This window comes from Eretmochelys imbricata, chromosome 9 (genome assembly GCF_965152235.1).
Source record: "Eretmochelys imbricata isolate rEreImb1 chromosome 9, rEreImb1.hap1, whole genome shotgun sequence".
Classification (NCBI taxonomy): Eukaryota; Metazoa; Chordata; order Testudines; family Cheloniidae; genus Eretmochelys; species Eretmochelys imbricata.
The window spans coordinates 63,839,786-63,967,725 of record NC_135580.1 but is presented as its reverse complement, the minus strand read 5'-3'; the positions used below and the strand labels follow the sequence as shown (position 1 = coordinate 63,967,725).

Below are 127,940 nucleotides of genomic sequence, written 5' to 3'. Positions count from 1 at the left end.
TTGTTGGAGTCAGTGGCCAGAGCAAGAGGCAACGTGCGGTCCGATTTGGGCCATGTGGGGCCCTGGGCTGGTGCAGCAGAAGGCTGCACATTCTTTTTGCTATGAGGATTAGCCTAGGCAGAGAGAGAGAGGAAGGGTTGAAGCACAGAAGGCATCAGGGAAGAAGGCTCAGTGTCTGAGGGGAAACCATGCAGTGTTCGCCAACCTCAGCATAGGAAGGGGGCATTTAAATGGCCATTGCTAGCACAGATCCTTCGGGATGCCCAGATCAGCCACCCCCTGGAGCTGGGGTGGGAGCATTTGTGAAGTCCCTGTGTGTTTCCATTGTAATGTGCAAACTTTCACACACACAGGACAGCGAGGACATCGCCCCTGCCACCGGGGCTATTCCCCTAAATCCCTAGTCCCTTTCCTGCCTCCCCTCACACACACACCCGCTCAGTGCTGTGTGCAGCTGCCGCCCTCCACCGCTGAAGAACATGCAAAGGAGCTTTCACTGGAAGTCTCAGGGCCCATCAGTCATCCAGCGAGGGTCGCTGCTAGGCAAGGAGTGCCCTCTGCCCTCCGCAAGACAGCCCCTGTGAGCTGGGGAATGCCAGGCTGCTCTTAGACTAGCTTTGCCTGTGGGGATCTGAATTAACAGCAGGGAGTGACGCACGGGGCGTCACATAGCTGTTTGCGCCACGCACATGCCAGGAGGGTCTCATGTGAGGAGGACCCCACCAAAGTCCTTAATAACAATACTGTGTGCCTGTTGAGAGACCCTTCCAGTCTAGGGTCTCCAGGCATTTGCCAAGGCAGGTGTTAGCTCTGTTTTACATGGAGGAATGGAGTCTTGCCCAAGGTCACTGGCAGAGCTGGGCTTAAGCTCAGGCATTCCTGGCTCCCCGGGTACTGCTCCACCCACTGGACCATGCTGTCTCTCTGCTCCCTGCGAATCTCTGGCAGGACTGGAGCTGTGCTCCCAGAGGTAATAGGGTTGTGCTAATATATCTACTCTCTACACAGAGCTCCTGTCACCTGTTTCCTCAGGGCCCAGTTCAGTTCCCCGAAGGTCAGTGGGTATTTTCCCACTGAGTTGAGTGGGACCAGAATTGGGCCCTTCCTGAGCAGCAGCCTGTCTTCTTTTAGATCTGTTTGTTTACTCGGACCATCTGCAAGGGGCCGTGGCGTTCTCACGCCCGAGGGTCACGGCTCTTCAAAGCCAAGCACGGAAACAAACACAGGATTGCATGGGGGGTTGGGTTTGGGGCTCCCAGTCCCCTTTGAAATATACCTCCGAGCCTCTGCCCTCTGGCTGGGCATCAAGTGGGCAGCTGTAATGGGCACAAGATGGCCTGGCCCAGCGTGGGTGGGGTTCCCTGGGGGTGAGGGCACAGCCCCTTCGGCGCAGAAGGAAAGCTAAGTCAGCTTCAGCATGACTGTAACACAGATTTATTGCAATGCCTCGTCATTCTTGACCCACGGGGCCATTCAGCAAATGTGCTGCTCCCGGAGAGCTGCTGCCTCTTCCCTCCACCCCCCTCCCCAAATCACTCCAAAGTACAGTAAGTGCTTCATGGCCAGTCCTAGCAAGCTCACCCCTGGCCCACCGCCCTGTCAAACGCTCTTCCACCTGCTGTGTGACTGCACCCTCCCATCTTCACTGTCCTTCACCTGCAGGCGGGCGGCATTGGCAAACATGCCCCTTGTTCTGTGTCCAGTGCACATGAGCACGCAGGCCAGTGACCACTTGCGAGAGCCAGGTGCTGGGGCTGCGTTCCACAAGTCCATCTATTGCTGTGCCGACTGAGCACTTGCTGCTCTCATGCGGACGGCCATCTGGGATGCTGCTCTTCCTCTTGGTGCAGAGGGGGGTTCCCAATGGAGAGTGCTCCCCTGGGCTTGTGTTTTGCTGCCTGCCACTTGAGGGGACTATGGCAGAAGGCCAGAACCAGCGTAGTCCATGCGAGCTGCTGAGTGCCTTGTGGGAGCATCGGTCAGTCAGTGGAAATTGGGATTCAAGGACAAGTGCATGAGAGAGACGAGCTCGAGTGATTGGTTCGGCCTCTCCTCTTACCTCCCCCAGTCCAGTCCTTCTGAGTGGCCCCCAAGGCAGGTGAGGGTTTTAGATACCGGCTGCCTTACTGCTGGGGAGTTGGCCAGGCCTCGGGGCTCCTACACGTACCCAGTCAAGTTGTAGCCATTGAACTCACTCTTAGGTTTCTGAGTATGGCTGATGGATGGCTGGGGGGTCACCAGGGCTTTGGATTGGTAGGCGCTCTGGTAGGTTGTCTCAGACTCCCGGGGCGGGCAGGATGCAGAGAGGATGCAACCGCCAAGGAGGGTTAGCAAGGCTGAGACAATGCCCAGGTACAACGCTTCCCCCATCTCATACTTGGCGCTGTCTGGGAGGATCGGGTTGTAGAAATCTCGCAGCAGCACGTGGGTGCTCCACACCACGGGGATGAAGCACAGCACACCCCCCACGATGAAGATCACACCCCCTGTCACTGCTACCCTGTCCTTGGCAGAGGAGCCCTTAGCGAAGATGGTACACTTCATCCCCATCACGGAAACGATACAGGCCAGCGAGGAGATGGCACAGGAGGTCACCATCAAAGCCTGAGCTGCCTGGATGTCGGACGGCAGGGCCAGCAGGGAGTTGTAGCTATCGCACTGGGTGACTCCGGTGCTTTGTATAGCACATTCCATCCAAAGGCCCCGGGTGAAGCCCACCGCCGTCACGATGCTGGAGCCAATGTAGGAGTTTTTCTTCCAGCTGGGTAGGAGCGTGGTGATCACTGTGCCCAGCAACCCCAGCCCCGCCAGGATGTAGCCCACAAGCTGTAGCCCGACTGAGATCATCTTCAGTCGATCTCCTCACCTGGCTGTGGCTGACTGCTCCTGCCTTTCCTTGCTGGCTGCCTGGCTCCTCACCACCAGCCCCTTTCCTGTCTTTCTATTGTCCCAGCTCTTGGAGAGCAGCTCGGTGATCTGGGCTTATCTCCTCCCCGGTCCTTGTATGCTAGGTCTGTGGGGCTATCTGTGTGGGGGCGGGAGAGAGGGGAGGAGAAATTCCCTGGAAGGAAAAAATAATCCATAGCAGATTAAATATTGACCAGAGACTCCTGAGAGATGCCAAGTGCCCTTTCACCACCGCTATCATTCCAAACAAGCTTTCGAGAGAAAAAGCCCCCCAAATAATAAACTCAACCAAGGGAGTCTAAATGTGCCTTGGTGGCAGGGGCCTGGCGAAACACCCACGTGCAGGAACATGAGACGAATCAGAGCTTTGCTCCACATCTCCATGTTCCCTTCCAGCCCGGCTGCTGGATCAGTGGCTAGTGGCACGTGCCATTGCATTGCCTGAGCTGGGGCACCCTGCGATTAGACGCTCTCTCTCTCTCTCTCTCCTGCAGCCTGGTGGGGAATCGCCTATGGCTGCCCAGAGATCCTGACCCCTCTGGCCCCCTGTGTTTGAGAACACCACCTCCCCGGAGCCATCTCCACCAGCCATCGCTAATGTCATGCACATAGGGAAGGAGTGCGCTGTAAGTGCCAGGCCAGCGCCCAGCTCCCTGCCAGCCCAGGCCAGTTTGAGCAGTAATGCAAAGGCAGCCTGAGGGGTAGTGCTGTCAGGATGCAAAGCCCTTCAAAACAGAGACCCTGTCCCTGCTCCGAGGTTCCGCTCATCTGGGATGACTCCACCTTTGTCCCTAGGTGCAGCAGGGACTGGGCCAGGGAGGAGGCTGTGTGTTTCCCTCCTGAAGAAGATCCCCTAGGCTCCCTCGCTGACTGCCTGATGGGAACAGCACTAGTGAGAAGGCGCAGCTCCAGGATGCTGTCCCTGGGAGCCCTGCCGTGGCAGCTCAGGTGACAGCAGAGACCTGACCCTGAAGAAGCTCACCCTTCGGAGGTGAGGGGACAGCTCAGGTCTCCATGTCCATCTCGTCCTGGGCTCTCTCACACTGCTCCCCACCCTCAGCTACAAACCTGTTTCCTCTGGGGCATGCAACTGCTTGGCCCCTGCCTGGCATTCGCTGGCCAATTCAGCACTTCTTAATGCTGTAGGAGCAGAATTCATTTCTGCTGGGGTTCCTGCCACTCCTGGTGTGTACAGCACAGCAACGCAGAGGCCTCTGAGCACTGGGATGGAGGGAGGAAAGGTCTCCTGGCCCCTGTGCTTTCTGCCCTCAGTTACGTTCTCCTCAGTGCAGGGCTCGTTCTCCTGCATTTTCTCCCGTTCCATGGGGTGTTTTCAGGACCTGCCACCCCAGGTGGCTTCGGCTGAGCACTGGGAGGGACCTTGCCCCCTGTCGCACAAGCTTAGAGTCCAGTAGCTAACACAATCCAGTTGGGAAGCTTCCAGGGAAATGCCAGAGAGCAGTGGGACGGCCCTTGGGAGTGGATCTGATCATCCTGCTTTGGGAAAATCTTTATTTCGAATTCAGCCCCTTTCCCTCTTAAAACATCTTCTGAATAAGCCCATCCCCTTGCAATCAGTGGTTCCCCACTGGGTTTGGGGCTACATTTGGGGATCACCGCAGTTCTGAGCTTAAGCCATAGTGTGCGCCGGCGCCTCGTGGCTGAATCCCCCAGAACCTCAGACTGCGGGGGAGGAAAGCAGGCTGTGTTTAGGATCGCTTCCTAATCTTTCCTTGGAGGGGAAGCTGAGACATGTGAGAGAGAGGACTGTGGCCTGAAAGGGAATAACATCATCTGGGAATTAACTGCTGCAGAGACATGCTTTGCTTTTTGTCTTCGGTTTGGTGACCAAGCAGGGCCCCAGGCTTCCAGCAGGGAGTACTATATTGCCTAGTGACACCTGCAGCTCTAACCCAGATTGTCACATTAGTGGGGAGAACTTAAATTTGCTGGTTGCGTTGGCCAGGTGCACTCCTTTCACAGGCTGGCCTTTCTGGGTCCCAGGCAAACCCTGTCTGCTAACAGCCTGGGCCAGAGAGACACCTCAGTTAAGTGACTAAGGCCTGGGTTGTGAAGTCAGAAGACCTGGTTTCTCTTCCTGCCTCTGCTAGTGAGTTGCTGTTGACCATGTGCAAGTCACTTAGGTCAGATGTGGGCAGCTGGAATTAATGGGTGAGTTGAGACGCCTAGGGCCTGATTTCCCCAGGCACTTAATGCCCATGCCTCTCCTAGCCACCAATGGTGTCTCCAGCTGGGCACCTAAAAATGGAGATGCCTGAGTTGGTGGAAATGATATTTTGAAAATGTTGGTCGCCACCTGTCTATGCCTCAATATTCCCATCCCCAGCCCAGGGGTCTGCCTGCTCAGGAAAGTGCTTTGTAATCTGCAGAGGAAAAGCACTGCCTAAGTGTAAAGTGTTTATAATAATGTCAGCCTAGGAGAGGTTCTGTAACTGTCCTAAGGGACTTGGGTGAGCCACGGTTGCTGATTGCAGGAGGAGAGAGGGATCCTTTTGTTAGCAGCCCCTTAGTTGGCACAAGGAAGAAACAAACTTGACAGCAGTGCAGGCGCCTGCTGCTTGGCAGTGACGATAGCCCAGGCTGGGATTGTGAACGATCCCTAAGGGCTGCTCTTGTTCTGTACTCACGCTGCTGTTCGGTGCTCTGCTGGGGTATTTCTCCAGCTGCAGCACCTCTCCTTGGCCCTCCATTGTCTCTGGCTTCCGCCATGCCCCTCCCAGTATGGCATGACAACATGGACACATGTAGACCGCTGCATTATACGTATACTTCTGGAGTTTTGCAGCAAATGAATGTTTTTCCCTGTCCCCGTTTGTTCCAAAAATTCCCACAGGTGCATTCAGAAATGGGGGCTGGCACCCCTAAAAGACACAGCCATTGCAGGCCAGCTGCCTCTTTCCCTGGGAAAGTCAGCACCCTGCTTTGACAGTTGGGTTGCCAATTTTGGTTGGATATATTCCTGGAGGTTTCATCATGTGACATAATCTTTAATTAAAGATTAATTTTTAATTTCTGGAGACTCTGGGATGATCCTGGAGGGTTGGCAACCCTCTTTGAAAGCAACAACCCGAGAGAGAATAGAACGAAGCAAAAGAGTCTCTGGCCTGTCCCCTTTCCCTCAGATCTGCCTCGTGATCATTTTGTTGCAAGTTTTCCCAACATGTCTTTGTTTCCCTCCCTGCCACCAGCGCCCCCACCCCCCAGCCCAGCAGTTTGATGGTATCCCAGCTGTCTACCTTCGGTGTTTCTGTTGAGCACATCACACTAGTCTCTTGGCACTGCCCCTGTTAGTCCCAGGGCATTTCACTGGTGCCAACCGTCTGGGTCGTATCACAGCTCTGATGTGACCTCTGGAGATGACTGCAGTGTGGACTCCAAAAGCGGAGAGACGTGTTGTTCAAAGGTCTGGCTTAAGCCCTGCCAAGTGACATAGGCAGAGCTGCATTCCCCGCCCCTGAAATGCAGCCAGGAAGAGAATCATAGAATTGTAGGACTGGAAGGCACCTCAAGAAGTCATTTAGTTTAGTCCCCTGCACTCACGGCAGGACTAAGTATTAAAGAGGAGTGTTGAAAGCCAGCAGCAGCCTGTATGTATGGCTCAGCGACACTCTGCGAGGGCATTGGGACTGGCTCAGGCCAGGCCAGGAAGTGAAGAAAGGAACGAGGGGAAATCTCATCCTGGCACCAGGGCCGGCTCTAGGCACCAGCAAAGCAAGCATGTGCTTGGGGCGGCACAGTTCCAGGGGCGGCGTTCCGGCCACCCTTTTTTTTTTTTTTTTGCTTGGGCCGTTGCGCTCTTGGAGCTTGGGGCAGCAAAAAACTTAGAGCCGGCCCTGACTGGCACCCAGAGAAAAATGCACAAGGGCTTTGAAATACTTACTGGAAATACAGCACCCGGAGGGAGCGATGGAGTAGCCGAGTGGGGATTGCACAAGGGGCATGAGTTATCCAAGTGTAGGAGGACCATGTCTCCTTGGGACAGGGCGAGCAGAGAGGAAGCCGGGGTTCAGGGCGATAAAGGATTTCTAGTGGTTAACTGCAGCTTTGCAAAATCCATCTGCAAATCTTAGCCTGGGGTCAGAGGCTTATTCCAGATCAGAACTAAATCCTTGAGAAGATGCAAAGTATTGAGGAGCTGTGGTCACCTTTTTGTTTGTCCCTCCCCCCGCCCCAGTTAATTAAAATTGTAAATATTTGGCAAAGGGGTTTGGGGTTTATTGCCCATGTGATTTTGTGGGAGGGGTGTGGGGGGAAGGGAGGATAGAGCAGCAAGAAGATGGTTTGGGGCAAACAACTGTAAAGCTGAAAAGGTGCCGATTTGGTGCAGCCTCCAATCTGTGCCAAAGTAGGAAACTGACTAGGCGAGGAGTGACGCAGATGGTGAGAGCTGCCCGTGGTGGTAGAGAGAGGGTTGGACTCTTACTGGTGAATATAGGATTGCCCATAAACCTACAAAGCTGATTTTTGATAGCAGCATTCTATAAGCATCCCTTTGAATTGTCTCAGCCAGTGCATGGGGAAGTGTCTTGGAACTGAAGGTGAATTAGACACAGGGGAGACAAAATGTAAGAGTTCTTGAGTTAGTGCAAGTGTTCTGCTACTGCTCTTGTACCTCCATCCCGACATATGCATCATTGTGCCCCCATTAGATCCTCTGGTGGGATAGCCGTCAGCACGCGGGTTTTCCTTGGAGAGCGGCCATCAAGGCACTGGCCAGCTGCAGCCCCACTTAGCTTATGAGCTCAGATTATCAAGATCAAAGGTCACAGGGATACTGCTGCATGCACGGTACTTCTGTCACCAGTGTAATGGCAGATCTGCTGTAGATAGGCCATGGCTCTGCAAACTCTCAGCCCCATGGGGTGTGAGAAATGCAGATGCGGAAAGGGGGTGTATGACTCTCTGACCTTTGTCTGACTCTTTGCCACAAACTCCGAAGTGTGCTGGGTCCAAAGGTCTGGAGAAGTGACAGCTAAGCAGAGTGTGCCAACACCTTCCCGGGCCAAGCTGACGCCTCTGAAAAGGGCAAGAGAGACCATTTGGGAGGCTGAGGTGTGAAGTCTCCCATTTAGGCTACACTTTCCAGACTCCTGTCCACTCCGCTGATCCTATCTTTGCTGGTGCTAGTCATGAGATGGGTGAACGCTGCTACGGGGTCCTGACAAGTGTGATCAAAGAATCACTGCAGCCGGTACGCCCATACATCAGACTTGTCTAACCTCAGGCTTGGGGCTTTCCCAGGGCCTCAAACCTGCATCCAAATCGCAGGCTCTTTCGTGCTGCAGCTGTGAAAGTGACACTAGCGAGGAGGAGGGATAGAGAGAGAGCCCTGTTAGGCAGGCTGCAAAGGAGAGCATTGGTGAGCGCTTGAGCCCTGCTGTTGGTGGGAGTCACTGAAAGTTGGGAGCTGGCGTTTTAAAGAATTCCTGTCAGGGTTTTTGCTTTGTCAAGAGAAGCTGTGGGGCCAGGGGAATGGTCACCATGGCCAGTTTCCATTCGTAGGAAGCCAGGCGGTACATGCTCGAAGCAATTGGGCTGGATCCCATGACAGGGCAGGTTGCTATGGTGTGCAGTTGTCAGGCCCCCTCATGTGACCACGAGTTGATTTAATGAGCCTGAGTAAGGGAGACAATGTCCCTGAACCAAAGAGCTTGTGAACTACAACAGCCAAGTATAAACCAAGGGAGGTGGGGAAGGGCTGCAGTCGTGATGGCAAAGGGATTGAGCTGGGGCGTGCGCGTCTGGCTTGTTTGTACCATGGCTGTTGTATAAAATACAATGTGAGCGGTGGGGAGGGGGGCAGGTGTGGGCAGGTAGAGGTAGAAAGTGAGCCAGTTACGTGAGGTTTGGATGGAGTGGCGGGGGAGGGGAGGTTTCCAGGTGTCACAGGGTGACGGGGCCCGTGAAGAGGGAGCAGGGGTCCGTGCACCGGGGCTGCCGACCTGCTGCGCCATTGGGGCTTACGGGGAGGCACTGTGGTCTTCGTAAAGAGGAATGAAGCAGAGGGCTGCAGACGCTGGGAGGCTCTTGCGGGCTGCAGAGAGGTGAGGGCTGAGAGCCAGGTGAGCAGGAATAGAAAAGACTGGAGTTAGGGAGGGCTAGGAGTGGCTTGCCAAGGCAGGGAAGTGCTGCAGAGAGCAGATCAGGGGAGAAAAGAGAAGCCCCAGGACTGCGCATTGTTGTGTGATTTAGGCCATTAAATTAGACCCTGGGAGAAGGGGAGCTACTGGACAAAAATAAAGCCCATGAGGAATTAATAAGGGGTGCAAAGAAGAGATCGGATGCAGGCTGCTACTGAGGCACACCAGGCCAGAAAGGGGACGCTGTGGGGCAGGCGTGCCATTCTACAGCGCCCCCTTCTGGCCTGCTGTGGCTCAGCTTGTGGGTTGCCTGCCCAGGGCTAGCCTGTAGGGCCTGATTCTCCATCATGCTGGGCAGCTGTGTCCCTGGCTGACTCCAGGTGGAATTACGGGTGCCTAGCCCCTCTGATTATCGGAGCGTCGGGGTCGAAGCTGCTGGCCGGCGATGAGCTTGGGTTTGGTACACAGGGCACTCCAGGGGAATGGAAGGCTCTGTATTAGGAGGAGCAAGTGTCCCCACACCGCCAAGAGTTGGCCCAAGACAACGTCGACAGGGGGCCAAGTCATCCGGCTGGGAGAAGGCGTCTATTCCTCCTGAGCAACCCTACAATAACAACTCAGGCTCCTGAACAGGATGGAGGAAAACGAGCTGAAAGGCAACAGTTGCCCATCCAGTATCAGAAACAGTGGGAAGGACAAAACGGCTTCCTGCGCCCACTGAAGTCGATGGCAGAGCCCCTCATGCCGGCAGTGAGAGCAAGACTGAGTCCTGGGTGAGGATGCCATGGCTAAAGGCTGGCTAAGGCTCCCACACAGAGCTCAGCAATGCCCAGGGCATGCCAGCTCAGCGCTCGCTCTCTTTATTCCAGGGCAGGCCCATGTTTTCCTAACCGCCCCCTCACATCTGCGCACTGCACAACCTGTAATATATTTAGTGTCCTAACGCTCCTGGTAGGCAGGGAAGGACTGTTATCCCCGCGTCTCCCCAGCCCTCTGGTTTGTGTGTGCAAGCGGCATTTGCACGCGCAGCCTGGCTAGGCAGACCCTGAGGGTTAGAGGGAGGAGTGTGAATGCACACAGGAGCTGGAGTGCCCCTAAACACAGATCCTCAGCATTGTGAACCGGAGGGGAGGGGATCCTGAAAATCTGTGCCATGGTGTCTGTCTGTCTGGTGCGTACAAATAACCGCAATGTGATTCCCCCCTCCCCCCCACCAGTGTAACAAAGGTGATGGGGCACTCAGGCTAGTTCCCAGAGGCTGCAGGGCTCTCTGGAGCAGGGTAGCGGGGAGGGGAGGAGGACGGGGGATCTGGACTGACTGGCTGAAATACCTCTCTCAGCAGCAGCCTTCTCCGCCCTCCCCAGGGTTTGTTATTCTAAGACTCCTGGCCCAAATGAGAAACAAATGGGGAAATGTAAGAAGTCCTGCACAGGCTGCCGTGCAGGCAAAGGCCTAACCACTGTCACAAATGGGGGGCAGAGGGAAGCCCCGGGGGTGACAAATTGTGTTCTCCAGAAGGGCCCAGCAAAGCCTGCAATGCTTGTTCCCAGAGCCGGAGCATTTGGGACAGCTGGACGCAGAAGGCAGAGGCTGGACGGGACCATTTGCTATTTTCTTTTCTTCTCCCACGCTCAAGGCATCTTGAGAGAGGGGGCTGACCTGTGACCCCACTTTGCCTCCTGCCCCCGTCCCCACCCTACGAGTGTTTCTAAGCCGGGTCTCACCCGATGATGAGAATAGCAAACGGGGAAGAGGCATATCGTTGGAGTGGGTCTCCTGGGATAGGGTGGGGCATCCTACAGCATCGTGTTTAGGTTGCTTTTATTTACCTCTTTGCATGCTCTGTATTCTACATCAGCTAGGGCCCATGTGCTTCTTGCTGTACTGTTATGCTGAGGCTGAGGGGGATGGGGATGTTGCTGACTCTGTTTCAAAGTGAAAGACAGTTAATCTGGGGTTAGAATGAGGGCAGGGAATGGAGGCAAAGGGGTGGGAAGCAACTGGCATGAAGTCCCCCCCAAATCAGATCCTAAAACGGAATGTCCCTGGAATGAGGGTTATTTTCCCTGCTGTACGACACCCGGCAGCAGCTCTGCACAATGAGCCTTGTTTGGAATCAGACGCATGCTATTTCCCTGCCTGCCTGCATCAGTTTCCCCGAGTCTCAGCCGGCAGGTGCGTGATGTGAAGTGCCCCATAGCCCAGGCTCCCATATGGATAGCTGCATGGCTCCCCAGCCCCAGGGGGTGGGGATGGAGGAGAGGCCCAGCACGGAGAAGGTAACATTTCTGACTTTACAGCACCTGAGCAAACACGGTTGGGAGGGGGAATAACACCCGTGACTCCCCAGGGCCGAGCAGCACTGATCCCCTAAATGTGCCATAAAAAGACCAGAGCACAGTCCCCTCATGTTTGGAATCAAAGGGCAGTCGGAGGCATCGGAGCAGCCAGTGTGGTGGGGGAGTAGGCCAGGGCTGGGGTCCCATCCGTGCACTGAATCCCCAAGTTCTTTCCCTTGATTATTTCTGTTGAACAAGCAGTGGGAGCTGGGTCACCTCCATGGCAGGCTGCTATGCGAATGAGCAGGTGGAAGGACAGCTCCAGTCCAGTGGTCACGTGGGCCCAGAAAGGAGATGTCTCATGGCTGTCAAAGCCCACACTGACTTGTAGAGTGACCTTGAGCAAGTCACGTAGGCTCTGATCTTCAAACGTATTTAGGCACTCATTGAAATTCCCTTGACATGGGAGCTAGGTGCCTAAACACCTTTGAGGTTGTGGGCCTTTCCCTCCCCATGTCTGAGCTTCCTCCACTGTAAAATGGGGCTAACAATACAGTCTAGCTAATGATTTTATACTGCTGTCCATCATCGTTGTATGTGGGCACCTTCCATATGAAATTGATAGCAATGGGGAAGTTCCTAGGGGACTTGGAATCTCTGGCCTGGCTCCTTTTGAAGTGTCCCATCTCTGCTTGGGCTACCCTTTGATTTGTTTTATTGATCTCCCCTGTGTAAAGGGCTGGGCAAGCTGCAGCTGGCGAGTTCTCTGGTAACGGTAGATACTGTTGGAGAGTAAACTTTAAATGACATGTTTTACAGAGCTGAGGAGTAGCTTGTACCAAGAAATCGAGCACCAAGTATTAACAATCAGACACGAGCGAGCTTCTGCACTGAAAGCAGGGACAGCTTCATGGCTTGAGACTCTTGTGTGATCACTGGGTGTGCTGCACACTTTATAGGTCATCAGCATGCTCAGTCCTGCAGTGCTCGGCTCAGAAATAGTCACTCCAGGCATTTTCCGTAGTTGGATTGTCCATAGGATCCTTTTCCCAGCTTCTTGTTCCAGGGCCAATGATAGCTTTGCCAGGAGCAGAGTTAGTGGCCAACACCTGTTGAAGTAGGATCCCTGCTCTGTGACCATGGACAGGAAAGAACTGGAGTGGTGGCTTCCAGATGTGCAGCCTCGGAGGTGAGTGAAAAATTCAGCTGCCACAGTGAGGAAGGGCCCAGCGTAAGCTGGGGTTGATACAGCTCCGAAGGGGAGACCGTGCCCCCAGCCCAGCATTAGGCTGTCTCAGGGCTTGCAACGCTTAGCGATTCAGGTGCTCTGAGGTGTGCCGTGTGCAAAGTCCCTCCCTGTAGGTTTTTTCCAGGCTGTGCTGACTCAGCTGGGAAAATTCCCTCCAACTCCTTCCTCCTGGCCCAAAGGTAGGGCTTGGGAAGTGCGGGCTGTGGCCCCAGCCTGGGTAGAGATTTCCCAGGGCTGGGTAAAGGGGAAGCTGGCCCGGCCAGGGCGGGAGGTGGAGATGTCACTGCAGAGCCAGTTTTCCAAGTGGCAGCCGTGTGAGTCTGTATCCGCAAAAAGAAAGGGAGGACTTGTGGCACCTTAGAGACTAACACATTTATTTGAGCATAAGCTTTCGTGAGCTACAGCTCACTTCAGCGGATGCATTGCAGAGTCAGTGTTAATCAGAGGCCTGTAACAAATCCTATTAAAGCTTCATTAGGGCCCCTTCGGGGCTATCATTATCAGAGGCTCCCTCTGGTGTTGCAGATACTAGAGCAATGCCTCCCCAAGGCCAGAGGGGAGGAATCGGGTGACGGGCAGACTGGGAAGTAGAGCGGCGTGGGGGGGCATGAGACATGGGGCCTGGTTGGTCCCAGCCTCGTGCCCTGTGCAGCATATCCCTTGTACAGAGCAGGGGAGAAATGGTGCTGTTTGGCTCTGGGCCGGTTTTGCACTGTCAGTGAGAAGGGGCAAGGTGGGGAGGGGGGCAAGTTGCCCAGTGCTGGGAAGGCAGCTCTGGCAGGGGCTTAGTGGAAGGTGCATGGACCGTCCCCCCTGGGCGGGTGAGAGGGCTCTGCGAGGCTGGTCTGCCAGGGAAATTCCAGAGACCCGCTCCCCAGGGAGCCCCTGCTAACAGCCCAGCGCCTGCTGGCAATGCCCAGCTGAAAACAAGCTCATTTAGGGAGACGCACAGGGCTGCCCCTAGCAGTGGCATAGCCCCATGCTAGGCTGGGAGGGCAGAATGCTTGGGAAGGAGTCTCTCCTGCTGAGCCTTGGGGCTGGGAAGCGGGAGCTGCCTCCCTGAAAGTCCTGGAATACACCAAGCTAGACAAAAGCAGGGCCTGTAATCTCCAGTTGCAATGGGGCTGCCCCATTGATCACCCCTGCTGAATTATCCATCGCTCTCTTGCCAGAGAACACAGGCCTAGGGGGATCTGGCTGCCTTGTGCTGCCCCAGAGGCACCAGTCGCCTGTTTCTCCCGCAATCAGTGATGCAGCTCAGCCCCGGAGGAGGAGCCGAAGTGTCGCTTTCCCTTGCAGGGCTGCTCCCCGCGCACCTACATCCCAGACAGCAAATCCTTTTGACTATGTGCGTCCCGCCCCGCCCGGTGCTGCTGGGGCTGGATCTCTGGGCTGCCCTGGTGCTGTCCAGCCTACACAGCAGTGACTTGAGAGCAGGGACTCTGAGCCCAAGGCCCGACACTGCCCTGTGGGTGCCCTTGGCAGCCGGATGGGGCCCGCAGTGAGAAACCCTCAACTAGTACCGAGCCAGGCCTGCTTCCCTATTACACCCCTTTGTTACAGCCTTGAAATCTCACGCCTCTCTCTCCTCCCCTCCTCCGTTCCTTGCCCCCCTCCCTCGAAAGTCACTCTCTCCTCCCTCTCTTTCCTTCTGGCCTTCTCTCCATTAGCTGGGCCATCCTGCACAGACCCATTTCCTCCCCACATTACTGCCCCTCCAGTCCCCTCCCTTAGGGTAATGGGGACAAAGCTCCTAATCACCCTCATTAATTGTCCCCGCCCCGCTCCCTCTGACTCCCTGGGGCATTTCTCACAAATGGTGTCTAACTTTTCCCTTCTGTGTTTTGTTTTTCCACCGGAGCTGACGGTGCCCCCCCAGCCTCCTGCTGAGCCACTGTTTACTCAACTGGGACATGCTGGACACCCTGGGACCTCCTGCTCTCCCCCTTCACCAGCCCCAGCCAGGCTGGGAGGGCTATAAAGAGCTCCTAGGACAGGCCAGACAGAGAGACCTTGCTCCTTCTTCGCCAGCTCACGCCATGGATGCTTCTGTCCACGCTCCCCTCGGGCTGGCCGGCTGGCTCTGGGGTCCCCCAGCTGCCTGGGGCTGTGGATGCCCTGTGCAGGGCCAAGAACAAGGCAGAAGGTAATGAGGGTCTTGTGGCCACAGTGCCCATTACCCGCTCTGTGGCTGGCGCAGCCGAGTCAGAGGAGACGGGGCCGGCAGAGGGGGAAGTGTGGCACTCTGTCTTGCTGCTTTTGGCAAAGGGGTGGTGGCGGGGAGTGTCATACGGAATGGGGTGCGTCTGTCTGTGATTGTTAATAAGGGCTTTGTGCTTCTCTTCCCTTCTGCGCTGGGGGCTCAGAATCAGGCCCCTAAACCCACCTCCCAGATGGGGACACCTTGAGGCTGTGTCAGAGGATCACGATGCAGGAACTCTCCTGCTGTCACTGCTAGCCCTTAGCCCCTGAGCTCTACTTTTGGGGGAGGGTTAGGGTGGGGACTGCAGCGCTTTCCCCTTCCCGACCATCCCTTGGCACTGCAAAGCTTAGGGCTTCCGAGGATCATCCTGCAAAACCGCTGGCAGTCTGGGGACAGGGTCTGCCCACAAAAAACAAATCCCCCGGAGCGGGGGAGGCGGAGGGCTGGGGACGGGGCTGCATCGCTGCGTTTGTGTGTGAATGTGGGGGGGCTGCAGGACAGGGGATTTTAGTGCTGAGAACACCCTTGCCCTGTGTGGGTGTGCAGGCACTATGGGCCTGCATTTGCGTTGGTGCTTGTGTGATGCCACGGCTCTATCAGCTGTGACGAGCTGGGGCTTCTCAGCATGATAGCACCCTGGGCTTGATGACCGCTGACTGGCCCACTTCACCCCCTCTTCTTGTCTCACTTCGCAGATTCCCACCGCTCTGGAGACCCTGGCTTCCCACTGCAAAGGACCTGTGCAGGCAGAACAGGGACCAGACAGACCCAGTGAGTTTCACCCTTCTTGATCAGAGGGTATCCAGCTTGGCCCAGCCCCAGAATCCGCCTAGTCCCTCTGGGGCTCAAGGTGGGTCGGAGGGCGGGGTTGGGCGTTCGCGCTTCACCTCTGCTGACCTCCGCATCACAGCTTCCCCACGGTGGGGCCGCTCCTTGGTTGAGCAGCCTTGTTCCCGAGGCATTTCCCCTAGGTTCTTTTGCTGTCCCCAGCCCCTGGGGTTATTGCGTTCAGCTCTGGGCCCCACACTGCTAGTCGCTGTCCAGCAGGGACTGGTCCGGGAACCAGGGAGGTAGCCTTGGGTGTTTCCATGAGGCCCAGAGCTTCAGCTCGCCTGACGGGATGCACTGCAGAGGGGGAATTCAGGATGGACCTCGTGGGAAGCTGCCTGGCTGTGAGATCGGGGGGGCTGGGTGATTGGCTCCCAGGGGAGATCCATCCCTCAACACTTTTTTACAGCTAGGGCTGGACAGCACCTGACGGGGCCGGATCCTGGCTGGCCCCAGGAGCTGGACAGGCTGAGCTGCTGGGCCTTTTCCACCTCTAACCTCCGAGCTCCACTGGCTTGCTGGGCTGAACACAGGGACCACTCAGGGGCAGAAAAGGACTGAGGGGGTGGGAGCCAAGCAAAGTTATTCTAAGTGCAGGGCCTGGCAACCTGATGCATGGGATCCTTTGTGTAGTCTCCATTTGCATCCTGCTGGAGGCTAGTGCACAGACCTTCCCCGGCTGTCATCCCCTGGAGGTTGGGGGGGGCAGACCTCCCCAGCAGGTGCCCCCTAGAGTCTGGTGGGCAGATCCCCCACACTGGTGACCACTGGAGGGTGGCAGGCAGACCCCCCCGGCTGACACCCCCTGGAGGCTGTGGGACAGACCTCCCCAGTTGGCACCCCCTGGAAGCTGGGGGGCAGACGCCCCCTGGCTGGAACCCCTGGAGGATGGCAAGAAACCACTCCCCATGCTGGCACCCCTGGAGGCTGGTGGGCAGAACCCCCCGGCTGGTGCACTTTGCAGGCTGGCAGGCAGCCACCCCCCCATGCTGGCACCCCTGGAGGCTGGTGAGTGGACCCCCCAGGCTGGTGCCCCCTGGAGGCTTGGGGGCAGACATTCCCAGCTGGATGACCCTTCCCGGCTGGCACCCTGGAGGCTGGCAGGCCAACCTCTCACCCCCCAGCTGGTGCCCCCTGGAGGCTGGGGGCAGACCACCCTGGCTGGCATCCTGGAGGCTGGCAGGCAGACCTGTCTGGAAGACAGGGCATCTTCCCCTACCCCTCCCAGCTGGCACAGACTCTCCTTTTGAAGGCAAGCAGCTGTGAAACGAGCCCCCTCCCTGCAGTGGGTAGTGTAGGCCAGTGCCAGGTTGGCACCTCTGCTGGCAGGGCTGGCTCTCCCTGTATAGCTGCTGTGGGGGGTTAGATTTCAGAGGGCTCTGGGCTGTGGGAAAGGGATGCCTCTTCCCTGGCCAGGGCTGGGATTCCTCAGGGGTTAGCTGCGCTAGGCAGGGGTTTGGCACAGGGAGAGATTACAATGGATAAAGCCCTCCCGAGGGTAGAGCCAGCTTCCTCCCTGGCCCTCGTCTTTGCTGTGGGCACCAGGGAGTGTGTTCAGTGAGGCTGGGGTGTGGAGGAGGCCAGACCGTGTCCCCTTAGCAGGCTCACCCTCTCAGCGTGGGTGGCAGCCAGCCGGAAGGAAAGGAAATCTGCCTTGCTGGGTGTGATTCCCCCAGGGATGAGGAGCGGCCAGCATGGCCTCCCTACTCCCTGCACTGCTCATGTGCCCCGCCTCATTGGAGGATACCAGTTGGCAAAGGAGCCACAGATCCCAGGAGAGACGACAAAGTCCCAGAAGGGCAGCTGGCTCCTCATGCCAGAGCTGCCATCCCGGCTGGGCTAGCAACAGGGCTCCCCACTCTCTGCTGGGAGCAGGTCCCACAGCCTCCCACATCTCACGAGCAGGAACCTTTTTCTGCTATTCAGCCTAAACGTCCCCTCTCTTCATCTCATGCCATTGCTGCTCTCCTATCCTGCCTGACCCACAGGGAAAGCACTGGACACTCCAGAGCTGGGAGAGGACTCACCTCCTCTTCCGGCCTATGCAGGCTGGTCCCTACAGTGCATGCATCAGTGAAGGGGCTGGGTCTAACACAAGTACAAGGGGATGCTGGTGGGAGGCAAATTCAGAATTGGTTCAAGGAAATACTTTCCTGCTGGGCACCACACAGTTAGCCTGCGGGACTCTCTGCCACAAAGCATCACAGAGGCCAAGAGTTTAGCAGGGCTCATAAAAGCATACTAACATCCTGGGGTTAGAATAGGCACCACGGAAAAATTGAATCAGCTAGAGCAAAAGGTGTGACCCCTCCGTGTTCGGGCTATGAGCCCAACTCTTACTAGTGGGAGTAAGGACGCCACTCTCCCTGCGGGGAGGTTAGTCCCTCACCGCCTGCTTGCAGGTTCTCCCTCTGCAGCAGCTGGTGCGGAACATAAGAGTGGCCATACTGGGTCAGATCACAGGTCCACCTAGCCCAGTATCCTGTCCTCTGACAGTGGCCAGTGCCAGGTGCCCCAGAGGGAATGAACAGAACAGGTAATTATCAAATGCTCCATCCCCTGTCGCCCATTCCTAGCTTCTGGCAAACAGCGGCTAGGGACACCATCCCTGCCCATCTGGGATAATAGTTATTGATGGACCTATCCTCCATGAATTTATCTAGTTCTTTTTTGAACCCTGTTATCGTCTTGGCCTTCACAACATGCTCTGGCAAAAGACTGTGTGTTGTGTGAAGAAATACTTCCTTTTCTTTGTTTTAAACCGGCTGCCTGTTAATTTCATTTGGTGACCCCTAGTTCTTGTGTTTTGAGAAGGAGTAAATAACACTTCCTTATTTACTTTCTCAATACCAGTCAAGATTTTATAGTCTATCATATCCAGTCTATCATATCCAGTCTATCATATCCCCCCTTAGTCGTCTCTTTTCCAAGCTGAAAAGTCCCACTCTTATTAATCTCTCCTCATACGGAAGCTGTTCCATACCCCTGATCATTTTTGTTGCCCTTTTCTGAACCTTTTCCAAGTCCAATATATCTTTTTTGACATGGGGCGACCACATCTGCAGGCAGTATTTAAGATGAAAAGGACTTGTGGCACCTTTGAGACTAACCAATTTATTTGAGCATAAGCTTTCGTGAGCTACAGCTCACTTCATCGGATGCATTCAGTGGAAAATACAGTGAGGCGATTTATATACACACAGAACATGAAACAATGAGTGTTTATCATGCACACTGTAAGGAGAATGATCACTTAAGATGAGCTATTACCAGCAGGAGAGTGAGGGGGGGAGAAAACCCTTTGTAGTGATAATCAAGGTGGGCCATTTCCAGTAGTTAACAAGAACGTCTGAGGAACAGTGGGGGAGTGGAGGGGGTGTACCCTGGATTTATATAGAGGCAATATGATATTTTTGGTCTTATTATCTATCCCTTTCTTAATGATTACCAGCGTTCTGTTTGCTTTTTTGACTGCTGGCCCCTGCCAGAGACAGGCCATATGGACCTAGTCTCTGATCTAGTCTGATGAGGTGGGTGAGGTCATATCTTTTATTGGCCCAACTTCTGTTGGTGAGAAATATTAAGATAATAGAAGACATGACCTCACCCACTTTGTCTTTCTGATTTCCTGGGGCCAACCCGGCTACAACAGCACTGCAAACAACAATGGCTGATCTTTCATCTAAGCTGGTGGGTCCTGTGTGCCGGAGCTGCTCCTTCTTCCCTTGACAGATGATCCCATGGCCCAAGAGATCCCACTGGCAGGCCAATCTTTCCTGCTAGTCAAACTAACTTTTCCTTTGCTTAGTTACATCCTGTTTTTCCCAGCAGGAGATCCCTGGGCTCTCCCCGTGCATCCGCCATCCCTGCCCCTGGAATCCCATCAGCCCCCAAAGGGATCCTAACTTGCCCCCATCCCTCATGCTGGGGGGAGGTTGCAGCGTAGGTGCTGAAGGCATGCATCCGAATTCCTGTTCTGTGTTTCCCAAGGCCCGTGGCAGCGAGACAATGGTGGATGGTGGCTCTGGCAAGGCATCGGCACTGTTCCGGCACCCCGTCAGGTACGTGCATCCCACAGTGATGGCAGGCAGGCTGCTTGTTTCTGTTCGCTGGGGCGGGTAACCAGTGCTCATGGTGCTCACTAGAGTGCAGCGTCAACTTCGTGCACTTGGCTCGGCCAATGCCCCACTGGCCAGCCCTGCAGTGCCCCCGTGCTTGGCCAGTCCCGCCCTGCCTTTGCCCCATAGGTCTGCCAAGACCCCGCAAGCCTGCCTTGCAGCCCCACACGCAGCTGTGCTGATGCCTCTCACTCCTGACCTGCAACCCCCTGCTAGCCCAGTGCTGGGCCCCATGCAGGATGTGGTGCCTCTTTCACACCCCTGGGCTTTCCAAAGAGGAAGCAAAGGAACCTGTATTTGTCAAGCATGTTTTCCCCACAGACTCTTCTGGCCCCGCTCCAAATCCTTCGATTACCTGTACAGTGAGGGGGAGAAGCTGCTGGAGAACTTCCCTGTGCAAGCCACCATCAGCCTCTATGAGGACTCCGACAGCGAGGAGGAGGAGGAAGGCTGGGGGGAGGAAGGGCAGGCGGAGGAGTGGGGTCAGCAGGCGGAGGAGTCTGTGTTACGACAGGAGGCAAGCTGCCATCCGGGGCCAGCTGGGGCCAGCCAGCCAATAAAGCTCTGTCTGAAGTGACCCCCACAGTGCCCAGCGCACCTGGGCAAGACTCAGCTGTGGGGATAAATGCCACCACCTTTCCCAATGCTGCCGGTAAAGGAGCCTGCCAGAGACTCCGCCCCAAGGTTTTGAGACCCCGGCCCTTGCCGTCCTACACCGGGCTGTGAGTGTGCAGTGATGGGGGCCAGAGGGTTGTTTGGAAGCATTTTCAGGTCTCTCCAGCAGGGAGCACAGTTCAAACCCAGGGGCTGCAAAACTCCAAGATGGTCCTGCGGGAGGCGAGAGGCCCCCACGCCTGTCCCAGGTGAGCAGTCAGAGCTCGGGGCAGCTGGTCTAAGTGTCTGCCAGGGAGAGGACTCTCCCATTCCAGACTATGACGTCCCCTGAGCAATGCCTGCCTAGTGCTGGGGAGTGGGGCTGGGCCGAGGGCAGAGGTCAGCTTGTCCTTCTGCACCAGCCCCTTTGGGAGCCGGGTGAGGAGGTCTCAAGGAAGAAGCGTGGACAGACAACGCTGTGGGAGCTGGGCTGAGAGTGAGTGTTCCAGCCTGCTCCCCCTAACCCCGAGGGAGTGTCTGCTCCCACTCGGGGGTGCTGGTGCCCTGGTGGAGCTCAGCTGTGGCTCTGGGTTTTAGTCTGTGTGTTCTGGGGGTTAATGTATAGCAGGGTATTGACGAGTGAAATAAAGCATGTGATCCTCTAACATCAGGGTTCATGGTGCTCTGGAGTCCATGGCCAGGAAATCTGCCTAGCATGGGGAAGCGGGCACATGTGTGATGAGGGGAGAGGGCTGTGGGTCGGGGAATGACCTGGTGGGGGCAGGGCAGGGTCATCACTGTGCTCAGCAGAAGGTGGGGAGGATGGGACAAGGGGGCCCCAAACGGCAAAGGGAAGTGCCAAATTAGTGCCTTTGCTCCAAGGTCTGACTGCTGTCCCTGGAGCCGGGCACAAGATTATGGCGTCTACAACCTGCACCTCTGTCTGCAGGGGGCAGATGGCTGATAGCCAGTCTCTGGGCGGGGCGAGAACTATGTTGCTGGCCAGGCCGGGTGCCAATCTGTGCTCTGACCTGGGGCACCCTCTCCATTAGCACTTGGGGACAGGTGTCATCAGGCAAGGACAGTGCAGCCCTGCAGGCTAATGGGGCTGGGGGAGGCTGCAGGGGGTGCCCAATGCCCTCCACTACACCAGCCTTGCCATGCAGTCGGGCTCAGAGCAGAATCTACAGTGGCATTGAGGACAGGAAACGCTTATTTTTATGTCAAACTGCTTAAATAGCCCCATCTAGTGGCCGAATGCAGCGCGGCCTGGAGCCACCGAGGGGAACCACACCACGCAGCAGCATTTCTGCCCCTTCTTCACTACCAAACTAGCTGTGACTCGCTGAATTAATAGTGTGACAGCAACCTCTCGTGGTTAAAGCTCTGCACTAAGAATCAGGAGATCCACGTTCTAGTCACGCTGCTAGAAGATGCTGCTGAGTGGACTGAGGGGTGAGCGTATTTGCCATTTGAACATCCACTGCCCCCATCTCCTCAGACCCGTTCCCCACTCCCACCTGCTCCTCTTTCAGGCTGGCTCTTGCGGTGAGTGAGCAGGCTCATAGAGGGGATGAGGGTCACGTCTGCTGAGGATGCCCAACACTGGGCCCACGCATGCATTTGCAGCAGCTTAACTAAAAGTGGCTGCAGTGTGACCCCATCAGTTCGACTGGTGCAATGTCCATGTAGACAAACCCTGGGGAGGGGTGCTCTTATCCCAGAGTCAAAGTGCCTTCTTCTGAGTGTGCTGAAGTCAGGAGCGAACCAGAACAGGTGAAATAGGTGTCCATACACAGACCCACAATGAAATAACAAGAGGTGGGACTCCAAGGCAGGGTTGTAGTTTTGGTACAAGTTCAGGTGTCAGCCCTTCCCGAGTCATAGCTGCTGCCTCTGTGGACAGAAACGAGCTTTTATGGGCAGACCTGCAGAGCCATCCTAGCTCTGAATCTGTTCTGGCTTAAGGATCATCCATGCCATTGTCAGCTACGTTCCAGCTGCAGAATCTTTAATCCTGCTGGGGATCCATGAGCCAGGAAGAACCCAGCTTGACTCTCAGATCTCCAAGCCTCTGGCTGCCAGAAGCTGGGACTGGATGACAGCGGATGGATCACTCAATAATTGCCCTGTTCTGTTCATTCCCTCTGAAGCATCTGGCACCGGCCATTGTTGGAAGACAGGATACTGGGCTAGATGGACCATAGATCTGACCCAATATGCCCATGCTTATGTTCTTATAGGTATTATTATTGTTATAAGGGTCCCAGTTCTAAAACACAGCCTCCAAACAAAAACGTATGCTACTTGTAAACTGTAATGAAAACTCCAGGACCTCTAATTGATACCCGTCCTAATTACTGTGCTGTCAGGCCTTTCTAAAATATTAGCAGCTACTGACACCTGGTGGACATTAGGTGTGTTGCACTTTAGTTAACATTTTACTGTAGAGTTGGAGATTATGTGAACCTCTTCAGCTATTTCTTGAGTTGGCAAAGCCCGTTCGAGTCCACAGACCTTTCTTTCTGTCATTTAAGAGCATGGATCCCCTCTCAGTTTGATTCAGCGAGGAAAAATGTTGATTTCTAGCTAATAGGCAGCTTATGCTCTCCATACTATGCATCAATCACTTATATCCTCAATTTAAACAACACTTTGCTGTTCCCCTTTAAATTAATGTTTCTTAGCTACAGTTGTGTGGACCCCACATCCTGCACTCCCATAGTAAGGGCCCCATTTTATATGTCAAAAAGAGAATCCCTTCTCCCCACCCAAATTTCCTGCACTCTAGTCTCCAGTCCACCTAAAGTCTGAGAATCAAGCTGGGTCTTATGTGACTCCTATGCCATGAGTGGTTTCAGACTAACAGCCGTGTTAGTGTGTATTCGCAAAAAGAAAAGGAGTACTTGTGGCACCTTAGAGACTAACCAATTTATTTGAGCATAAGCTTTCGTGAGCTACAGCTCACTTCATTGGATGCATACTGTGGAAAGTGTAGAAGATCTTTTTATACACACAAAGCATGAAAAAATGGGTGTTTACCGCTACAAAAGGTTTTCTCTCCCCCCACCCCACTCTCCTGCTGGTAATAGCTTACCTAAAAGTGATCACTCTCCTTACAATGTGTATGATAATCAAGGTGGGCCATTTCCAGCACAAATCCAGGGTTTAACAAGAACGTCTGGGGGATGGGGTAGGAAAAAACAAGGGGAAATAGATTACCTTGCATAATGACTTAGCCACTCCCAGTCTTTATTCAAGCCTAAGTTAATTGTATCCAATTTGCAAATGAATTCCAATTCAACAGTCTCTCGCTGGAGTCTGGTTTTGAAGTTTTTTTGTTGTAATATTTCAACTTTCATGTCTGTAATAGCGTGACCAGAGAGATTGAAGTGTTCTCCGACTGGTTTATGAATGTTATAATTCTTGACATCTGATTTGTGTCCATTTATTCTTTTATGTAGAGACTGTCCAGTTTGACCAATGTGCATGGCAGAGGGGCATTGCTGACACATGATGGCATATATCACATTGGTAGATGTGCAGGTGAACGAGCCTCTGATAGTGTGGCTGATGTGATTAGGCCCTGTGATGGTGTCCCCTGAATAGATATGTGGGCACAGTTGGCAACGGGCTTTGTTGCAAGGATAGGTTCCTGGGGTAGTGTGGTTAGTGTTGTGTGGTATATGGTTGCTGGTGAGTATTTGCTTCAGGTTGGGGGGCTGTCTGTAGGCAAGGACTGGCCTGTCTCCCAAGATCTGTGAGAGTGTTGGGTCATCCTTCAGGATAGGTTGTAGATCCTTAATAACGCGTTGGAGGGGTTTTAGTTGGGGGCTGAAGGTGATGGCTAGTGGCGTTCTGTTATTTTCTTTGTTAGGCCTGTCCTGTAGTCAGTGACTTCTGGGAACTCTTCTGGCTCTATCAATCTGTTTCTTCACTTCCGCAGGTGGGTATTGTAGTTGTAAGAATGCTTGATAGAGATCTTGTAGGTGTTTGTCTCTGTCTGAGGGGTTGGAACAAATGCGGTTATATCACAGAGCTTGGTTGTAGAGAATGGATCATGTGGTGTGGTCAGGGTGAAAGCTGGAGGCATGTAGGTAGGAATAGCAGTCAGTAGGTTTCCGGTATAGGGTGGTGTTTATGTGACCATCGTTTATTAGCACTGTAGTGTCCAGGAAGTGGATCTCTTGTGTGGACTGGAGCAGGCTGAGGTTGATGGTGGGATGGAAATTGTTGAAATCATGGTGGAATTCCTCAAGGGCTTCTTTTCCATGGGTCCAGATGATGAAGATGTCATCAATATAGCGCAAGTAGAGTAGGGGCGTTAGGGGACGAGAGCTGAGGAAGCGTTGTTCTAAGTCAGCCATAAAAATGTTGGCATACTGTGGGGCCATGCAGGTACCCATAGCAGTGCCGCTGATTTGAAGGTATACATTGTCCCCAAATGTAAAATAGTTACGGGTAAGGACAAAGTCACAAAGTTCAGCCACCAGGTTAGCCGTGACATTATCGGGGATAGCGTTCCTGACGGCTTGTAGTCCATCTTTGTGTGGAATGTTGGTCTAGAGGGCTTCTACATCCATAGTGGCCAGGATGGTGTTATCAGGAAGATCACCGATGGATTGTAGTTTCCTCAGGAAGTCAGTGGTGTCTCGAAGGTAGCTGGGAGTGCTGGTAGCGTAGGGCCTGAGGAGGGAGTCTACATAGCCAGACAATCCTGCTGTCAGGGTGCCAATGCCTGAGATGATGGGGCTCCCAGGATTTCCAGGTTTATGGATCTTGGGTAGTAGATAGAATATCCCAGGTCGGGGATCCAGTGGTGTGTCTGTGCGGATTTGATCTTGTGCTTTTTCAGGGAGTTTCTTGAGCAAATGCTGTAGTTTCTTTTGGTAACTCTCAGTGGGATCAGAGGGTAATGGCTTGTAGAAAGTGGTGTTGGAGATCTGCCGAGCAGCCTCTTGTTCATATTCCGACCTATTCATGATGACAACAGCACCTTCTTTGTCAGCCTTTTTGATTATGATGTCAGAGTTGTAACTGAGGCTGTGGATGGCATTGTGTTCTGCACGGCTGAGGTTATGGGGCAAGTGATGCTGCTTTTCCACAATTTCAGCCCGTGTACGTCGGCGGAAGCACTCTATGTAGAAGTCCAGTCTGCTGTCTCGACCTTCAGGAGGAGTCCACCTAGAATCCTTCTTTCTGTAGTGTTGGTAGGGAGACCTCTGTGGATTAGTATGTTGTTCAGAGGTGTGTTGGAAATATTCCTTGAGTCGGAGAGGTCGAAAATAGGATTCTAGGTCACCACAGAACTGTATCATGTTCGTGGGGCTGGAGGGGCAGAAGGAGAGGCCCTGAGATAGGACAGCTGCTTCTGCTGGGCTAAGAGTATAGTTGGATAGGTTAACAATATTGCTGGGTGCGTTGAGGGAACCATTGCTGTGGCCCCTTGTGGCATGTAGTAGTTTAGAAAGTTTAGTGTCCTTTTTCTTTTGTAGAGAAGCAAAGTGTGTGTTGTAAATGGCTTGTCTAGTTTTAATAAAGTCCAGCCACGAGGAAGTTTGTGTGGAAGGTTGTTTTTTTATGAGAGTATCCATTTTTGAGAGCTCATTCTTTATCTTTCCCTGTTTGTTGTAGAGGATGTTGATCAGGTGGTTCCGCAGTTTCTTTGAGAGTGTGTGGCACAAGCTGTCAGCATAGTCTGTGTGGTATGTAGATTGTAATGGATTTTTTACCTTCAGTCCTTTTGGTACGATGTCCATCTGTTTGCATTTGGAAAGGAAGATGATGTCTGTCTGTATCTGTACAAGTTTTTTCATGCAGTTGATAGATTTCCACTCGATATGGCTAAATGCAGTGCCTTGCATTTGACGATGTACATTGGTCAAACTGGACAGTCTCTACGTAAAAGAATAAATGGACACAAATCAGATGTCAAGAATTATAACATTCATAAACCAGTCGGAGAACACTTCTATCTCTCTGGTCACGCGATTACAGACATGAAAGTTGTGATATTACAACAAAAAACTTCAAAACCAGACTCCAGCGAGAGACTGTTGAGTTGGAATTCATTTGCAAATTGGATACAATTAACTTAGGTTTGAATAGAGATTGTGAGTGGCTAAGTCATTATGCAAGGTAACCTATTTCCCCTTGTTTTTTCCTGCCCCCCACCCCAGACGTTCTTGTTAAACCCTGGATTTGTGCTGGAAATGGCCCACCCTGATTATCATACAAATTGTAAGGAGAGTGATCACTTTAGATAAGCTATTACCAACAGGAGAGTGGGTTTGGGCGGGGGCGGGGGGGGAGATAAAACCTGGATTTGTGCTGGAAATGGCTCAACTTGATTATCATACACATTGTAAGGAGAGTGATCACTTTAGATAAGCTATTACCAGCAGGAGAGTGGGGTGGGGGGAGAGAAAACCTTTTGTAGTGGTAAACACCCATTTTTTCATGCTTTGTGTGTATAAAAAGATCTTCTACACTTTCCACAGTATGCATCCGATGAAGTGAGCTGTAGCTCACGAAAGCTTGTGCTCAGATAAATTGGTTAGTCTCTAAGGTGCCACAAGTACTCCTTTTCTTTATGCCATGAGTGAATGGCTGTTTGTGCAGTGTTAGGAACAAAGGACGCGTAGGGTTGGCTCCTCTGAGGTACAAAAAAACAGGACATCAGGGATGATTTGGAGACCAAACCCATAAACCTAGACAGCTGCCAGAGTGTACTGAGCCCCCTTATAGATTTTCCCAGGACAGCTACCTCAAACAAGGGATGATCCTGGGAAAACCTGGGCAAGTGACAACCCTCAGTCAACCACTGGAAGGGACCTCCTTGGTCATCAGGTCCAGTCCCCTGCTATCGCAGGCAGCTCTTTCATATTATCCCGTTCATAAATATACCAAACTCCATTTTAAAACTAGTCCTCATTGGGACGCTGTTCTAGAACCTCCCTCATGTGATGGTTAGAAGTCTTCTAATTTCCAGCCTAAGTTTATCTGTGGCCAGTTTAATCCCCATTCCCTCCCTGGTGTTGTTGTAAGCGCCTTAGATGACAGATACTGTAGAAGTGCAGAGCATCATTAGTCATCATAATTTTAGTTATTTATACGCTGCAACATGTGGTGCTGGGACCAACTTTTGCAGCTCGGAATTGTTTGGTTTGAGCCCTTCTCTGTTGTTGTTAGCAACAGCACCAACAATGCTTTTGGGGTCAGAGTGGCAGTGGGATGTGCTACTACCTATCAGCAGGGTGAAGCCTGGCCCATCTCACCCCATGTCTTTAACTGCCCTGCCTGTGTGGACTGTGAGCTCCCTGGACACGGCCTGTCCCTTACTATGTGTGCACCTGGCACAACAGGGTTGGGATCTCAGCCTCGGCCTAGAGCAAAGGGACCCTCCCCCAAGACCCCAGCAGCTCTCTGGCTGCGCAAGGCTCCACTGGGAGCAACTTCCTTCCAAGTCTGGGGCAAGTGGAGAATTGTGGCTGAACATGCATGGTGGAGCCAGGTCCCGCTGCAGCCACACACAACGAGGCCCTGGCTTGGTGCGATGGGCCCAGACACTGCGGTGAGGGGCGCATCAGAGCCGCAGCGAGCGGAGACACCTCCCACAGCTTCGTGCCCACTCCCTGCAGCGGCCTGGCATGACCCAGCCATTAGGACTACAACTCCCAGAGCACCCTGCGGCGCAATGGCCTTCAAACCCAGAAATGGGACGGCCCTTCCTTCAAAGGCTGCCCTCTCAGTGGACACAGCAGGCGGCAAGGCCCGCCGTTATCACGCTGATTGGTCACAGCGGGAGAGGCGGCCCTCCCCTCCCTTTTTGTGATTGGGCAGATTAGATGGAATTCTCACGCCTTAGCGGCTGAATGATTGGCCGTAAACGTCTGCCAGCTCCGCCCCCGCTCTGTGATTGGACAGAGAGGGCGGCTCAGCCCCGCCCCGCCCCTTGTCCGCGGGTGGACACTGGTAGCTGCAGGCTTGGGCTGCGCCGGGCGGGCGGGGAGCCGTCGGCTCTGTGTGTGTGCGCGCGCGGGGAGCCCGGAGCTGCGGCGGGCATGAGGTACTGGGGGGAGGGGAGGTACAAGGAGGGGGTCGTGGTGAGGGGTATGGGGTGGATGGGGTGGGGAGTAGGGGCAGGGGTGAGGGGGATGGGGTGGATGGGGAGGGGAGAAGGGGCAGGGGTATGGGGTGGATGGGCGAAGGGGTGATGGGGAGGGGAGAAGGGGTGGGTGTTTAGGGTGCATAGGGCTGGGATAGAGGGGAGGGCCATGGAGTGGGGGAATAGGGCAAGCGGCAGGGGATGAGAGGAGAGGGAGTTGGGGAGGGTAGTGGATGGGGAAATAGGGGGAGATGGAGAAGAAGAGTCAGGAGGCTAGAGGAAAAGGAGAGGAGAGGGCAGTGGGAGAGGGCCCATAGGAATGGGGGGGGGTGGATAGAGGAGCAGGGACGGGGAGGGGGCCCATAGGAATGGGGGGGTGGATAGAGGAGCGGGGAGGGGGCCCATAGGGTTGGGGGGTGGATAGAGGAGCAGGGACGGGGAGGGGGCCCATAGGGATGGGGGGTGGATAGAGGAGCAGGGACGGGGAGGGGGCCCATAGGGATGGGGGGTGGATAGAGGAGCAGGGACGGGGAGGGGGCCCATAGGGATGGGGGGTGGATAGAGGAGCAGGGATGGGGAGGGGGCCCATAGGGATGGGGGGCGTGGGTAGAGGAGTGGGTATGTGGAAGGGGCTGGAGGAAGAATGAGATGGATGTCCGGTGGGGGCACTGTGGGGAGTGGAGGAGAAGGGGGGAAGAAATGGGGCAGGAGGGGGCAGGGTAGTGTGAAGTAGTATGACTTTTTAGGAGCTGGAGACAACCCAGGGCTGTGGGAATTGGGGATGCAGTAGAGACTGGGTGGGAGGCTGAGGGGTGTGCTAGAAGAGGGACGGTACCGGGATTGAGGGGGAGGGCGGGCTTGGGGCTTTGGGCACTGGAGTAGAGAGGAAGGGGGTTGAGTCCACCTTTGGGAATCAGAAGGGAGGCAGGAATGTCAGGGAAGTGATGGGGAATGAAAGAGGGGTTGGGATGGGCGGGGGGGAGGGGAAGCACCAATGGCAATGGAGGGAAGAGTGAAACGAATCGGTACTTGAATGCTAAACTCCAAGGAGCTAGGAAAGTATCTGCTAGGGTGTGTGGGTGCTGTGGACTGTGGGGGAAGGTGTGTTCACTGGGGCTACTGTGGGATTTGGGGCAGGTCCAGGGGGCTGAAGCTGGAGCGTGCCTGGCTGGTACGTATCAGCTTACACAGTTGTTTGCGAGCATACCACTCCAAACCTGGTGAGTTTTAGGATTGGTTTGTGGGGACGAATTCTGGTCCCACTGAGGGTTTGTGGATTGGTTTGTGGGATGGCATCCTGGCAACCATGGGGCTTTGTGGTCTCTGGGAATTGGAGCCTGTGGAGCCTTCCCCGATGTGTTGATCTTGGCTTTGAAAACAAAAATAGTTCTTAGAACTTGCAAAGCAGCTGGCATCCTTGGCGGTATGACGCCCAACAATCCGGCAGCCTTCCGACGTGCCACCACACGTCAGTGGTGTTACGGAATCCCACAACCTGTTCCTGCGCTGGCAAGAAGATCGGGGGTTCTGGCTTATCTCTCTCTCTGCATACATCCTTCCCTCAGACCACACACCCACGCAGAGTCTGCCTGTATTGCTAGAGGTGGAGGACACCATATTCTACCAGCACAGTTTCCTTCTTCAGCATCATCGTTGGGTGGGGGGAGCCCGGGGGTTGCCAGGTCTGGAAGACACGAATGTGTGACTGCATCAGCATCCCCATTGCTGTATCCCTCACGCCTCCTCACCATTGCCATGGCAACCTCCTATTGATGGTGTATTTATAGAGGAGGAAAACACTGTTCAGAGAAGGAGGGAGGGGAACTGATCGGGTGGGCGTTGAGGCTGGGTTCTGGGTTTGGATTCCTTAGCTTTTTGTCATCCTTAGGCAGAAAAAATTAACTCTTCAGTGTCCTTTGAGGTGGAGTATTTTGTGTTCCAGACCCTGTGTTTTGTATGGGTACCTATAATGCTGGTGTGTTCAGAAATGTGAAATACATGCCCAGAATATAAATGGATTTCTATATAATCTGTCACTTGCTGCTATGATACGTGCACGTCAATCATGTGTATGGTATACGCATGAATATTGAAGTTCATATTTACCAGGTTGTTTTTCCACTGGATTAAATAGCCCTACTCCTTCGTGCTAGGAATATACTCATGTTCCTCACATGACCTGCGTCCCATCAGCTGGCCCTTTGCATGCTTAATTCAAGAATTACCAGCCCGGCCTCAAGCTTATAATTAAGTTTAAAATATCAAGTTTCTTAAAATGATCCCCCATCCCCCGCCACACACACACATACCCCTACCCCCTGAAATGTGTCCCCTCGCAAGAGGGGTGTACATCACCGCTCATCAGAGACACCATGTGGCCTAACGAGCCAGGATTCCTGATTTCTAATCCCAGCTCTTGCCACTGACTTGTGTGAGGATAAATTAATGATTGTAGACCACCTTGTCCCTTTTAAGTATTGTTGATGAAGATGAGGGTTTGTGTGTAACCCTCTCTTGTTGTCACGTAAATCTTTATTTCTTAATGAAACTGAACATAAGCAAAAATTAGCCAGAGCAAAGCAACCTCTGATTATAGCCGATGCAACTGACCACGTTATAGTTACAAGTTCTCAACCTGTGTCACACCAATGTTTTAGGGACTGAAGTTTCCTCTATTGGGCTAACCAGAGCTTACAAAAAATTTCCGGTGTTGAAAGCATCTATATTGGTCCAGTCTGTCTTCCTAGCCCCTGGTGGAATGTGAGATAGCAGACTGTAAAATCAGGTTATCTTGCTTTTTTCCTTCATCCCCACTTTAATTCCAGCATGTATTTTGCAGTCAATATTTCACAGACTGCTAGAGAATGCTTTAGGCCATTGAAATGTGCATTCCATGTGGTTACAGACTTATTTTCTGTGTCTAACCATTCTTGATACAACAGCTTCTAAAATCATGTAAGACACAGTTGTGGTGTTGGTGGATAGAAATGTTAGTAATAACCAAAAAGAGGTTGTGTGCAAGGTTCACTACTCTCTGCTCTGTTGGGGTAAGAAAAAACTGCTCTGTTACTGGAAGCCTTAGGTTTCTGGGTTTTGAAGAGATGTGACTTTTATTTATTTCGTGAGTAAAGTAACTGGGCTTAGAAACTGTTGCTGAGCTATGTAAGGACTGATCTAGATCTGAGTATTGTAAATCCTGGACCTCAGACTAGTGTAGCTTTTATTTCTTGTTGTTTCTCCCCCCAACCCCCAATAATAAAAGTAAAGTCCGGTGAGAATCTTTTTACCTCTCTGGTTTGCAGTGTCACTAGAGCCCCTGGATGGAATTGGGTTCTGCTGTGCAGATCTGAGATGGGGGGAGAAAAACTGGGGAATTCCTGTAACGATGCATCATGGGCTTGAGCTGGCTAGCAGAGCACAATGGGGAGGTGGTAGAATAGAGTCTGAAGGATCCTCTTGTCACTGGTGAATAGGAAATTGCTCCTGTGTGTGGAGGGACACCTGACACTTCTGCATAATGTGATTTCATTGTTTACAGCAAGTTAACCTTCCAAATGTAGTATTGCCTTCCTGAGTTTGCACACCGCTGTAGCCTCACTGCGGGGCTGTTAGTTTTGCTGTGCAGCATTAATGGAACTCTTCTCATTTGCGCTGCTGCTATTCAGGAGGTTGAGCAGCAGTGAAACAGTCAGCAGTTGTCATTCTGCAGCTACGCGGGAAAGCTGTGAACAGCAGACGCATCCACTGGAACCGTTCATGGTGGAGAAGGGCTCAAACATAAATACACTGGAGGCTGTTGAGGGGAATGGGTACAGTAGCAGTAGCCGGGAGGTGGGGGAAGGATAGAGTAGCAGGCTGCTCGATTCCCCTAAGCAGTGCATTCCAGCACACTCTCTTTCTAGCAGCTGGGGATACTATTACTATATTACTGTTACTCAACTTGTGTTGAAGTGGTGCCTTGGGCCCTGGTCCATTACTGGGGCCCCTGTGTGCCAGGTGCTGTACAAATCCAAACAGCTTACGTTCTGTGGGTGTTTCTTCCTTCATGTGGCTGGTGTATTCACCCTAAAGTTAGCAGGTGCCAGGTGAAGTTTTCAAGCCTGTAGTACAGTATCTGTGTGCTGTGGAGATTGGCTTTGATCTGGCACCTCTGGGTGAAGAAATCTTGTTTGTTTCTCACCCTCTGGCTTGGCTCTGGGCTCCTGGCCATCTAGCTCATCTTTCATTTTATGGACACTGTTCTTTATGCACCCAGATGTCCAAACTCTCTTCTTCAAGGGCCTGATCCTGTGAGATGGTTGAGCATCCTCAATTCCTACTGCCTTAGGGAGCTGAGAACACCCCAAGCAGTCTACATGAGGGAGGCTATACCAGTGGCTATGCCAGTAGAGCCGCCTAGAGGAGATGCGGCATAAAGAGATCTTTTGCCGGTATGGTTGAACCTCCAGCCCAAATGAGGTAAGCTATACTGGTAAAAGGACTCATGCTGGCAGCATCTACATGGAGGTTTTTGGCAGCCTAGCTGTGTTTTCACACCCCTGCCCAACATAACTATTCCAGAAAAACTTTGTGGTGTAGACCTGGCCTCCACAGGTTGCAGGATCAGGCTATAAGTTCTCAGACCAGTAAGGCTCCTAAGTGCACACTGAGGGTTTAGACTGGCTGGCAGAGCCTTCCTGGCCACGTAAGAGGCTCTGGCCTTGGAACGAGGGGTAGTTAATGTTAGGGCAGCAGAAGTTGGACGTAGCCTGGCAGTGAAGTACAAAGTCTCCTGCTGTGGGGAGAGGTTGTAAAGCACTTTGCAAGCCTGCATGTTTTAGGCCTCTCGCCCGCCAGCCTGAGGCTAGATGATATGAAGCAGTCAGTTAATATGTGGGGACTGAGTGTGCTACATCTCTCCTGCATGATGTGATGGAGCAGAAGCCATGGGGGCGTTTTTACCCTCTCCTACTGAAGTGGGGCACATTGTTCACTGAGAGACAAAGATGCTCTGAGCTGACTGATGGGAATCCCTGTAGGCCTTGTGGCCTGCCTCTTGAGCACTCGGGAGTTATGCAGAGCCACTGATATGCTCTGTCTTGAAGCCAGGGGATTTGGGGGCAGCCAAATGGACATGTGGGGTGGGAGGTCTGAAAGTGGGTTGGATGAGCTGGCGAGGGCCAGCTGCCATTCTGCGACATGTGGTGTGTACCAAAGGAGCCTGGGGGCAGTATTGGGTGGGTCATGGTTTCCTGTAGAGACGATGGGTATATAGAGCTCAGCTGGGACCTGCAGCAGGCTGCCTAGGCTCCAGAAAAAGCCATCTTTCCCCATGGATCAGTCCCTGCTACTGGTGTGACCAAGGGCTTGGAACCACGGCCTGTGGCTTTGAGCCCTCCATGACTCTCCCATTTTCTTCCCAACAGGTAGGTGAAAGCCCTGAGTATCTGAGCAAGACAGCATGGCAAGTAAGTATTTCCCAATGAGGGCCTCAAGGGCAGGGAGGGGCAAGCGTGGTGTCTTCACCTCTTCTGGAGCAAGGGGTGTTGGGGGATGGGTCTCTTGCATGTGGTGGGGGAAAGGGCTGGTAGCCTCCTCTTTGAGAAGAGGGTAGGGAATAGTCTGTGTTGCCTTGGGTCTTAGAGTGGGGCAGTGTCATGGCCCCTTCTAGGATCAGAGGCTTGAGGCACGGCTCTGTCTCTTCCTGCACATCTCTTCGTTGTGTGTTCCTGGGCTGCAGAGTCAGAGCCTGGTGTACAGTAGAACAGCTGGGTGAATTGCTGGTCCCTCTCGCATGCCTGTAGCACACCAGGCACCCCCACCCAACTGCGTTTTCAGTTATGCCACCATTTGGCTCAGCCTTGCTCTCACCACCTTATCAAGCCAGAGTGGGCACAGATTGCTGGCCTAATAGCCCCAGTCATGCAGAGTGCTGCTCTGCCCTTCCCACAGTGCACTGGTCACTGCTTAGGCAGCCTGCCTGGTCTGCTTTCCATTCTGGGGCCATTTGGCTGGGGGCCTGTTACCTGTGCTGCCCAGGTGGTGGCGCTCATTTGTGCACTGTGTTCACAGCAACCCACTTCTTCAGCAGTAATTTGACTTTGTTCTGCTCCAGTCGCCAGTATGGCTCCTGGGAGTATGGTATGGGCAGATCTGAGAGTGCTGTGGGCATTGATGATTAGCTGGGAAGGGGAGGTTACCCAGGCCCTACAGTTGCTGTGTAAGCGAACAGCCAAGTAACCCACTGTAATGGCCGCTGCTTGGACTAGCGAGCTGTGCTGTGACAATATCAAGGGCCTGATTGCTCAGCACGATAAAGCTGGGACAGTAATAGCAGGGTGGAAAAAGCATGTTTGATCTTTAAAGAGCTACACTGAATCCTCCCTGCTCGCTCTTGTGTGCAGCCTGATGTGCTGCTGCGTGGCACAGAGGCTGCATTCAGTGCTCCGCTGGGAGCTGAGGATAGCCCTGGTTCTGAAGCCAGACTGGGAGAGGCCAGGGATCTTGGGATCTGCTTGGGGCATGCCAGGATCCAGACCTGACAGTGGAGACAGCGGTCGAGCTGAGCCAGCAGGAAGAGCTGGGGGACGAGGGCTACTCTGTGCCAGGTACGCAGCTCTTTGTTATATATATTGTGCCAGTGGCTGAGGGCAGGTGCAGGGGAAAGAGTGGCTTGTTATGGATGCTGCCATTAGTGCTTTTTAAGAGGCACTTGTCGCCTCAGACAAGGGTGGAAGGGCCCACCTCTCCCCCTACCCTGCCATCCCTGGCTCCACAGTTACCAAGCCCTTCCCCAATAATTCCCCAGTAACACTGCCCAATGCCTTTTTGGCCATATGAGCCACGTTCACTGTTAGGGTGGCTGTATCCAGCAGCCGCTGAGCAATGCCATCTGCTTGGACTCGAAGCTGGTGAAGTAAGGGGGGAAAACAAAATAACACAAACTGCAGCTTAAGCCTACAAATAAGAACTTGGTGGCAGGAAGCTACCTCTTGTCTGCTGTGGCCAAACGTTTGTGGCACTGCATCTGTTGGTCCCTGGGCTATGGCACCCAATTAGCATGCTGCTCTTATCTGGCCTCAGTCATGTGCCATTCTGTCTGATTAATGCATGAAAGACAGTCATTGGCATATTTTGTTATCAAAGTGATGTAGAGCTAACACAGGCCATGGGAGCTGCCAGGATAATTACTGTTTATCCTACCTGCTGTCAGGCACTGAATGCATTGAAAGAAATCTACCGTGGATACCAATTAACTGTAATCCTTATTCCTTTGTGTCTGTAAATCTTTCGTCACGCTTGTGCTCCAGCGTACAGAGGGAGGTCTTCAGGGGCACACCCTGCTGTTGACAGTCACTGGGGCTCACTGGTCTTAGTGCCTTTGAAAATCTCTACACCACCCCCCACACCTCCCATCCAGTTTGGAGGCAATGCTTATTCCCCTTTACCCTGTAGAATAGGGGAGGGCAAATTACGGCCTGTGGGCTGGATCCGGTCCATCAGGGCTTTCAATCCTGCCCGCGGGATTGCCAGCCCTGTGGCGCAGCAGGGCTAAGGCAGGCTCCCTGCCTGCCCTGGCCCTGCGCCGCTCCCGGAAGCAGCTGGCATCACATCCCTATGGTCCCTGGGGAGGGGAGGGGAGGGGCAGAGGGCTCCGTGCAGTACCCTCGCCTGCAGGCACCACCCCCCTGCAGCTCCCGTGGCCAATGGGAGCTTTGGGGAGGGGGTGGTACCCGCAGGCGAGAGCAGCACATGGCGGAGCTGCCTGCCCCACCCCACCCCCAGGAGCCACTGCCAGACATACTGGCCACTTCCAGGAATGGTGCAGGGCCAGGGCTGGCAGGGAGCCTGCCTTAGCCGCACTGCTGCGACCCTAGAGCCACTTGAGGTAAGCAGCGCCGGGTCGGAGCCCACAACCCGAACTCCTCCTGCATCCCACACCCCAACCCTCTCTCAAACTCTGCACCCCCTCCTGCACTCCAAACCTCTGCTCTGAGCCCCCTTCTGCACCCCAACCCCTTGTCCTGAGCCCCTTCCTGCACACTGCATCCCGTCCCACACCCTTTCCTGCACCCCAACCACCTGCCTCAGTCCTATATTCATGGCCCTGCATACAATTTCGCCACCCAGATGTGGCCCTCGTGCCAAAATGTTTGCCCACCCCTGCTGTAGAAGCTGACGCAACCCCTGCCTTCTCTGAGCCTGTCCCCCAGTGTCCACTTGAGTGACTCCAGGGCTAACCTACCAGCCTCCCGCCTCGCTCTGATATCCCTTGCTCACTCTTGCTGGGACCATCGGCACAGACATGTCTCTGAGGCTCCTGTTTGCCTGATAAGTAGTCTTTGATTGTGTGGTTATACTGACTGTCAGTAGCTCCCCATCCCTTCCTTGTCCTTCGTTCCAACGATTTAGCATCTCCACCCTTCTTGTAACAATTGTGAATTCTAAGGGGTCCTTGCGGGCTCCAGTCCAAGGAGAGCCTTTCTGGAGGCACTGGCATTCAAAATTGAGCTAGAACAATGACTTCCATTGTGTTCCTTAATGATCCAAGGAATGATCAAGCTTTTGATTCCCTTATTGAAGCTCTTATTTGTTTCTTTTCATTATAGAAGCCAGTATAGCACCGTGGATGTCCCAGAGCAGGGAATGGACCAGGTGGCAAGGTTGCACAGTGTTGGAAAGGCTGGCAAACCTGAGGTCCAGGAAAAGCAGGAACAGGCTTGTCACTTCAGGAAACACAGAGGGAGACTCAAAGGAGATCAGAGTGAGTGTTCCAGTGTGAGGAGGAGGAAGTGAGGTGCACTTCTGAAAGACTGGATGGGTCAAGGCAGAAGGCCGAGGAGCTAGTGCCACGCTATTTCCAGAAAGATAGGAAATGACTTGAGGATAGACAGCTCCATTGTGAAATCTCCACCCAGTGCATGAAGGCTGAAGAGCAGATGACAGCCAAAGCTGACCCAGCAACCGATCCCTGCATCATCTGCTCAGTACATCCCTGCTAAGCTGTTCAGTGCTCCTCTCAGGACAGCTCCCTCACAGCCATTCCCCATGAAACTCCTTCACAAAGACTGAAGAAATAGGAGAGCTGGGGCCCCAGCGAGATGCACTTGATGACTGTAAAATAGCCTCTCCATTCCCATTGTTTTTGTAAATATGTTGCTCTGGTCTAGTATTGCAGTTGGCCTGCATCTTTGTATAATAAAGTAGATTCTGGAGAAGTCATTGTAATTCACATCCTTCATATTGTTCTTTATTATCCATGTCGAGCTGTCTGCGGTGACTCAGGAGCGTGACTACCAACCTCAGGGCAGACTGCTAAGAACCAGGGCACAAACCCCAAATTGCCTGCTAGTTCTATATTTAGATTTCACCAACCAATTATTAAGTGTAAACTCCGGCTCAGTAACAGCCTTCATATGGAGTCCTATTATATACTGATATGCCGTATATCAGTCGCACCTTAGATCTCACACTGAAGACAACACTTGTAACCAATCCTATAATAAACTATTTAAAGATTTAGTAAATAGAAAAGGAAATGAGTTATTTACAAGATTCAAGCAGGTAAACATAAATATACAAATGAGTTACAATCTTAAGTTTCAAGAGGTAGAAGCTTCTATAAAAAGCAAATTCTATATGTCCTTTAGGGCTAACGTGGACTAAGCTCTGGGGATCTTTTGCTTATGCATAGAAAATCTTGTCCCCCAGAGTCCAAGCATCATAGAGATCCAGTTCTTTATTGTTAAGTGTTTTTATTTCTCTCTCTCCATGCAGGGGACTGGACTAGATGACCTCTCAAGGTCCCTTCCAGTCCTATGATTCTTTGTGCTCTGAGTTGTGAACTCAGCTGATGGGAGGAATCCACTTGCATCTTCGTGGTGGGAGGAAGAACAGAGCAACAAATGTCTTTTGTTCTCTTTAATGTTCTACAATAGTCCATCTGATGTTGATGGGCCTTCCTCTTGGCCAGGACGTAACACCTTCTGTTGGTGACTAGCACTTTACACTAGTTAATGTCTCTCTTGTCTGGTGATTTACAGCGTCACAGAAGCTTACAATACAAATGCTTAAATATTACTTGCAGTGTCTGTATCCCATATTTTGAGGTGAGATTAATGCATGCCGCAATTCACAAGCAATCTGTAAAGGCTAAACATGTTATTAAATTCTCATACCTATTTTAATAACACTAACAAACCAGGTGAGCCAGACTGCTTCCAGCTGTATATTTTTCCGTGATCAGTTGAGACATGAGGACTTTGGCATGAGCTGCCACCTGATTTGCCAGTGTCACAGTCCATACAACAGCAGTTCTCTCTTTCATAAACTCCCTCACCAGAGCAAATATTAATAAACCCCAGGGAAAAAAAGTAAATGCAGTAACTCATCAAGTGTATCCCATCATGACCAAAAGATGGTGGCATGTCATAGCAGTAATTGCTAATAACACATCAATGCCTCTGGAGCAGTATACTCCATAAAACCACTCACCATACCAGTTGAGAGTAGGAAAAATGAAGGTCTCATGAAAACATAAGGAGAAACCTGCCACCAATATAGCAACAACTGACTCCTAGTTAAAGACAAGGTAACATTTTTAGTTAACTGCTCGCATGATCCTTCTTCCAAGTCCTGCCATTAGTTAGAAAGTGTTTGTACAGAGCACTTACTGTCTGGGCAAATCGCAGGCTGTGCTAATGAACAACTGCTTCATGTGTAACAGTTTGGCTGTGTGAAAGTTGTTTCAAATCCCGCTGCCCTCTCACTCCATTGTGCACAGGAGACCTTGCCTTTGCTTTCACATGGATTTTGCAAAATGCATGTGATTGCAGAGATAATTGCTGCAGTAGTCAGTGAAGTGTCATGACTGGTAACCCACCTGGCCTTGTCTCCCAAATGTGCACTGTCCTGGATACAGGTCTCTGGGTTTGAGCCATCTGGGAATGGTTTCATGAACTGAGGCACTGGTTGGCCTGCTGGGTGACCCTGAATTGCTGTGGGGATAGAGACCCCATCACTGCCTGGGACGTTCCGTGAGAGTAGGGGTCCCCTCTGTTCTCCTGGAAGAGTCCAGAGTGTTTGACCATTCTCCTGTGTGCTCTGAGCACCCTGGGTATGTTTGCATGATCTTTGTGTGATCCCTGATTATTTAAATCCATGAATTCTCTTTGCCACCTTGGCTGCTCTGAGCACATGCCACTGGATGGAATGCCATGCCATTGCGAGAGTCTGAAACCAGCACCTGCTGGAGACTTCCTAGCCCCAAACTGGGACCCAAGGGAGAAATAACTGTCCTGGGTGGATAGCTTCCACAGGGCAATCGCCACTCCTCGGCAGGGTGATTGGCTGTCTCCTCCTTGTGGGCTGGTGCTTCTGCATTGGGGCTAGTCCACACCCACTGCACTGAAAAGTGTCCTTTCTTAGTATGAAGTTATGCAGCTGCTTGCAGCTCCTCACAGGTCCTGAACCACTTGGTGTCCCCAATTTGTGGCATGGTGTGGACCCAAAGTGGGATTTCATCTGTGGAGTGTCATCCTTGTGTACTGCACAGATCCAGCCATAGGTGGGGTAGGGGCATGAGCGTTGCAGCCGAAGCTGCGTGAACTGCTGGTATTGGTCTCTGGCTCTTCACAGATGCTGTCAGGGCTCTCTGTAGTTCGTAGCAGCTGTCGGATGCACCTCAGGATGGCCTCTCCAAAGCTCCAGCTGGAACTATTCCTGAGCTGAGGGTTTGTCCTGGCCTGTTTGAGAAAGGGAGTTGGAAATAATGCCAACTCCTGGGGAACTATGGGAGTTTGGCCTCATCTCCGACAATCCCTCTGGGATCACAGAAGGCCCTTTAGAATCTCTCACCCTGCAATGGTGTACTGGGAACGTGGGATTGGTAATGCAGCATAAGGGGCGGGGAGAGTGGGGGAGAGCACAGCTAGCATAGGTGCATTGGCCCATTGGTACTTAGACTGGCATGATCCCCTGCTGCAGCTATCGTGGTTCAGCGCTGGTGCAGATGCCGCCTAATCTGCTGACCTATAATGTAGCTGCAGCATGGGCTGTGAGGATGACGTAGAGAAGGGCTGCAAAAGCCCCAATCTCCTTCCCTCAGACGGTGGTGCCTCCTAACCGAGAGTCCCTGCTCATCATTGGTTCTGGCGGCAGATAGACGCATGGCGCTTTGGTTCTCCTGAGCCGTGGTGGTGCTGCCGGCCACGCAGCCTGCCAGGGGAGGGCTCAGACCCTCTGCCTGGGGAGCTCCTGTTCCTCCATCCATGCCTCTTCCCTGGGCCCTGGGGCTGCCACCTCCTGTTGTGGCCATAAAGGGGGCAGTGCCATAGCGCTACCAGTTGTGCTCCGGTCCCCTATTGCGGTGGGCGCTTTGCCTCTAATTCAGCCGGTGGTTCCCAGCCAATTGAACTGAGTGCACGTGGTGTTGTAAGGAACCAGGGCAGGTGTACAGGATGGCTGGACCAGCCCAGATTGGGTGTTGCATAGGCTTCTGATGCCGTTAGACAGGAGACTGCAGGTGGGTGATATTGCAACAGGAGACCCTCAGTCATATGCAGGGAGCAGCAAACCAAAGGGCAGGCAGGGTTTTAACATGAACAATATACCCCAGGTGTGACTAAAATCCCCTTGGAGCTTGGCCAATGCTTTTAGTGGATGTGGCCCAGAGTCCCTCCGTGATCACTACTGCATTGTGTGGGTTGATTGCAGGCTGGGTTCTGATCTCCTCCCCCTGCATCCCAACAGCACTGGATTTCACTTGGGCAGAGGGGCGGGACGGACAATAGCACCGGGGGCCTGAAGTTACAACCAGCCCGGTGTAGCACTCGCACGTTTTCCCCTCAGTCTAGTCCTGCCCGCACTTGGAAGCACTCAGGGCTGTTGAGAGAGAGGGATGGGCTGTGATGTGGCACTGCCGAGGTCATTGTGTTCTGCTGGTGCGGGGGTGGGGACTATTAAAACTCTACTTGTGACTCTCTCTTGCCATTGTCCTCCCTCAGCCCAGCGCAGGGTTCCCGTCTGGCTCCATCATGCTAGCACTGGCCAGCTTGGTCGTAGGCAGCGGGAGAGCCTGTAAGGGCTGCTCAACGCCTGTTCTGCCCCCTCTCTGGTAGGATGTTGTGCCCTCTGAGCTCGCGGGACTGGGTGGGCGGACTCTAGCACTGGGCTGTGTAGCATAGCCAGTGGGCACCTGTGCTGCTGGGTACCCGAAGCTGCCACCTGTGTAGTAGCCTGGTCCCTGTGGCAGCGAGAGGCCGCTCGTTGGATCGTGCTGGGGCTGGGTGCGTGGGAGTCCTCAGCGCCTCTCTGCATTGTGTGTTTCAGTGTTCCTGGGGGCCAAGAATGCCCACTCGGTTCTCAAACGCTTCCCCCGGGCCAACAGCTTCCTGGAGGAGTTCCGCCAGGGCACCATCGAGCGAGAGTGCATCGAGGAGATCTGCAGCTATGAGGAGGTCAAGGAGGTGTTTGAGAACAAGGAGAAAACGGTACATGGGGGGTGAGGCTGTGGGGAGCAGAGCCCGAGGAGATGGAATAACTCGAGCCCTGAGGGGGGCGTGAAGGAGATGGAGGGGAGAGAGAGCGGATTGCCCTGCCCTTGAGGTGGTTTGTTCCCTGGGTATCAGCAGGAAACCTGAGCTTAGCTCACCTGTCCCACGCAGCGCCATCTCCCTGCCAGGTGTCCTTGCACTGCAGGCCAGGGTGTGGGCAAGGCATGGCTGGTACTGCTACCGTGCGCTTGTGGCCCGCTCCCTGCCCCCCAGTCTAACCAGGGCAGGAGGTGGTGCTAGCACAGGGGCCCTCAGCCTCTCATGGGGCCGCTTGCTGCTGTCAGGGCGAGAGCCCAGAAACCTGTGCACTGGTTCCCATGATGTCTCCGGTACTGGCTCCCGCGTTTGTGTTCCATTGGAGGGGAACCAGTAGGCGGTGGCAGAACAGTTCTACCTCAGCTACAGGGTGGAAGTTGGGCATGTAAGCGAGCAGCCCCTTCCTTCGGCCACCAAGCTGAGGGGCACTGCTTTGACATGAACGCCTGTGACTGGTGCTGGTTTGTTCCCCTCTGCAGATGGAGTTCTGGAAAGGCTACACCAACTCTGTCTACTCCGTCAAGGACCCCGGGCAGGGCACAGAGCGCTCAGATGCCATGTATGTGGTGGTGCCTCTCCTGGGAGTGGCTCTGCTCATAGTCATTGCCCTGTTCATCATCTGGAGGTGTCAGCTGCAGAAGGCCACGCGCCACCGTCCCTCGTACGCCCAGAACCGCTACCTGGCCAGCCGAGCGGGCCGCAGCATTCCCAGGGTCATGGTGTACCGAGAGACATCTCACAGCCAGGGGGACGGCCAGTCCCAGCGCGAGACAGGCAGCAGGGTGCCTGCTGATGGCAGAGCAGGAGGCAGCTCCCAGCTGGATGGCACTCTTTACCCGCCGGAGCATTCCGTCTCAGTCCTCTCCAGACTGTCTAGCGCCACCCCGCCCCCTTCCTACGAGGAGGTGACCGGGCACCCGGAGAGCAGCAGTGGCGAGGAAACCAGCGTCTCCTACAATGACCCACCGCCCAAATACGAAGAGATAGTGGGAGTGGCCCCTGCCTTGGGCAAATAGTGGCGCTAGCTCCCTGCGCCTGGACCCTCCTTTTGGTGTAATTCTCTCTCTCACTTTTACTAGACGATGCCATCACGGAAAAGCCTTACCTTCTTCGCTCACCAAAAATAACCGTCCTTAACGGGGGGTGGGGGGTGGCACCAGAGTCCAGGCTGGGGTGCAGTGGAGAGCAGCCACCGATGCAAGAAGGCACAAGCCCTGGAGATCCCCCCTCTCCTGCAGCCACAATCCAGCTTGCACAGGCTCTGCATGGAGAGAGACCAGCCCCCTAGAGGCACCCTGGCAGGTTGTGTTAGGTTCCTTGGTGCCCATGATCACTGGGGTGAAAGGATCTCGCAGCAGTGGAGTTCCTCTCCCTGTATCCCAGCAAAGCCCCATTTCTTTTTGTAGTGGGAAGAGCAGAGCAGCATGAACAAAACCTTCCCGAGGGGCAAGAGGTGCTTCCTGCCCACCCCAAACAGGCGGCTCTGCCCATGCGATGTGGCACTCACAGAAGCGGGGAGGGGTGCTCCGTGGAGCGCCAGGCTGCGAGAACGGAGAATGGCCCCGCCAGCCCTTTCCCATAAGTGCCATAACAGCAGGAGATGAGTGGCAGATGGTCGCTGGCCCGGTGGGGGTTCTCGTTGGTGTGTTCAATCCAAAAAATAGGTGTAGTGTCGTCCTGTGTTTGAAACAGCCACACTGCTGCCTCGGTGCCCACCTCAGCCTCACTGCATATGCACACACTGTCCCTGGCATCCATGGCGCTGAGACGCCCGTAGTCATGGGACCAGCGAACAGATAGGATCTTTTCAATGTTTCTTGCAGCATCCATCAGTGGAGCCGATGATGGTTTGTGCCTCAGCAATCGTGTTGTTCCTACGTCTGGATGAGGTTCTGTTTTTCCCTGCATCTGGACTGTGGGATCTTTGTCTGGGAGAGGGTAGGGGATGGTCCTGGCTATTTCACTGCTCACTTGTTTAGCACTGATATTTTATTTTACCTTTGGAAGATTTATTTTTCCTTGGTTTCTTGCCAGGGATGTGTGTGAATGTCAATCACTTGAGATCCCTGTACAGCTTTGCACAAGGGGTGAAACAAATCCACTCTCTAGCTCTGTTACCAGGATCAGTGAAACAGATGCAGTTTATATCGTCCTCCTCCTTCTTCTCTGCTCATTCTGCCCACCTGCATTGTTGTGATCTTCTGCGGGATGCGGCTGCAACCAGGGAGATGTTTTGTGATCCTGTATCTTATTTCCAAAGGGGAATATCCCAGGGGCTAGCGCCTGGGTAGAGAATGTCTCTAGAGGTGGGGACTGGGGTTTGTGTCTCAATGATCACTGCTTTTCGTAACATCTGTTCTAGTGAGTGGTGCTTCTGTAACAATTGGGGATGAGGGTGTTGAGCTGGGATTATCTTCTTGTGCCTCCTGTCTTTGTGTGTGGCTGAGGCAGGTGGGCAGTGGTCTGTCCTTTTGCCCTGCATGACGCCAAATCAAAGATTGATTCTGGCAGATTTTTAAGGTTGTTCCCTTTCTTTAAGTATGGGGATGCCTCTTCCTCCTTGACTCTTCCCCGTTCCCCTCCCAGACCTCTGCCAGGGCCTCTTCCACAAATTGGACACAGTTAAAGAGGATGTCTTTCCATCCCATTCCCCATCCCACCATGCTCCAGCTTCCTATACCAGTGCAGTCTGTGAACAATCTGGAGAAAGGAATGCGTTGAACTACATGCTCACCAGGCTGGAGGCAGATGCAGTGCAGCACCCCTGCCATCCTGCACCCCAGACGTGCTTCCCCATGTCCATTGCAGCTTTGCTTCTGCGGGACCATCAGCTCTGCAAGGTGAGGATGTGAGACTGGTCTCCAAGGCCCACAGTGTGATCTGTGCTGAGGCTACTGTACAGAATCTGCTAAGTCAGAGGGGAATCCCTGGGGCTTTGTGAGATCAGGGCGAATTGACTTGGGACCGTAGGGCCTGGTGCACCTGCCAGGGTAAGGCAAGCATGACTTGCTTCAGCGTCTTGTGTTGCCCCTTGCTGCCTTCTGGAGCTCACACAGTTGGCAGGGCAGGGCAGAGCTAGAGGAGGCAGGAGGCACAGACGAGGGAGAGCAGAGGAACAAGGGAAAGGGGAGGGGGAATTGTGGGTGAACATGGTCTTGTGAAGTAAAGTGGGGGAAAGAGGAACTCAGTGCTGTCCAGCCCATAACTCAGAGGAAGCCCCTAGACACTCAGGCGCTCTGAATGGCCAACTGAACCGTGCTGCCGTCAGCTCAGGTGCTTTGTGATGTTTCTGTTCAGCAGGAGGTGCTGTGCGGGGAGTTGCTGGGGCTGGTGGACTCTTTCCCCTCCCCAACCCCTGGCAATGTCTCCAGAGGCTGGGGCTGGCCATATGGGGAGGAGGCATTTTCTGCATGGTGCATGTTTGATACAAGCCACTACCAAGCATCACAAATGTGACTCTCTGTTGAAGATCCCATGTTCACAGCATTGTGCTTTATATGCAGCCAGGAGGTCAAATCTCCACTCTTTCCTATGACTTTTGGTCACCTGTAACCGTAAAGAGATCTATGAAACATCACAAACATACAGAGGCTGCACGTTGTAGGGCAGATTGTGGTTAAGGCATAGGACTGGGAGCTAGAAGGTCTGGATTCTGGCCCTGTCCCTGAGACAGTGTGTGACCTTGGGACAGTAACTTACCCTGTCTGTGATTCAGTTTCTTCCTCCGGACAGACAGTAGCTTGTGGGGGTGTTGTGAAGCTAAATTTACTGCATGTAAAGTGCTTTGAGATCCTTGGATCAAGGTACAAACAATCCAGTGCAAGATAAGTGGACGGAGCTTAGGAAAGTTCCCTAGAAGATTCTGCAGGTTCTTTTGAGCTTCCTCAGTCTGCAGAGGCCTCTTGGGTTTGAGTGCTTTGGTGCGTGGACATGGATTGGATTATCTGTGGGGTTTCCGTAGGGGCTGTGTTGAACTTCAGGCTAGAGGGCTACCAATTTAAAACCAGAACGTGCTGTCAGACTCTCTGGAGTTGCAGTGCACACTCAGTGGCCCAGCTTTCATCAGCAATAGTGGACCTCATGCTCCCATGCTGCTCCCTTGTATCTGTTCTTGGGCCCATTTCAGAATGCATGGAATGTGCAGAAATTGAAGGTGTGGGCTGATTTGGCTAAGGCCTGGATTTCACAGAATATTGTCAGCTTTTTTTTTTAAAGAAACAAAGTGTCAGACACACTGATCATGTTTGGTTTTCTAAATATCTTTTTTGAAAAATCTGTGTTTTAGTCCCTGACTTTTTATTGCGGTCAAAACATTGAGAACCGAACATCATGAGTAGTTACAGAGAGCAACTTAATTAAACAGTGGACCAAATTCCTTGCTCTTACGAGGGCACAACTCCATTGTCATACACCAGCTGTGAATTTGGCTCTCTGACTGACATCACCTTTGTTATTGTTTCCCAGTGGGCTTTTGCCTCACTCCAAATTCTTTCCTTCTCTTCCCCTCTCTTCAGAAAACAGAAGCACAATGAGCACAGTAAAATCAAAGAGAAACCCCAGCAAAAGGTTTAATGAAACCAACAAAAACCGTGTGCCTCAAACTTCCCTAAACTCTTTAAACCTTTTCTGCAGTCCTGTGAATCTAAAAGCTGCAACATTGTGCAAAGGCAGAGGAGCCTGACAGCGATCAGAAAAAGAAAAGGAGTACTTGTGGCACCTTAGAGACTAACCAATTTATTTGAGCATAAGCTTTCGTGAGCTACAGCTTACTTAATCAAATGCATCACGAAAGCTTGTGCTCAAATAAATTGGTTAGTCTCTAAGGTGCCACAAGTACTCCTCTTCTTTTTGCGAATACAGACTAACACGGCTGCTACGCTGAAACCAGTGATCAGAAAGTGACCCATGGCAGCGTGGCCATGAAATGCATCCAGTACACAGATGGCATAAAGTGAACTCTGTTTTGCTTTTAGTGTTGCTAATAGCACTGGAAGGCTAATTCTGTCTTGCAGGGTCTGATATTTAACTTGGAGATGTCCCCTTTTCAAAGCTGCTTTGGAAAAGTAGCTGATTACTGCTTACTGGATCTGAACAATGGTTCAGCTCTGTTACTTTCTTGAGGAGAAATGGATTATTGGTGATGTTTATGTAGTGCCCATGAGTTGCACAGTGCACTTATGCCCTGACTGTTACAAGGACGACAGCTTACACTTAGGATAAGCATGAAAGGAATTACTGAGGGAATGAAACTGCCCGTACTCTTGTTGCATGCCATCTTGGAAAGCAATCCAGTTGCTTCTCTGAGTTGCACCTCCCACTGTCTCTTTTACAACCCTGCTGGTGAGTTCCTCATTGCAAGGCGCTTGGCTTAGCAAGGGGGGCTCCTGCTCTCTCCCTTGTGCCCCCCCTTCTTGTTGGCAGCCCCCTGGTGTGGTGGTCTCACTGTGCTAGTATTGAAACGTCCAGCACTGCCATCCCTGTAATGTTACCAAGCACAAACCTCCCCCCACAAGCACCTGAAAGGACATTTCAGCTGGATGGAAACTCCCGTCACTACATATACCTCTCAACTGTCCCAGGTTTGCCTCTGGCCCAAGCACATCCTGTGTTCTCACTCCTTCGTTCTGGAAAATGTCTGACAGTGGAAAGGTGGACTCAGGAAACTGAAGGTTAGAGAAAATGTTATTTCTGTTCCAGGCGCCGCGCTTGCATTGTTTGCAGATGCCTGCACTACTGTTTGTTGTCTCTCTCTCCTTCTGGGGCTGTGGTCCACACGTGGGCCTTAGTGGGCTGAGAGGTATATATGGTCTGTAGCCGGATCAGGATCCACCAGAGCCTGAAAAGGAACAGAGGGAGATAGATGGGAATTTATTCCTCTCTCTCTCTCTCTCTGTAATATTCACAGTAATTAACCCTGCGGTTTGTATTCTGTAAAACTTGGTATATTTCTGTGCCAAAATGTTATTTATTAAAAAAAAAAAAAAAAACACTGTCAAAATTGTTTAGTGTGACTTTTCTTTTAACTGAACTAACTTGTTGGTTCCAAGTTACTCTGGCGGGGAGGTCAGCTCCTATTTAGGATGGAGGACTTTTCTGTGGGCCCAGTTCAGCCTTGCACCTTGTGTAGTCATTTACATCAGTGCAAAGTGAAGCACTATGAAATCACAAGGGTACCATTTTTCACACCTATTGTATGAGTGTAAATAGCTACACACGGTACAAGGTTTCTGGATGAACTGGGCCCTGTGTGCCTTTTATGGACTAGCTTTCTAACTTGGATGAAGGTGATCAGTAAACTCAGCTTGAAAGGAAGGACTAAAGAACGCTGCATGCAGGGCTAGAGCTGGCATTATGCTTATTGAGAGAGAAAGAATGGCATGAAATTCATCTTTGAAACTGTACTTGCAGCTCATAGAACGCTGTGCTGGAAACACAGGGCGTGTTGTCTTCAGGTTACAGCCCAGCACTGGCTAGAGTCTGTTTTGGGCTGTGACCTCTGTCACCCTGTAAAGTGGGAATAATGCTTACTTCACAGGCACATTGGGAAGATTAGCCCATGCTGTGATATTTATAGCGCAGCTCAAGAGCCTTGTCTGGAAGGCAATATGCACTGGTCTGGTTTCGGCCTACCAGTGTCCCTGCCAAGCAATCAGCTGTCTGACTGACCATCCCCGACTGTCTCCCCAGTGCCAATGCACCAGGAATGAAAACCAGAGGGAAAGGTGGTGTTTGCTGATGGCGTATTCAGTGCAGGGAATGAAATGCAGTCCTCGCCCCACGGAGCTGTCATTTATGGAGAGAATACTGCTAACAAGCAGGGCCCAGGGGGTTTCTTGGGTAATATTGATTGGCTGCAGTTATAGCCCTGACGTGAACTGCTGCCATGACCTTTCAAGCAGTGGCCCAGGCTAAGGTTGATTAAATGTCTGCAGTGGTGATGTGGGGTGAGATTTCCACAAGGACCTACAAAGCATTCAGGAGCATTAAGTCCCATTGACTTTTGGTGGGACTTATGCTCCCAAGTTGCTTAGGCATCTTTGAGAATCTCCCCCATAAACAGCAGGACGGAGGCAACTTGGGGTTTATCTTAAGCCCTTTTGTGACCGAACTCTATGGCCAGGAATTGAATCTCAAGCCCATGGCTCCAGGAAGGTGATTCAGAACTCCTTAAAACCGGCCATACTTTTGCATCATCTCATACCACTTAGCAGGCAGTAACCCTCGACAGGTTGATGTGGTGTTGATGGTGGCTCCTTCTTTTGCTGAGACTCTCTGAGGACACTTAGGCCTGGCACGTGGGTTTTTGTCTGGATTTAAACTTTTCTGTGCCATGCCTGCAGCCCACATAAGGACATGCCCCAGCTGGAGCGTCTCAAAGTAAAACTGACTAGAGATGCACCACTGAAACCGGGCAGTGTACATTGTCCAGAGTAAAAGATGCAAAAATAAACAACTGCAATAAATGGGACAAAGGAAATTAGAGGGTAACATTCTTCAGTTTCCACGCTGTAGCATGCCATTGAGCATAGGTGCTCAGAGAGCTCAATCACGTTTTCAAAAATACATATTTTAACCTGACCATGTCACGTTTTTAATAACAAAACCATAGTGTTACTGAGAAGGATTTCCATTGAATGGCAGATAGTTTGTGGAGTGGAGGATGGGGGGAGATTAACAGCCAGGTGCCCCGGTAATAGCGCAGTGATAGAGTACAGAGCTGAGACACCAGCCCCATCGAAACCCCAGAAAGCATGTTTCTCTTACACCGCTGCCCCTCTACCAAGTGCACGGTCCCAATCTATCTGGGGACTGAGTTGTATAGCGGAGAGCCCTCCACTGCCATTGTCCCACTTCCAGTCCCCCAGAGTGCATATCTAGTGACTGTCAGCAGGAACACCCGGCTGTTAGGGTGGAGCAGCCTCATGGGCAGCCAGGGTGTTGTAGATGGAAAGCACCTTAAAATGTCACTCAGGGGATTGTAACTTCAGATGGGGAAAACACAGTTGGAGCAGAGGAATTTTTCACAATCCTGTGTTCAAACTAATACGTAGATCGGAAGCTCTCTGTTCTGTTTGTACAGTATCCAGCACAATGGAGTCCTGATCCAGGACTAGAGCTTTTAAACACTATGGCAGTAAAACTAATAACTTCCTTACAAAGAATTGAAAGCAGTTTCCTGGGAATGGCAGAAGAGCATTGTCTTAGGGCCCTTACAGGAGGGAGAACAGTCTAGTGCTTAAAGCTTGAGGATTTTACTTCTATTCCTGGCTCTGCCTTGGTGAAATGATCTTAGACCAGTCATGTTACCAAGTCTGCCAGATGGTAGCTACTTACCTCTCCCTGACAGGTTGAAGTCATTAGTGTTTGTAAAATGCTTGGAGGTCCTCAGAAGCAAAGTCATGTAGAAAAGCAAAGCGTCACACAGCCACTAAGAGTTAGCTGTTTGCCATGTCAGGGATTAGTGCTGGATGAAACGCTCCAGCCAGGAGGCTTGAGGGAAAATGCCGAACATATTGTGTGCGTAACAAGGTAAGTGGATTTCTAACTCCCACAGACAAGAAGACAGGTGCTAATTAGCCACCTGCCATGTCTCATTAACCGGTCCTTCTGTCTCTTTAAAAGAGTGAAGGACAGCTGTATCATTCAGCCAATCCCACAGCTTTTCTGGAGCCTAAACTGCCAAAATGGGAGGGATCAGGACTTCTGGGGTTGACATCACCGTCCAGCTGATTGCAAGGGACCGGAAGAAGAGTTGTTTACAGGTTAGTAAGTTTCATTAATAAACTGGAAATAACACAAGAATACCATGAAGCTAATCAGCTGAAAGGGGAACAAAGTTGGCTAGAGCAAAGGGGGATGGTGGGTTTGTGGCTTTAGAGAGGGTGCACAACATAGCAAAGTTTTAGTTTCCTTTCTGGAGCAATTCACTCTGGACTTGCCTGGGCTAACTACGTGAAGGATTCCAGCTTCTCTCTCTTCCTAGCTGCGGCCTGACAAAGACATCAGGCTCCTGGCTTAGCTTTCTTGACTTTACTTTTATTTTTTTTTAGTTTGTTTGGTTTGTTTAATTAAAATTGAATTTGCAAAATGTCCATTTTTCACTCATGTTGACTTGGAAGTGAAAACGATATTTTCTTTTCCAAAATATTGTTTTTAAAGAGCTCATGCTAAAATAAAAACAGATCACACTTTTTCCCTTTTAATCTGTATCACCCAAAGTTCTCCTTGAAAAAAGATTTTGGGAAGAACAAAAATAATTGCAGAATTTGTACAAAGGGGTTTACAGCTGTTGTCATGTACAAAGGGACAGTAAGAAATCGTAGAAGGAGAAGTTTACATCTGCATGTACCATACCCTGCTGAAGCTTGACCTGATAGAAGGCTGTTCAGAGTTCCATAAAAATTATTGTTGTATTTTAAAAAAAAACTCAGAAAACCAAGATTAAGAATATCAGGTATGTATGCCTGTGACTTGCAGGGAGAAGTGTGTTTACAGAGCTTCCCTATGTTCCAGGGACAGGATCAGGACTGGGGAGGAATCATTGTTTATCTTGGGGCAGGGGTGATTGGCTGCCTCGTAAGGCGAACTGGAAACAAATCTCTCTCCTGACGAGTTCTGCCTCTTGATTTCGGCATAAGCCTGGTGCAGTTTACCTTGGGCTGTTTCCCTCCCAGCTAGGGCTTCGTTGTTGTTTTCTGTAGGGAAAATTAAATGAGTTCTGTTTTTGGAAGTAGGGGTTTCCCCTCTGATTTGTATTAGGCTGGCATATGTAATCACACACACACTGAAGAGTATGTGATACATATACCAGCCTAACAGGGCAAAGCCAGCCCTCCTGTTCCTCATGGCTGGAGCTCAGCTCTTGCTGCTTGTGATATTACAAGGCCCCCTCTTGTGGATGTCAGTAGAGCTCATTCTCTATTCTGCCTCCCCTGCTATCGCTGTATGTGTTGCTCGCCTCCTCGCACATGGAGCCCACCTGCTTTTCCTTCCTTGGCCCGATGCCATGCTGCAAGCCAGGCTGCTCCCAGAAGCCTTTGGCACTAAGGGCAGAGCTTGATTCATTAAGCAGGACAATGCACTTGTTTCCGATAACACCTCTGCTACTTGAGGTGTCCTGGAGTGCTTTCTGCAGGGACGGGTTACCTGTGGGAATGCAGTCACTGTGCAGACAAACATAGCAGTCACTGGATCAAATTCCAATCTGGTGTAGGCAGATGTCAGGAGAGTTACTTCTACCCCTGCTGGCTCAGAACGTGGCCTGTTAAGCAATCCATAATAGCTCCTACTTAACTGCCACAGCTCATGGAGGGTTTAATGAGACTGAGCACAAAACGCTGGTCATCCTTTACTCTGTGTGAAGCACATGACACCTTCCCAGTACAGGGAGCCCGAAGTGATCTCAATTTTTTTTAACATCTGATCCAAAGAATGGATCTGTTAGCAATGCACTGTCCCCTTGCCAGTGCCTAATAAGGTCAGTGTTTGGATCAAAGCTCTGTGTGTGTGTGTGAGGGGGGATCTGAAATGCTCCTCAGCACTTCCTGTCCCCCAGCTCTGCCAATGCACCTCTAGCCTAAATCTGCAGTCAGTGCCTCCTGCCGTCCCCCTACTAGGCACTCACAGCTCCATTCAAGCATCTCAGCCCTCCCTGCCATTCCGGTCCCACCCACCCACTCGCTCTGCCTATCCATCTCACTCCCAAACCTTCAGCACCTCTGGTTCATCCCTGGGCTCTCCATGCAGCTCTGCCAGTGCCCCTTCACCCTCGCTCTGCAGCACCCTACATTCCAGCAATGGGTGTTGCCTAGTGTTCCGGTCCTCTCTTTACAGTAAGATTGACAAAATTGAGGCCAACGAAGTCACTTCCATGTGTGACTTGAACAGGATTAGACCTTATGTCTTCAGAGGAGAAGGGCAGATATTCCACAGGGTCCTTAACGCACATTTAAACCCCCATCCAGCACTTGTGGGGTCACAGTACCTGGTGAAGCTTTTCATGGAATAAGGGCAGGTGGTTCCCTCCAGACAAGGGGCTCCTGAGTGCCCCCCTCAGGAAGGGTTGGCTGAGTCAGAAACTTTCTCTGACTTTTGATGCTTAAAATGCAGAGAATCAGCCCAAAAGCCACTCCTGTTCTGCTGATGTGATGGGCTCGTTCTGCTGCTGCAAAAAAAGCCCTGAAGAAAGGTGATTGTGTGGTGTTTGTTTTTTTTTGTTTGTTTTCTTTTTGTTTTTGTGTAGTTTTTATTTTCTTTTTTTTTAAAGAAGGAAATCCATCTGCTTGAGCGCTTCATTCTCATGTATTTTGACAGCTGAATTTTTAGTCTTATTAGTCTGACTCTCCTTGGGGCCTACGTCGTCATTCCCCTCTGGTCCCTGAGCTCTTTAGAAGCTGTGATATTTCCATTGGTGATTAGAAAACGAATAGATCTTCCACTGTGCAGGAATTGAGCATGGCTTCTTTTAATGTCGAGTTTTCTAATGACCCACATTGCTTTATAACACAGCAAAAACCTGAAGGAAAAGACCATAGATTGCATACACTACAGTTGTGATCAGTGAGCTAGGGGTCTGCAGAAAGGGTCTCTCTGTGAGGGTTCATTGACTCTGGCATTTACTTTGTCTCTTGGTCTACCAGGGCCTAGATCAGGGGTGGGCAAACTTTTTGGCCTGAGGGCCACATTTGAGTGGGGAAATGGCATCCAGAGCCATGAATGTAGGACTGGGGCAGGGGGTTGGGGTGCGGGTGTGGTGTGCAGGAAGGGGCTCAGGGCAAGGATTTGGGGTACGGGGTGTACCAGGGACTCACGGCAGGGGGTTGGGGGGCAGGAGGGCTGTGGGGTGTGGCAGGGGGCTCAGGGCAGGGGTGTGGCATGGAGCTCAGGGCAGGGGGCTGGAGAGCGGAGGGGTTCACAGTTTGGGCTTCGGCATGGTGCTGCTTATCTTGAGCCACTCCAGGGTGGCAGTGGCACGCAGCGGGGCTAAGGCAGTCTCCCTGCCTGCCCTGGCCCTGGCCCACTCCTGGAAGTGGCTGGCACGATGTCCCTGCGGCCCCTAGGGGATGGAAGGGCAGAGGACTCCGTGTGCTGCCCTTGCCTGCGGGTACCTCCCCCGAAGCTCCCATTGGATGTGGTTCCCTGTTCCTGGCCAACAGGAGCTGCGTGGGACGGTGCCTGCAGGCAAGGGCAGCACGCTGAGCCTCTGTGCCCCCTCTCCCTCAGGGGCCACGGGGATGTGGTGCCAGCTGCTTCCGGGAGTGGTGCGGGGCCAGGGCAGGCAGGGAGCCTGCCTTGGCCCCGCAGCACCATGGGGTTGGTAATCCTGCGGGCCAGATCCAAAGCCCTGATGGGCCAGATCTGGCCTGCGTGGGCTGTAGTTTGCCCACCCCTGGCCTAGATCTACTGATCTCCAAGGCTCGCTGCAAGATACTTCTATTTTTTCAGGATTTGGGGGGCTGGGATGGAAGAGAGGACAGAGCTAGTTTAAGGATGTGCTCTGCAGACCGTTCTGGGATAGCAGTGTGGGGTACATGCTGTTAAAGCTTGTAACAGGTTTTTTAGAAGTGCCTGTCACTGCTTTAGCATCTGCATTCAGGCCCTGATTCAATACCGCAGATAAAAAGCAGTTTAGTGGACTGGGACTCCTAAAATGTGGCTTCTATTCCTGTCTCTGCCACTAGTTTGCTGGATTATCCTGGGCATGTCACTTCCCCTCGCCATGCCTCAGTTCCCCCCTCCCCCATCTTGCGTAATATTGTAAGGTCTTTGATACAGTGACTCTCTCTTGGCCTTTGTTAGGCCAACAAGCATCGTTTATCTGTTCTGACCTCCGGCATAACAATCTGTGAATGGACTTAATCGTATGCATAAAGTTCAGCAACTGCTTTTCTGGAGTGCCCTGATGCCACTATGTAAATCCATGGAATGCCCACACTATGTGCAGGTCTGGTCATCCCATATCAAAAAAGATATTAGAATTGGAAAAGGTACAGAGAAGGGCAACAAAAATGATTAGGCACATTAGGAACAGCTTCCACAGGGAGAGATTAAAAGGATTGGGTCTTCTCAGCTTGGAAAAGAGATGACTAAGGTGGGAGGGGGGAATATGACAGAGTCTATAAAATCATCAACGGGGTGAAGAAAGTAAATAAGGAAGTGTTTACCCCGTAACACAAGAACCAGGGGTCACCCAATGACACTAATAGGCAGCAGGTTTAAAACAAACGTAAGGAAGTATTTCTTCACCCAACACACAGTCAACCTGTGGAACTTGTTGCCAGGGGTTGCTGTGAAGGCCAAAAGTATAACTGGGTTCAAAAAAGAATTGGGTGAGTTCATGGAGGATAGGGCCATCAATGACTGTTAGCCAAGATGGTCAGGGACATCATCCCAGGCTCTGGGTCTCCTTAGCCTCTGACTACCAGAAGCTGGGATTGGATGACTGGGGATGGATCACTCAATGGCCTGTTCTGTTCATTCCCTCTGGGACACCTGGCATTGGCCACTGTCGGAAGACAGGATACTGGGCTAGCTGGACCTTTGGTCTGACCCATATGGCCATTCTTATGTTCTCTTGTTCTTCTAATGGGGCTCCAAGGAACAACTCAGTTGAGGATCCCATTGAACTGACACTTGTCAGGAGAAGCCCCCACTTTGACACTGTGGAACAGACCTGGGGGAACGCAGCTCTCTTGAGCGTACACTTGAAAGCAGGAGATTCTAGCAGTTGATGTCAGATAAGTTTCTATTTTTTTTTATTTAAGTAAAGATTTGACTTGATTTAATGAAGAGAGAACTGACTGACTGAGGCAGGTGGCAAAGGGAGACTGCTGATCATGATGGAAATGGGTTGCTTCGCAGTCACCTGGTCCTTCCACCCCACCCTCTCCTTTCTTTCACCTGCTGTGCTTTCTCATAACCCTGGTTGTGAGCTCTGGGGTAGGGATTGCTTGTTATACTATTTGTACAGCACCTACTGCAAAGAAACCCTGATTCTTGATTTTTGGGGCGGGAGGGGGCCTCCAGGTGCAACCGTAGTGCAAATAATAAAAACTTGCCCTCTGATGGCTTTGAAAGTCTCCTGCGATAGATTCTTTGGGCCAGATCTCTGGGCCTGGTCGAGCTGTGCTCAGTGCAGAACCTTGAGTGAGGGTCAGGGTGGGGAGTGGCTCTAAGGTCTCTGTTAGCTCTGTTGAGCCTCAGCCCTGGGGGCTGAATCAGCCACCAGTATGACTTAGAGCAGCATGAGGGCGGCTCTGCATGAAGCCATTTAGTCTCCTCTGCCAGCTGAGAATGGCTGCAGCGCATTATACTCTGGCTCCATGCTATCCCACCCAGGGTGTCCCCTATGTTTGCAAAGGAATGGGGCACATAGAACTGGCTACGGGGTTTTACAGCACCCTGGGATTCCCCTGACATCAGGGCAATCCCCAATGACCCTGTGCTCTTTGGACCATCCAAGTGGCACAAAGGCCCTGGGTGTATGGGCCAGGGTATGGCCCTTTTCCCCTATGCAGCAGGCTGTCGAGAGCAACTGCCTGGCTGATATATTTTTCCAGTTAGATTTAATGACCCTCTAGACACATTTTTAAAGTGATCAGCCCCTGAAGCCGGATGATAACTATTTGAAACTCCCATGCCTGGCTCAGCAGAGCCCCTTTATTCAGCCGTAGGGGACCATGCATCCCTCCTATCTGAGGCCAGCCTTGGGCCGAGCAAACTCTCAGGAACATCTGCAGAGCCAAGCCTCTGGACTCTCTGATTGTGCTACCTGCATGTTGGTTTTGGGGGCTGTCTGCCCAGCCTGTGAGGGCAAAGGGATTGGAGGGGACTGTCACAAGGAGAAGTTGGCATCTCTGCAGGGTGGTGCAGTGCCATCCATTGCCCGACACCTCTGTGGGTGTCAGGACAGGGTGGGGAGGAGCTTGTGTATCTCAGATCCCACACAGAGCCGAAGGCTTTGGTGCCGTGGTGGATTCAGAAGGCAAGCGAATGGGTGACTGGGCAGAAAATCAGGGCAATGCTACTAAAAATAGATTGGGGGCGTACTGCCATCAACAAGGCTGGGCCCCAGTGTGTTCACTTGTGTTCCTGAAGCTTCCTCCTCTGACCTCATCTCCCTTTTGGTGCCTCCGCTCCCCTTGCCATCCTTCGGGTGGTCCTTTTCCTCTCTGAGGTTCTGAGCCGCACGGCGCCCCTGCTGGGCTCCCTGGGGAACCGCAGCCATTGCTACGGAAATCCTGATCTAGCAGGGGACCGGCTAGTGGGGACAGGGTGTGTGGTGGGAGCTGTGGAGTGGGAGGTAGCCAGGATGACTGAGAAGAGGGATTGGTCTGAGATGTGGCTCTGATTGGATTCTGTCTCATCCCTCCCCCCCCACCCCACGATGGAAATAGCCTAGCTGCTGGCCTGCTTCTCAGTCCTTCCCTCTCCCTGCTGCCGCCAAACCTATAAAGAGAACAAAAACTGGGGGAGGCTTTTGAGCCAAGCCGTGCTGCATGTTTTCTTCCCAGCTAAAATCCTCTTTGGCCATTAATGCCTTCTCTGACACCAGGCTCTGATGCAGTGCTTTACATCCAAAAAGCTTAACAAAGAGGGAGGAGGGGGCAGTGTCATTATCCCCATATTACAGAGGGGAAACTGAGGCACAGAGCGGGGAAGTGACTTGCTGAAGGCCACTCAGGCAGAGCTGGGAAATAGACCCCAGTTCTCCTGAGTCCCAACCCAGTGCTCTATCAGCTTAGCTATGCTGCCTCCCCTGTGGCTGTGTGAGCTGGGGAGCCCACATAATCTTTGTGCTTCCCCTCCACTCCCGCCCTGGAGAGAGCTGACTGCACCACAAACATGAATGAATTTGGTGTGATCTCCCTGGTGCAGATGGGGGAATGGAGGTGTGGGGAGACTGACATATCCAAGGTCGCTCAGCAAGTCAGCGGCAGAGCTGGGAGTGGAACTTGGGTGCTTTTCTCCCCAGCATTTATTCTCACCCTCTTGCAGCCCCATGGAGAGCACCGCTCGCTGCTTGACTTCCTGCTGCACCCAGCCAGTGTGGCTTGTTCTGTGAGGTTTCTAGCTTCAAAAGAGCAGCTGCTGGGGGTGGGGCGGGGGGACTGTGGCTAGAGCCCCAGTACCCATCTGATGATGATGATTTTCTCTAGGGAAAAAGAATTGAGCTGTTTAAAATAAATCCACAGCAAAACTCTCTTGGCTGGAGAAATATGTTTCTTGAATCCTTCCTGGGTTGGTCTTCATACACTCCTTTATCAGAACTGCTCCCCTCCTGCTTTTCATCCTTTTTTTTTTTTTTTTTTTTTTGTTACTTTTTGGGGCAGGGCCCATAGATTGGTTTTTTTTTTTTTTTTTCCCTCTATTGTTTATTTAATAAGCATATTGGTCACAAAGTTCCTAGAGACAACCCACATTCATCACCCCATCGTGCAAGGCACTGTACAGACACGCTAGTAAAGTTCCCATGTACATTTACAATGTTCCAGCCACCCAAGCCAGACCCTGCATGCACCTCCTGGATCCCTGGGGTTTTCCCCACTTATCCCAGCAGTTACCCCTTCCCCATGTCTAGTCCAGATCCTCTTGTCACATTGGGCACCGCTCTTCAACCAGCGGCTGGCTGCAGAGTGGTGCGAAGTCCCTGTCACATTGTGCTCTGTGGCAGAGGCCTTTAGGCCAGCCTGCCATGGAGACTTAGTGAAAGGACAACTATCTTAACAGGATAATCATGTGGTGTAACAGCAGTTTGGACGTTGCTTGAGTTCTGTTGACTAGTAGCTTCTCCCCTGTGCTTTCTCGGCACACTGGGTGCCTACCGAGTGGGTGATTGACAGTGGTGGCCCTACTGCTTTTTAAAGCCCTGGTTGTATTCCCTGGCTACTTTTGGGATCATCTCCTTGACATTTGTCCTAACAAGCATCTCCGCTGAGACACAACCCACCTGTTAGGAAGTTCACCATTGCACACCTTCAATCTTCATAGAGGATTGTGCTTTTGTCTGGGTGCCTTGGAACACATGGAATTTACTCTCCCACCCACCAAAGCCTTCCCTCTAGCTCAGGCGTTCTCAAACTTCATTGCACCACGACCCCCTTCTGACAACAAAAATTACTACAAGGCCCCGGGAGCGGGGACCAAAGCCTAAGCCCTGCTGCCCTGGGCAGGGGGGCCAAAGCTGAAGCTTAAGGGCTTCAGCCCCAGGCAGGGGGCCTGTAACCTGGGCTCAGGCTTTGGCCCTGGGCCCCAGGGAGTCTAACACCAGCCCTGGCAACACCATTAAAACAGAGTCATGATCCACTTTGGGGTCCTCACCCATAGTTTGAAAAATGCTGCCTAGCTCCTCTCGCTCGTAGCTTTTTAAACAGTAAAACTGCTACACCTGTGGGGTATGTCTACACTACGAAATGAGGTCGAATTTATAGAAGTCGGTTTTGTAGAAAGCGTTTTTATACAGTCAATTTTGTGTGTCCCCACACAAACGCTCTAAGTGCACGTAATTGGCGGAGTGTGTCCACAGTACTGAGGCAACCATCAACTTCCGGAACGTTGCACTGTGGTTAGCTATCCCACAGTTCCTACTGTCTCCGCTGCCCATTTGAATTCTGGGTAGAAATCCCAGTGCCTGATGGGGCTAAAACATTGTCACAGGTGGTTCTGGGTACATATCGTCAGGCCACCCCCCCCCCCTTCCCTCCCTCCCTCCCTCCGTGAAAGCAGGGGCAGACAATCGTTTTGCGCCTTTTTTCTTTAGTTACCTGTGCAGACGCCATACCACGGCAAGCATGGAGCCCGCTCAGCTAACCGTCACTGTATGTCTCCTGGGTGCTGGCAGACACGATACTGCATTGCTACACAGCAACAGTTCATTGCCTTTTGGCAGCAGACAGTGCAGTATGACTGGTAGCAGTCGTCAATGTAGTCCAAGGTGCTCTTTTAACCAACCTCGATGAGGTCAGGGGCGCATGGGCAAACATGGGAGTGATTCAGCCAGGTCATTTCCCTTTTAAGTTTCGTCTCATGGCGATTGAGTCCTACCGGCAGTGCACTGTCTTTTAATCTGCAGCCAGCAGAAGACGATGGCCAGCAGTCATACTGCACCGTCTTCTGCCGAGCACCTAGGAGATGACGATGGCTAGCAGTCGTACTGCACAGTCTGCTGCCAGCAAGATCTATAAAGATAGATGAAGTGGCTCAAAATAAGAAATAGACCAGATTTGTTTTGTATTCTTTTTCTCCTCCCTCCCTCCATGAAATCAACGGCCTGCTAAACCCAGTTTTGAGTTCTATCCTTGAGGGGGCCATTCTGTTTCTCGCAAAGCCACCCCCTTTGTTGATTTTAATTTCCTGTAAGCCATGTTGTCAGTCGCCCCTCCCTCAGTCAGGGCAACAGCAGACAATCGTTCCGCACCCTTTTTCTGTGCAGACGCCATACCACGGCAAGCATGGAGCCCGCTCAGATCACTTTGGCAATTAGGAGCACATTAAACACCACCCGAATTATCCAGCAGTATATGCAGCACCAGAACCTGGAAAAGCAAAACCAGGCAAGTAGGCAACGTCAGCACTGTGATGAGAGTGATGAGGACATGGACACAGACTTCTCTCAAAGCAGGGGCCCTGGCAATGTGGGCATCATGGTGCTAATGGTTCATGTGGTGAATCGGCGATTCAGGGCTCGGGGAAACAAGCACAGACTGGTGGGACCACATATTGTTGCAGGTCTGGGACAATTCCCAGTGGCTGCGAAACTTTCACATGTGTAAGGGCACTTTCATGGAACTTTGACTTGCTTTCCCCTGCCCTGAGGTGCAAGAATACCAAGATGAGAGCAGCCCTCACAGTTGAGAAGCGAGTGGCAATAGCCCTGTGGAAGCTTGCAACGCCAGACAGCTTACCGGTCAGTCGGGAATCAATTTGGAGTGGGCAAATCTACTGTGGGGACTGCTGTAATGCAAGTAACCAATGCAATCAAAGATCTGCTGATATCAAGGGTAGTGACCCTGGGAAATGTGCAGGTCCTAGTGGATGGCTTTGTTGCAATGGGATTCCCTAACTGTGGTGGGGCCATAGACGGAACCCATAACCCTATCTTGGCATGGGAGCACCAAGCCGGCGAGTACACAAACCCTAAGGGGTACTTTTCAATAGTGCTGCATGCACTGGTGGATCACAAGGGACGTTTCACTAACATCAACGTGGGATGGCCGGGAAAGGTACATGACGCTCACATCTTCAGGAACTCTGGTCTGCTTCAAAAGCTGCAGGAAGGGACTTTATTCCCAGACCAGAAAATAACCGTTGGGGATGTTGAAATGCCTATAGTTATCCTTGGGGACCCAGCCTACCCCTTAATGCCATGGCTCATGAAGCCATACACAGGCAGCCTGGACGGTAGTCAGGAGCTGTTCAACTACAGGCTGAGCAAGTGCAGAATGGTGGTAGAATGTGCATTTAAAAGCACGCTGGCGGAGTTTACTGATACAGTTAGACCTCAGCGAAACCAATATTCCCACTGTTATTACTGCTTGCTGTGCGCTCCACAATATCTGTGAGAGTAAGGGGGAGACATTTATGGCGGGGTGGGAGGTTGAGGCAAATCGCCTGGCTGCTGGTTACGCGCAGGCAGACACCAGGGCGGTTAGAAGAGCACAGGAGGGCGCGGTGAGCATCAGAGAAGCTTTGAAAACCAGTTTCATGACTGGCCAGGCTACAGTGTGAAAGTTCTGTTTGTTTCTCCTTCATGGAAACCCCCCTCCCCTTGGTTCACTCTACTTCCCTGTAAGCTAACCACCCTCCCCTCCTCCCTTCGATCACCGCTTGCAGAGGCAATAAAGTCATTGTTGCTTCACATTCATGCATTCTTTATTAATTCATCACACATATAGGGGGATAACTGCCAAGGTAGCCCAGGAGGGGTGGTGGAGGAGGGAAGGACAAGGCCACACAGCACTTTAAAACTTATTGAATGCCAGCCTTCTGTTGCTTGGGCAATCCTCTGGGGCAGAGTGGCTGGGTGGCCAGGAGGGCCCCCTTCCATGTTCTTGGGCGTCTGGGTGAGGAGGCTATGGAACTTGGAGGAGGGCGGTTGGTTACACAGGTGCTGTAGCGGCAGTCTGTGCTCCTGCTGCCTTTCCTGCAGCTCAACCATACGCTGGAGCATACGAGTTTGATCCTCCAGCAGCCTCAGCATTGAATCCTGCCTCCTCTCATCACGCTGCCTTCAGCTTCAGCCCTCTCTTCAGCCCGCCACTTACTCTCTTCAGCCTGCCACCTCTCCTCCCGGTCATTTTGTGCTTTCCTGCACTCTGACATTGTCTGCCTCCACACATTCGTCTATGTTCTGTCAGTGTGGGAGGACAGCATGAGCTCAGAACATTTCATCGCGAGTGCGTGTTTTTTCGCCTCCTAATCTTCGTTAGCCTCTGGGAAGGAGAAGATCCTGTGATCCTTGAAACACATGCAGCTGGTGGAAGGGGAAAAAAAAGGGACAGTGGTATTTAAAAAGACACATTTTATAGAACAATGGGTACACTCTTTCACGGTAAACCTTGCTGTTAACATTACATACACAGCACATGTGCTTTCGTTCCAAGGTCGCATTTTGCCTCCCCCCACCACGTGGCTAGCCCCTCACCCGTCCCCGTGGCTAACAGCAGGGAACATTTCTGTTCAGCCACAGGCAAACAGCCCAGCAGGAACGGGCACCTCTGAATGTCCCCTTAAGAAAAGCACCCTATTTCAACCAGGTGACCATGAATGATACCTCACTCTCCCGAGGATAACACAGAGAGATAAAGAACAGATGTTGTTTGAATGCCAGCAAACATACACTGCAATGCTTTGTTCTACGATGATTCCTGAGTATGTGCTACTGGCCTGGAGTGGTAAAGTGTCCTACCATGGTGGATGGAATAAGGCTTCCCTCCCCAGAAACCTTTTGCAAAGGCTTTGGGAGTACATCCAGGAAAGCCGTGAATGCCAGGGCAAATTAATCCTTAAACATGCTTGCTTTTAAACCATGTATAGTATTTTAAAAGGTACATTCACCAGAGGTCCCTTCTCCACCTGGCGGGTCCGGGAGGCAGCCTTGGGTGGGTTTCGGGGGTACTGGCTCCAGGTCCAGGGTGAGAAACAGTTTCTGGCTGTCAGAAAAACCAGTTTCTCTGCTTGCTTGCTGTGAGCTATCTACAACCTCCTCCTCCTCATCATCCTCTTCCTCGTCCCCAAAACCTGCTTCCGTGTTGCCTCCATCTCCATAGAAGGAGTCAAACAACACGGATGGGGTAATGGTGGCTGAAGCCCCTAAAATGGCAAGCAGCTCATCATAGAAGCGGTATGTTTTGGGCTCTGACCTGGAGCGGCCGTTTGCCTCTCTGGTTTTCTGGTAGGCTTGCCTCAGCTCCTTAAGTTTCCCACGGCACTGCTTCCGGTCCCTGTTGTGGCCTCTGTCCTTCATCCACTGGAGATTTTGACAAATGTTTTGGCATTTCGAAAATGAACGTAGTTCTGATAGCACAGATTCCTCTCCCCATACAGCGATCAGATCCCGTACCTCCCGCTCAGTCCATGCTGGAGCTCTTTTGCGATTCTGGGACTCCATCATGGTCACTGTTGCTGATGAGCTCTGCATGGTCACCTGCAGCTTGCCACGCTGGCCAAACAGGAAATTGAAATTCAAAAGTTCGTGGGCCTCTTCCTGTCTACCTGGCCAGTGCATCTGAGTTGAGAGTGCTGTCCAGAGCAGTCACAATGGAGCACTCTGGGATAGCTCCCGGAGGCCAATACAGTCTAATTGTGTCCACAGTACCCCAAATTCGACCCCGGCAAGGCCGATTTCAGCGCTAATCCCCTTCGGGGGTGGAGTAAAGAAATTGATTTTTAAGAGCCCTTTAAGTTGGAAAAAAAGGGCTTCGTCATGTGGACGGGTGCAGAGTTAAATCGATTTTAACGCTGCTAAATTCAACCTCAACTCCTAGTGTAGACCAAGACTATGTTTGCTGTGTACTGAAACTTTAAGTTTTGAAAAGCCCCTCTTGATTTATGAGGAGAGGCTGAGGGAACTGGGGTTATTTAGTCTGCAGAGAAAAGTGAGGGGGGGATTTGATAGCAGCCTTCAACTACCTGAAGGGGGGTTCCAAAGAGGATGGTGCTCAGCTGTTCTCAGCGGTAGCAGACGACAGAACAAGGAGCAATGGTCTCAAGTTGCAGTGGGGGAGGTCAAGGTTGGATACTCAAGGGGAACTGCTTCACTAGGAGGGTGGTGAAGTACTGGGATGGATTACCTAGGGAGGTGGTATCTCCATCCTTGGAGGTTTTCAAGTCCTGGCTTGACAAAGCCCTGGCTGATATGATTCAGTTGGGGTTGGTGCTGCCTGGAGCAGGGGGTTGGACTAGATGACCTCCTGAGGTCCCTTCCAACCCTAATCTTCTATGATTCTCTGAGACTGTGACCATTTTCTTCTTAAAGGCACACTAGGGCTGCTCAGAAAACAAGCCTTTTTCTTGCAGAAAATTGCTCTGAAAAAGGCAGCGGGGAATTAATTTTTGTTGAAATTTCCCAGAGGAAAATTTCAGCTTTTTCCCTGAAAGAAAATAAACGTTTCTCTGGTTTTTGACAAAGACTTGAAATTTTGTGTGGCCAGAACACTCTTTTCATATGAAAAAAATAAAATAAAATTCTGAGTTGAATTGAAAACCCAGTTTTCCCTCAAAAATACAAACAAAACCTTTTTAGTGGAAAAATTTTGCCTGGCTGTACCATGTATACTGTGCTCTATCCTATGGACAATTTACTACTTTCTTGCTCATTGCCATCTACTTTCAGCAGTAAGGAATGCTCTTTGCATATGGAGAAATGTGAGTATGAACATGGTTTTCACCTCCGACAGGAATTTTCCATTTTTAATCATTATCAGAATGTTTTTGTCTCCTCCCACCAGCTAATTCTTAGGGTATGCAATTGTTTGGTTTTTAAAACAGTGTCTGTTTTTTTTTTATTGATTACCTCTGCCATTGGCCTGCTGGTTGACCTTGGGCAACTCACTGCACTGCTCTGTGCCTCAGTTTCCCCAGTATCACCCCCCATTTCACAGATGGGTGCCCTTGTAAAATACTTTGAGGTCTGTCCATGAAAGGCCCTGTATGAGAGTTAGGGATTATTATTACGTTTGCATCTTAAATTGTGCCCACCGTGGCAGGATGTGAGAGGGTTTGGTGTTAACTTTCTTTCAGTGCTATGTTGGCTTTTTTTTTTTTTTTTATTGTGTGACCTCACAGGCTGCCAAAGTGAGGCTGGGAATGAAATGATGATGTGGCCGTTTCGGGGCCTGGAGGTGAACCGAGCCCCATGCGACGTGAGCTTCATGGAGGCCATCAATCAGCGCATGCAGGTGCCCAGCAGGCTGCAGGTGGTGCATGAGTCCAACCCACTGGGAAAGGAGAGAGAAGCTGAGGAGCTTCGTCCTTCCTTCCGGATGCACATCCCTGATAGGCTGTCGCTGGCAGGTGATGGAATAGGCCGGCTCTGACTGGACATGGACTAGCACAGAGCATCAAATGCAATGGACTCTGTGTAGCATCCCCCATTGGCCGATCCCAACACACTTTGCACTGAGAGTGGGGACCGAGGGTTTGTTTGGGAGAATTGCATCGGCGGCTGCCGTGTGAGAGGCGAGAAGGGGGAAAAGCAGGGGCTGGAGTGGCGAAGAGGCAAAAGATCTCTGTCTTCCTGTAGCATGAGGGAGGTGTGGGGAGGAGTATTAGAATGATGGGGAAAGCAAGTGGGAAGTGATGATCATCACACCCTAGTAAAGGTGCCAAAGCGCCCGATGGCAGGGAGGGAATGGGCTCCAGAGAGATGAGGGAGGAGAGGTTACACTTTCCAAGCGTGGAGAGAAGATGCAGAGTGAAGAGGCAGGAGAAGGTAGCTGTGCAGTATGGCGGTGTAGCTGGAGCAGCGTGAGTCTATGGAGAGCTTTGAAAGCCATGTGGGAAATTCCGGATTTAGGTCTAGAAGTGGGTATGAAGCCAGAGATGGTGATGGAGGCGGGAGCAATGCAGCTTTCTGGGGCAGCAGAGCAGTCCTGCTGCTGCATTCTGGGTCCTAGACAGCAGGGACCCAAGAGAGACTAAATTAGCCAAGAGGAAGTGCCAGAGATATGAGTGAGGGTTAAAGCCGGGCCACGGTGAGGCGGGTTCTGGCAGTGCTTGTGGAGCTGGTGACAGGCAGGCTTGCAGATGTGGGAGCAACAGCGTTTAGGATCCAGAATTGCTCTGATTGTGCAGCCTCAGGGGAAGAGGGCTTGAGGTGGGTGTTGTGCAGCCAAGGTTAATGAGTGTGCGTGTGCTCATCAGAGAGGGATAGGGTGGAGGAGGGAAAGATCTAAGATCCTCTTGGTGCCACTCAAGCTGGCTAATATCTTGGAGTCCCTGCTTGGGGGAGGTGGAGCTACAATCTGCATTATCCAGATCCCTCCCTCCCCCCCCCCACCTGGGTAGAGTCTCCTCCTTGGGATGCCAGGTAAACAAGGACTCAGGGCCCCTACTCTTTGAACACCAACGCCCAAACTGCAGTGTACTAGCCTCTTCTCTGTGCCTTGAGAGTAAGGCTGGCTTATCCTCAGCGCAGCTGGTGGTGTGTGTCCAAGGAATGCTTTTTTTTTTTTTTAGAGACTTGGAGGTAAAACTCTGATTACTTCTCTGGAGCCCGGCTTTTGGGGAGATTGAACACACTGACTAGTAGCCAACTGCTGCTGTCAGTGCCAGATGGCTCTACTTGTTTTCATGGGCCTTAGAGGCTAAATAGGGGCACGGTTAGACTCTGCCTGAAGCAGTGAATGTCTTAGAGGAGTTTTGTCATCATTCTCCATTCAGTTTCCGGTCCATGTGGGTGTAAGAATTCCGGCATGGGATTTCCATGTGCCTGTGGGTGAGTAGTTTGAAGCCTGCCCCACTTTCAGCTAAGGGGAAGAGTGCTCCAGTGATTGCTGGAGGGAGGGAGGTGGGGAGGAAATCCTGAAATGGATTTCTATGGGAAAACCTGGAACAGGCACCGGATAAAGACTGCAGACAATGACTGTCAAAGCTGCAGGGGTGTGGGTGGTTTTGGTTTTGTTTTTTTTTTGTGTGTTTTTGTTTTACTGGAGGGGTATTGTACTGGTAGCCATAGAAACACAGGGATTTTGACATCACTTCCACCCCCAGTCTGAACATGATGCTGTTATGTTCTGGGACATAGGCAAATGTTTCTAACTGCCCGCTCTTTCCTCTCTGTAGAGATGATGGAAGATAGTCGAAGGCCTCTTCTGTTGGACCAGCTAAGGCAGCACCCCTCTATTGTACATATGCCTCAGGACCCTTCCACCCAGCCTACAGGATTTGGGGAGCTTCTGGACACCACGACCCAGTCAGGCACCCAGAAACGCAAGCGATCGGTACTGTATCTGGAACAGACTTGGGCACATGTAACAAGGCAGTCTCCCAGAGGAAAAATTCCTGGGATAGTGAAATGGTTCCCAGTGTCGTCTTCCTTCTGCATCCCATAGCCCACCTGATAGTGCCCCGTACCTGTGACGAAGTCCTGATTTAAGTGACAAGACAGACAATGTGTAAAAGGAGAGCTCCCACCTCTGCAGAATAGCTCGATAGGATGACTCATGTTGCAGTCTACTCCTGTGAACTCTGGTTCTGTCCAGAACAAGAGATCTTTGGAGGGGTTCTCTCTGAATTAATTTTTGCCCCACCACTAATGTCCACTGCTGTTATCTCCTCTGGGCAGAATGTGTTCTGGTGCCACTTTGTTTCATGTGGTGTGTCCAGTGCTTAATTTGTAATGAAAGAGGTGCCAGGGCTCAAGCAATTTTTTTTTTTTTTTTTTTTTTTACAGTCCTAATGGATGCAGCAAGCCCAGAGGTGCCAGAGCTACGAACTGCCAAGCCTAGTGGTGCTGGGGCTCAGCCCTGGCACAAATTAAGCACTAGGTGTGTCCCAAATATAGGCCAGCTGGGTGGTGGGATCCCTTTTCAACCCTCCTACTGTGTCAAACAGGAAAAGAAGTTTAGTTTTGTCAGTACCTGGGGTCAAAACAGTGTTCAATAATCCAGAGACAAATTTTTACTCTAATGCAAAACTAATCTAGAAGAAAGAAGCTGTCTTTCGTTCTCCAACGCTTACAGGTAGAAACTTGCATCTTTAGTCATCCAGACATTCCAACCAGGCCTTCTCTAAGGCACCTTCACCCCCTGGAGCGTTACAGGAGTGCTAAGATATGTAGAGCTTAATTTCTTTCTCTTCAGAGCTCACTCATTAATCTAAATGCCAGCTCCAACTTTTCTGGCTCCAGTCAGGTCCTGGCTGTGAACTGAAACCAAGGGAAATGCTTCCACAGCCAGCTGTGAAAGGAAGCTACTAAATTTCATGTAGCTCTACTGTGGGTGATAAGGGAATGCTGCTGCTAGGAAGGGATGACACTGCGTGGGATGGTCACATATGCACTTCAGGCTCAAGTTCAAGGTTGTTCCATAAAACCTGATGGTAGTGGAAATATTTCCAAGAAAGGTTGGCTCACTGGGCCTTCTCCTGCTCCTATGGAATGGCAAAACTCATCTGTTTCCCCCCCCCCTTGTATATTTTAAGTCTCCTCATATGCTGTGGCAGGAGGCTAGCCTATGATCAAACCAAGGCATAAACAGGTCAGTCTAGCTTTGCTGTCTGAGCCAAATGAAATGCAAGAGAATAAACAAACTTCAAACAAGGTTGTATACAAATTCTTTCAGCTTCAATAAGGGGTTTCATTTGAATATGACGTTTGCATTGAGACACTGTCCTTTTTATGTATTCTCGTGGAGCAAGGCTGATCATGGGCAAGGCTGGTGTGGAGATGCGTTCTGGCATATGCTGTTCCAGGATCTAAACACAATATGTCACATTAATGCCTTTATGGCCTGAATGCTTGTATAATTATGACATATTGTGTGTCGCACTGTATAAGAAGCGGGCTAAGATAACTACTGTGTAGGCCAGGAGGCTGTTGCATAAATAGGTTATTATGCTACCCCAGTGGCAGAGTATGAATTTGAAATTGTTGCCACGGTCCTTACTCAAGGCAAAACTCCCATTGATGCCAGTGGGTCTTTACTGGAGCGAAGACCATGGGATCAGGCCCACGTGGCTGTGAAAGCACATTCGTTTACTGTGATAAAACCCACTTGGCACTGCAGTTTCACAGTAGATATGGTGGGGCTGCAATAGAGCTGTAGCAGTTCTAATGAATTACTGGGGTTGTTGCCCTCCGCTGCCTCCTACCCCTGGCTGACGATGGCAGAGCATAGGGGATGCTGTGGGATCATTGAAGGGTTGAATGAGGGGAATGACTCGCAGAGTCAGTACTAATACTCTGGTTTGTGTGTGCCTTCTAACAGACCCACCATGGCAGACTGCGGAAGGAGAGAACTCTAAGCGAGACCCCCCAGATTGCCTTGCGTTGCACGAACCAGAAGCCTGACCGGTGAGAACTGCCAGGGGTTAATTCCCAGGCTGAATGCTCAGCCTCTCTTATTGTGTTCAGAAGGCCCATTGGCCCAGCAGAACTCTCACGCTATGGAAGGCATGATCCCCATCGATCTAAGGGTATTGACAGGCAGCGGCATGGAAGGAAGGGACCAAGCCCATATTGGCAAGTTCCAGTAAAATGCTCTTATTAAATGATGGCCCAGCATCAGATGATCCATCCTCTCGTGTGTGATCCTCCGTACGAGGAGATCTCGGCTCACTGAGGGCTCAAGGCCTTGTCAGCCCTTGGCCTGACTATCCTGCTGAAAGGTGTGGCTGATGCCTGGTCAGCCTTGACCAGCTCAGGCTGGACAGGCCGTGTTTCTCAGAGCCATGTTGATCTCCCTCCTTGATCTTTAACAGCACGCTGGCCTTCTCTCGGACCGTCCATCTTTGAAGGCTGGAGCCCTTCACCAGCAATACGTTAAGATTCTGAACACCTTCCTGAGCTAGGCGTCATCTCTGTTTTACTGAGGCACAGAGAGGTTGCCCCAGTGTTACACTAGCACATCCGTAGCAGAGCCAAGGATAGAACTTCAGCCTGCTGACTCCTGGAAACACAATCCTCCTTTCCCTTTTACTAATGCTATGAAGACTGACTTTGCCAAGGGCTGGCAGGGCATGGTATGCAAGGATGGCTGTCCCTGATTACATCATTCACAGAAGCTAATAGTCAAATACCACAGTAGTGAGTGTAGTATAAGCAGATGGGTCATCTATTGACTCTGAGCTGGTGATCCTGGTTGAGCATAACTATCATAGAATGATAGAAGCAAAGATCTTAAAAGATAATCTAAGCCATAGCCTGCGCCAAGACTGGACCAAGTATACCTAGACCATCACCTGTTCTTACAAACCTCCAATGAGGAGGGGTTCCACAGCCTCCCTTGATTACCTATTTCAGTACTCAACTATCCTTAGACTTAGAAAGTTTTTCCTAATATTTAATCTAAATCTCCCATGCTGATTACTTCTTGTCCTATCTTCAGTGGACCAGGGAGAACAATTGATCACTGTCCTCTTTATAACAGCCCTTAACATATTTGAAGAGTGTTAGCAGGTTTCCCCTCAGCCTTCTAGTCTCAAAATTAAACATGCCCAGTTGGTCAGGTTTTCTAAACCTTTGATCATTTTTGTTGCTCTCCTCTGGACTCTCTCTCTCCCCAGTTTTCCCATATCTTTTTGAAAGCGTGATGCCTAAAACTGGACACAATACTCCAGCTGAGGCCTCAGGGCTGAGTAGCATGGGATAATGATTTTGCCGGTCTCATACGATACTTCTGCTAATACCCCCCCAGCCCTCCCCGAGCATGGTATTAAGCCTTTTTTGCAGCTGCGTCACGTTCTTGGCTCCTAGTCAGTCTGTGATTCACTATCACCCCTAGATCCTTTTCAGCAGTGCTACTGCCTAGCAAGTTATAACCCATTTTGTAGTTGGGAAGGAAAAAATAAAATGCACAAGTGAAGTACTTTGCACTTGTCTCTATTGAATTTTATCTTGTCAAATTCAGACCAATTGTCCAATTTGTCCAGGGCATTTTGAATTCTAATCCTGTCCTCTAAAGAGCTTGCAATCCCTCACAGCATAGTGTTATAACATCTGCAGATAAGCACATTCTTCACTTCATTATCCAAGTAATTAATGAAATATTAAATCGTGCCAGACCCCCTGATGGACCCCACTCGATCCTCTCCCAGTTTGACAGCAAACCATTGATAACTACTCCGAGTATGATCTTTCAACCAGTTGAGCATCCTCTTTATAGTTGTTTCACCTAGACCCCATTTTGCTAGTTTACTTATGAGAATGTCATGTGGGACTGTCCCAAGCCTTTGTAAAATCCAGATCTATCACATCTACTGCTCCGCCACCCCCAGTTCACTAGGGCAGTAACCCCATCAAAGAAGGAAATTAGGTTGGTTTGGCATTTGTTCTTGACAGATCCATGTTGGTCATTACTTATTACCCTATTGTGTTCTAGGTGCTTACAAACTGATTAATTTAGTTCAGTATCTTTCCAAGTATCAAAGTTAGGCTGATTGGTCTATAATTTCCTGGGTCCTCTTTGTTCCCCTCTTAAAAAAACAAACAAACCAGACAGGTACTATGTTTGCCCTTCTCCAGCCCTCTGGGACCTCACCTGTCTTCCATGAGTCCTTGATTGTTAGTTTTAGCTAATTTAAGTATCCATTCCATGATGCCTGGGTGTAAGTGAGATGGTACCCTTGCTAACTACATTCCACTGTAAGGCTTGGCGCAATCATAAGGATACTGAGAACAACCCAATCCTGGGTCCCCTGGTGCACCAGTGTAAATGGAGGGGGAGGGGAACTGCCGCCCAGCCCAGAAGGGAATAACCGGAGTGATTCTGTATATGCCCTGCAGGCCAGACACAAGCCCACTGCCCAGCCCCCCATTCCCTCCATTTCTTCAGAATGGCAGGATCTACTCCCTGCAGAACATCTTCCAGATGGTGTACTTCCTGGGTCACCTACTCTTCCACCGTGTTAAGAAGTCTGCCCGAGACCGAGCTCAGCCGAGGTGACTATCTGGCTTGCTTCAGGCCTGCATCTGCACAACTGTGTGTAGGTGCTGTCGCTTTTCACATTCCTCAAAGACACAACGTGGCATGAAGCAGAGATGCGCTTTTTAACCCTCGGGGGCAGCGCAGCAGGAGAGGAGCCGTTCAGAATATTCTCTTTGGGGGGCTTTTCGTGCTCTTTGCTGCTTTATAACCCTAATTGCTAGCCTATGATGACTGGGTGAGGGGAAACTAGCTGTGCAGTCAGCCTGGACTATCTGAAACTCTTCTGGCCATCTGCCTCTGCTAACATCAATAATTCCCTTGACTGTCCCAAATTATCTGTCTCCTGTGACATTCTCGTGACTCAGGCTATTGCCTTAATGTTACACGAGTGCTCGGGTTCTGCATTAACACTACCTAGTTGGTTTTATTGAATGGGTTTGGGGTGGTAAAGGGAGTCAAAATCCAGAGCTATTTGGCAACAGATTCCATGATCTTGAGCCTCTGACGTGAGTTTCTGATCCAGCAGCTCTCCTCTCTACAGAGTTTATAAGCTTTGTAGGCTCCCAACACCAGTGGCTATAACTCAGTCATCCTTCAATTACCTTTCAGGATCCTATTACGCTGAGCTATGCAGCCCCTGGAATTTACACATCTGTGTTCTCAGCACGCTAGGACCTCCGTAATCAAATGATTTTGAGGAAGGACAGGGGAAACGGAAGTTATATTGTGTAGACACAAAGTGACATTCACACATTTAAAGCTGCTTGACTAACGTTCTTCAAACCTGGCTTGTTTTTGTAGGTCTGTTTTCTCTACAAAACAAGCTTAGTTTGAAACTGAGTTTTGGCTATTTTTTTTCTCTTAGCCAAATGCACCATTTCTGATAGGTGAAAAGTTTATTTTCACACAGAGTAAAAAATGACAACTGATTTTGCGCCAATGTTCATAACCAGAAACAAGCCTTTGGTAAATCTACCGCTAGATGACATTCTTGAAAGTTGCATCACTGGAAAAAGGGGGTTAGAATTAAAGGTAATTTTCAGTCTAGACCATAATGGGCACTACCCAGGCCTGGCATGATTTTTTTTTCAATTAAAAATTGTGGGTTGTTTCAGTTGTTAATCTTTTATGTCTCTGGTGACAGCAACACTGCTGCATCACAATTATTTATTTTTACTTTTGTCATTGTATTAGAGTTATATGAAGATACAATATTGATCAGCATCCATTTCCTTAAACCTCATCTTACTGTCTTGGATTGTGGTGGTTTCCCCAGAGCAAACTTTGCAAAATAATTCAAATCCACAGAGATCTCCCATCTGTCTTATATGTATGATAACATAGTCCACATTTTGGGCCAGAGCCTCTCAGACAGTGTAAATTGGGAGCATTGAAGTCAGTGGAATGACATCTGAGGCTGGCCCGTATTTTACAATTACAATGAAATCTGTTTGGAGCACTGTGTTAGAAAAGTTGACTCTGAAAATGGCAGCTCCCTTTTACCCAGCCTGTCCTCTCGAGTCCTATCTGCTGACTTTCCTGAGACAAAGCTATTACTCCCAGCAGCCCTGCAGAATCAATGCGGCTATGGGAGAGCAAGGTGGAGCTTTTTCTGTCTCACGCATGGGCAGGTCTGTCACTAGTGCTGATGGTGGGATCTTTGCTACTGGTGATGTAAGAAGCAGACAGACAAAAAAAACCCCCACCATTCATGTTCTGTTTGGTTTTTTTTTTTTTTTTTAAGGCCTCATGTAGAATTTCTCCTAAGGTCCTTTGCCTAGTGAAGTGACCCTGCTGGAGATCATGCACAGTAACTAGACAACCCTTCTTTTAACAGAGATCCATGGCTCATGCACTGGGACAGACACTCACCACTCGATTTTTAATGGAAAAAAATAGCAGCTTTATACATTATGGGGCAGATCCTCTGCTGGTGTAAATCAGCATGGCTCCATAGATTTCAATGGAGCTATGCCAGCTGAGGCCTTGGCCCTAATTTGTGTTTTAATGACTCTGTGTGTGGCAAACTGCCAAATGGTAAATATCACGTTCTCTATGCTCCATATGTTGGGATTCTAACAATATAGACACAGCTGTATAACACTACCCATTGCAGCATGTGCTGTATATTTTGCAATGATGGTAACTGAGGGCTGCATGTTGTTAGGGTTTAAGTGGCTGTGGTGTGGTTAAAAAGACATGCTACATCTCCACAATAACATCTGGTGGGTTTTTTTTTTTTGTTCATCCCTGCCCTCCCCCCCCAGATTTTCCCCATCCAACAGGTGTGCTTTTTGTGTGGGTAACCCTTCCCTCACCTCCTCCTGGCTGTATACATGAGCTGATGTGATTGCATCTCTTGATCTCTGTTTGCACATTTGCATCTCTTTGTTTTCCTTCTTCCTAGCTCCCAGGACGCAGGGCCAGCCTCAGAAAGCTCCCTGGAGGAGATTGGCGTGACTGACATCATAGCAATGAGGAAACAGGTGAGAAAGAGAGGAGATGTTTTGCAACTGGACTCTGTGAAAGCTGCTTAAGGGATAATCAGAGCAGGTACTGCCAGTACCAGTAGTGGGCTCCTCCACAGCTAGCATTCTTACATTGATCCAAGCCTCCCCTCTTATCGGGGTGCCCGCAAGGGCAGTGTATCTGTGGGCTCCTCTCGCAACCAATGCTCCTATACTCGGAGCTGGCTGTAGGGATTTTACTGTCCTAAGGCAACTGGGAAAGTGCTTGACCCTGGCAGACTCCAGTCACTGACACTAAATGACGCTCTGCTGGACCCTAACATTTTGCTTCCTTAAGCAACTGCCTGCTGTGTCTGTGTGGTCCAGATGACGATCCTCTTCACACCAGGACAGTCTCTCCTGCTGGGAGAGGTAGATCTGGAGTAGCTGTGAGCTCCCACCCTCGCACTGGGTGCTGTTGTGCCAACCCTACAGAGACACCTGCTGGTAGAAGCTAGGGGCAGCGGCATATACACCCTCATTTGCTGCATAACTTGTAACTGACCTGGCTGCTTTTTCTGCAGTTGAACAAGATCTCTGGGAGGCTGTGGACTCTGGAGGAGCAATGTACTGGCTGGCGTCAGAAGGAGCTTCTGGTCTACTCTGTGCTAGTCTCTGCATGTCTCATCAACACCTGGCTTTGGCTAAGGAGATAAAGAGCCCTACCCATCCCAGGAGAGAGACAGCCTCTGTGCGTGTATGTGTGAATCCTTACTAGAGCACTTATGAACAGTAAACTCAGTGTGCTTCTTAAAGTGACTGGCCCACTTCTCCTAGTGTAGATTCCCTGTGGATTTGAGCCCTTTGGCCGCTGTTGGAGTGAAGATGAACAGACTGGGATGTACCTGCAATGCTGGAGGAAATGTGTGTGTGTGTGTGTGGGGGGGGTGAAGGTGAGGAGTAAGAACTGCAGGGCTGGGTTCTCTTGCCCATGCAGCCAGGGAAGTGTTTGGGAGGGTTGGAGAAGGCTTGCTTATAAACAATGAATTTTGGTCTGTGTCCTGCAGCTATGCTGCTTTGGGCTGTGGCTGTATCAGATTGCTACTGCTCTATAAATATAACTATGGTGTGGTAAGCTGGCTTCGGTTAGTACCTGGATGGGAAGCCTCCAGGGGTATCCCAGACACTCCGAGAAGTAGTGTTGGTCGTTCAGTAGGTGGTCCTCTATTTCCTTTGCATCTGCACTGAACCAGCACCCCAGCCCTCTGTCAGGGGATGCTAGGCTGCTATTGATGCCATCTTTTGGAGGAGAGACAAAACTGACATTCTGGGCACCTGTGGCCATCAGAAATTCCACTGCATTTTGGATATGGTCAGCCCTGGTCTCTTGACCAAATTCCAGCCGGATAACTAAACATTGACTCCTTAAGATTCCCCTGTAGTTTTATTTAGGCCCTTCTACATCTCCTGCCCTAAATTCGTGTTGAGTGGCTGTGCACTTTTAAATGGTTACTATATCTCATCACAGGGAAGACTGCATTTTTTTTTTATGTGGCGGGTGAAGCAATCCATATTTATTTAGCTTGTAAGGCACATTGGTATCCTTGAGACTGCCAGGGGATCTGTAAGATCGCTATCAGTGTTCAGGTATTGTCTAGGAGCCTGGACGATGACTTTGGTATTTGGATGTAAAGGGGGGATAAATGGGATCTCCTGCTCAGAGCATATCCGCTGGATAATAGAATGGTTTATCAACTCTTGTAGCACTCCTGGAATGCACGGGGCTACAGGTTTGGGCTGGGATAGAAAAGGATTGTTCTGTGCTACAGTAACTGGTGTGGAGCTGTTGTCAGTATGACCTACTGAGCAACTGAAGTGGCCCTAAGATGCTGACAAGGACCATTCTTGGCTCATTATTGGCTAAAAAACTGCCATGTGATGAATCTGGAAACTGTTGCCATCCACCTTCTTGGATCTCCGCAATCTTCTGTTTTGGAAAGATGGTAACCATTCAGCTCACGTACACAAATCACTTGCTTAGCTCACTCGCAGCCCACTATGGTTTTTGCAGAGGCATCTAACTTCACCCCTCATTTTGAATGCTGATTGTGTGCAGTAATATTTATATAGCACCAACACGCTAAGCACCTTACAGACCTGTCGGAAAGTGGGCCCAGAGGGCTTGCAATCGAAATACACAAGGTGCAAATCCAAGAAATGGGATGGATGGTACGTAGCAGGAACCAATGCAACTGAATGGTGCATTTTAGTGTGTGCGCTTGTATAGTATAATTTCACAGCCATTCATGGCTGTAATGGGGACACTTCCAGTTAGTTCTGATGTATGCATCATTACATACACCCAGAGTTTGGGCCAGATTTTTAGCCCTGTTGTAAGCAGGCTTCTCTTATTCCATCTATAAATAAACACAGATGCAATTTAGGTAATTTTAGATGTAATTTAAACTGCCACATAAACTTGCATTGTACCAACTAACCAGGCCTATAAATCAGATACTTGGGCACCTAAATAATCGACCCATAAATAATTGTGGGTGCAAACTGTGCTTCGGGACTGAGCTGAGGAGAACATCAAGATTTATTACAGCGGAAGCTGAAATCTGCTGATTGTTCAGCTGTCTCATCATGAAATGATGGTGAGTGCCTGGGGTGGGATGGCTAACTGCCTACAGGTGCTTCCTTCATCTCAAGGTTAAGGAACAGGCATGAGGGAGTATGGCAGGGATCTTGTAGTGCTTCTGCCTGGGTTATTCTGGGGTGATTGGATTTTAGTCTGCAGGGCTGTCACGCCAGCTTCTCTCATTCCTTTTTGGGAAGGGCCCCACCCATTCCAACGGGATCAGATGGGCCTGCTCTTCTCACTGTATCACTCCAGTCCCATGTAATGTCAAAAAAGAATCTGCTACGATTTTGCCAGCAGTGTGTGCTCTTGTGGTGGCCCCTGCTCCTGAGAAGAGATGTTTGCGGTAGGAAGCTGTGCTTTCCAATCTAGGCTAGAGACTGATCCTGTGGGGCATCCAGTGCCCTCACCCTCCTTGAAATCATTTGGAGCAGGAGTCGCTCAGCAAGTTGCAGGATCAGGCCTGTTGTGTCTACTCAGAGGGCAATTGGTGAGTAGCCACCAGAGGTGAAATATGGGTTTATTTTGTATAAGGCAAATGTCCTGCTGATCATATGTGTGTGTGATATTTCCAGATTTATACAATTAATAAAATGCATTTTTAAACAAAAGCATTGGCATGTGCTAGCAGCCTCTTGGCTAATGGTGCTATAACCCCCCACAACTCCGAACCCTGCGACTGCAAGATTCCCAGGTGACTAGTGCTTCCCTGCTCCCACCCAGTAGCTTGCTACTAAGTATTGGAGCAGAGAGGCCATGAAACCTGAAGCTACCTCAGGGACGCTTCGCCAGGGCCCTGACTGGAGGAACACAGGGACCACTGATTGGCCAGGGCTTCCTATTTAAACCTGAAGAGAGGTACAGGGAAGTGTCCGCATAACTAGCTTGACCAGACATCCTGCTGTTAGAGGCTTTGTCTTTTATATATGCAACTATTGCCCCCCCCCCCCCGAAAAGTGTCCCGATTTTTCACACTTGCTATCTGGTCACTCTCTGCACAATTAGGCTCTCTCTGGCTGCTATGTTGGACCCTGCCTGTGTGACTCCCTGGGTCCTGCCCTGTTTCTGACCCTTGCCCCTGGTCTCTAGCTCGGACTCTTGGTTTGACTCCTGCTCTAGTCACTGGACCTGGCCACCTGCATCCTGACCCTGAGAGGTGGCCTCTGAACCCACTCACCCAGCGGTGCAAGTAGAAATCATTTCTTGCTGGTACTGCACTCATGGGAGGGACATAAGGGGTGGGGGCATGTGACATCCCCACATGACCCTCCATGTGAATCCTCCCCACGCTGTCCCCTCTGACACTCCCCTTTGTATATACAAACATCAACATGCTTAATTACTCACTTTCCCCCAGATATGTAGTATTCAGTCTGTTTATTTGGGAGTTGGGTGAGGATGTGTATGACTTATTAAAAGACAAATTTTAAGTAGAACTGTATCCTAAACTGCTTTATGGTATTGTACCCAAACATTGCATTTTAATGAGGGATTCAACTTCCTTTATAGGAACAGACTCCTGAAACTCTTACCAGCCACAAAAGTGGTCCATAGTCATGCAAATAGTCCCATTCTCTTCAATGGGATTGATTTAAGGGTTTACAGCAGAGGTGGGCAAACTATTGTCTGCGGGACCATTCTGCCCGGCCCTTGAGCTTCCAGCCAGGGAGGCTAGCCCCTGGCCCCTCCCCCACAGCCTCGGCTCGCCATGCCGCCAGAGCTCTGGGAGGCAGGGCTACGAGCTCCTGCCGGGCAGCGTGGTGGCGTGGCTGGCTCCGGTTGGGCAGCATGGTGGCCAGTCCTCCTGCTCTGAGTGGCATGGTAAGGGAGCGGGGGGTGGGGGCGGGGAGAGGGGTTGGATAAGGGGCAGGGGGTTCTGGGGGGGCAGAGGTTCTCGGGGTGGTGGTCGGGGATGGGGAACAGGGGGGTTTGGATAGGTGCGGGAGTCCCGAGGGGCCTGTCAAGAGGTGGGGGTGTGGATAGGGGTTGGGGCAATCAGGGAGCAGAAGGGTTTGGATACAGGGTGAGGTCCCAGGGGGGTGGTTAGAGGTGGGGGGAGTCATGGGAGGGGGTGCTCAGGGGACAAGGAGCAGGTGGGGGTTGGATGGGTAGGGAGTTATGAGCAGTCAGGGGGTGCGAAGTGGGAGGAGGCAGAGGCCAGGATGTTTGGGGAGGCACAGTCTTCCCTACCCAGCCCTCCATACAGTTTCGGAACCCCTATGTGGCCCTCAGGCCAAAATGTTTGCCTACCCTGGTTTACAGGATTAGGTTCCAAATTTGTAAATGGTTCTGGATGAAACTGACAATGCCTGAGCCATCAGATCAGCCGGAGCTTCATTCGAATAAAGGTGGGCAGATGTGTGATAAGTCTTAGCTCCATTGCTAAGGTGAGGAACATATTTTTCAGCAAAGTTCTTGGCAGATTCCTGAGGCAAATGGTTTAAGGCCATCCATGTCTGGCATTATAATCTTCACTTTTAGTTCTATCACCCACAAAGCTGGAAAATGAAGCATTTGTTTTCTTTGTTTTGCTGCTCCAGTTCAAGTTAACAAAATGCATGTTAGACTAGTTTGGCTCAAAGAAGAATTCTATGCACACTGGGGACAACACCTGATTCCTGTCAGGCTGCGGAACAGGGCTGACATCAGAATCCAAACATCCTCTGGTCAGTGCAAGCAAAGGCATTCCAGGTGAGGAGCAGCCCCCTTCTCCTTGGGGCATCCTTTCCATCAGAGACAGGAAACCAGACTGGATAAGCGACTGTTGGGTCTGTTAAGGTAAGTCCTGTTCTGCTGTTCTTGCTGACCTTTTTCTATAATGATTTGCCAGGGAACCATGGGCATCTGGTAAGCTTCCACTGGCCAGGATAAGCTCCTGAGTCCTTGAATGGAGGCAGCTTTTCTGAGGCAAAAAGAGACTGTCCCTGGTTTTTGGGAAGTTGGCAGCACAATTCCCACAGTGGCCTCAAGTGAGTCACTTAACCCTTGTGCCTCAGTTTCCCAGTCTGTAATGATGCTTCCCTGGGGAGGCTGGTAAGGGGAAATTTGAAGCGGGTTGTGTGACAGAGGTGCTCAGGGCAGTTGCTTGGCCACGACCCACAGGAATGGAAACAAACAGGCCCCTGGAGTTCCCATGGAGCTCTGCTAGGTGTCTGTGGGCTTGGTCTGGGGTCTGCATCTCCTTGTCTCTCTCCTTCACCGTGCTGGCATAAAGGGGAGGAGCATCAGATTTCTCCTTTGTGGTCCCAAGGGCATCTTCGCTGTTCATATGTGAGACTCCTGCGCCACAGGGTACTAAAAACCAGGGCAATCTAAGAGCAAGGGGTGGCAAAAATGGGGGCTTAACTGCTAGCATGTTTCTGTTGCAGCGCTGTGTTCCTTCACTCATGAAATGAGTTGGGTGGAGGGGCAGGTCTCAGCTGCTCAAGCTCTTCTCCGGTGCCAGGTAAAGAGCCTTTGGCATGAGACCAGAATTTAGATGTTAAGCATGGTTAGCTGGTGCTCGCCCCATTCAAACCCCTGAGCCCAACTCTGCTTTGTGGGATAGTGGGATTGGCACTGAGGCAATTGTTGATGGAACTGCCAGCCGGGGCCAGCTTGAGGCAGGCGTGATGGGCAAAGGCATAAATTTAGCACTCTTGCCATCTAGCACTTGAGACATGCAGAAACCATTAATGAGGCCCCCAAAATCATAAGATTTGAGAATAATTATAGTACACTTTGGATTCTTTTCATTTGCCTTTTGGGTTTTCAGCCTTTAGGATTCACATTTTCAACGTTTGCTCTGCAACCATAAGGGCTAGAAACTTTTTTGTTTTCAGTGTAGGCTGAGACTTTGCATGTAATCACACAACACCAGAGCCTAGGACTTTTAGAGAAACACCAAATATTATGAGACTTCTGTAGGAGGTGGTAACCAACTGATCTAGCCAAGTAATTAGCCACTACACCTTACAGCTGTTTTAACATAATTGGGGATCGGATACAATACCCCTTTTTGTATAAACCTCAGGGCTGTAGATGCTCTGAGTTGCAAATGGAGTATTCCCTCCCGCCCCCACTGTCTCTCATTACAATGGCCTTTGAAAAGCTTTAATACCCCCTGAAAAGATGGCCTCATGAAAAATGTCTCCCACGTAATTCTGCCCTCCTGATGATCTCCACACCGACCCTGTTCGCTTCCCTGGTAATCTTGTGTTTCAGATTTTACTTCCTGCTCTCTGACTGCTGGGTAGGTGCTGGTCCAAAGTGGTGATGGAGGCATATGCTATTAAAATATTGGCCTTTTCCTGCTGTTTTCAGGCCGAGTGACAGCCGTGGCATGGCATGGACACAATGGAAATAAAAATATTAGTGTTATGGCTGATTGCGGTATCCCGTGCCATATAGATTAAAGCCAGGAGGAGGCGCTGTGCGGACTTGGGTTCTAGTCCTGACTCTCCCAGTTTATTCTGTAGCCCTCATCATCCCAGTCTCTGAATGCCAGTGGCTCAGTGTGACAAGGTGAGGGAGGTCATATTTCATTGGACCAACTTCTGCTGGGGAGAGAGACAAGCTTTTGAGCTTACACAGAGCTCTTCTTCAGGTCTCGGAACTAGTGGGTGAGTCACTTAACATCCTTGTGAGGCACAGAGCAGCTGGGCGCGTTAATTCATGAAGGTTTGTGAAGTGCTTGGAGATCCTCAGACCAGAATTGCTAGGGAGGTGTGACGGATGGCTATTCTGTCCCACCACACTATTTCTTGACTGCTTTGTGAAGTGCCTGCCTCCCATAATGGGAGGGCAAGGGAAAGGAAGAAATGGATACCCCTGTATTCTTTCCAGGCAGGTGGGGACTCAGCTAGACCCAAATGGAGGGCGAGTGGGAATTTGTTGGGAAGCAGAGCAGTCCCAGCCCAGTGGTATCAGAAGGAGGGGGGGAAGAGCTTTTATCACTCCTCCCCTTTCATTCCCCAGACACAAAGCCATCTGTGATTAACGCCTGTGAAGTACACCTGGTGCTTTGGGGCCATGTAGGGGATGCACACGCTATAGCAGTGGGGAGAGAGAGACCAGCTCGGAGACTCTTTCACTACTGTTGAGGGCACCGGCTGCCCCATCCCCTTTCATCTGAAAGTTTACTTCATTTCTTGGCTATAAGCTACAGCCTTGCCCCATGGTCTACTAGCCGAGCTCCTGAGCCCAGACGAAAGGCAGCACCTTGGAACAGGGACAGAGCTGTTTCTTTTCAATATCAGTATTGGAGTTAAAATCCTAAATTAGTTCAGTCCTAGAAGCTGCTTAAAATTATTGGGGTGATGAGTCCCCAGTCAACTCCTGGTTGCCCCTGGAGATAACAGAAGTTTGTGTGTGGTTTGCTGAATCCACCTTCTGCACTGAGACGGGAACTTGGAGGCGAGCGACTGGTTCAGATGGCACTGCACCGGAGAGGCTGAGCCAACTGGAGCAAATTGCTTGTGATAGCAAAAGCTGCTCTGAGGCTGAGTTTTGTCACTAGACGCCGCGCCGGACGTCTGATTAGTAAGTAAAAGGGCTTGTTCAGCTCTGGCCTGGGAGTGTCCTATATGTGATTGTTTCCCCATCTCACAGTGTGCATGTGTATATTTCATACAGACATGCATGTGTCTAGTGGCTACAGGACTGACCTGTGTGTGTTCCTGGGGTTGGGAAGGAATTTCCCCCGGGGTCAGATCAGCAGAGACCCTGGGGGGGTTTCGTCTTCCTTTGCAGCATGAGACATGGGTCGTTTGCTGGTTTAAACTAGTGTAAATGGTGGATTCTCTGTAACTTGAATCCTGTAACCCAGCATGAATTCTCTGGAACTTGAATTCTCTCTCTAACCCAGCATGAATTCTTTAAATTCCAGTTTGAGGACTTCAGTAACTCAGCCAGAGGTTAGGGGTCCATTACAGGAGTGGGTGAGGTTCTGTGGCCTGCAATGTGCAGGAGGTCAGACTAGATCATGATGATCCCTTCTGACCTTAAAGTCTATGAATCTACTCGTCATGCATAGCTAGATGCATACATATACCAGATGTATTGTACTCTGTATGACTATGATGGGGGTGTGTGGTGTGTGTGTATATCATTGCCCCTCTGTTGTATGTTGGTATATCTGTGTTCTTTGTAGACAAAGAACTTCAGTTTATAATACATTGCATGCATGCATGCATTCATGCGCTCATCTCCTCTGCTTGCTGCATAAGTGTCATTATTTGTGTTTCCTGTATATAATCTATATGCGTATTATTTAGTGATCGTGCATATGCGAATGAGAAATTTGTGTGTATAATTGTGTCCATGCAGCCTGCCTTTAATGTAGGAACATGTGGTGTTAAGGGAATACATCCCTGTTAGTGCATGTGTACCTGGTGGCTATTGTCTGTGGATCTTTGTGTATTTCAGTGTGCATGCCTGTGTCTCCACAGAGTGTCTTTTTAAGCTGCTGCATTGTTTGTGATGTATCCACTCTGTACTTGTCTGTTGTTAGCATCTCTGCCTGCTATATACATTACCTGCAATGGAGTGGGGTACCCAGGAGTTTGCCCACTGTGGGTACAGTTTAAAGCTAGGCTGAGCATCCCTGGGACCTGGGCAGGAAGAGACTACAGACTTCCTTTTAGGTGCCCCGAGTTTGGTTTCTGCCCTGTGACTGCATTAGGGATCTGTGGTCTGTTGAGCAGCTGTGAGAATTTCAGTTGCTCAGCCCCTCTGGTAAGAACAGTTTTGACATCCCCTCCCTAAGCAGGGTTTGATCTGCCATCCTGAGCTGAAGTGGTCTGGTCACCAGGGTAGTGACAGGTGACCCATCCAGCTGCCAAGAGCCCTGAAGATTCTGAGGGCTGGAACTGCCCGTTCCTCCTACCGATGCAGTCAAGGGCCCATCTCTGCTGAGACGTGTTCTGGACTTAACCTCTGTCCCCTTCATGGATTCTGAGTTCAACCCCTCAGGTCTCAGGACTTTGGGCCTTCTTCTCCTGGCCTGGAATCCCATGAATCTCCCACACTTAGACCGGGCCCCGGGCTACAGCACTCTGCCTATTGACTGTGCTTGCCCAGCAGGTCCGACTGGGCTCAGCCCCTACATTTCTGCCCTGCAGGGGTCTCTGATCTCTGGTGACTTGACTAACCAGGGGGTCTGCAAACCAGACCAAAGTATTGTTTAATCTGAACAGTAGGAATAAAACATTTAGAGAAAAGGATTTTAAAACAATGTAGTCTACATACATGCATCTCTATCTTACCTAGAGCCCTACTATCCTGTGAGAGAGTCACTGCTATTCTGTGAGAGTTCCTTTGTGTTTTCAGTTCCCAGGCATTTAGGCCCTGCGGTCCAAAATCAGTTTGGTGGGCTCCTTGGCAGGTTGAGCCAGTCTCTTCATGGCCAACAACTCTGCCATTGTCCTGTAACAACCACAAGTGTGTGCTGAGAGGTGTTTTGTCTTGAGCCTTTGTTCTGTCGTCCTGCTTGTTTCCCAACAACACTGGTGTTTGAACCCGATATAGCCCTCCAGTAAACATCCCAATAACCAGGTTAACATACACTGTTCATTAATTATTACCGAGCCACCTCACTTCTGCCACAAAGAGTTTGACTGGGTTCTTTATAAAATATCTTGTCCTGTGGGAGTTTCACTCCCTGCAGCTATCCCCTACATAACTGGTCTGGGGGAGCAGTGGCTGATGCAGCAATTCTCTCATCTCATCAGTGGGTGAGCTCCCTCCCTGCTCTGACTCGAACCCCCCATGACTAGGACTTCTACAGCCATATTCCTAAAGCTGGGGTGAGCCTCAGTGTCTGCAAATCTGGGACTGAGAGCACAAGCTTTGACGAGGCCCAGAACAGTAAGGCGCTGTACGTTCTGCCCTCAGATCTGATTCCTAATCTGCAGCACAGCCCCCCCCCCCCACCCACACACTCTGCTGAAGCAACAAGAGTGATGTAGTGGTGGGAGTCTGCTATAGACCACTGGACCAGGGGGATGAGGTGGATGAGGCTTTCTTCCGGCAACTCGCAGAAGCTACTAGATCACACGCCCTGGTTCTCATTGGTGACTTTAATCTTCCTGATATCTGCTGGGAGAGCAATACAGCGGTGAATAGACAATCCAGGAAGTTTTTGGAAAATGTAGGGGACAATTTCCTGGTGCAAGTGCTAGAGGAGCCAACTAGGGGGGGAGCTTTTCTTGACCTGCTGCTCACAAACCGGGAAGAATTAGTAGGGGAAGCAAAAGTGGATGGGAATCTGTGAGGCAGTGACCATGAGTTGGTTAAGTTCAGGATCCTGACACAGGGAAGAAAGGAGAGCAGCAGAATACGGACCCTGGACTTCAGGAAAGCAGACTTCGACTCCCTCAGGGAACTGATGGGTAGGATCCCCTGGGGGACTAACATGAAGGGGAAAGGAGTCCAGGAGAGCTGGCTGTATTTCAAGGAATCCCTATTGAGGTTACAGGGACAAACCATCCTGATGTGTCGAAAGAATAGTAAATACGGCAGGCGACCAGCTTGGCTTAACGGTGAAATCCTTGCGGATCTTAAACATAAAAAAGAAGCTTACAAGATGTGGAAGATTGGACAAATGACCAGGGAAGAGTATAAAAATATTGCTCGGGCATGTAGGAGTGAAATCAGGAGCGCCAAATAGCACCTGGAGCTGCAGCTAGCAAGAGATGTTAAGAGTAACAAGAAGGGTTTCTTCAGGTATGTTGGCAACAAGAAGAAAGCCAAGGAAAGTGTGGGCCCCTTACTGAATGAGGGAGGCAACCTAGTGACAGAGGATGTGGAAAAAGCTAATGTACTCAATGCTTTTTTTGCCTCTGTCTTCATGAACAAGGTCAGCTCCCAGACTGCTGCGCTGGGCATCACAGCATGGGGAGTAGGTGGCCAGCCCTCTGTGGAGAAAGAGGTGGTTAGGGACTATTTAGTAAAGCTGGACGTGCACAAGTCCATGGGGCCGGACGCGTTGCACCCGAGAGTGCTAAAGGAATTGGTGGCTGTGATTGCAGAGCCATTGGCCATTATCTTTGAAAATTCGTGGCAAACAGGGGAAGTCCCAGATGACTGGAAAAAGGCTAATGTAGTGCCAATCTTTAAAAAAGGGAAGAAGGAGGATCCTGGGAACTACAGGCCAGTCAGCCTCACCTCAGTCCCCGGAAAAATCATGGAGCAGGTCCTCAAGGAATCAATCCTGAAGCACTTGCATGAGAGAAAAGTGATCAGGAACAGTCAGCATGGATTCACCAAGGGAAGGTCATGCCTGACTAATCTAATCGCCTTTTATGATGAGATTACTGGTTCTGTGGATGAAGGGAAAGCAGTGAATGTATTGTTTCTTGACTTTAGCAAAACTTTTGACACGGTCTCCCACAGTATTCTTGTCAGCAAGTTAAAGAAATATGGGCTGGATGAATGCACTATAAGGTGGGTAGAAAGTTGGCTAGATTGTCGGGCTCAACGGGTAGTGATCAATGGCTCCATGTCTAGTTGGCAGCCGGTATCAAGTGGAGTGCCCCAAAGGTTGGTCCTGGGGCCGGTTTTGTTCAATATCTTCATAAATGATCTGGAGGATGGTATGGATTGCACTCTCAGCAAATTTGCGGATGATACTAAACTAGGTGGAGTGGTAGATACGCTGGAGGGCAGGGATAGGATACAGAGGGACCTACACAAATTGGAGGATTGGGCCAAAAGAAATCTGATGAGGTTCAACAAGGATAAGTGCAGGGTCCTGCACTTAGGATGGAAGAACCCAATGCACCGCTACAGACTAGGGACCGAATGGCTAGGCAGCAGTTCTGCAGAAAAGGACCTAGGGGTGACAGTGGACAAGAAGCTGGATATGAGTCAACAGTGTGCCCTTGTTGCCAAGAAGGCCAATGGCATTTTGGGATGTATAAGTAGGGGCATAGCCAGCAGATCAAGGGACGTGATCGTTCCCCTCTATTCGACATTGGTGAGGCCTCATCTGGAGTACTGTGTCCAGTTTTGGGCCCTGCACTACAAGAAGGATGTGGATAAATTGGAGAGAGTCTGTCGAAGGGCAACAAAAATGATTAGGGGTCTGGAACACATGACTTATGAGGAGAGGCTGAGGGAACTGGGATTGTTTAGTCTGCAGAAGAGAAGAATGAGGGGGGATTTGATAGCTGTTTTCAACTACCTGAGAGGTGGTTCCAAAGAGGATGGTTCTAGACTATTCTCAATGGTAGAAGAGGACAGAACAAGGAGTAATGGTCTCAAGTTGCAGTGGGGGCGGTTTAGGTTGGATATTAGGAAACACTTTTTCACTAGGAGGGTGATGAAACACTGGAATGCGTTACCTAGGGAGGTGGTAGAATCTCCTTCCTTAGAAGTTTTTAAGGTCAGGCTTGACAAAGCCCCAGCTGGGATGATTTAATTGGGGATTGGCCCTGCTTTGAGCAGGGGGTTGGACTAGATGACCTCCTGAGGTCCCTTCCAACCCTGATATTCTATGATTCTAAGCCCCTCAGTCCTGACCTGCCGCAGTCTCAGCCCTGCACCCCTTCACACCTCTTACTGCAGCTCGGTCCCCTGACCTGCACCATCCCCCATTACTCTGGTGATGGGAGACTTAGCAACTAACCTTATTCATATCAGACTCTGACAGTCCTGTGATGTCGGCTTCATAACATTGGTGCTCTTTGTGGCCAGCTGGGTGTAATTTACTTGGCTGGAGTGTAGGTGGCTTCAGAAGTAAGGAAGGCCAGGGAAACACTAGACCTGTTCCTCCCTCCTTTCTTCCCCACACCTAATTGTTCAGGCAGCGTTATACACCCAGCATGAATTCTTCTTCCCTGAACTGTGCATGAGTCCTTCCTCATTGCTCCCATTCCTGCCTTTAGCAGACTGTCCTATATACCAGCTTTATTCTGTGCCAAGAAATTCCCATGAAATCCCTTTAAACTCCCACCTGCCTGGTCTGACTTAGCATTACAGCTCCTCTCTGCTCTGTCCAGTACGGACTGTGTGAAGTCTTACAAAGCCACCCACTCTCTCCCCCACTTCCCACCCTAATCTCCTTTACTCCAGCTCTTGCAGGTGTGGTTTCACTAACCTCTCTGATCCGGTCAGACCTTGGGATCTCCATGGGTCTCTGTTGTAGAAAGTCTCCGCTATGGTGCATGCAGTATTCCCGATGTGCCCTCAATGAACGGTTGTTGGTCATCGAGGATGGTGAGCCCTGAGGGGAAATAATTGCCCTAGGATGCTAGATAATATGTAGACCTGCCATGACTGCAGGAATCTGGCCTGGATGACTTTTCAAGGTCCCTTCCAGTCCTATGATTCTATGATTAATGACTTAATGTCATGACAGGCAGTAGGTTGATCTTTCTGCTGGATGAGATGTTTGTTGCTCTCCAGTGTCTTCTGGAGGAGATGTGCCAGGCCTCTGTGTGTGTGTGTGTGTGTGTGTCTGTGTGTGTGTCTGTGTGTGTGTGTGTATACATGTATATCTAGAGGCTCTCTGTGTTGCTGGAACGGCTCCTTTATCTCGCCCGGGGCCTGTGTTTGGAGATGAAGGTGGTGTGAGTTTCCAGTGACGTGTGTTTGCAGGTGCCTGATGGCCTCAGTGTTTGGCTGTTCACAGCTCTGGGGCGTTAGAGGTGCCACTGCTGCAACTAGGCGAGACAGCTGGGCAAGGAGAGGAATCCGCTGTGGCCAAATGTTGTTCTACCCGTGTGCTCATGCACTGCTGGCTGGGTGCCCATGGATCACTGCTGGTCTGCTTTGATTTTACTCTCCCCTTGCTATTTCCTCAACCCGTTCATCGTTGCTCCCTCTGCATCCTCCCATTCTTCTCTCCGGGGGACTTCCACTGTAGGCCCCGTGCCTGGCACCCTCTTCCTGAGTCAGTCGTCTGAGCCTCGGCCCTTGCTGAAATGCTGCTCTTGCCAAAGGCCTTTGTGATGCTAACAGGGGTGTCTTCACCCCACAGTATCTTCAGTCACGTCTGCTGTGGCTCCATTTAGGCACAAGTTGAAGCCTGCTGGGCAAGTGGCACAATTTGGGCAGTGGCAGCACTTGTCCCCGAGGAGCAAGGAGGCAGCCAAATGCAACTTGCCATCTCCCCTGTTCGACCAGCCCTAGTGACCCCTGTACTTCGTGCTGCGATGGCTCTGTACAGCATACCTTGCAATGAGCGCTGTCAAGTGATTAAAAAAATGAATTGCGCAATTAATCGTACTGTTAAACAATAGAATACCATTTATTTTAAATATTTTTGGATGTTTACTACATTTTCAAATATATTAATTTCAGTTACAACACAGAATACAAAGTGCACAGTGAGCACTTTATATTATTATTTTGATTAAAATATTTGCACTGTAAAAAACAAAAAAAAGTCTATTTTTCAATTCACCTCATACAAGTACTGTCGTGCAATCTCTTTATCATGAAAGTTGAACTTACAGATGTAGAATTACATACTTACAGCAAAAAAACCTGTTTTATTTTTGAATGCAATGTAAAACTTTAGAGCCTACAAGTCCACTCAGTCCTACTTCTTGGTCAGCCAATCACTCAGACAAACAAGGTTGGTTACAATTTGCAGGAGGTAATGCTGCCTGCTTCTTGTTTACAATGTCACCTGAAAGTGATAACAGGCGTTCGCATGGCACTGTTGTAGCTGGCATCTCAAGATATTTATGTGCCAGATGCGCTAAAGATTCCTGTGTCACTTCATGCTTCAACCACCATTCCAGAGGAAATGTTTCCATGCTGATGATGGTTTCTGCTTGATAATGATCCAAAGCAGTGTGGACTGACGCATGTTCATCTTCATCATCTGAGTCAGATGCCAACAGCAGAAGGCTGATTTTCTTTTTTGGTGGTTCGGGTTCTGTAGTTTCCGCATCAGAGTGTTGCTCTTTTAAAACTTCTAAAAGCATGCTTCACACCCCGTTCCTCTTAAATTTTTGGATGGCACTTCAGATTCTTAAACCTTGGGTTGAGTGCTGTAGCTATTTTTAGAAATCGCACATCGGTACCTTCTTTGCATTTTGTCAAAACTATTGTGAAAGTGGTCTTAAAACGAACATGTGCTGGGTCATATTCTGAGACTGCTATAACATGAAATATATGGTAGAATGTGGATAAAACAGAACAGGTGACATACAGTACAGTCACAAATTTAATTGACGCATTCTTTTTTTAATGAGCATCATCTGCATGGAAGCATGTCCTCTGGAATGGTAGCTGAAGCACGTAAGGGCATATGAATGTTTAGCATATCTGGCATGTAAATACTTTGCAACACCGGCTACAGAAGTGCCATGCAAACACCTGTTCTCACTTTTAGGTGACATTGTAAATAAGAAGCAGGCAGAAGTATCTCCCATCAATGTAAACAAACTTGTTTGTCTTAGTGATTGGCTGAACAAGAAGTAGTACTGAGTGGACTTGTAGGCTCTAAAGTTTTACACTGTTTTGTTTTTGAGTGCAGTTATGTAACCAAAAAAAATCTGCATTTGTAAATTACACTTTCACGATAAAGAGATTGCACTTCAGTACTTGTATGAGGTGAATTGAAAAATACTATTTCTTTTGTTTATCATTTTTATAGTGCACATATTTGTAATCAAAATAATAATATAAAGTGAGCACTGTGCACTTTGTATTCTGTGCTGTAATTGAAATTAATATTGAAAATGTAGAAAAACATCCAAAATATTTAATAAATTTCAAGTGGTATTCTATTGTTATAAGTACGATTAATTGTGCTTAATTTTTTTTAATCACAATTAATTTTTTTGAGTTAATCGTGTGAGTTAACTGAGATTAATGGACAGCCCTAATTGCAACAGATACCCGCGTGCCCAGTTGAGCTGCAGAATGGTCTGTGGATTCTGTAGCACATAGCAGGTGACTGAGTCCAGGACCCTGTTTTGAGAAGTACAGGGATGAATTCACAATCCTCCAGAAATAAACCCCTCCCCATTTTGTGCTCACAGGAGAGAGGAGCTCTCCATTATGACGAGATTCTTCTCCTTCTTTGAGGGCTGGCTGGGGGGACTCCCTGCTACACCCTTGTGGGGAGGGGTCCTGACTCAGTCAGGATGCCTTTTGTGGAGTGGGGTGAGGAGTTTCCTCCTTCTCAGGACTGACTCACTCTGCTGACTTACTGCTCCAGGCCTGCTGCCTTGGAAGGGAAGAGCCTGAGCACCAAAGCTGGGTCTCTATTGGCAGAAGAGAGCATGGATCCTAGAGCTCCTGGGTCAGTGTGAAATGGGCACAGTAACATTGACTGGGAAATAATGCTGGGAGACACTGGCAGTGGGAGCAGGAGGTTAGCACTTGCAAACCAGTTTGCACCCCACTCCCCCTCAACGTTACTTTCTCTGTTCCGTGGCCTCTGCAATGAGAGTTTTTTGTGTTCTCGGTTCCATTCCTAAGGGACAAGTGTTCACACCGAAGCAACCAGAATTGGCACTAGCTGGCCCCTTCAGAGGCAGTCTCAGCAGAGAGGGGCCTGGAAACCAACCTCCCTTCTTCTCCTCTGCTGAGGTGACCGCCCCAGTCAGGACTCAGGTGTGTTGGGGAGGGGCGTGATGCACGAAGACTTCAACCGTGTGCTGCAGGACCTGGAAAAGATGAAACGGCAGAGCCAGCTCAGACGCTACTTCTAAGCATCTGCTTAAATTGGAGCAGCTGCCCCATTCTGAGCTGGGCTAGTTCAACTGAGCTGTATCTCCCGAGTCTGGGGGACGATATCATAACTTGCTGGGTACCGAAGGAGATCAAAGCTGCCTGGCATGGTCACAACCCTTAGCTCCTGCATCTCCTGCCTCCATGCTACCTGAGATAGGGCAGGGTCCACCTGGGGCTGTTCCTCAGTTCATTTGAGAACATGCAGAGTTTTTATTCTGGGGGATCTGAGATTCTGTGCCAGTCAGAGGTTTATTTAAAGACCGGTAAACAACACAGTGAGTTCTGTCCAGCTACACAATCCTTGAGCCATCATTGATTCAAAGGGTATTATAATGTAAGGGAGGGGGGGCTTGGACCCACTTGAATATGAGTTCTCTGGAATGGTTCATTCACCCTGTGCATCTTAAGACCCGTTTTTGCTTCTGTATCATGGGCAGATAGTTCCACTCTGCACAGTTTGTCAGGTGTAAGGACAAACGTCCCCACCCCCTGAGTCTGCCTAGATATTTAAACAATTCAAAGGGGCTGAGTTGACCATCTTTGAGATACTGTACTAGAACTTTGAGTGAACAAGGGGACAACGCTTAGCCCTGGGTGCATTATAAAAGTGAATTGGAGATTATTCTGGGGGAGTATAAAATCTTCCCTCCTCCCCCTAGAAATAAAAGAAGCTGTTACTGTCTAATACAGAGCTGGTCTATGGGGTACTTGATGGGGAGAGCTGGGCTGAATCTCTTCCTGGTTTCCAGCTGCTAAATTGTATTAAAAGAATCCTGGTGCCCTGGTTGCCCCAGGGAAGTTCCGGAGTCGTGATTGGTGGGGTGGGTGGGAGGGAGAGGCAGTCTCTCTACTAAGATGTAGTGCACATCATGATAAACCTGGAGACCTCCTGCTCTAACAACTCCGCAGCATTGTTCATGTATCAATTATGGTTTCCCCACTGCTATCTGGAGCAGGGCAGTGACGGCTGCCCATCAGAGGCTCAGAAAGGCCCATTTTAATGACAAGCCTTAATTTCAAACGCAGCGGAGATGGGGCTCGTGGCTTGCTGGGCAAACTTCCGGGCTGTTGTGCTGCCCTGCGGGTCAGGTCTCTTTTTGTAAGCAAATAGGTACCAGGCGCTGCCAGCCCTGGCTGCACGACAGGCCTTCAGCAGCACCTCGGTGACAGGGTAGCTTTGACTTTCTTCACTGCCTGGAGTCTTCTGCTTCCATAACTATTGAGTATTCACAAGGGGTGGGGGGTTGAAGGAGCTGCTCCTCCCTGCACGCTCCCTCTGGGGGGCCTCATTACCTTGCTGAGGTTGCAGCCCCTAGAGCAGCTGGCACCTGTTGTTAGAGCAGTGCTTGATGTTGATGCCGTCACCCTGGTAACGGTGCAAAGATTAGAGCTAGTGCGAGAGCATCTTTCCACTTGCACAGCACAATGGAGGGCCATGAGGGAGGGAGACTGGGGAAGGCAGGGAGGCATGGAAGAAGCAGAGTGGAGCAAGAGGGGATGAGGGAAGGGAGGAAGAGAGAGAGGCAGAGCTTAAGGAAGAGAAAAATAGGGAGAAATAGGGAAAGATCAGTACAGAGGAGAGAGAGAGGAGACAATTTTTCCTCTGCCTCTGTACGCATACACACTTACACCCTCGTCAGGAGAGGCATGTGCTTTTAAAAGATAGTCAGAAGACTGCTCCCAGCCATGTCCCATGAGACAGGCTAGTAAGTGTGGTTTTTGCTGGACTACGGATGAGGAGACTGTCAAGCACAAAGATTGAATACTTTGACAGCCCCTCGGGGAGTCTAGAACCCAGGCTCCTGTTTCCAGCCCTGTGGGTTAACCCTAAACCTGCATGTGGATAATACATGGCGAGATTTAGTCACAAAACCATGGTTTGTGATAGCCGCCTTTGATGATGAAATTAGGGTTGCAAATGGCACAAAACTGAACACCCCTGCTCCGCCCCTTCTCTGAGGCCCTGCCCCTGCTCACTCCATCCCCGCTCCCTCCATTGCTCACTCTTCCCCCCCCCCCATCCTCACTCACTTTCACTGGGCTGGGGCAGGGAGTTGAGGGGGGGAGGGCTCCAGCTGGGGGTGTGGGCTCTGGGGTCGGGCTGGGAATGAGTGGTTTGGGGTGCAGGAGAGGGCTCCAGGCTGGGGCAGGGGGTTGGGATGCAGGGGGTATGCGCTCTGGGCTGGGGGTGTGGGCTCTGGGTGGGGCCAGAAATGAGGGATTCAGGTTGTGGGAGAGGGCTCCAGGCCAGGGGTTAGGGTGCAGGGAGTGGGTAAGGGCTCCGGCTGGGGATGCGGGCTATGAGGTGGGGCCAGGGATGAGGGGTTTGGGGTGCAGGAGGGGGCTCAGGGCTGGGGCAAGAGGTTGGAATGTTGAGGTGTGTGGGATGCAGGATGCATGTAGGGAGTTTGGATGCAGGAGGGGACTCTGGGCTGGGGCAGAGGGTTTGGAGTTTGGGGGCACTTACCATGGCTCCCAGGAAGCGACCGACAGGTCCCTGCAGCCCCTAGGTGTGTGGGTGGTGAGGGAGGCTCCGCACGCAGCCCGGTGCCTGCAGGTGCCACCCCTGCAGCTCCCACTGGTCATGGTTCCTGGCCAATGGGAGCTGCAGAGCTGGCACTGGGGCGGGGGCAGCACACGGAGCCTCCCTGGCCGGCCATGCGCTTAGGGGCCGCAAGGAGCCAGCAGCTGCTTCCAGGAGCCGCGCGGAGCTAGGGCAGGCAGGGAACCTGTCTTAGCCCTGGGCCCCCACTGCACCGCCAACCGGACTTCTAATGGCCTGCCAGTGTCCCTTTTTGACAGGGCATTCCAGTCGAAAACCGGACACCTGGCAACCCTAGATGAAATGCATGGTGGGTAATTTTCATCTTCCTCCAGTAGAGGCCACTGCTGGAGGCAGAATGGGGAACGCCCTTTTAGTATGATCTGGGTCAGCAAATCCTTTGTTCTTGGATGCATCCTCTTCCAACAGCAGAAGCCTTCACAAGTGCTGTGTACAGGGGGTGGGGGACAGCCCTGCATGGGGTGTGACATGTGTGTGCCATACATTTTTCAGATCTTAGTTATTTTCTGCTCTTTCCTGCTTCCTGGGGCAGGGTTCATGCCGGCAGCTTTCTCACATGGAGGATGAAGGGACAGAGTAATGGTCTGAAGAATTCGCCTGCCAGCTGCCCCCCACAGTTGTCCATCACAACTAGTACTGAAGATGATCCGGAGCGGCCCGAGCTCACTCCCAGCAGGTCAGCTGCTCTTCAGTTTGGAACAGGAACGGTTTGCTAGAGAAGGGAGCCTATTAGTAGGGGTGAAAGGACAGGTGGGCCTCAGAGTCCTTCAGGGGAGGGGGTACTTGGCCTCTCAGGCAAGGCATAATAGAGGGATTTAGACAGCACAACCCAGCTCCAGGGGAACTTAAACTGAAAGCAACCAGAGTGGTATAGGGAACCTCTAGTCGATATGGGGAAAGTGTGTGTGTGAAGGCGTCTCCTGGACATCCAGTTTTGAAGGGGGAGCAGAGCTATTCTGCTGGCTCAGCCTGGCAGGCAGACCAGATGGTGTCTTCTTAATGCTGCTCCAGAAGATAAAGGCCGAGTTGCTTTCTCTCAGGCCAGAGAGAGGTGGGTCCTGCAGGAAGAATCCAGGTAGGAGCCTGAGGGATGCTTAGATTTGGAGTTGTAGCCCTGGCTGAGGCATTGGGCAGATTCCAGGAAGGCTGTGTGTGGGTCTGGCAATGCCCACAGAATGTGCCCTTTGTTAGAAAAGGGTGCAGACACCACCTACTTAAAATGTATTGGAGCTTTGGGGAATCCCAACCTCTCCTACTGTAGTCAATAACACTGAAGGTGCTATCTGTCTTAGATGCTTATATGCCACCATTGAAATAGTAAAAAATTAGACAGTTTCAATACCTCTGCGCACTGATGCCCAAGGACAGTTAGGTGAGAGAAGAAAGTAAGGCCCAGTTACAGAGTGGGAATACCTGTTACTTTGCTCCACAGGGAATGTTCAGCTCCAAACTACTACTGAGAAAGCCCAAGCTTTAGATGCACAAGGCTGATAGTTTTATATGGACGTGAGCCCCAGGCACTGACTAAGAAGGAAGAAAGATGCTAACTACCTTTTGAAAATGAAGTGTTGAGATGAATTTTGGGGCTAGTAAGGGAGACTGATATATGCAGAAGATCTAATAGGGACCTGCGGGAGGTCAGTAAATGTAGTGAAGAATAGTAAATGTAGTGAAGAAGCCCCAATGACTTCAGTGGGCAGGGCACGTGGCTAGGATGCTGGAAGGCAGGCCGGCTGAGGGTGTCCTGGAAGGCTGTCTTTGAGGTGTGCAGCCTGGTGGCTGACCTAGTGGAAGATGGAGAGAGGTGGGGGTAAACTGTGAGAGCAGCCAAGGACTTCTGTGCTCTGTAGAGCCAGGGAGGAAGAGTAACAATAATACGCTAGTATCTGAGCACTTCATAATCATTAATGTATTTACCCTCGCAGACGTCTGTGAGGCAGGGCAGTGCGGTTATCCCTATTGTACAGATGGGAACTGAGGCACAGAAGGCTAAGTGACTTACCCAAGATCACACATGCTGTCTCTGGAGAAGCAAGGACTTGAACTCCTGTCTCCTGAATCACACGCTAGCATGCTAATCATTGGACCATCTTCCCTCTCAGAATCAGGGCTTTAGCAGTGAACACATACCGCAGGGGATGGTGAAATCAGTGCATATCCAAAGGGAAATCCAGACCTCACTGTGCAAGTAGCCTGGTCACTTTACTCCAGCTCCTCCTGGACACGCACCCTATTCTCCACAGAAAGCCAAGTGGACTCACATGCTTGGAGGGGTACACCAAGGAGATGATATTACCATGAACAACCCCTCCAGGCTGAGTGGAGGAAACCAAGGATTGAAATAAGGAGGATCCCTCCTTGCTTTGTTCTAGCACAGGTGGGTGAGGGGGAAGTCCAGGTCTGAATGAACATGGGGACCCTAGGCAGTCACACAGGTCAAGGAGAAGAGGACTGGGAAGCGGGAGGGCAAAATCTTGATGTCAGGTCTCTTCTCTTCTTCCCTCAGGGTCTAGTTCATCTAATGTAACTGGTGGTGGACACTGAGCAAGCAGTCACCCCGATCTCTTTTTCTCTTCTGCAGAGCCCTGTCTGCAGGTGATGACTCATCAGAGCTTCAGGGGGTGGCTGCCTTGGACAATGCGGATCAGCCAGACCACTCTACCATCCAAGGGAGAGGAGCTCTGTCGAGGTACTTGTGCTTGTAGGATGTAGCCAGGCGTGGGATGAAGGGATGAGCACTGAGTACTGTTCAACCACCACTGCCTTTGCTGGGGATGTGTGGGGCTCCAAATGACCAGCGTGTTCGGGCCCAGCTGCTCTGTGCTTACAAAGTGAAGTATTAACCTGTCACCTCTGGCAAATCCTTTTCCAGCCACACTGGGCAAAGTGGGCTCTTTTACAACTGTGGCCTTTTCATTCACCCCCTGAAGAGGTGACATTTTCCTGGCTTAGGGCCTACTCCTGTGCTGAGCTGAGCTCCCTCCTGTCTCGCTACATTCAGTGGGAGCCTGGGACATTCGGCACCACACCGGATCCCTTTTGTTTTACAGGGGCTGAAGATCTTGAGTTCAGACTCGCTGGTTTCTGCACAGGTTCACCTGGCACGCAATAAGCGTGTCCAGCTGTGTGGAGGGCTAGAATGCCGAGACAGTGAGCACAGGGGGCTGGAGGGTGCTCCTGCTGTATTCCAGGGTTTAGAATGGGCATTTGGCTTAGGTGTGTACAGTCTTCCAGCACCCATGCAGCTGCATTTGGGACCACACAGCGGCGCCTCTGAACAATGTCCCAGCAGGGAATGTGTGATTTTCTGTCACTGCACAGACTCCTGACTCTGGCTTCTTCTCTCCCTGGCCAGGATAGTCCGGCTGGTCGTGGTGCTTAGAGACTGGGCTAACAAAAGCTTGCGGGAGGAGGAGCAAAGGCCAGACTCATTTCTCGAGCGGTTCCACGGGCCGGAGCTCCAGACAGTGACTGAAGGAGATGGCAACGTCCAAGGGGACCAGGAAAAGGACGGCAGCAAACGCAAAAAGTAGAGTTTCTTCTCTAAAACGTCTTGGCAGAAAGGGAAATGTTTCTTGTCTGTGGTAGACCTCCTCCCCCCACCCTCTGGGCTCCTCTCTCCCACGGTGAAGGGGGCTAAGTGATTTGATTGTGTGCCCTGATATAAGCAGGATGGTCACATGAACTAGAGGTGACTGGGGTCACCATGCTGTGCTATGTCAGAGGACCAGACCCAGCTCAGTTAACTCTGTTTCTGAACAGTTTGGTATCAGTGTGTTTACTGTCTGGAAGCTGGTGCTGGGCCCTGGTAGGGGCAGGGTACACAAATTGTCCCCGATCCATTGCCCAGACATGGGCACCTGCATCTGTAGTTGGTGCGTACCCTTTACTCGCTGTCTAGGCTCACATGCCATCCCTGATTCTGTTCTAGGCCCTTACACTAATCACTTATATCTGCCACGGTGCTCATAGCTGGCACATCCATAGTGCCTTTGATCACAGGGTCTCAATACACTTTATAAAGGTCTGTATGTCGTAGGGTCCCCATTTTATAGAAGGGCGAAGCTAAGGCTTATAGCACTGGTTTGCTATCTTTTCTATATGGTGGCCCCCTTTTCTATACCAGGATCCCCCTCCGATCTAGCCATGACCCCTCATCCATGTCGCAGTATGGGAAGGCAGTGTGGCTGTTCGTGATTCCCTGGTTGAGAGCCCCTGGTTTTGAGTGTTTAAGCTCAAATCGGAAGTCTGAAGCAGAGTTAGAAATGGACTCTAGTCTCCCAGCTCCCCAACCCATATTGCAGCTATTAGGCCAAGCTACCTCTCACCAGCAGTAGCTCCTTCCAGGAGGAAGTCCCGGGGGATTTTGACAAAGTGAGTGAGTCACCCAGCTGATGCTGTATTTGCAAGCCTCCTTTCATCATCTGCAGGAAAGGAAGGGGAGTGTGTTCCTTGCCCAAGCCTTCTGCCAGAACATACATTGTGAGGGTGCCACAAGTACTCCTGTTTTTTTGCGGATACAGACTAATGCTGCTGCTACTCTGAAAAAAGTTCTCTAAAAGGCTCTTTCAAATCCAGTCCTTTCATCTGCTCTACACACACTCACATAGTGAAAAACAGTAACCTGGCTTTCCTTCCTCTCTCTAATTAAAGGGCAAAGCTCATTGACTAGTCTGGACCCCTCCATTATAAATGGTAATTAGAACACTGAGAAATGATTGTTTTCTGCAGGAGAAAAATATCAGAGGCTTGTATCTGAGACTTTAATAGCCACAGAAGAAAATGTTCTGCCCCTGCGAGGTTAAGAGTATCTTGTTAATTATCAGAGGCAAATAGGCTCAGAACTCGAATACAGAGAGATGGAATTGGAGTATATTCTGAGGGGTACAATGAGGGTCTTTAGCAGGAATAAGCTCTGGACACGGGGCTGCAACCTTGCTGAGGTTTGGCTTGCAGGCAAAATCTGTCTGCATCTGCTCATTGTGGTGCAACGAAATGTCACCGTAATGTTATGCGACCGGATGGCAAAGATGGTGGTGGTTAAATGTTTGTCAGCTTGAGGTTATGTGGGGCCATTGCTCCATTTGAGGGTGTGTAAATTCGGGATGGTCTCACAAATTTCAGGATGGGTTCCCTGGCCCCCTGGTGCACACAGGTATGATTAAGGGTGGGGGGTTTCCACTGCCATCGTTCTCTAGGGAAAAATATCTCACTGAGCAGAGATGGAGGACGGAGACCAAGCCAATACCTGTCGTGACACAGTCATTAATGCGATGTTGGGACGCAGCATTTTGGCACCCTAATGCAATTCTTTCCCCTTGGGGCTGACTGATCCGTGATGACCATCAGGGGTTCCTAGAGCAAAATGGCGTCCTCCATACATCGTGACCCTGCAGGCGCCATATGCGATGTGCGGAGCAAAATTGTGTCCTCCACACTGAGGGGCGCTGGAACGATTTTGTGTAATGGGGGTGCTGAGAGCCATTGAACCAACTGTAAATCCTGTGTATGATGGAAACCACTTGGTGCTGGAACTAGGAGTGCTGCCTATATCCACACCAGGGATCAGCGCAACCCCATCCGCTGATGGCACAGCCTCATTTGGGATCATGACCCAAGTTTGGGAGCTGGTGGCCTAGATGCTGCCTCTGAGATCAGCTTTGTGATGCGCAGACACAGTAGAAGGCAGTCCGTTTCTCTGAAAACACGTGACCCATTTTTAGAGTCATGTTGAGCAACCACTGTTGTTGTGGCCCTACCAAAACCGTGTGAGAACCTGCTCTCCAGGCTTTGCCAAATGCGTCGTTCCCAAAGCCCGGTGCGTTCCTGCTGATGACGCCTGTGCTGTGCAAAACCAGGGGCATAAACGAAAGGCCAGAAGATGCTGGTTTTGAAGATGGCAGAAGCAGCACTGGAGGGTGAGGGAACTGGCAATTGCCAAATGGCAAAGGGTGAAATTTGTTGGCAAATGAGTCATTTTCTATCTCGGGGAGGGATGTTTGTAAACTCAAAGGCTGTGGGGAGTTTTGTCGTCTTGGCACAGAGTGAAAGAGAGACAAGCCTATCCGTTCAGAAGCAGAGTTTCTGTCCCCTCTCTCCTCCAGTGAAATCTAGCAATTGCAGCACACGCATCTGGTGCATCTGCTCAGTCCCTAGATAAGCAGGATCAGACGCTTGGGAACAGTTCAAAGGCTGGACCCAGTGACTCAGTGAGCAGACTGCAGGCAGCACAGAGCAGAGCTGAAATGGCAATTCTATAGTACTAGCTGCCACAGCAATCCCTTTCCTTCCTTAGTTTGCGCCTTGTATGCCCCTAAACTGCATCGACATGCATTTCACTCTGCCCGAATCAATACTAGAGTTATAAACTATCTCTGAGCTGTATCTATTATACTGACACATACTGTCCCAGGATTCTATACGAGAGAGCATGTTGTCTAGTGATGGCAACAGCAGCTTGGAAATCCAAGACCTTGGGTCTATTCCTGATTCTGCCACTGATGAGCTGGGTGACCTTGGGCAAGTCACTTAGCTGCCCTGTGCCTCAGTTTCCCCATCTGTAAATTGAATGAGCTCATTTTTTACCTACTGCAAAGGGGTGTTGGGTGGGGGATGGTTAACTGATAAACCTTGGCAGGTGCTTAGTGCTCTTTAGATGGAAGGGGCTCAGTGCTCTATATGATAATTAAACCAAGCTGTAATTGATGCTGCTTGTACCGTTAACCACATGCAGTCTCTGACGCTCTAGTTGCCTTGGTTTCTATTTTCAGGAAGAAATGGGAGCTGTTTGTGGTGGATCCTGCTGGAGACTGGTATTACCGCTGGCTGCTTGTCATTGCAGTGCCCGTCCTTTATAACTGGTGCTTGCTTGTGGCAAGGTGAGTAGGGAATATTCCAGGGTGACTCTGTTCTGTAACCCTTCCACCACCTTAGATGCCATCTCTAAGACCAGCATCGGCCAGCTGAAAACTGGTTTATGTCTTGCATTGTTTGTTTCTGAGGCTGCTTGTCACAGGGTAGCTGGCCCCTTCAAAGGGAGGGAGGGCTCGGCCCACCTGTGATATAGCTGATTTGCCTCCCTAGGCAGAGAGGATGAATTAGATCATGTGAGAGGTGGTTATGTGTCTAAATTGGAGGTGTGGGGGGTGGGAAGCAGTGGCCAGTAGACAGCTGGGGTGCGGTGACTGAAGAGTGAAGTTGAAGGAAGAGTGTCTCCTGCAGTGATCCCTCTGGGAGGGAGTTGCAGCTGGGTAGAAAGCCCTGGTTAGAAGTTTTGCTTTCCTTTTGGGGAGAAGGCAAAGAAAGAAAGAAGCCCAAGCCTTGCAACTTGTCCAGCGTCTCTGAGAGCAGTGAGAGACGGTACCTCAGAGAGGTGGGGCTGTCCCTGGCATAAGGCCAAGGTAAAAGACTTTTGGGGTTTATTTTTGAACTTTATGCTAATAAGTCAGACCCCAAAAAGGCTGCTGTTGGACTTGTGAATATCTTGGGAATATCTGAGGAGTCCAAGGAGGGAAACTGAGGCAGACCCACCCTGGCCATGAGGGGGCACATGGGACGTGCCTGACCTTGTTGCATCAATGGCAAAAAATCCCCATTTTTCTGTTGTCATGGCTCTGGAAAGGCAGAGCCATTTCCATCTAGGTTAGCTGCATGTGCTGGGCTAGTCACAACCGAGCGTGGGGTGGCAGAGCGGCATTATGCTGTTGTGTGTGGGAGGAAGTTTCAGTAGCATCCCTGCTTAGCTTAGTGGAGGGCAGACGTGATGGACTTAATTTCCGAGGAGTGAGGGGATGGCTGGAACTTGTCAGCTATCAGCCCTGGTGCCCACTGGGACACCACAGCCTGTAGGAACCCAGTATCGACCTTTGTTCAGTATAGGTGATGGGGTTGAGTTGGTTTTGGTATCTTGATAACTACCATGTGCTTCTCCTGCAGGGCCTGTTTCAGTGACCTCCAGAGGGACTACTGGATCCATTGGCTGGTGCTAGACTATGTCTCGGACTGTATCTACATCGCCGATATTGTCATTCGACTGCGCACAGGTGAGCGAAGAGGCTGCCTAGCCTGGGAAGGGTTTGTTTTAATGTTATCACCTGAGATCTGATATAAGCTTTGAGGGGCTGGCCTGATCTGGGGCTGCTTTCAGAAGAGTGGCTTAATCCAGTGGTTCTCAACCAGAGATACATGTACCCTTGGGGGTACTCAGAGGTCTTCCAGGAGGTACATCAACTCATCTAGATATTTGCCTAGTTTTACAACAGGCTACCTACAAAGCACTAGTGAAGTCAGTGCAAACTAAAATTTCATATAGACAATGACTTGTTTATACTGCTCTATGCACTGAAATGTACGTATAATATTTATATTCCAATTGATGTATTTTATAATTCTATGGTAAAAATAAGACCGTAAGCAATTGTTCAGTACTAGTGTGCTGTGACACTCTTGTATTTTGATGTCTGATTTTTGTAAGCAAGTAGTTTTTAAGTGAGATGAAGTTTGGGATACACAAGACAAATCAGACTCCTGAAAGGGGTACAGTAGTCTGGAAAGGTTGAGAGCCACTGGCTTAATCCATACCTTGGTGTTAGCAGGCAGGAAACAGCCTCTGGAGAAAGAATCTCATTAAAAGCTCTGTAAAACAGACTAAGTTTCAAAATGAAAAATTCATCATCCACAGCTTTTAACTTCACCTATGAATTACCCACATGACCATCAGTATTTGGGCACAGCTTTAGGTCTATGTCTCTGGTTTGGTATTTGTTAAGTTAAAGAGTAATCTAAATGGAAAAACAGTAGAATTTAATGTTCCCAGAACGTAGCTGGCTGCTTTACAATTTCTGTCTGTTACTGAAGAGCTCTGATCTAATTCACTACATGCAGTGAATGTGTGTCCTCCTATCTCTGTGTCATCAGAGTAAATCCCTAAGTAATACCTTTATGTGGCTTTTTCCAGATGAAGTGCTTGAGGGCTGGCAAAGGCTTGTAGACTGAGCAGATCAGGCGGAATTAGAAATATTTTAATTACTATATGTGTATGTTGGTTGAATGCAACCTCAAAGCCAGGAGAACAAACATATCTGAGCCAGGATAATTCTTCCCCTTGTTCTCTGGTAGGTTTTTTGGAACAGGGTCTGCTGGTCAGGGACCCGAAGAAGCTACGGGATAACTACATCACCACCTTACAATTCAAACTGGACGTCCTCTCCATCCTGCCAACAGACCTGGCCTACCTTGCAGTGGGATTACATCAGCCTGAACTACGCTTCAACCGGCTGCTGCACTTCTCCCGCATGTTTGAGTTCTTTGACCGGACTGAGACCAGAACCAGCTACCCAAATATCTTCAGGATCAGCAACCTGGTTCTCTACATCCTGATCATCATCCATTGGAACGCCTGTATTTACTATGCCATCTCCAAGGCCATTGGGTTTGGGACGGACACCTGGGTGTACCCCAATATCACCGACCCTGAGTATGGCTATCTTGCCAGAGAATATGTCTACTGCCTCTACTGGTCCACTCTGACCCTGACCACCATTGGGGAGACCCCGCCCCCTGAGCGCGACGAGGAGTACCTCTTCGTCATTGTCGACTTCCTCATCGGTGTCCTCATCTTTGCCACCATTGTGGGGAATGTGGGCTCCATGATCTCCAACATGAATGCTACCAGGGCAGAGTTCCAGGCCAAGATAGATGCCATCAAGCACTACATGCAGTTCCGCAAGGTCAGCAGGCACATGGAGACCAAAGTTATCAAGTGGTTCGACTACCTGTGGACCAACAAGAAGGCTGTGGATGAGCGTGAGGTCCTCAAGAACCTCCCTGACAAGCTGAGGGCGGAGATTGCCATCAATGTCCACCTGGAGACTTTGAAGAAGGTGAGGATCTTCCAGGACTGTGAGGCTGGTCTGCTGGTGGAGCTAGTGCTGAAACTTCGACCACAGGTTTTCAGTCCAGGAGATTACATTTGCCGAAAGGGGGACATCGGCAAGGAGATGTACATCATCAAGGAAGGAAAGCTGGCTGTGGTGGCAGACGATGGTGTGACCCAGTACGCTTTACTCACCGCGGGAAGCTGCTTTGGCGAGATCAGCATTCTCAACATCAAAGGGAGCAAAATGGGCAACCGGCGCACGGCCAACATACGAAGCCTTGGCTACGCCGATCTCTTCTGCCTGTCGAAGGACGACTTGATGGAAGCAGTGACCGAGTACCCTGATGCCAAGCGGGTCCTGGAGGAGCGTGGCCGGGAGATCCTGATCAAGGAAGGACTTCTGGATGAGTCTGCGGCCGCAGAGAGCACGGAAGGGAAGGACACAGAGCAGAAGCTGGAGAGGCTGGAGTCCCACCTGGACACGCTGCACACCCGTTTTTCCCGGCTCCTGACTGAGTACAATGCTGCCCAGCTGAAGCTCAAACAGCGCATCACTGTCTTGGAGTCCAGGGTAAAGCAGTACAACCAGGACGAATTCTTCTCGGACAGTTCAGACAGCCCCCTGGAGGAAGAAGAAGAAGCTAAATCCAAAGGGCAGGAGTGAGGGCCACAGATGTCAGCTCTGGCTGTGTCCTGCATGGTGCTGAGATGGTATTTCCAGGAACGCATTGCTCCCAATGCCTTGTACGAGACTTATCTCGAACCCCTAGAGGTGCTGCTGCCGGCCTTGGATGGCTGGGAACTGAGTAGAGAGGAGACAGGTGACTCCAGTAGCTCTCACTCAGGTGTATCTCTCTCCTTGCTGCCTTTATCCAAGACCTCAGAGATCAGTAAAAGCATGAGACTGACCTCTGCTGCCGCTAACATTTCCTTCAAGCTCCTGCAGGGAGCCTGCTGTCCTCTTTCTGGCCTTAGAGATCAGGACTCCAGTAACTCAGCGCCTTGTACATGGGAGTCAGTGGGGACTCCTGGGCCCCGGCATGGCCTAGGTGGGGGTGCATAAGCATTGATGTAGTCAGAGATCTTCACTTCTTCTCCCTTTTTTAATGGGGCTGGTGAGGAGGATGCCCTTTTGTTATCTGATGGGAATGCTGGTCCTTCTAAACCGCACGAGAGAAACTGAACCATAAACCAGATGCTCATTAATGTAATTCTGGTATCCGCTTTTGTAACACACTCACTATGTTATGTAAATACTTCTTTTCCAGTGTCTGAGTCCATATGTTCAAGAGACTAAAACCTGATGGGAAGAAATCCAGCCCAAGCCCTATCTGTCTGCAAATGGAATGTCTTCTGGTTCCGCGTAACCCTGTAGGTCAGACTCACTATAGCCCTGAACAGAGCTGTTGGCAGAAGATGGTGGGGATAGGAAAAACCTATTCCCTACCTTACCAGGCTGTGTTTTCCTGTATGAACATTTTACTCAATAGGCAGAAACACTCTTGTTGTGTGTATTTAGTACTTGGTTCATGAGGTTGAAGAGCAATTTTCCTGGAGGTGTTTTCCTAGGTCATGCTGTCCTGGAGAATGGCGTTTTGCTAGGCATTCTGTTCCCAAACTGCTGGGTACAGCGGCCGCTTTAATTTTACTTGAGCTACAGAAGCCTAGGGTGACATTAGCAGTGTGCTTGGGGCTGACAGCACCTGTTCCTTTATGTGCAAAAATGTCTCTCTCTGCTCTCTAATCATGACTGGATGTGCCAGGGCCACTTGTTCTAAAGACACGAAGCTGTGGCAAGACTCAACTACTTGCCTTTTGTTTACAGTGGGTAACTCATAGGGTGTTAGCAGAGCCATGTATTTTTCTACATGATATTCCCCTTTGCCAAGCAGCAATAGGTGTCAGGGCTTTGCAGATCCATTTGGAGGAGGAATGGGTGACCCAGGATCAGGGGATGAAATGTTGGCCCCCTTGATGTCTACGGCAAAACACCTGTTGACTTCACTGGGGCTCAGATTTCACCCCTCGTGTATTCTTGGTGTAACTGTTTATTTACTAGCTGTTTCCTTGGTCACAACTGCAGCCAGGCAACTCCCTCTTGCAGCAACCTCACCTCTGCTCTGCCCACGAGAAGCAGCTGTGTAGGGCCCCTGCTTCTCTTGGAATCTTGCTGCTGAAAACGCCATTCCCTGTTCTGCCTCAGCACCTGAGCTTCAGCTGGGAAATCCCCCAACCCAAGCTCCTCATCTGGGACCACACGGCCTTCAACGGTGAGCCTGGGCATCAACCCTGCTTAGCGCAAGCTGTTTTGTGATACAAAGGAACCTCTGCCCACCAGCGAGTGCTTTAGCCTACACCCTCCCTGTAATGACCTGTGGGTGGGATAAGTTTCATTCCGACTGCTTATATACCAATGGCTCTTACCGTGCAGGCTGGGCCATCTGCACCCTGCATGTTTACAAACTAAGCATTCCAGGAGTTGGAGCCCCCAAAGGATCCTATAATGTCACTGTACTTGCACAATCAAGGTACACAGGCTGTATGGACTGCCATCCCACTGCTCTGAACTAGCTAATGCCCGAGTGCTGCAGTCACAGTAAGCCTATAATGTCCCTGCTTGTAGACGCTGGGCATCCTGGAAATTGTAGGCAGGTAGGATGGTTAGTGTGTGTGTCTCTGCAGCTTGACAGTTTTCCCAAGCCACAGCAAAGGATGCTTACCTATCCCCCTGTGTTACCGGTCTCCGAGAAAACCCCCTAGGGAAACACAATCTGTTAACACTGCCCATTCGCTCTCTCTGCGGCACAGAAATGACATGCTTCTTTAACAGGACTTGCATGTTTTTGCTTCCTGTTGAATCTCAGTGGGCCAAATTCATCCCTCCATTGAAGTTACTGGAACTGTATGCCAGGGTTGGATCTGGCCTATAACATAATGAGGTTAATAGGATTTGAAAAATATACCAGGCCCCTGGAGGTGGCAGAGCCATCTTTCCGGCTGATGCAGCCCCGATGACCCCAACTTCAGCTCCTTAACCTAAGAAGATGCAGTTCATCTCACTTGTTTGTTGTTTTTATCATTGCCATCCTAGTTAAAGTCACTCTCCCTTCCCATCGTAGACGTTTAGCATGGGGGGCTGCACAGACCCATTAGAGTAGAAGTGGTGAGCAGAGATGTTGTAGAGATGTGTATATGCCTCCTAGTGACCCCATTGCACGCTTGCAGATCAGAGACCTTCTTTTTCAGGGCAAATGGAGAGGTCTCTGACCCCAAATGTTTAATATCTTGTCAATTTCCATCAAATTAATATAAACTCAGGATTAGTCCGGCCCCTCCCTGGAGCTGAATTTCCCTATGAAAAGCTGCATTTGCTGGTAGGAAAGGTCACATTTCATCCTGGATCTACTCTGTGGACAATTTTCAAACACTTGTGACACGACCAGTTTTCACGTGGGAGGTGAAAATGGGTCACTTTTTACACCTCTGCACAGCCATGCGCACCACATCATTCCCTTGTGGTGGAGTGGGAACTATGTCTGTCTCCCTAGAAGCCAGGCCCAGACTGAGCCAAAAGGCCTTCCGAATCCTGTCCCAGTTAGCTTGGACAGGAGCTTTGTCTTCACCCTATTAAAATCAGACTCTCTTATTCCCGGTCCCTGCACCTTCATACTCTGGGAACTTAGTACATCTATTACTCTAGCACCTACAGGCTCCTAATGAAACTGGGGCCCCATGGCGCTAGCTGCTCTACAAACACAGAGTGAGAGTCTCTGCGTGACATCTACCCTAACCAGACAAGACAGCCGGTGTGGGGAGGAGAAAGGAATCCTCATGCCTGTTTGCTGGATGGAGAACTGAGGCTCTGAGAGAGAAAGTAATTCACACAGGGTGTCTGGGGCAGTCAGAAGCTGAATCCAAATCTTCGGTGCTCCAGCCCTGTGCCTTAACCCCCAGGCCTGCCTTCCTCTGTCTTGAAGCTAACTGCCTCAACTTCTTTTTGGTCCTTTGTTGTACAGCAGCTTTGCTAGGGTCCTCCTGATGTGCTCAGATGTTATGGTGATGGAGACACTGTAAGAGCCTAGAAAGGGAGAATGCAGATTGGTCTCCTGTCATCCCTCTCAGGCTCACCCCAGCTGAGGTCTCACCCTGGGAAACTATTCTCGAGACAGCCTGGTATTTCCACTAACTCTGGTCCTGCCAGGCTGAAGGAAAGAACTGTGTAAATGAAGCCTTTGCTGTCTTTTATTGCTGCTGCAGTCGGGCAAGGAGATGGAACAGAACTAGGCGGGAGCACAGAATGGGTTGGACCTCTCCTTGTAACCCCCAATCTTTGTGCTCCTGTCTTAAGGGCAAACCACAATGAGCCCATAAGCCCCCAAAATAAAATTCCATGTGGCCTTCCCAGCCGAGTGCACCTCTGTGTTGTCACTGCAAATGCAGGCAAATCTGTAAGTCCACACCCCTCCCCTAGAAACAGTGATTCCCTGGCCAGTTCGGATGCTGTCACCCTGTGGATGTATGGAAGGAGCCACAAGAGGGTGCTGTGAACCACAGAACTGCACACAGACCTGGCTCCGTGACAGAGCAATGCTGAAATGGGAACAGAATGGAATAACGAGAGAGAAGTATCAGAGTAGTCCGTGTTAGTCTGTATTCGCAAAAAGAACAGGAGGACTTGTGGCACCTTAGAGACTAACCAATTTATTTGAGCATAAGCTTTCGTGAGCTACAGCTCACTTCATCTGATGCATTCAGTGGAAAATACAGTGGGGAGATTTATATACACAGAGAACATGAAACAATGGGTGTTACCATACACACTATAACGAGAGTGATCGCTTAAGATAAGCTTTTACCAGCAGGAGAGCAGGGGAAGGGGGGTGGGGGGAAGAAAACCTTTTGTAGTGATAATCAAGGCGGGCCATTTCCAGCAGTTGCCAAGAACGTCTGAGGAACAGTGGGGTGTGTGTGTGTGGGGGTGGGAAATAAACATGGGGAAATAGTTTTACTTTGTGTAATGACCCATCCACTTCCAGTCTCTATTCAAACCTAAGTTAATTGTATCCAGTTTGCCAATTAATTCCAATTCAGCAGTCTCTTGTTGGAGTCTGTTTTTGAAGTCTTTTTGCTGTAATATTGTGACTTTTAGGTCTGAAATCAAGTGACCATTTATTCTTTTATGTAGAGACTGTCCAGTTTGACCACAAATCAGACGTCAAGAATTATAACATTCATAAACCAGTCGGAGAACACTTCAATCTCTCTGGTCACTCGATTACAGACCTAAAAGTTGCAATATTACAACAAAAAGACTTCAAAAACAGACTCCAACGAGAGACTGCTGAATTGGAATTAATTGGCAAACTGGATACAATTAACTTAGGCTTGAATAGAGACTGGGAGTGGATGGGTCATTACACGAAGTAAAACTATTTCCCCATGTTTATTTCCCACCCCCACACACACACACCCCACTGTTCCTCAGACATTCTTGGCAACTGCTGGAAATGGCCCACCTTGATTATCACTACAAAAGGTTTTCTTCCCCCCACCCCCCTTCCCCTGTTCTCCTGCTGGTAAAAGCTTATCTTAAGCGATCACTCTCGTTATAGTGTGTATGGTAACACCCATTGTTTCATGTTCTCTGTGTATATAAATCTCCCCACTGTATTTTCCACTGAATGCATCCGATGAAGTGAGCTGTAGCTCACAAAAGCTTATGCTCAGATAAATTTGTTAGTCTCTAAGGTGCCATAAGTACTCCTCTTCTTTTTGAGAGAGAAGTAGAATGTGGGTCATCAGTTCACCTCTGAGCTCTGGATCCCTTCACCCCACCCAGATATCACCCTCAGAAAATTATCTGATGCTTTCTCCACGAGACAAGGAAACTGTTCCAGCTGAGGGGCTAGAGATATGCTGAGCCAGTCCCATGTTCTCACTGGAGATCTGAGTGTCCAAGTGGGTGCGGATGGCAGAAATGAAGGGATGCAGCTGCAAGGAGGATCTCAGGAGCATTTGCACAAAGACAGTCCAGTGCTAGGGCAGAGGTTTCCTGGAGACTGGGGCAGGGAAGAGAGAGATGGCAGAGATGCTGAGGGGCCAATGATGGGGAGCGGAGAGATTTGATTTCACGGGGACTAGCCCACAGCTAACTGACATTTCAGCACCGGGACAGTGGCTGCAGGGAGCTTAGAGAGGGCTGGATTCTGATGCCTTTGGTTATAGACATTTCAGCACTGGGACAGTGGCTGCAGGGAGCAGCTGCAGCTATAGTTACTCCAGGGAAGCTAGCCTGGCAGCCCTGACAGGCCAGCGCTGGCAGCTGACAGCAGCTAACAGTGTATTTTGGCTTTTAGAAAAAAACATCTTTAATCCAACATATGAATTCACTTGGGAAGTTTGAAGCCTTTAGACAAATTACCCCAGAGGATGATGTTAAGAATCCGGAACGCATCCCTCCAGGAAATCACAGGGTGATGAACTGCTCGATGAGAATGTGAATGAAACGAACACCAGCTTTTAGGATTCTCCAGGGAGCAGGATGGAGGTGGGTTTGCATGGAAAGGAACAATGGTGCCAATATACCGTCAGGCAGCTCCTTTCCTTGCAAAACAGGCCCATGGAATCCGGGGAAGGGGATTTAGCAGCTCGGTTTGAAACGTACCTTGTCCCCCATTCGGTTTGTTGGTGTTGCTAATAGGGACTAGGAATAGATGAGCTGTGAGCTTTCAGCAGTCAGGGTGTTCGACACTGCTCTCTACAGTGCCTCCTGCTGGGAGAGGCTGGGACTGGAATAGCTCAGAGCTCCCCACAGTGCCTCCTGCTGGGAGAGGCTGGGAATATTGCTGAGAGTTCTCCATAGCCAAGGCTCCTAAACCACCCCTTACAGTGGCTCCTGCTGGGGAAGACTAGAACTAGAGCAGCTGTGAACTACCCCTATCTACTCTATGGCATTCACCAAAGCACCTCCAGCCAGCAGTGATTAAGGTAATTGTTAAGGTTTCAGCACCCGCCTGTGCAAGATACAGCCCGTCTGTGCAAGATCACGCCTTAGTCTGTAATATCCGTGTGTTGTTTGCACTATTCCTTCTGCACCTCTTCAGTGGGAGGTTATTTTTGATGAAATTCCTTTTCATTAGCACACGGAGCACAGCGTCATTTAACAAGCCCCATTTCAGCCCCTAAGGCAAAAAGACATTACACAACTAATCCCTTAGTGCGGGCACATACTAGAACAGGGTTATTCTTCCTGAGAGAGTTAAGAAGAGGATGACAGGAAATATTTTGTCAGTTTGCCTTCAAGAAAAGAGATGGGCAGGGAAGGTGGTTTTCCTTTGGGGGGGTGGGGGGGTTGGCAGGGTTACGTGTAAATGAACAGCTTCGTATTATCTAGGGATGGGTGAGGCAGTGCAGGTAGAATAACTCACTGCTAATGATACTTTGTGTAGCTCTGTTGCCGTCCCACAGACCGTCTCAACATTACTTAATTTAGCCTCACAACCCACCCACCAAGGAGTAGCCCCATCCTGCTCCTATGGAGAGCCATGGGAGTCTTGCTGTTGATGTCAGTGGAAGCTGGATCAGGGCCTGCGTGACCATTATTACTATTGTACAGGTGGGGAATCTGAGCCACAGAGAGGTTAAGTGACTTGCCTAAAGTCACTCAGAGAGCCACTGTAATGGGGTGTCCACCCCACACAAGGCAAGCAGGTTAAATTAGGTTAATTACCCTGATAGGCTGCACCTGGGGGAGAGCCAGGGCTAGAAAGGCTGATTGAAGATAAAGCCCAGCTGAGAAGGAACAGGCAGGGCTGGTACAGGGCCAGGCAGTTGGGAGCAGAAAGGGGCTATAGGGGAAGTAGTCTGTAGTCACTCCCTGGGAGATGGGAGGGGGAGTTTTGAGCTGGTAAACACAGTGGGTGGGGAGCCAGAAGATGTAGGAAGGAGTCCAGGGAAAGAGGAACAGGGTCTGGGAGCAAGCAGACCACAGTTGCTAGACACAGAGTCCCTGGGCTGGAACCTGGAGTAGGGGGCAGGCCTGGGTTTCCCTGCCAGTCACTGAGGAAGTGGCACAGACAGGGCAACGGAGAAGAAGACTGCCTGGGGCAGTTGTCCGATAGGGCTTTGCTAATGTGGAAGGAAAGGACTACAGACTGAAGGGCAAGCCATGAAGAGAGAGCACCCTGAGTCATAAAGAAAGAGAGGAAGGTGGTGTGAGTGAGTGGCAGAAGAGGGCATTGGACCTGGAAGGAACTAATCCCCACAGCAGCCAGGAGGAGGTGCCCTAGTGGTGAGAGGAGCCCAGTGACAGAGCTGGGAACGGAACCTGGTTCCTGTGCTTTAACTCCAAGACTGATGGGGTTGAGGAGGCTGTTTTGATTTTCTGACTCCCAAGCCAGATGTGGCTTAGAACTGGTTTCCAGTTCACCTAGGTCTTTCCTAGGTTTGTGGACAAGAAAGTTGGGCCTCAGAGGTAGGGTGCAGATAAAAGATTCTGGGTTTGTCCCAGCTCCAGAATGGGCAAGGTGGAAGGTCTCAATTTAGCAAACCCAAGCTCCAAACTGAGCTGATTTGGATGTAGTTTCTCATTAATTTGAACCACTGGTGTATGGGACTGGGGGAGGTTCAGGTTTTGGTCCATCTCTAGCATGAAACCAGACCTTTCACTGGAGGTGGCTTGCGCCCCCCGGCCCTGTTATGTATCTCTCTGCACTGTCTTGGGTCAGCGGATGAAATCTGGCAAGGTTGTGGTGTTGCTGGCTTGCTGGGAAGTAGGGAGTGCTAGCTATCTCTGCTCCGGCGTGAGTGCCAGCCTGATCTTGCAGATGCAACAGATTCAGGCAGTTCAGAAGAGCTTCTGACCTCTGCAGTGTACATCCCCCACCTCATGTCATTGCTAACATCCTCGTCTCCTGCCCTACTCAGATAGGTTAGGAGGAGAGATGGACCTGAGTCAATGGGCAGGTTCTAGTCTCGATCTATCTTCCTGGCTGGCCCTTACTTGCACAATGTGACCAACTAAATTTGAATCCCTTGAGCTGTGGGAAAGTTCAGAGTGAGATCTGAACTTTGCAGCATGGGCCTATCTAAGTGCTGAAGGCTGCATCTGTAGCAGTATCTGTCCCCCTGCCCATCCCTTTTCCTTGCGGCTGGCTGCCACTTGCACTATGTCCTCTGGTAGTGAAGTTTCTGGTCCAATCAGTTACCTTGTGGCTTTGCAGGATCTCTCTCTCGGCGGCTTGCGAGGGCACCAGATTGCTAGGCAATTGCATCCAGGGGAGGCTTTGGAGGCTTGGCCAAAGAGGAGCTGGGCTTTATTAGCTGTAAACTTGAACTGTTGTTTTCTTTTTCTCCTAAGGGAGCAGAGTTGGGTTTTCTTTTTTTTAAAAAAAAAAAAAAAAAAGGCTCTGATTTTATGCTGCTGTCCCTGCGTGCTGGATGCGGCTGTGCTTCCGAAGAGGGGCCCCTGCACATGTGCTGAGGTACCATGTGGGAGCCCTTCTCCACTCCCTCGTAGGTTATGAAGGAACCTAGATGGAGCCAGGAAAGGCCTAGTCCTGCTTCCATTGGAGGCAATGGCAAAATGCTTGTTGGTGTCAGTCCGAGCAGGCCTGGGCCCTAAGGAAGCCCTGGCAGCCCCCTCTTGAACTTGCAGTGTGTATAAGAGCTCAACCCTGGCACAGCAAGCTCAGCTCCCTGCCCCTTCCCTCCCAGCCATGAGCTTAAAGCTGAAGCCAAGTGCTGCTCTCTTAATTCCCGCCAGCAGCTCATTTCCTAGCCTCCCACATGAAGCCCTGGAGAAGAGCATCTGCAGAGACGCCCCCGCCATCGCTGTGCGTGCCAGGTGCAGTCAGCTGGTCTGAGAACTGCTCGACGTGTGAAGCAACGGGCCACAGCCTCACTGGAGCGTGTAGTGACTGGTGGGTGCGTGGCCAAGATCAGGGCTGAGCGCAGGGCAGCATTCATGCGTGTGCGTGTCCATGCCTCTGTGTACGTCAGTGTGATCATGTGTATGGCACAGTGTCTTTGTGCCGGTGTTCCAGCATCAGAGTGCGGGCGTCATTATTGTAGAGTGCATACATTAGTGTCAGCGGGTTTATGCAAATAGGCCTGTCTGTCAGGGAGTGTCTCCTACTCCTCTGTGTGTGTACATGCATGCAAGTCTGTGAGTGTGTTGCTATGCCTGTCTTCACGGGTGTCCTTTCCAGCATGCATGTACAACATAAAGAGGACATATGTGCCAACTGTCCCACATTGGCTAATTCTGCATTTTGTGGCCCAAACCAGTGGCTGAGGGTCCTCATGACATGCTTGCAAGTGGGAATTTGAACTCTATAGACTTTCTTTACATGAAGCTTGCGGGGCAGATGCTCTGCCATGGGAAATGCCATTCAGACCCACAGCCTCTAGCGGGTCAGATGAGATGTTATGTCGATGGGGTAAAATTCCCTGCAATATAAAACAGCAACTTACCAATGAGAAATTTCCTGCAAAGGGCTGACACATTACTGCAACGTTTCCAGGCGCATTGGTACTAGCCTGGATTTGCAAGCCCCCCTCAAAGCTTTCCTGAAGCAAACGCTTGCTGTACAGGAATGGGCAGTTTCCTACAGTGCCAGTGGTCACCCTTCTTCTGTGAGGTTCCTCTTTGCCCAGGGGAAGTTGGCATCCTGTTGATTGACTCTCAGATTTGGGCAGGAGGAGGCGCACAGAAGAATAGATTCTGGGCTGTGCAGGCAGAGACACAGCCTGGGGAAGGGGTGGCAAAGATAGCTTTAAACAGTGTTTAGATCTCAGAGTGCTGTACAGTGGAGGGCAGTATCATTATCTCCACTTCATATGTGGGGAAACTGAGTCACGGGGAGGGGCAGTTACTTGCTCAAGGCCACCCAGCAGGCAGCCAGGAACTGAAGCTGGGTATCTGGAATCCCAGTCCAGTGCCCTACCCACTGGGCAACACTGTCTCTTTTACTGCTGGCATGCTGGGGCAGAATCCCTCCCAGAATGTTGCAGATCTAGGCCTGACCCTCAGAGGTGCTGAGAACCTGTGACTTTGTCCCATCATGATGTCTTGCTCTTGGGTCCGGCCATGGCACTGTGATGGGATGGTGCAGCCTCACCCGGTCCCATGGTGACCTCCCCCCGTACTGCGGTGACCTGCTCTGAGGGCACTACTCAATCTTTACTCCCAGGGTGTGGGAGACTCCACCTGCTCCGTGGGACAATAACATTTGAAAATAGCCCTGTTCAATTACACTAGGAAGGAGCAAATTGGGCTCACAGGACAATTCTTCCAGAGTTCCAGCTAGGGATCTCTCTCTCTCTCTCTCTCTCTCTCGGAGTCTCTTCTTTTACATTCAAAATATCAGGGGCACTTTCTAATCACTTAAATAAACTTAAGTCACAGGTTGGTTCCTTGCCCAGATCAAAGCATGAGTTGTCATGACAACGGTGATGGGCGACAAGAGCATGGCACATGACACGAGCCAGAGCAGCCCTCTGTTAGAACATGGGGGGAGACATCTCACTTCCCGAGAGCGAGAGAGAGGGGGGGAAAAAAGAGAATTGTTTGATTACAGAGGCCGGAAATACAGCCTGTGATTGCCCCCAACCCTCCAAATATCCTTATGGATGGAGAATCCTAGGCACGTGAGGCTGGAAGCATACCTAGACCACCCTAACAGCTGTCCCCTTAACTCATTCTTCCAGAGAGCGGGCACAGCAGCAGCTGAGCTCAAGGCTGGAATTCCGAATCCCGAGTGCGAATTCTCCTTTACTTCTGGGGGAGGAGAGTGTTTCTCTCTCTGCACTGCCCCCTGCAACCCATACGGGAGTGGCAATGCTGGTCTAGTAAGAGGGGCAACCTGCCCTTTCGTAGCTGAAGGAAAGGGGTATGAATGGGGGTATGGCTAACCCCTTCTGAACACTGGCTTTGAAAAGGCACGCAATCTAGCTAATCCCAACCCACCAGGACCTGCCCATCTGCTGTGGGCCTGCTCCATGCTTGAGGGGGAGCTGAGCGGTCACGGTGAAGGGCATGCCAAGGAGCAGAAGTTGGTCAGTCACAGCAGGGCTGGATGTGTTGGGAGCTAAGAGAAGAAAAGGAAAGTCCCTCTGGGCTCGATTGAACCTTGGACTGTGTGAGCTGCTGCCAGGGTCATGGTGGATGAAATTCTGCCTGGAACGGATGAGTAGGGGGAACAGGGTGCCTGTAATTTCCCCTTGGTTAGGAGACCCTCATTGTGCTGCATTTCCTGGGAGGACTCAGAATTCAAGGCCTAGAACTTGGCCAGGTTCCTCCGGGTTTGAGCATGATAGTGACCGTGGATGACATTTCCTCAGAAGGTCTGGCACTGTAGGAGCAGAGTTGTGGGTCAAGGATATTTCCAGGTCCAGCGTGAGATGCATATGTTTATTTTACAGGCCTCTCTCCCTCTCACGTTCCGCTCTGGGGCCCCACTCTACCTTCCTTCCCCTCCTCATCCTCCCTGTCCCGACAGCTGTCCCTATCTCATGCCTTTCCCTAATGCTGTATTTCAGTCTAAACCAGATGCCAGATTGTCTCCTGGATATTGGAGAGAGTGAAGGGGGTGGGGGGAAATACAGTGGAAGATTTAGGTTTATCCTTCCTGGAGCCAGATAAGGTCTGCAAGGAGAACTGAATTTGCCTGACTGCTTCACTCCAAGGATTATTTGTAGCTTTAGCAGGACCCTTGATCTCAGTAATATTGTGATCTCGGTGGCTGAGGGGTGGGAGATTGCAAGATGGGGATGGGGTGGCACTCACAGACAGAGATGCCTGAGTAATCTAGGGATCTGCAGTGGTTGGTTGCATGAGCAGAAGTGAGTGGGGTCAGTGCTGTCACCAGCCTTTCTGTTATCATTCTCAAAAGCTGGTTGAGCTCTGTGAAGTCCAAGAGCACTTTGCTCAGAAAGATCAGCTGATGCTCTGGGAGGCTGTCTGGCTATGCTTGGGAGTGGATATGGGGAGGGGCAATCCAGGTTGTGTAAAATCAGCCCGAAACGCATGGGAAGATTGAAACAAAGTTCAGATCACATAAAAGACAGAGCATGGGAGAGCCTTTGCACCCCAAGAAGATAGCATTCCTGACTGTGCCTCTGCCTACAAGATTACCAGCACAGGACTGGAGGCTCGAGTTTGGAGATGGCTCACAGAGGGGTCTAGACAGTGGGTTGCTTGTCCAAACCTGTGGTTACGCTGTGTCACCTATGAGTCCTTGCTTAGGATGACCAGACAGTCGGTATGAAAAATCAGGACAAGGAAGTGGGGGGTAATAGACACCTATATAAGACACAGTATTGTCTTGTCCCAAGTATTGGGACTGTTCCTATAAAATTGGGACATCTGGTCACCCTAGTCTCTGCTTGATTCTAGTGCTCTGGGCGAGCCTGCTCATAGCCTATTTACACCAACATGATGAATTCTGCCTGCTGCTGCACAGTGCATGTGATCAAAGGAAGATTACAGCAGATTTCAATGGAGCTGGGAGTAAAAGGGACTGACCTGAGTTTCTAGTTTCAGTTGTTGGCTCCTTTCACAGCTCATGGGATAGCAGTTTGTAGGTTGTACAGGGCGAGAGGCGCAGGGTAATGCGGTACAAGGGCACAGTGGCTCCCTGCCTCATAGGCAGGTGTTTGAGTCTATTCATAGCGCTGTCAGCGGCACAGAGCTGTCAAGCTGCTCTTCACTTTGTTTATCTCTTAATTAAGACAGAATGTTTTTGTTACCGTCCAGAAATGAGGAGTCAGCAGCTTCTCCCCATCCAAGCAGAGCACAGGTGCTGAGATCAGACATAGGCAGTTTCATTTCACCCTCTGTAGAAAATAGCCTGTACAGCTGATGAGCTGTTGCTGAGTAATTGACTGGTGCATGCCAGGCTGTGCAGGAGTCAGATAGATGATGACTTACCTCTGTGCGTTGCTCAGTTCTTCACAGATTCAAAGGCCAGAAGGGGCCATTGTGATCCTCTAGTCTAGTCTGACCTCCTGCACAGGCCAGGGAATTTTGCCTGGCAAATCCTAGCAACTTGTGGTTGAAATAGGGTGTTTTGTTTAGAAAGACAGCCGGTTTTGATTTCTTATTTATTTCTCTTCTTTCAGGACTTTTGACATCCCGGGTGACTGTTCAGCGTATAAAAACAGGCGAGGTTCCATGGTATGCCAGGATATTTACAGAGTAAATGTCATAGAATTGCAGAGCTTATTTTTTTCAATAAGGCAAGTGCCATACAGTGGTTCGTTATTTATCATGTGACTGCCCTATACTGGCTGGATGTTTACAATATGAATACTCCCTCCCCCCCCCCACTGGCAACAAATCACGGAGGACCAGGGCACTTCTGCGTCTGGCACCGTGACTCAAATCACAGCCATGGTATTTACAAAGAAGTCTGCTCTTTCCTTACTCACGAAGCACGGAGGCTGGGTAGCTCTAAAAATCAAAGTTTGCTCAGGATCTAACTCCCGGCCAGCTGCACTGCTTTTTATTGCTGTGGGTCAATATTTTTAATTAGCTGTTGCTTCTCATTTCTTCTCTGATGGGTTGAATAAGCAAATTTAAATGGAACATTTTGTTGTTAAATGTTACTGTGGGTCAGTTAAATGCAAACATTGTTATGTAACCTGGCTGAGGGCCACCTTTCTGCTGCTCAGTACAGTGCAAAGCTGCTGGAGGTTCTGTCGGCCATGCCATGGATGTTGTACCACATTTACTGTACCTCCCAACCTCCACCAAGAGCGGTGTTAAAATACAGAGATGCGTGGGGTGCTGCCCTTTCTAATCTGGACGTGCACCATCTTCCAAACATTCAGCGTGGCCTTAGGGTGAGGAGCACTTCTCCAAGTGTGCTCCATCACCATCTAGTCATACTCTACCTCTGGACCCCAAGCGTGCTGTAACAGATGACCCTGCTCATGGCGATGGTGTCCTAGACTGGACATCTTTCCCCAACATCCCAAAGGTATCTGGAGGCTTGGGTTCATGCTTTGTGAAGATGAATTTAACTTTCTTTGAGTTTCCATCTCGGTGATGAGGGAGGTGGATAGGGGATGGATGGAACAGGAGGAGGTGTGGAGCAGCTCCTAACAACTGGAGGAGACTGTTTTTGTGTGGTGTGAGAGGAATGAGGTTCTGGTTCTGGTGGAACAAGGGTGAGAGGACGTGAGGGCTGGAAAGGCAGCCAGGAGGCAGGAGCAGGTTCGATGGAGTGGTGAGGGGAGTGTTGGGGGGAGGAGGAGTAAGAATTTGGGATGGTGGTGGAGTGGGGCTAGCATGGGAAGAGGGGAAGGTGCTGGCAGGAAGGATAGGCCATGTGGAGTGGAGGGAGAGCTGTGCAGAGGAACTGGGATACGGGGTTGCAGTTGGAGATGTGCTATTGGAGGGGGCCCAGAAAGAGAAAGGTCAGGCTAGAGGAGGAGCACAGCTGGTGGAGTGAGCTGGGGAGCACAAGACAAGGCATCCCCAGTAGGCATGAGGAACTGGTGCCCCACTCTAGTGGTACATTTGGATGAGGTGGCTAATCTCACCCAAATTTTCATTGGACTGTTCGTCGGAATACGAAAAGCACCATGGCATTCAGCATAAAGGGCAGGTGCTGCTTGCGGGGGCGGGCCAGAAGATACGTAGCACTACCTGTGAGAAATCCGGTGCATTGTCAGACCTGTGTGGAGACCCCGGAACTGCAGGGGGTTAGCATGTCAGAATTGAGCCATGACCTGTCTACATCCTGTTGAGGGCTCCATGCTGCACATGAATTCTGTTCTTGTGTGTGGATCCCAGGGCCAGAATAGACGGGGAGCCTTCAGGTCAGGATTTCAGAATGTTGGCCAAGCTGTGAGTGGGTCCACTAGAACTGCTTCCTTCTGGTCTCACCCTCAGCCTGTCAGAGAGGAAAGGGAGACTAAAACAGAGACGCTGCGAACTGGTGAACCAGTTTGCCCCCTTTATTGAGAGATGCCCTGATCCTGCAGCAGGAGAAAGGAAAATTAGTGTGCCCAGGAGGCACAACTCTTATCCCTGCATCAGAGGCTGTGGATTGAATATCCCCTGCCTCAGCGTCTGCACTACGTGCCGGCACATGTTCCAGCTCTCTGGCCCCCAGCAGCTTGCTGTCGGTTACTGGAGTGAAGGATGGCGTTATACCTCTTGGAGTTGATACAAACAATTAAGAACACCATTGACTGCCTGGGGTTAGCAAAACCTTCCCCCAGCGGCAGGTTATTGCAGAATCATCCTTCAGGAGGTTTGAAACCTTCATCTAATGCTGACTACAGTAGGAGACAGGCAACTTGGCTAGACAGAGCACAGGCGTGATCTGCTACGGCAGCTCCTAGCTTCCTAACCTCTCCTTGCCCGGAGGACTCGGCCGTGATATCAATGACAGACCAGGATTAAAACAGTGTCAGCTCTGTCGTTCGACTCCACGCGTCAGCTTTCTCTTGGCTCCAGAGCAGTTCCAGCCCAGCGTGGTTACTGACCAACCAGTGGGCTTTCAGGACTTGGGGCAGGTTCCGAACCAGAGGCTGGAAAGCAGATGTGTGGCTGTGCAGAATGGATGGGGTAGTTCAGCACCCTCCAAACCGTGTGTTAGGGAGGGATATGAGCTGTTGATTCTATTCTTGGACAGCCCTGAATCTCCTGCAAGTGAGTATCTGCCTTATCCCCGCTAGTGCAAAGGGTAGGTAACCACAGGGTGGGATTGGCAGGTCTACAGCTGTTCAAACACCCATTTGAGCCACCCACCAGGCACAGTTAGGATGGATTGAACCCAGCACTCTTCAGTAAATAGCTTGGTGCTCTACTTCGTGTGCCAACCGAGCATGTCCCCTAGCCGGTAGCTGTAGCAGACTTTAACTTCTTATGCGGACCAGCTACTAGAGGAGACCATAGACCCACACTGTGGTAGCGTGGGTAATCTCTGAAATTCCAGGGTCATTATGCCAGGGCAGGCTGCTCCTGGGAAGACAGAGGCAATCTCGGTGGAATGAAGACGCATGTGGGGTGCTAATCTTGGTCTGACTGTGATCTTATCCACATGAATACCTTGGTCTCCTTCCCGCTCTCACTGGAGAGCTCACCCACAATGGCTACTGAATCTGGCCAGCTTTTAACGCACGGTGTAGTAGCAAACTACCAATCACAGTGCCAATGTGCTGAATAGCCAGCGGAGCAGTATAGGGCCACACCGATGACCACAGTCATCAGCAACATGACCCCATATCTCCCCTTTCCCTGCAGTGCCCAAGATCCCCATGGGTCAGACAAAGGGCATGGACAGAAGAGTAGAGTGTAAGTGGTGAAAAACTTGCCTTGAATCCGTCTGTCAACCGTACAAAGACTTCTTACGGGAATATGCACTTCTAATCAAGGGAGGCAAAGAAAACCTACTTCTCTTCTGATGGCCTGCAGGAGTGTTGTGCACAGTGAACTGGCTAATCAATCAGCACTGTGTGATCTAAACACAGGACCCAATCACCAGGTGCTGTGAAGAGCTCTCTCCCACTTTGCAGATAAGATCAGCGGAATGTGTGGTGAGCTCTCTGAGACAGAACACTCGACACTGGGCCAGAGAGCACTAAGCGTTCCACTACCCTGATGGAGTTCTGCCCTCTCTTGCACAATAAGACCTCTAGAAGCCTCGAGAGAGACTTGTTACTCCCTGCAAAATAGATATGTGCCCCTCCTGATTGGTGAAAGCCAAAGCAGAATGACTGCGCCCACTCCTAATGGAGTTTAATGCCTCCTTCAAAGACGGGATGCTTCAAACCCCATTGAAAAGTGCAAATGGTCCAATGGCATCCTCAAAAAGCCAGCAGTGCTGAAGACCTCCCCTACTATTGATTGGTTTCCAACCCCCCGTCACTAGGTCAAATCATGAAGGAAGTACTGAGAACCACACTCTGCCAGCAAGAGTTCTGCCAGTATTCTGGGTGCTTTGCACTGGGCTTCAGACCATGGCACAGCAGGGAGACAGCCGGAGTCTTATTAATGATGATTTCCACATGGTGCCAGATAAAGGTTGTATGTCAAATGTTTGGAGTATTCAACTTCTGCTTGGGCCTGATCCAAAGCCCACAGAATTTGACGGGAGTCTTTTCATTGACCTCAGTAGGCTTTGTCTCAGACTCTAAATGCAGATACAGGCTAAGGGGTTGGGGGAGAAGGGGGAGGTAAAAATGTGGAATAACTATATAAAAACCTGCACCCAAATTAGAAATGTTTCCATTATAAAAAAGGGGAGCTCTTTGTTACCAAAACTGAGCACTCTATCGGTGCGTCTTTTCACTGTCTAACTTCAGTTCTCATTCTGCTCACGCTGACCGTGGTTGCTTGTGGATCTATAGCTAAAAGAGCATGTTAGCAAAACAAAAATTCAGTTTAGGAGTCAACGTGGAGTATCTAATCCATAGATCTTTCCAAAGGAGCCTCCTTCCCACTGGGTCAGTACTACACCAGTGCTCCAGCATGGTGTGTAGGGGCTGCCGCACTGCTGGAAGTTATGACTTTTTTGAAAGAGATGGCAATCCAACCACTTGTGTTTCCGGAAGATCCCATGCACACCTTGCCAGAATGTGGATGGTTAGCTTCAGTGTCCTGGCCAAATTCTGACTTTGGTAACATTCTGCCCACATAAACCTCTTCCTGTAGTTTCATTGGGTACAGTATCCTTGACTTCCTGTCCTAACCTGTTGCACAGCCCTGCTATGCCTTGTTAAACAATGAAGGCTTTTTACCCCACAGGTCAGTCATCTGTTTCAGTGATAGGTGATGCAATTTCTCTTACCTGGCTTGGAGGGGTTTTGCAAAATTTAATTGGTTCATATATGAAAAGCCCTTTGAGAGCCTTGGATGAAAAGAGCTACTAGAAAAGTGCAAATGATTATTTTTTTCATCGTGTCTTCTGATAGCAGAAGTTTACTCCACTGAGAGAGAATCCACCATCATGCTCTGATGTGCAGCAGACTTTGTCCTTGGATGCATTAATCCCAGTCCAAAATGTGATGGGAACTATGGCATAAGAGGCCTGCACAGGATCAATTTTACCATGGGAAGCAGGGAACTAAGACTCAAAGCGTGGCTGGAGGTTCTACTCCCGCACCATAACTACTACTGCCAAAGATGCCTCTGACTAGGGCTGGTCAGAAATTTTCCGTCTGAATTTTATTTTGGAAGAAAATGGGTGTTTTTGACTAAATGTTTTTTCACATAAAGTGCCTGCTTTCTGTGGGAAACTTTGAATGTACCGTGGAAAAACATGAACTTTTTGGGTGTTGGCCAAAACCTGAAAAATGTTGATTTGGAAATGCCACCTTGGTGCCCCGTACTGTGATAGTTTGGGTGCCTCATGCCGCTGTTCTCCTTCACAGGTTGGACTCCCGAGATGGATAACATCTCCCATGCTGCACTGCAGTGGCTGACCAAGCAGAGAGGCCATAGTGCATCATGGGAAATAAAGTCTGGCGAGGAAGCCTGGCCCATAGAGGAGAATGGGGGCATGAAGCACCAGAACTACAATTCATATGATTCTGAAATGCAGATTGGTGGGTAGGAGAGCTCAGTACCACTTTCACACCACTGTGCACTAATGCACCTTCACTCATGTCCTGACTTAGCATGATTTGTAGTTCCCATGCTGGACCTGGGAGTGATACACCCATACTTTTAATGAGTATGCAACTTTCTCTCACCAGGTCTTGATGAGCTGGCACTTACTGGCAGCTTTCGCCCCTTCCAAATGCAAGCTCCCTCAGCATGTCCCCAGGATGTTCCCCATCTTCGTGGGGCTATTTCTTCTCCCTCCCTGAGGGGTGGGAAAGGAGGTGGAGAAAGTCACCAATGAGGGATCATCTGAGAAATGCCCATCATTATTATTTATATCACAGGAGCCCCATTGTGCTAGGTGCTGTACAGATACATTGTATGAGACTGTCTTTGCCCTCTTAGTCTAAGCAGATATGACTGACAAAGAATGGGAAGAGCCACAGGGGCACCGAGCTGGGGAAGCAACTTGCCCAAGGGCACCCCGCAGGTCAGTGTCAGAGCTGGGGACAGAACACACCTGGTTCCCAGCCCAGTGTCTTGTCCGCTAGACCATGCTGCACATGGCTCCCATAATGTTTCCAAGTTGCTCTTCATGGTTTCGGATGCTATGGTTTACGTTTGCCCCCTTCCGCAGAGCAAAGGTGTCACTCTCCCCAACCCTCTACTTTCTTCTGCTTTGTAGTGAGACTCTCCCAGCCTTCTCCCATGGAGAATTCTCTTCCCTGTCAGCCCAGCTCCTTCTGTGACCTCTATGATCCATGTTCATTTCAAGACGCTCTCTTGGCCTCTCCTCTATGCTCTGGCTCATCCATGCTTTCACACGCCACAGCAAAGCTGCCAGAAAGCTCAACGTGACTCAGAGTTTCTCCAGCCATGCGGTTACCTTTGTTGCTTTGGCCCAAAGGCTGCTTGCAGCCAGCAGGAGCTCAATTCTGAAATGAGCTGGGCACCAGCCCCTTGTGCTGGATTAAATAGGAGCTGGCCCTTATTGTTACACGTGGACCAGAGGATTGATGGAAAATAAAGTTTTAAAAGGATCCAGAAAAGAGACCGAGGAAAGAGGGCTGGACCTACAAGAGGGGGAGAGATGCCGTCAGTGATAACGGTGTGTAACGAATCCAGGGTTGCATATGCACAATCACTGGCTAATTTGCACATGCCCAAAACCTGTCATATTATTATGTTCCAGTAGCCTCAGCTGAGATCAGGGCTGATCGTACCCATAGTGAGAGACAGTCTAACTAGCTCACAGTCTAACTAGAGAAGACTGGCAAGGGTGGAAGGCCTCAAGAGGGGAAGCAACTTGCCCAGGTCATCCAGCAGCTCAGTAGCAGAAGCCGAACCACACTGTATCAGCACCCTTGTGCCAAGACCACGGGCTGTTACTATCTGATAAGATCTTTAGGCCAAAGAGACCCAGGCTTCCTCCATTAAGCAGAGCACCATGCACAGTGACACTGTAAGTGATAATCTCCTACATGAGACCCCGATAACCTTCACCCTGCTCATCACCATCCTTCTCACGCCTTTATCCTCTTCTTCCCCGTAAGCCCAGTATCACCCCACATCCTTCCTGTTCTCCTCCTCAGTGCTAGCCTTCCCTTTATCCCCATTCTCTCCCTCCTCCTCGCTGGCATTTTATCCTCCTTATTCTTTCCCTCTTAGGGCCTGATCCTGTGGGGTACTGAGTGTCCTCAGCTCCCACTGAGGAATTAAAGACATCCAGCTCTGTGACTGGCCAGCATTAGCACTGCTGGCATATCCCTCCCCACAGCCACTTGCCTCTGCAGTGCTATGATCTCATCCCCACTGTAACCCTGTTCCCTGCCAAATCACTACGGTCATTCTTTCCCTCTCCTTTCCCCTGCCTCCCTTTGAACTCTCACCATCAGCCCCCTCTGGCTGTGCCTGCGGTGACAAATGGCCTGCACTGCTAAGTGTGCTTGCATTTCGTAAATGGAGACGAGCATCTGGGAGCCAGGCTGTAGAACGCCTTGGAGTGTCAGTTTTGGCATCTGGTCTGTTTGAGGGAAAAGGGAGGGGAAGTTGTTCAAGGTGGCAGGGACGCTTGGCCGACCCACTTACAAGCCTATAATTCTCCCTCTCCCGTACCTGCCCAAACTGAGAGTGGTTACTTGTCCTTTGCAAGATCACAGATCAACACCCCCTACTCCCTCCGGGAGCTTTGTATGGCAGCCAGACACCGCCTTTGAGCTGAACTGAATACATCCATCACCCCGCTCTGCGCACTGTGACAAATACTGCAGAGATAACGAGAAGGTAGTGGGTGGAATGAGGCTCAGGTCGGTGAGGGGCTGCTGAGGAACCCAGAGGCTTCTGCAATCTTCTCTGGTCCATTTTGAAAATGCGGGGGTACCGTTCTGTCTGGAACCGATCTGTGACGTGCTGGGAATGTTCTCGAAGCAACGTGCAGCTCATTCAGCATTGCCAGCCCCCAAGCCCTCTGGGCCAAGGTCAGCCACTGTAAGTCTGTTGTTTTACTGTCGTCCGTTGCCCCTGCTTTGTGTAGCCACCTCCATAGGGAGCTGAAATCTGTACTCTGCCCTGCAAGTTCTGTGCATATTCCTACACTTCCCAGGCCTCCGTTCCTGCTTTTATCTCTTCATCCCATTTTCTAAATGGGTGCTGGGTACGCCAAAGCTCTGGTGAAAGAAGTGGTTCTCCCCTAGCCCAGGCCGGGGAACTCGCTATGCCAACTCTCCCAGAGTGCTCTGCAATGTCTGTCGGGGCAGAGCTTCCCACCTAGAGAGAGGGTTTGAAGGTTTCCTCTCATTTCCCGCTGCTTAACCACCTCTTCCAGGTTGCAGCCACTAGTCTCTCAGGAGAAGGGTTAGTGGGTTCTCTCCATATGCCTTCACCTATTGATCAGCAGGAATGATGGATACACTCTCCACCTGTCCCTAGCTAGACCTGAGGGTGGCTGCTTGGGCAGCATGTCCATCGCTGCCACACCCACAGAAGGACAGCCTGTGGTGCACTGGGATCAGCTCTCCCAAAGTGTAAGACTGCAGGGCTCTTGGAAGTTGGGTCAGCTACAAGGAAAATGTCAGGCTTTGTGATTTCTCATTATGGACAGCTATGGTACTGTCTTCTTGGAAGCAAATTGCTACAGGACCACTTCTACGCTACTGAATGACCCATGCAAGGGTTACCAGAGTATGGTGGCTTTGAAGGGACACCACCATGAGGACAAACAAAAATGTCCTGAGTATCTGGGAGGCAAATCATGGTTTGACATTTCCTTTGGCTTGTCAGTATCCTTAAGTGACGTGTGTCTGTGGACTGCTCTCATTAAAACGACCCTTTGTGAAAAACAAACTAAGGAAAAATAGCATATGAAAAAAACAATTATGGAAATATTTTGAGGGCAAAGCAGTGGCAAAGGTCACCTGAGTCTTGTCCTTGTCGCAGTTGGTTTCTGTCCGATGTATAGCAAATGCTTTTTGAAAAACTCACCTGTAGGGAGCTGTTTATCAAAATTAGTTGTTCCCCCCCTTGGTTTCTTTTTCTGTCCTAAAATTTGAGATGTTTTTGATGTTCTTATGTGTGGAAGGAAAGACTTGAGCAGAGTTAGAATTCTCCACACAGTTCTGATCCTGAACTTCAAGACTCACCAACAACCCTCTGTTTAGCTCATTCCTAGGACCCCGTATGGCATTGACATTTCTGCCAGTCCAGCTTTAGACATCGCCCTTGTACTTGTGCCATGATGCAATCCAGATACAGAATCCTCCATGTGCTTTTTGCTTGGGTTGCTAGAGGTTCCCCACTATCCATTTCAGGTCTCACATGTCTCTTGAAGCATTGATGGGGGCTACTCCCCTGTTTGTTTGATACTGAGGTGTGATGTGAGGTGAGACAGCATGGCCACAGTCCCTGACACATATTATTGTACCTGAGGGGTGCGTATTGCACTTTAGCTACATGTCCTGTGTATGTCATACTAGAATAATTTCAGCTCCAGTTCCACTTGGGCTCAGAGAAGAGGGCAAATCTTCAAATTCAACAGGCCGTCAGCCTACAGAGCTTCTGGGCCTAATCATCAGGAGATATCATTATTGTCTTGACAGCCAGACTGTGTAATGACAAATGCTCCAGGTGGCATCCACATTCAAGCCT

The 127,940-nt window shown here is 50.6% G+C and overlaps 5 protein-coding genes across 15 annotated transcripts; 4 read left to right on the top strand and 1 right to left on the bottom strand.

Annotated features, from left to right (window-relative positions):
* Positions 1 to 2,157: 2,157 nt before the first annotated feature.
* Positions 2,158 to 2,847, bottom strand: CLDN2 (claudin 2). Its single transcript, XM_077827256.1, has one exon. It carries the CDS (start codon positions 2,845 to 2,847, stop codon positions 2,158 to 2,160), a length of 690 nt encoding a protein of 229 aa, XP_077683382.1.
* An 11,575-nt stretch (positions 2,848 to 14,422) lies between these two features.
* Positions 14,423 to 21,739, top strand: RIPPLY1 (ripply transcriptional repressor 1). The gene is made up of 5 exons (XM_077825554.1): positions 14,423 to 14,683; positions 15,436 to 15,511; positions 19,559 to 19,629; positions 20,008 to 20,203; positions 21,665 to 21,739. Exons 1-5 carry the CDS (start codon positions 14,451 to 14,453, stop codon positions 21,737 to 21,739), a joined length of 651 nt encoding a protein of 216 aa, XP_077681680.1. The 5' UTR covers positions 14,423 to 14,450.
* Positions 21,740 to 28,231: 6,492 nt separating this feature from the next.
* Positions 28,232 to 48,021, top strand: PRRG3 (proline rich and Gla domain 3). Of its 9 annotated transcripts, none has more exons than XM_077826370.1 (7): positions 28,232 to 28,348; positions 33,793 to 33,834; positions 34,771 to 34,974; positions 36,976 to 37,130; positions 38,144 to 38,358; positions 41,696 to 41,856; positions 42,435 to 48,021. In XM_077826370.1, exons 5-7 carry the CDS (start codon positions 38,313 to 38,315, stop codon positions 42,969 to 42,971), a joined length of 744 nt encoding a protein of 247 aa, XP_077682496.1. In that variant the 5' UTR covers positions 28,232 to 28,348; positions 33,793 to 33,834; positions 34,771 to 34,974; positions 36,976 to 37,130; positions 38,144 to 38,312; the 3' UTR covers positions 42,972 to 48,021. The 9 variants fall into 9 exon arrangements, 7 of the variants coding, with proteins under 7 accessions (XP_077682496.1, XP_077682498.1, XP_077682501.1 ...); XM_077826373.1 differs by lacking the exon at positions 28,232 to 28,348 and adding an exon at positions 32,670 to 32,845; XM_077826372.1 differs by lacking the exon at positions 34,771 to 34,974.
* Positions 48,022 to 50,641: 2,620 nt separating this feature from the next.
* Positions 50,642 to 77,737, top strand: LOC144270160 (mitochondrial fission factor-like). Of its 3 annotated transcripts, none has more exons than XM_077826428.1 (7): positions 50,642 to 50,717; positions 65,239 to 65,466; positions 67,237 to 67,394; positions 69,381 to 69,466; positions 71,897 to 72,052; positions 74,446 to 74,524; positions 75,070 to 77,737. In XM_077826428.1, the coding sequence occupies exons 2-7, from the start codon at positions 65,265 to 65,267 to the stop codon at positions 75,199 to 75,201; spliced, it is 813 nt and encodes a 270-aa protein (XP_077682554.1). In that variant the 5' UTR covers positions 50,642 to 50,717; positions 65,239 to 65,264; the 3' UTR covers positions 75,202 to 77,737. The 3 variants fall into 3 exon arrangements, with proteins under 3 accessions (XP_077682554.1, XP_077682553.1, XP_077682555.1); XM_077826427.1 differs by lacking the exon at positions 50,642 to 50,717 and adding an exon at positions 64,804 to 64,818; XM_077826429.1 differs by lacking the exons at positions 50,642 to 50,717; positions 71,897 to 72,052 and adding an exon at positions 64,804 to 64,818.
* A 17,188-nt stretch (positions 77,738 to 94,925) lies between these two features.
* Positions 94,926 to 105,501, top strand: CNGA2 (cyclic nucleotide gated channel subunit alpha 2). The gene is made up of 6 exons (XM_077826359.1): positions 94,926 to 95,038; positions 96,944 to 97,051; positions 97,718 to 97,891; positions 101,133 to 101,240; positions 102,298 to 102,404; positions 103,480 to 105,501. Exons 1-6 carry the CDS (start codon positions 94,926 to 94,928, stop codon positions 104,901 to 104,903), a joined length of 2,034 nt encoding a protein of 677 aa, XP_077682485.1. The 3' UTR covers positions 104,904 to 105,501.
* The last annotated feature ends 22,439 nt before the right edge of the window (positions 105,502 to 127,940 follow it).

Coding starts and splice junctions, on each gene's coding strand:
- CLDN2 (XM_077827256.1), bottom strand. CDS start 2,847: ATGATCTCAGTCGGGCTACAGCTTGTGGGCTACATCCTGGCGGGGCTG.
- RIPPLY1 (XM_077825554.1), top strand. CDS start 14,451: ATGCTGGACACCCTGGGACCTCCTGCTCTCCCCCTTCACCAGCCCCAG. Junction 14,684..15,435: donor GGCCAAGAACAAGGCAGAAG/GTAATGAGGGTC, acceptor CTCACTTCGCAG/ATTCCCACCGCTCTGGAGAC. Junction 19,630..20,007: donor CTGTTCCGGCACCCCGTCAG/GTACGTGCATCC, acceptor TTTTCCCCACAG/ACTCTTCTGGCCCCGCTCCA.
- PRRG3 (XM_077826375.1), top strand. CDS start 38,313: ATGTTGATGGGCCTTCCTCTTGGCCAGGACGTAACACCTTCTGTTG. Junction 38,359..41,695: donor GGACGTAACACCTTCTGTTG/GTGACTAGCACT, acceptor TGTGTGTTTCAG/TGTTCCTGGGGGCCAAGAAT. Junction 41,857..42,434: donor TTGAGAACAAGGAGAAAACG/GTACATGGGGGG, acceptor TCCCCTCTGCAG/ATGGAGTTCTGGAAAGGCTA.
- LOC144270160 (XM_077826427.1), top strand. Junction 65,467..67,236: donor TGATAGGCTGTCGCTGGCAG/GTGATGGAATAG, acceptor TCCTCTCTGTAG/AGATGATGGAAGATAGTCGA. Junction 67,395..69,380: donor CCCAGAAACGCAAGCGATCG/GTACTGTATCTG, acceptor GCCTTCTAACAG/ACCCACCATGGCAGACTGCG.
- CNGA2 (XM_077826359.1), top strand. CDS start 94,926: ATGAAGGGACAGAGTAATGGTCTGAAGAATTCGCCTGCCAGCTGCCCC. Junction 95,039..96,943: donor CCCGAGCTCACTCCCAGCAG/GTCAGCTGCTCT, acceptor TCTCTTCTGCAG/AGCCCTGTCTGCAGGTGATG. Junction 97,052..97,717: donor GGGAGAGGAGCTCTGTCGAG/GTACTTGTGCTT, acceptor CTCCCTGGCCAG/GATAGTCCGGCTGGTCGTGG.